A 144,179-nucleotide genomic window follows, 5' to 3' on the forward strand; every position below is an offset into this window, starting at 1 on the left:
GGAGAAATGGGACAATACATACAAAGTGTGTAACTCACAGAAAACCCTCAATAAATGGTAACTGTGATTATTGTTCCCCTAGGAGATACTGCCTTTGGAGGGCATGTCCTCCACTTGTAAAACAGGCAGCAGGGGGTCCTGGAGCAAATACCCTGTGTTCCCACTTCCTAGAGTCACCAACAAGTAATCTTCTCTGTCCCAGGAAGATCATTTACATTAGGGCATCAGAGAGAACTTTGTTGCGGGATGTTTTTTTCTAAGACAAAATTAAGAGCCTTGAAATGAGACAAAGGAAAAACGAGTACCAGAATTGCAAAGTTAACATTTTTATTGAACTGAAATTGGTGTAGAACAACAGGGGCCACCACAGCTGCTGAGCTCAGTTAACTGAAAAGTCTCTGTGACATTTTACCTTGCTAACATGGTTTGGGTAGAACAACTGAGAAGCAGCGTAGATATATATGTATATATTTTTAACACTTCAAAATATTTTGAAATGAGCCTCATAGCCTTGTTCAGTTTTCAGGTTACAAAGAACATTGATAACATCTTCTGTTGCCTTCATTTAGTCGTGTCAGTTAATATCTTTTCCCAAAAGGTTCCTCTCAAAGCTGGCTATAATTTTTCCCCATCTGGTACAGAATAAAAGGATTTAGTAACACTTAGGCAAGTAATAAACAGTAAGAACTTTAAAAGGAGTAAAGGCAAAAACCACTCATACGTGACTCAACACTCACACGGCTGGAAAGACGATGAACTGGCTGAAGAGTTTCAGCCAAGTTCCAGAAACAAAGGACGCACTAGTGGAAGGGGTAAGGCAACCAAGCAGAGTGTCGGAACTGATGGACCATTTGTGTCTAAACCTCATCTCAACACCTTGCTTCAAACATGAAAATATGCATTTGTTTTACAGAATAAGGTGAAATATTTTAAGGGAAAAGAAAACTATTAAGGTTAAAAGATCAATCAGAGATGAAGGAAAATTAATACTGGATTTTTATAATCAATGCATGGAGCTATGATATCAACTGACCACACCAATTACTTTTGTGAGAGCAAGTACTGAACATCTATCACTACTTACAGTTGAAAGTTAACCCCTCTAAAGTATTCCAGGGGAAATAAATAACCAACGAGATAGGAAGTGAAGTCCTCACATAAAACAAAACCACATCTAGTTAATGTTATTTTGGGTTTGTATTAAATCAGCTGCTCGCTCATTCTGGAGTTAATTTATGGTTGTTGGTAAAAATCATCAAGAGTGCTTCAAATTATTTTAGATGAAATGTGATGAGCAAATAATAACAAACTCATTATCTCATCTTGACAATGCTATTTTACACTTACTATTTCTCTCAAGAAAACCAAAAAAACAAAAAACCAAATAAATTCTACCAGAGTAACTGATACTAAGTGGCCACCCATTCCTGCAGCAATTATTTGAGAGAATCTAAAAATCTTGCAGTAGGAGATGAAGAATGATTATAAATATCTTAATAGGCTCACGCCCATCTTTAAAAGAGATGCAGCCTTAGGTAATAGATGCAGAGATTCACAACTCTCAAATCTGCAACTGATGATAGATATACATTTTGCAAGGATCTGCCCAATGTACACAACAAACATCTAAATTAAGGCTTTTATAGGTAGGTGGTCAAGTCTACGGGTGTGCAATGCTGGATTTTCATAAAGCATCTCCAGCTTCCATTATTACCCAATTTGTAAACCAGAAGATGTGCTGATGTAGATGGGTAGGAGCTCCAAGGGCTAACAATTAGCCAACTGGAAGGCTTGCCTTGTTTGTAAACAAGTTCTAAAATAAGTGTTAGCAGTGAAACAACTGAGAGGGTGCCACAAATGATGTAGAGAGGAAAAGTGATTTGCACCTGCTGACAGGGAGGGGCTTAAAAAAAAAAAGCCAACAGCCGAACTTCTTCAGTTCAAGACTTTGAGATTTAGAGACCTAAAGGTTTAGCGTTACTTCCAAGCCAATTGTTCTCACACTTTAGCTTGCAAAATCACTTGGAGGATACTTATGAAAATGGGGCTATGTGGGCCCTATCCCCAGAGATTCTAATTTGGGTGATGCAAGTGGTCCAAGCACCTTGCTTTTGAGAAACACCACTCATAGCAAGTAGCAGCACACTATCTTTGATTAAAAGGCCATGATGTTCTAAGAAATGACACCCATGAGGTCATTACTTACAGACAAATCCCTCAGGAGACTCTACCATATGATATGAGGACCAAATTTATCCCCAATTAAGTTTCCTTTACTGCATTTTTTTTTTTTTTTTTCCAACTGAAAGTTTGATATCAGTGAACGCTGAGTAATGATTGTACCAATTCTGAGGTAAAAGGAAGAGCACCAGGGATCTCAATGCTAAAAGAAAATCGAATTCCCTAGGAGGTCCATGCTACGTAGAAATCAAATTGCTGTGGTAATGTTACAGAGTTATAGTGCACAGGGTCTTGTTTCAGTCTTTGTATAGTATACTTTTGTATACTTTTACTATATTATCTACTCTTTCCTGTTAATGTTTTAGAAGAACTCCAAAGAGAAAATTTCATCTACATGCTCTCTCAGGTTTTCTAGACACCAACATTTTCTGGTTTACAGCGATACACAACAAAGTTATTTATTTTTTTATTGTTTTGGATGCTGGAGACAAACATCTTTATTAAAGATACCACCAAAATTTTGGCAAACATTTCAAAACATATTTGTAAACATAATGCTTCCCTTTTAAACTGGCAGCACTTTGAAAAACAATACGATAAGACAACACAACTTGAATCAACATTAGTTCAAAATCCTTATATTTTTGACCACATAACTTATGTTCCCACATGATAAAACAAATGATAGTTTAAATCAACGTCAACAGATAAACTCCATGAAATGAAAGTTTGTGCTGTTTGATGAATCACAGTATGTTATGGTTAAATATATCCACTCTTTTTTATATTCCTGGCAGCCAGGATGAAAAAAAAATCTTTAAATATACATTTCATGTAGGTAATAGCTTCTTTGCATATCTCTCTTCAAAAATACTTTATAGCAGTATATAAATAGGTTACCTACACGTTTAATTTTATAATTTTGCCCCAAACTATAGATCTGTTTCATTTTCATAACATATCAATTTTGCCCAACATTAATAAAGTTGACAAACTGTTGAAATGGAAATGCTTTTGTCTTCCACGATAGAAGTAGCAATTTGATAGGAAAAAAAAACCTACAGTAACACTCATCAGTTGTCTCACCTGAGCGTTTGGCCTACTGAGAGTAGCAGCTTTTTTCCTTCACGCACGCTCACATCCACACCACCTCTGCACACATACAGGTCGAGCACACGCTTTCAGACGCTGGTAGGCCACAGTGTGCTTCCCATTGCTCTAATCAAGTGGGAAGCAGTGTAGCTAATGATTAACCACACTAGGTACACAACTAGCAAACACCTTAAGGCAACCATTGCAATGGGGGTTAATTTGCAGGGCAGATTTACTGTTCTAGATCAAGTCAGACTATATATACACATGTGTATATAGATCTATACACATACTCACACACCTTTCTATTTCTTAACCCTCCAAAACAATGTTTTAAGTTTTTTTGTATTTTGTGCAAATTTCTAAATGTTCTACCATTTAAGGCAAAGAGTTCGTATTAAGAAAGGTCAGAAAATAGGCTTATGTTTATCCAAAAGCATTTCACCTTGTACATTACTGTTTTTTTTTTTTAAACACACATAACTTTGAAGTGTGGACACTAGATCCCCAATATCTAAAAAAAAAATCATTTCTAATGACAAACACAGTTTTTTAAGGAAAAAAAATTGATTTGAAGTACAGACACTGGATCCCCAATATCTACAAAAAAAATTATTTCTATTGACAAACACAAGTCTTAAGAAGGAAAAAAGGACCAGAAAAAAGCAGCTTCAAAAATGCAAGGAAACAAAGTAAATGGGGGTTGGGGGGGAAGGTAACTCAAGTTTACTAATACTGAAACTTCCAACAGGCAAAGTTTCATTTTTTAGAATTTGAGAGCAACTCATTTGGAATTTTAAATAAATAAGCTTAAGTTTATTCACATCTTCTGGTCCAAGCAGAGCTCTAGTGCCATGACTCTGCCTGCTGTTGGTCAAATTCACCTATTAGTCTTTTGATGTGAGCCAGCTTGTTATGAAGATACTCGCATCTGTATTTTTCTTCATGGTAATTGGGACTAGACTGTGGATGAAAACAACAGTGAGGAGTAAGACTGTGGAATTCATAACACTTCTCAACTAAAGGTCAGAAAACTAATAGTGATGATACCTACCTGTTTTATCTTCTGATATTCTTGTAAGACTTCTTCATGAACATTCTAGAAAATTAATAATTAGAAATCAGAAGAGAACTTTTTTCTTTGCAATGTAAACAGATAACACACAATTGGCAAGGGTGTGGGAAATATTAATGATGGAAATGTAAATTGGTACAGTCTTTAAGGAGGGCAATTGGCAACTGCCGTTAAAACTGCAAATGCAAAACTGACTCAGCACTTATACTTTTCTTTCAGATTTAATTGTGCCTGAGTGAAATGACACATGTACAAGGTTACTCACTGCAGCACGGTTTGTAAAGCAAAAGAAAGTAAACAAAATCTAAATGTCCATTAATCCATACAAAGGAGTACTAAGAGGCCATTAAAAAAGGGGGAAGTGCTTTATGTGCTTACATAAAAAAATTCTCTAAGATATATATTGTCTAGTGAAAAAAGCAAAGCACAGAACAATTTATACAGTTTGGTATCATTTGTTTATAAGGGAGAAATAGAATATTATATTCTAGGAATTGTTAATGAAATCTGATAAATCATGTATCATACCTTAACTTACTGGAACATAAGACAATGGTGCATCTTATAAATGATGACAGCTTAGATTCAATTACATATGGTATATTTGTGAATTTGCTTGTGTATATATATCTTATACTCAAACAGACCTCTGAAAGAATACGATGGAAACCAGTAATACTGATTGCCTCTAGGGAGGAAAATTGGGTGGTAGGGGAAGAGAGCTAACCCTTATGTACTACATAACCTGATGTACTATGGATCTAAGCAGTTTCCAAATGCTAACATTTATTCTGCACAACTCTATAATCACCTCACTTTATGGATGGGGATTTTTAGAATTTTCAGTCAAGTTAAGTAGCTTGCCCAAGGTCACACAAGTAGAGCTGGGAATCAAATCCAAGCAGTCTGGCTTCGGAGCCTGCTCCTAACCACTCAGCAATTCTTAGAATTACATTTTAGTTTAAATATAATCATGGTATACTGGTAAATAACTATATAGAAAAAAATAAACCCCAAACCATATCACTGACCTCTTGCACTGCCAACCACTCACTCCTCTGGTAAAGTTTTCTATAACTCTAGGCAGCTTGTTTAAAAGATTAAGGCCCACTAATAGAAGACACAATGAATCTCTAGGGCACGGATGCTCTCGGGCTGTTTTCCCCATTGTGGGAAAACCCACCCCATTTTCTCGTGTAGGTTCCTGTCAGAACAACAGTGGGCTAGGATGGAGGCACCATTTGCGGCTGTGAAGTGTGACAAAGTTATCTGTCATACACAAGGAAGGAAACATACATTTATATCAATCCTTTGGCTAAGAGCTCTACGAACAATCAGTAGGCAGGTCAGGCTTCTACTGCTCTTTGTCAGCTGTACTAATATTACCACTTAATGTAGGCAAGTGAAAACAGATTAATACCTGTTAACAAATGGCAGTCTTGGGAAGCTGGAAGCACCATGCTTTTCTTCACTTAAACCCCAAACCTGAGTGGTATTAAGCCCCCTTTATATTCTATGCCAGACTGAGGTTTAAAAAAATTTTTTTTTAAAATGTACTTGAAATAGTAATTTTGGGAATTAGCACCAGATGTAAGAGCTATAGTCTGAGTTGAGTTGGTAATGCGGTCAAATATTTTGATGCCAAATCTTGCTTTTTGTTTTTCCTATTTTGTTGTCTGTATTTTTCTCAGTACACTACACATTATATTACAGTAAGTATGTAAGTATATATTATACATTTTATACATATTGTATTATATGAAAATATAGTTTTTCCACTGGAGGAAATATAGGATCATCATGTTTACTTATTTTCAAGAACTATTTCAAATATTTATTTTCCTAGCTAATTTTAAAGGAAGGCCTTTAATTTTGAAGGCCAAAAGCTGCAGAGAGGCTGGTCTGCGAGAGGACTTGCTCTGAAGGCTAGGAGGATGGCTGGGGACGGGAAGGGCAGAGAAAGAAAGAAGGTAAAATATGAAAGTCAGTCCATCTAGGAACAAATGTGTTTACCTGATACTCTCTTGAGCCTGGAGAAAGGCGCTTTCGCTGTGCATCCAGTTTGATAAATCTTCTAGCCACAGTCTCCATCCTGGCATGCAAGGCCCTATACTCATCATACTCAGCATTGAAGTCATCCTTGTAATTCTGGCGTTGCTCATAGGAGACGATAGCAATATATTTTCTAGTAAAAAAGACAAAAGATAAACGGAGAGTAGCTACAGAATAAACACGATGCAGAAGTCTGAGATTTAACACAAATATTTGGAAACTATATCTATGCGTGTTTCCCTAGACTGAATGCCACTCTGCCACTGCTTGCTGCTGCCTTGTCACTCCTTCAAAGACCTTCCTGGTAAAATTATCCCACAGGAGAGTTTAAGAACTTCGGGAAGAAGAATAAATGTGAAAAAAACATGGTGGCAATGGAATTAAAGTGCAACTAGAAGACAACACTTACACACGTGTAGCTTCCTAAACCTTTCTCTACCCCAAATAATTTACTACCATGCTAGCGGCAGAGGCCAACCCATCTGTTACGAGTCACATGGAAACAGAAGGATTGGAGGGGTAATGTGAAACCAGGAGAACGTCCCACAGTCACTAAGTGCTGAAGTCAAAGCTCTTTGTAGACCTGCTGCTTTGTTTTATCATTTTTTAAAAATGAGAGTTAGACCAGAAAAAATAAAAAAGGGGGAAAAAAGGTATATTTCTCTAGTTCTTTTCAAACACTTAATGTCATACTCTGTGTAACAGAAAGCCAGTTTTATACTATTAGTTTATTTTCTTAATAAAAAGGCCACAAATGTTTTACTTCAGGGTGTGAATATCTCTCGGGACCTAGTGAATGAAGGCCACCTTCCCAGAGTGTCAGTTTATTCAGTGGTGGTAAGCCAAAACAGCATTTTAATATTAAAGTTAATATTATTTGTTTGTGGCTCTGGGCCTGGGTCTTTGTACTCTGTGCTCCTGTCATGGAATGCAAAATTCCCTTGACTTTTTGAGATAAAAATTGAGATTTCAAAGCAATTTCAGGCAGGTGGCAGGAGCTTCAGGGTGCCCCAGTGGGTATACATATACTCTTCATTGTGGAAAACTTTGGGAGTTCAGTCCTTTCCAAAATGGTTTTAGACATTCTTACCAGTTTTATTTAAAATGCAATAGCACAGATGCCTAGTTGGAAATGTGAGAAAAGTGATGCAGTGAGCAACCTTAATGTCCTCATTAATATTTTTATTCATGCTGAGTTAGACAGTGTGGAGGTTCAATTTTCTAAGTGTAATTGAGACAGTGGTAGTATGCTGATTTAAAGCTGCCCTGCTAGTGTCCTTGCTATAAAAGGAAAACTACCAGCCAAGCAGTGAAACAGGCCTCTCTAGACATGGGCTGTCCTGACTGCAGACCAGAGAGAGCCCGGGGGAGAGAAAGAGGTTCCTGGGGATAAGCATACATAAGCAAAATGGCTAAACTGATCGTGAAACTCAGGTTCAATTTGTTATATAAAATATTTATCCCACTTTCTCAAAATCACACCTGAGGCCACACCCTCCATATTTTATTTAATAATTCCCTCAGGGAAAAGTACCAAACTGGCCAACAGTTGTGCTGCTATTATAGAAGATTATTTGGTTATACTGGCATTTTAATGAAAAGAATGTCACTATTTTTAATAAAAATTGTTATGGTTCTACAGCTGGCTCTTAATGTAGTGATGGAATAAAACGTTAAATACTTTGGATAATTCACAACCACAAGTAACAGAAGTATTCTTATTATATAAAAATTAGGAATACTGTGGTTAAGTATGAATTATTCAGAGGCTGATCATTAAAGGTTTTATAGTATGTCCTTTTGGTTTTCTTAAGAAACAAGTTTAAGTTCTGTATTTTTAGTGATTTTTCTGAAAATTCATGCTTTCTCATCATTTTAAGAAAATTTGCAATGTTTATATAAGATAGCTTTTGTTAAAATAAATTGCTCTTAAGCAAACAATCACATAGGTTATGTACTTTCATGATTTTAAAAGAGCTAGAAAATAACAAACATACAGAAATGCACTGAGGCAGATGCAGCAACCATCCGTAGATCAGTACGTTAAAAACAAGTTATTAAATATAGAATTAACTGCTTAAGTCGACAAAACACAGCAACACTGAATCCATGGGGGAAAGGTTAGAATCATTTTTCAGTCTCCCCACATGATTTTGTCCTATGTAACACGTATACAGCACTATTAGAAAAAAGAGAAATTCAAAATCCGTCATAAGAGAACGAGAGCACAGTACTGCGGCTGTTATTTGAGGGGGCCGACTTTCACAAGACTTTTCAGGAAACGCATTTGGAGAGGTGAACGCCCACGTCAGTGGAGCCAGGCACTGTCCCCCATCCAGCCCTTCCGGGGCCAATGCAGTGGCAGCAGCTTTTCCAAGCTCCCCAAAAGAACTCTAAAACCATACACCACCTCAGATGAGAGAGTGCTCAGCATGGCTTCTTGGGTTCCTTTTAGTTAAGAGATGATAACTAGCATTACGGTTTCATGCTATATCATTCCCCAATGAGCATAGCTTTCACCATTACTGTTAAGCAAAAGTAACACATTTTTAGTATAAAATGTTCTCTACTCCGGAAATGAACATTTCATGGGACCTGGAGCGCTAAACTGCATAGTTTAACTTTGTCCACCATGGGATGCTACTGATTGATAGAGAAAAAAATGTTCATACAGCCCAGATTCCATTTCCAGTCTACATTTAAGCTATTTGTATATTTGTTCATTTTCAAAGCTATTGGTAGGCGAATCTGTTTGCTCTTTCACTCTCCATTTTTCCAGGCTTTTGCAACTTGATTATTTTCTTCTTACAGAAGCCTTTGAGTCTGTAAAAAAGCTAGAATTATGTGTCCAAGTTATAATTTCTGTGATAACCAGTTACAAAAAAGTCCCCAGCTCAGCACTGAGCAACTTGTTGTCATAACAAGAAAAATATAACCGGTATTAAAGTGAAATGATCAAATTTTAATGCTCTCTCCTCTTAAAGTTAATTTGACGGCAAAGCTTTATTTAAATAAAAATCCATCTGTCTCTACTTTGTGTTAACTGCAGAGGTTTAAGTACTTTATCACTAATAAACTGTCCCTTTGCGGGGCCCAAGTGAATGACTGTGCATTGATAAACTGCTTTGACTTTGAAGAGTCAGATCCCTGAAATCTTCCATAATCAAACGCTTGGCCTGGCCCCGGAACAAAGGACAGGCTTCTCTATACTTAAAGGCCACCGAACAGAGCTCACAGCAGGGATAGGCACAACCTGCTCAAGCCGACAAGGGTGGACTGGGGACGAGCAGGCTTAATGGCAGCCTTTCAGTTGCAGGGGTGGCTCCAGGACTCTATTTCTGGAACTTCTTACTTCTCTGATTTGCAAATCATGGGAAAAGAATTTGCAAACTTTCTAAAATTAAATAGTTCTCTCCCATCAGCAGACATCTGAACTTACATCAAATAATCCGGGAGTTCAATTGTTGAAGAAGCTTCCGTGGAGGCAGTGCAATCCTCTTTAACTCCTACAAAGAAAAAAAATTCAAGTGTTCACCAAAGGGTATGGTTACAAAATGCCCATAATTCTAAAATAGATCAGAAACATCTGGAACACTTTTCCTCAAATTCTACTCTTCCATCTCAATAAGCAATAGTGAGCAAGGAATACAATTGAACAAGAACAATAGAGGCCCTATGACCAGCGCCAGCAGAACCGACGCCAGGCATTGAAAGCACCCTGGCTACTGCAGTGTCTGCACAATAAAGGAATTCCATCTTAACCCAAGGTCAATCTTCTATTCTTTCAACAACAGTTGTGGCATCTGCCCAGCAATTCAAAGATTGTGGTGGCAGATGCAGCCAGACAATGGGAGATACAAACTTTACATCAACATCTACTTTTCATAGGATTCAAAGGCAGATAAGATAGTGAAGTCAGGTAGCAGACTATTTCGATGGCTGTATTTTTGCTGCTATTCTTTTTGTATGCAGACAGTGGAATTGGGCAGGAAGTTTTCCTATCAGTTTAAAGTAATTTAAAATAAGTTATTAGTGAACACCAATTTATACTCCTCTAATATCTAACCCTCATAATACTACACAGATTTGTTTTTAAGAGGACAAAATAAAGTGCCAGTTGCTCAGGACTACACTGTGATAGTGTAAAAAACCCTCAAGTAGAATTAAATTAATAACTCAAACCCAAACCCTGCCTGCTAGCAAAACATACATGTTCAATATAAAACGAGTGAGAATTTAATAATTTCTTGGTTTAATATTTTAAAGGACAAAGCACACTAAACAAATTATGCAGACTCTGTGGGCTTATTTTGTGTGCGTGCGTGTGTGCGTGCGTGTGTGTGTGTGTGTGTGTGTGTGTGTATTTGATTCAGGCTTAGGTAAAAGCTTGTTTTTACAACAGCCTGAGCCTTAAAGGAAAAGGCATCAAGTGCACATCACCTGGCTTCTCCTTTGTCACAGACACCAGATAAATTCCAGTAGAGCAGAGGATGTGGGTCTGAATCTATCCTCAGTTTGTGATAATCTCGATTGGCTTTGAAAGGTACTACATCCTCAGTGAAGGATTCAGAGACCAGGCCTGCTTCTCTCGGCTTCCAGCTCTGAGAAAACTCGAACCCTGCTATAGTTCTCAACATTCTGGGATCCAGTCTCTGACTCAGGATTACCACCTGATGGTGGGAAGTGTGGAGAGTGGGGCATACCCAGGAATCTGGCTTACTAACTCTGAACATGAAGTTTTATTACCTCTTTTTCTTTTCCTGATCTGGCAAATTCAAGTATGATAGTGTTTGAGGGAAAAAGCTTACACCTACCTCTTGGGCCACTATATACTACCATGCTGATCTACATATTTCAACAGATATGCTTTGACAAGCAATATACTCAATCCAGGTCAATAAAGGCACTGCATCATACTATTCCATAATCAAAGCTTCTCTCCTATGGTAAAAATGGTCAGTTAAATCTAAGGATTACAGACTTTCAGTACTGTGGGCAAATTACAGAAAGATAAAATTCCTTAAAGTCTAATCATTAAAGTACTTTTTTCTAAAGTTGTACTTTCCTGGGAAATTTTACCTTAGTTATGCTGGGTTTAAAATTGGCAGCAGTCCTAAATGATGGGTTTGGATCTTCTGTATGTTGGTATGCAAGATATTAAGTTCTATATATATATGAAATAAGAGAAATCTAATTGTGTCATTAGGTTTTAAAGATCACTACCCTCAGGTAAGCAGTCTTTCTACTGATTAGCTTTTCTTTAGAGGTAAAGCATTATTTTAGGCTTCTTTGGGTCTCTAGATATTTGGCTTTGAAAGCTTCCAAAAGCTTGAAATGGTTAAATTTATTAATAACAGTTGATGTTAGCTAACTAAAACAGTGTTCTCAAAATTGAAAAAAAAAAAAAAAATCCCAAGATCTATCAAGCTAATCACCAACAGCCTTGCAGAAGACAAATTGCTTTCACTCTGAATGAAGATGATGTTATGGATCTGCATATATAATTTTACCTTGCCTGCTTTATAAAGAATTTGACATTTCCCCTGTGCTATTATTAACTAAAGCAGGGTTGACCCTGCTTCTTGGTAAAGAAGGACCTGAGTACTTTTATTGCTAATTGTGTGTCTGGTTAAATCAGTTCAATAATGGCATATAATAGGTCATGTTGAGGTTGCACAATACTGTGACAGCTCTGGAAAAGCGCAACAAAGTTCACCTTCTAAAAGGGGGTCTCTGGAGGATGACAGGGTCATTTTCAAATGTCACCATCTTAAGAAACATAGAAACCATGTTTAATAGTTGGCTGAAAAGAGACAGAAAATGACTGCTGTAAAATGCAAGAAAAAAATTTGCTCAAAAGGACAATACTAAGATTAATAACTAAACGGAAGGTCATTTGATAAGAAAAGCATTACTAATTATAAACAGCATAATCTCACACTCAGGATAGTCCGCTCTTCCCATTCATTTAACCCATGTAGTTGGTTTTTACAAATGTAAAATACCTTCATTGGAATCCGGACTGGAGTTGTTCAGCTTGGCAATTTCCTCTTCTCTTTTAAGGTCCTCTTCCTTTTCCTCAATCATCTCAATGTCGTGCTTTTTTATTTGGTCCTTTTCCTTGTGTCTTTTAGACTTCTTCTTGGACTTTTTGTGAGACGAATGGTTTTCTTCTATAGGCTTTGGACATTTTAGTAGAACTGAACCAGGTGGTAAGGTTTCCAGAGAAGTCCTAGAGGTATATTTGTCTTGCTGGTCCTCATAGATACTACCGTTTTGACTAAAACTGTCAACAGGTAGGTCTTGAGTCCCCCGGCCTTCTGGAGTGCTAGGGGAATTGGAGTGAGAATTTACAGTCTGAGGAGGATTGGAGACAGGCAGGTGGGTTGAAGGCAGCGGTGGAGGCGTGGGGATGGCAGCGGCTGCAGGGGGCAGCGGGGGGCCTGCAGCAGATTTTTCACTGGTGGGATTCAAATGACCATTTAATGTTGGCGGCACTCTATTTGTCAGGTGAGATATTCGAGCTTTTTTATTCATTAAAGGATCAATGAAATCTGAATCTAAAAGCCGTTTCTGGGATGGGGGGGAACAGGGAAAACAGATGAGCCAGTTTGCACTAAAATTCAATACATGTGTCACTCGTTACTAGAAGAACAACTGAGTAATTTTATTCATACTTAAGTTTATAACCAATTTAAATTCATTACCGGCGTTGTGTTAACCATCCTCCAAGCTTAAGCACAATCTACAATAAGTTTTCATGTCTAATGTAAAAAAGCAGAATCTGGCAAATATGTTTCTTGAAGTACTTATACTTTCTGATCATACAGACCCACCCTAAGTTCCTTGAGAGACTAGGCCAATTTATGTGGATTATACCACGCAGGAGTGTATTAAATAGAGGTGGCCTCCTTCCTCTGCTGGCCACAGCTGACCTAGTTATATTCAGTGAGAGGAAGAAGCAGTTTTTAACATTATTGGTTGTCAGAACCAACAACGGTAAGTACAGGGCAATAAGCCTACACTTATTTGATCTCTTCGAATGTGCTAACATGCTCCAGTTATACATATTTTGGCTGTCTTAAGATGGAAACAACCAGCACATTCAGAATAATTTCTCTACATATCTCTATCATTGCTGAAATGCCATCCAAGTTTTTTCTCCCTTAAATATATCTTTTCACTGGATTGGAAGGTAAGTCTGAATAACTAGTCCATAAAAATTATATGGAGTTACTATTTCAAAAAATTTCAAAAATCATGCTAATATTAGCCCAATCCAGCAACAACAATAACAGTATTTAAAATAAAAAGGAAAGTCAGATAGTTGAAAAGTACAAAGCATACATCCAATGTAATACTGTGGCTAAAACTTGAGCTTGAAAGAAAATAATAATCATCACATTAATTTATTCTGTGTTGAATTTAGGGCCACTGATCTCACACCCAGTACATAATTAGATCAGAGTATAAGTAGCTTTATAGTAGTTGGCATTTGAGGCTTCTGTAGACAACATACATGCAAGGACAGAATTGCTTTTATTTTGTTCCTCCTCTGTTCCTCACAATAGGTTTCTAACATTTTCTGACATGTGAATAACCTTTTGCCCAGGGCATGCTTACTGTTCCCCACACATCTGTCCTGTCTCCCTAAGCCTTGGGAGGGGGGTCCAGAGAGAGGAGCACTCTGTCAGCAGCACTGGGGTAGAGCGGTCTGTCTCACTGCCAGTCTCAAAGACCTGAGAGTTCAAGGTTGTCTGAGAACCAGGTGGGCTTGACCTCTTATGTTGCCCAGGATCTCCCCATCTTTTTCCAACCGAATCTTTTGGGGGAAACTCTAAGCTGGAATGGAGTCTCACTGGAATATTCTGACTGGGATCTAATCAAAAAGTACTTTAAGAAAACATATGGAAATAGCAGAGTTTTTTATTTGCTTATTTTAAAAACATTTTTACCCAAGAATATTTTTCTAGAACGTGCTTCAGATAAATTTAAATATCTTCTATTTTCTATATAATCTTAAGACTGGATATGGGACTGGATAAATCAGTGATCAAATGGAAAAGCAGATAGTCTTATAACAAAACGTGAACTTCAAGGATTGAAAATCAGAGTAGACATTAAGTACCTTGACTTAATGAAGTGTTATATGGTTAAAAAGAGTTCTGGGCTGGGAGCTGGGACCTGAATTCTAGAGTAAGCTCTGCCATGAACTTTGGGTAGGGAAGCTGTGTGACTTTTCTGGGTCTCATTTCTCTCACGTATAAATCAGAAAACCTGAACAAGGTGGCCCTAAAGTCCATTTCAGGGCTATGATTATATAATTTTATGCAATACCTGAGGAGAAGATGCAGCATCTCTACTAGAACATACAGGAGATTCTGAACGGCTGGTGCTGGCAGCATTCTGAGATGGATTTAGTTTTCTGGAAAGGACACACATGTTCCAGTTAGGGGGACAATTTTCAAATGTTCATGATAGAAAGCCTACCCTTGCTTCTTTTTTCCCATCTCAACACTAAAATAACAATGACTATAATAATTACTTATTTGCATAATTTTTAAAGGAAAAGAAAATAAGAACGTACCTCGAGAGCACTGACTCTAATGACCGTCTGTCTATTTCATTATATCCAGGCCAATCTCTTTGGAGCTCTTTAAAAACATAATCCTTTAAGGTGTATGAGAGGTCCTTAGGATTCAGATTGGCTACCTGGTACATGGTTTGAAAAGAGAGCATTAGTTCTTTTTGCTATTTCTTAACCTAAAACAGGCAACCTTTTGGATTTATACTGAAAATAACTATATCAAATGGCTCCAAAGGGACTGCTAGCTTTGCATATGCCAGATCTCAATAAATGCTTTTTGACTTCATTTGGGGAATTAAATAAAACTTTATATACATAGTTAAATATTTTTTTCCTGGATGGCCACTGCATTTGTTAAATAGTAATCCTACATTATGCAAAAAGTGGAGGAAGATTTTCTTTTTTTAATCATTGTTTTTTCTAGTCAAAGGACTCCAAAGCAGTTTTCTTAACATCTTCATTATTTATTTCTGGCTATTAATTCCATTACTTTTGAGTTACAATACAAGTCCTTGATCACTTGTATTAAGTAGAAACCAAACAGTGCCCATATGTTGGTTTACAAACTTCCCCTTCCAGTAATCAACAGAAATTATCTCCTTAAACAGTATCAATTCTGATAATCTTGTCTGTCATCTTCTTGGCTTGCTAAGCTTGCTCGTTATAGCTGCCAGTTCTCCTGAAGAACCACTTTTTCAGTCCTTGAAATTCCCCCAAACCAATAAACGGAAACAGAAACCAAAATAACCCCCAAATTACTGTTATTATTTGCAAGTGTAATCTTTTCTTATCCCTTAACTACGGTTCCTTGCGCACCCAGGCCCAGGCTCCATTAACAACATGAATGTATGGATTCTGGGGCTGAACCAAGAGTCATTTTCAAGGCTGGCAGAATGGTATTCTTCTTTTCATTTCCTACTGGAATGCTCTTTTTAAAAACTTCACTTCTTTCTGTGTTTTTTAAAAGTACTATAAAATATAATATGATAGTTTATGCTTTTCTCACAGCTCAGCTGAATACTAACATTAATGTTGATATACAGTAGAAAATGATAGGCTTATCTTAAAATTCAAATTTGCAAATAAATTAACATGAGATACAACCAGATTTCTCAAAGTGGAATAAATACAACGATCTTACAATCCATATTCTGCTAGCTCCTAAGTTATAACTCCAGCTTCAACTGTCTCTAGACACCAGACTCTTATATATATGTAACTACCTACTGAATATCCATCTCCATTTGGATATGTCTAATAGACATCATCCAAATAGCATGTATGTAAGACAGGATTCCTGATTCCTCTGCATACTTTTGTTCCTTTTCCATCCCTCCCCATCTCAGTCAATGGCTCAATATCCATTCAGTTGCTCCATTTAGTTGGTCTGGGGCGAAATCCAGGAACTGGCATTTTAAAAAAGTTCTCTAAGGGGTTCTAATATGCAGCTAGGATGAGACTATGCTCTAGATTCTATCAAATAAACAACAGTAATGACACTCATATCCCACTTGCTCAGGAATTAAGTATACCTACATTTAAAAATTATATCTATACACATATTCATGATCACATGACTACTGACATACATCAATAGCAGCCTCTGGGTGAACTGCCTCTGCCATCATTTTGCCCTCTCATCCTCTAACCTAGGAGGTAATTTACAACCTTTCTGGAGATTCAGTCACCAAATATTTTGACTTATAACCTGAACCTCCCCCCTTCCCCAAATAAAAAACTGAACACACACACACACACCTATACCCTCATCCTCATTAATTCTTTCATCCTGTCTCTTGAGCTCTTAAAATTGCTATGTGACTTATGGGTTTAAATTAAGTGTTTCCAAAAAGTGCTCAAATGACTTAATAAGATCCCTGAAATTGCCAAAGATACCTTGGGGATTGGTTAACCCAGAACTGGAGATTATGGTTTTACTCTTTCATGACATTTGGTATCATGTCTTGAATATAAGAGAAAACAGATGAAAAGGACTTAAAAATGTTATTCTTTGAAAAATACATGAAAACCTGCAGATTTATTTTATTTTATTTTTTAATGATGAAATTTAAGAACAACTTTGGAAATGTTACTGCTTTAGAAAAAAATAAAGAGAGCAGACTTCCATTTCTGGTGGACTTGAATACTAATCAACATTTATGACACAAAGTCATTCTAAAAAATACAGGGAGCTACAGTCTGATGAACTGTTGATTTTAACAAAATTACTTACTTTTATACTTAAGCTTGTGATTATACAGTAACTGATTAGAGCTAATACTTTACATATTCATATCCTTTAATGAAGACAGGTGACTGATTTCAGCATACCCAATGGTTGAAAAAGGCAGAGTATTACAGGCGAAAACAGCATGCAGGGCAAGACACATTCAAAACTATTTAGTAGGTAAAAATATTCTAGCTTATACTGACCAAAGACTGATAAAAACACATTGTATAACTTCACCTACATAAACCAATAAAAATTATGGCAATAGTTTAGCAGATTCAAGACTAAAAGCAGATAACCAAAACTTCGTTTACTTTTTTTTAATGGAATTTCAGGGCAAAGTTTGTTTAACCCAAATGAAGATAATGACTCGAAACTTGATAATTCAGAAGGCTCTAACTTATAAAACCTAGTATAAATGTCTACATTTCAATTAGTTTTTAATTAAATGTTTAAATCAAGATGATTTAACTTAATATTCATATACCATTGATCAAAACGATCCTGAAATTTCTCCACCTCAATAATAATAACAACAACAGAAACAAGCCTTCTTAAATGAACTCCCCAACAAGAAGGTAAGCAGAAGGAACTCTCTCCAGCTGTCCTCACCTGTTGCAGAATTGCTCCGAGGGAGTTCTTGTCTTTCTGATTGACACCGTCTTTCTGCAGTCGAGCTAGCAGCTCAGGTTTCTTGTAGGCCTTCAGTGCCAGTAAGTGAATCACCCTGTCCCGATATGGCCGCTGAGAAACACTGCTGCTGCTATGTATCTTTCGAATGGTATTTGCAGGGTTCATGGGGGTTGATCTTTTCCTCTCAGGCACTGCATCTGAAACAGCTTGAGGTGCTTTCCGAATTTGCACTCTTTTCCCTAAAGTCCAGTAGAAATGACATTGTTACACATTTGCGGGTGACAATATAATGAGCCTCTCAATTTCCACAACTCTGATTTAGGTACCTCTTCATTCTGGAAGGAATAAAGACTTCATATTTCAGTTTTTACTTTATTTATTTATTTATTTATTTATTTATTTATTTATTTATTTATTTATATTTATTTTTGGCTGGCTTGGGTCTTTGTCTCTGTGCTAGGACTTTCGTAGCGGTGAGCGGGGGCCACTCTTCTTCGCGGTACGCGGGGGCCACTCCTCTTCGCGGTGCGCGGGCCTCTTCACTATCGCGGCCTCTCTTGTTGCGGAGCACAGGCTCCAGACGCACAGGCTCAGTAGTTGTGGCTCACGGGCCCAGTTGCTCCGTGGCATGTGGGATCTTCCCAGACCAGGGCTCGAACCCGTGTCCCCTGCATTAGCAGGCAGATTCTCAACCACTGCGCCACCAGGGAAGCCCCTCAGTTTTTACTTTAAAAAGATATGCAAACAGAAAGCATTCTGAATAAATGGCCTAAAATGTGGATTCAGAATTTTTTGACAGAAGCATTTATTGGAATAAATATGTATTATAAAAGTATTTTGGCCACTTAGCTATACACACGGATGATAATTAGTGACACACACCATAGCAACACACTGGAAATTTTAAGGTTGTAGGCATTTGATGTTAAGTGGAAATAAAGTAATCTCCATGCTCACCTGTGCTACTTACAGAACTTAAACCTACATATTGTATGTCATTTCGTTGGCAGATATGAATACAACGAATATGTGAAATGTGAAAAATACCTGTCTATCTCACTAAGGACACACTGTTGGCTGAGCTCAGTCATTAGCTTAATTTCACAGATTCAGAAGCCACAAAGAGGAGAGTCAGGCATAATTTGGGGTCAACATTCACCAGGGCATTCATGAGTGATATTCTTTTTCAACAGACATAACATACTCTAGGAGTCAAAAAGCAAAAACAAACAAAACCAACCAACCAACCAACCAACCAACCAACCAACCAACCAACCAACCAACACAGTCTAAGAGGGCCAGACAAGCAGATCTCTCCTCTGTGGTGCTGAGACTACAAGGTGAGTTAGAGGAATGGAAAGTGGTAAAAGCAGGCATTCACACCATTTCTGCACAGGCCAGTGCCATTCACATAATTAACCCACTTTCTGCTTAAACTTAACAATGACAAGTGTTTGGCAAGTGGCTATTTCTAGAAAATACTGTGGGCTGTAGTGACCTGAATACCATATGGATGTGTGAAGCCATCAGTACATGGCTGGTCACTGACAATACCTGGTAACCATTCCTTGCTGAAGAAAGAGAGATTAGAATGAAATTGTATTAGACCCTCACTTTATGATTTCTGAGGTGAAATCTCATACGTCACTACTAAAGCCTCCAACTCTATGCCCATTGGTTAAAGAGGAGGAAGAATTGGTAATGGCATACAAGGTGGAACAACTGCATTAGGGACAATACTATCAATTAGAAACAATGGATAAGTAAAAGCAGTCTCTAAAGTGCTGTTGGCTTGGGTGAAAACAGCTTAATGGGGCAGGAGCTTTACTGAATAGTACTTCTGTCCATGCTGGGTTCCCAAGGCCTGGCCAGAGGGGCTGTTTGTTAGATACAATCCTACCTAAAGGAGAAAGGTCTCACTGGCTCTTATATTTCTTTACTATCTGGATGTAACCAATTGTAAATATCAGATCAAAATACTGCACAACAAAGGAACTCAACATTAAAGGGTCATTGCCCAGTGGTAAGAAAAGCTATTAAATTAAGGTACAATTAGAGCTTTGGTAATAGATTTAGATCTGTTTTCTGTGTTTTTCTTAATTCAGAGATAGTTAGATCAATGTCAGATGTGCAGGGAACTAATATTTATCTTGCACCGATTATGGGACGGGGGAGGGGCACTGTGCTGAGAGCTTTACACATACAAAGTCTCATAAAGTAACCTGATGAGGTAGGCCTTGGTCCTATTTCACAGATGAGAAAACTGAGGATTTCAATGGGATAAGCTCAAATAGTAGAGTGCTGACTTAGCATTTGGAAGGTTCTGTGATTAATACCCAAGTTTTCCTACTTGTACTTCTTTGTTGGAAAGGTTTTATGAGCAAATGCCTAATGTCTGCCCTTGCTTCATGTTAGGCTGCAAGCTTCCTGTAGGCAGTGCTATGGCTGCTTTGTCTATCAGCAGACCTAGATTTTGATGACTTGCAAAGTGAAATGACCAGCAAAGTGTCAAAGTGAATGACAGCAAGTAAACAAGCAGACAGCAGAGGAGCAGAATCAAGGTGGCCTGTCCTGTAGTTTTGCACATTACCAGGCTGCCAGTCTGAAGACACATTGAAATTTCTAAAATGGCAATTGCAAACCTTCCAACCCACCACTTCTCAGTTGCAATAGTGTTAGCAAACAATACTATTTCCTTGAAATTTCAATAGGAATTTTTGGAAAGAAAGAATAGAGTTAGGTCAGACAAGTTTAGGAAACGCTATAAATTCCACACTTCCCTCCCCCTTGAAACCTGTTCAACTTCCACTTCCCCAAACCAAGCTGACTATGGATCCCTCTCCCACACTCCTCTCTGGGGAGGGGGATGAGCAGAGAATGGTTTTTAACTAAACTCACACACACCATGACTGGTCATTTAGAATGAATTCAGGCCAGCAAGGAAGGCAAATACAAATAAAAACAAAAACAGGACTATCACTGTGTTGCAGGCTGCCCTACCTCTTCTGTAGGTCTCACCAACCTCTGGTCCACAGTCTCAGGAGAGCCCCAAGGTCTCCTGAGTTTACCCCACCCTCCCAAAGTAGACATAGGGCTGCCAAATAAGGGAGGTTCACTTTGCCCTTAAAAGGGGTCAAAGTATGATGTCTGACAAGAAATTAGAATCTGGGCAGGGATGTGACAGCACTGGAGTCTCACCTGGGGCCTAATGCTAGGCTATCATTGGTCCATGAATCTCCTACCCACAAAACACTCACTTCACCTTTACCTCATTTTAAACAGCAAGTTGTAGAGTAACCCATTTCTTTCAAATGATGAAAGAAGAATCCAGCCACACTGGGCCACAGAGTTTTGCACAAAGATCACTTGCTCCCTGCCTCCCCATCAATTTGTGCCTATTCAACCAGGAAGGAGTCCTCTGATTTAAGGTAAGAATGGCTATAAATGAAGAAAACATTAGTACTCTAAGCAGTTACAGAATTGAGATGCTAAAGCAAAAAAAGAGCAGGAAAATGTGGTTCAAAGTGGGAAGAAGAAAGGCTTTATTTTTATTTTTTACATTTGCCTCAGAAAAGCCCTTTTAATAAAGCCTGTGGGAGAACCTAATTCTCCTCCCAGACCCAACTGCTAATCAATTCCCTGGGCTCCTTATATAAACAGCAGCAGCAGCGGGTCGGACAGAGTTGGGTAATCTGGGACTATATCTGAACCATTTTGTTTCATAACAAGGAGTCCACTGCTAGCTTCTCCATTTAATATGAGATGGTAAAAGTACTTAGCCCTCCATCTAATGACTCTGAGTAAACAATCTGAAAGAAAGGTGTTAAAACAGACCATCAGAAAGAGAGCAGGGACGGCAACCGTCTTCTGCAGTTGTTTTTCTGTTCTGTGGAACCTAACTAAAAACCCTGGCAACACTGACCCAAGGTTTTAAAAACCCTGGCAGGACCTCGACAGTGGTGTGACTCTGTCATGGTTAAATACATAATCCACTGCAATGGAATCCATCTCCACTACTTAGCATTTGAGATCACTTCTTCAAAAGGTCTACTATCAAAACATATATAAACAGTCATAGACTGTTAGAACTACAAAGGACCTTAGATGTTATCTAAGTTCAAAACCCCTTATTTTATTTATTTTTTTATAAGTTTATTTATTTATTTATTTATGGCTGCGTTGGGTCTTCGTTGCTGCGGGCTGGCTTTCTCTAGTTGTGGTGAGTGGGGGCTACTCTTCTTTGCGGTGCCGGCTTCTCACTGCGGTGGCTTCTCTTGTTGTGGAGCAAGGACTCTAGGTGCGCGGGCTTCAGTAGTTGTGGCACATGGGCTTAGTTGCTCCACGGCATGTGGGATCTTCCCGGACCAGGGCTCAAACCTGTATCCCCTGCATTGGCAGGCAGATTCTTAACCACTGTGCCACTGGGGAAGCCCCAAACCCCTTATTTTAATATTTGAGAAAATTAAGGTCTCCGGATGTTAATTGATTTGTCCAAGGTCACTCAAACATGTACTAACATCAAAAATAAGGAGGATGGGGGGGAAAGTTGGGAAAACTGGAAAAAGGATCCTAGAAATTAGGTTGGTTGGGTTATTTTATATACCTAAATAGATATTAGGTATATAAAATAACCAAAATTTACAATTCAATAAATTTCCAGAATTTAGATAGGAGTCAGTGAGCAGACTTAAGATACTGGTAAACTAGAAATGATAAGTTTTTTTTTTTTTTAAACAAAGGGGAAGGATTATAACAGCACAACAATGCTCATCATTGATATGAATGGCATAACTAGAACTGGAAATATTACTGAAGAAATAATAACAATGTTTTCTAGGTTAAAGCTTCTCCTGTGCTCCTCTCCAGGCAAAATAGGCCTTCCCCCACTCCCCGCCCCAAGCCCACTAAAGGGTCACAGAAGCTCACATTCCTGGTTGCCTAGACAAGCTGACCCCTAAGAGCACAGCCTTCCCTTCCTTAAACTGGGCTTGTGCCCTAATTCAACTATCAGAGGCCTGGATGATGCCACCATACCCCCCACAGTGAGACCAACATTATTCCTATTTGTCCTCTACTCGGGCTGACACTATTAAAAGAAACCTTCTCTGCAGAGGCTTCTAAGCTGGCAGAGGTCAGCTTTTGGTATCATTTTATATGATATATTCAGTTAAGAACTAAAGAGGTATCTCCTATTGTCTTATGAAAAAAACATAACTTGTTAATGAGGCCAAACTCTTATCATTTGCTACTTGCTGATACCAACAACTTGATATGTAAAATGGAGAGGTAATCATAACCCAGCTCATGGGGTGATTGTGAGATTTCGATGAATAACTACATGTAAAGTGCTAACCAGTGCCTTGTGCATCACAAGCACCCAGGAAGTGCTGAGTAATATTAGTATTGAAGGGTGACTGACTAGCATTTTGAAGAACTGAATGGGTCAGTTTTGAGATACTGAAAAAAGCAGGAGGATACAAACTGAGCTGCCTGGAAGGAAAGAAACATGGTAAGGGCCTGGCAATGGATAAAGTTAAAAGAAAAAGACCAAAACATGCCATAACAAAGAAGAGTAAAAAAATCAAAAAGAAACACCAGAAAAGCCAATCCGGATACTAGTCTTTTGCTCTACTGTATTCAGAATTGATTAGTCTTTTCTTAGGAGTAGTGTGTGCAGTTTGGAATTCTGAGGTGAAGAACTGGAGGCAGTCCAGAGGAGAGCAGTAAAAATAATTAAAGGCTTGGGATACAGGCCATATTAAGGAAAGTTAAAAGGAGCTGGGGTTACTTGACCTAGAGAATAAAGGGCTGAGGAAGTTAATGACAAGATTTAAGACCAGAGAGGAACACTGCTGTGATGGTGAGTAGCCCAGGGCACAGAGGACACAGCACAGAGGAGAAGGTTAAACAGAGCACTTGGCTGGCAGAGGTCACTGTGGGGCTCTGCAGGGGGGAACATATGTGTGCTCTTCGTAAAATGGCATAGATGTAATCTGGTTCAGATTTAAATTTAGATAACCTCAAATTCTATGTGGTCACTCTAAAAAATGTATATAAATTATTTGTAGTGCCTATAAGAAACCCTGCAAGTTCCAAAATTCCCATACCATTAGGGCATGTATGGTCTGCGTGATTCTGGGCGTTGAAAAGTCTCTTGTGTAAGCTGGGAATGAACTGTACCGACCCTATCAAAACAAACAAAAACACATGAACATAGGGGACGCCCAAGGATCTTTCAATGGAAAAGTACGGTGATCATCGCTAATTTTCAAGCTTTGGAATAAATCAAGGAGAAGGTTTTCAGATAGTTATATTGGAAAGAAAAAAAAATCATTTTGATTGCTTGAGTCTTCTATTCCTTTGTCAAACACACCAATTCGTCTTACTGTTTATAAATTGGTGGTATTGGACTTAAAAAACACTCTCAAAGAAATAGGGATAGCAAATTCATAGCTTGCACTTAAATTTAAGAGCAGCAGATCTTGTACATTTTAAAAACAATTTGAGATTTAGCCTACTAAAGTTAATTAAGTTACCTGTGAGAATAAAGAAGAAAGAAAGGAGGTTGGAAGTTGTTACCTCATTCAGCAGGAAAGAGAAGATGAAAAATCTCATTGCTAGTAACTTACTGGGCAGGGAATTGGGCCCCGTGGGTACAGATACCTGGGGAAGCCATGAATTGTTGTTAAACCAAACTAAATGTATCTAAGCTAAGCACCAAGTCCCAGGAGCACTGGCTCTGTTCCAAAGAAATACTTATTAAAGATACTAGTGGAGCTTCTCAAAGCTGAATGTATTGTAGCTGGGTCAGCATGGGAAAATACAGAAGTAGAATTATACCAAACCATGGAAAGATGTTGATTAAGGGATCTGGTTATTCAAGAGACTTTTTGTTAGCATTTACATTTTCAAATTAATATCCTTTCATCATTTACTATCCAGTGACTTGTGTTATTAAACTGACCGAGGCCTCATAGAGCTCATCCTCACTCTGGGTGATTCTCTCTATTACTGTTAATAGTCACTGTGAATTAACTCTTTAAAACTGTCAGGGTCACTGCTCGTAAAGGAGAGACTCATCTTGCTGGTCTGGTCTTAATTCCCCTTGATTTGATGGATATTTGAGTGAGCTGATGATAAAGGTGACGGGGGTAGGGCAGGTTCTTAATTAATGGAGAGATGAGGATGAGGATCCATAATTGAGATGACATCACAATTGAGGTACCAAAGAGGCATCACCCTAATGCTTTGCTATAAGCACATTTTATACTTTTGCAATAAAAATTCTTTGTTGTGCAAAGATCCTTTGAAATTCTGCTAATAGAAAACTCATAAGTTCTACTAATAGATTTTACTATAAAAATAACTCTCCAGAAGTACAAAATAAGAACTATACTGTCCACCACTGAAATTACATCATCCAGTGACAAAGAAAACACAACAGTACCACTATCACAATCTCACATAGTAAAGTAACTTGAGCAGATCCCAGTATTGTAAAGTAATAACAAATAGCCAATAGAGGATCTGGGATTTATGAAAGAAATAAAACTTTTCAATCTCTTCAATTTATCAGCAGTATGAAGAGAATAAATGACTTTTGACCATGTTTTTCAAAGTGTTCTGAAAACTAATTTCTGTGTTTTCATTAAGTAATATTATCGATATTTACCTAGAGTGATCTTGAATTATTCCAATCAATCAGCAAGAAGGAGAAAGGTATCTATACAAACCTACATATGGTCCACCAGGTTTGATAACTTTTGTGCTTCGGTTGCGGGATTCCTCCTCTGCCTGGGTCATTCTTTCTCGTGTCATCTGATACGAGTCATTTGTTGCACACACTGTAATTTTATCTTGTATAAATCCCAGGCAATTGAGCTGGGATGCTCCAGAGCTGTCAGGTAAGATGGTGCCTTGTTAGATATGTCCCACATTTTGCATAATATAGGCAAGCAGAAATTGTATAATCCTAAAACCAGCAGCTTTAATAATAACTTTGCAATTCAAAATAACTAATATTAGTCATTTTAAAATGTAAAGCTTACTTAAAAATTTTTAAGTTTCTCCTCTTCATTTGATATCACATTTTTTTTTTTTCTCCATATTCTGGATAGAATGGGTGAAATGAGATCTCAGAGACCAAATCCATGAAATGTTGAAAAAAAAAAAAAAAAAATCAGTACTTGGAATGAAGACCAGAGTCTTGATGGGCACTGTAGTTCTACTGTCATTTTTAAAAGAATTACCTACCACTGATGTGAGAAATGTTAAAAGTTTACTTTTAATGGAACCATAATATGTATGCTTTAGAACTGACTAGATGAAACAGACCCACCATAATAATGTTTTTTATTTTTAATAAGATATTAAGTTTAAGGCTAAAATACTGCCAAATATCATAGTTTAATTTATTACTATTCACCCAAATACCCTAAAAAATTGTAACTTTATATTTACCATTGTTAAATCTCTATAACATGATCTTTTGGTATAGCAAATACTGAAAAATACTGGACAGGAGATTCTTGCAGAAATATTAAAAAAAGAAACCTTTTATTTACACAATCACAAATATTAACACTGGCCAGGAAGACGGCTCTGTATTCAAAGTATTATGCTAATATTAGGGGATTATGGTAACAGTTACGCTAGTATTTTAAAAAGAAATTACTATGGCCTTAAAACAGACTAGAATGTAGAAGTAATGAAAATGTCACTACAGCTCTGATATTCTATTTCTAAACTTAATTGGAAGTAGCTTTGTTATGATGTTAAGAAATAAGGGTTGATAAAATTTTTGTAAATTGCTAATAACTGTCTGTACAAATGCTATTTTAAAAAAATCAGTTTGTTCATCTCATAAATATTTATTGGGCAGAGACTGTGCCAGGCAATGTGTGAGGTACCTGGGCTGTGACAAGGACTGACAGATGCGGTCCCTCCTTCAAGGAGCTCTCTGTCTAATGGGTGACAAGGATGAGCACACTGGAAATTATGATGCAGTGTGACAGGGGACAGGGAACCCCCAAGAAGGTACTTCACCTGGACTTGTGGGCAAGGCAAAGGCTTCCTAGAGGAAGTGGTGATTGAGCTGATCTAGAGGGATAACTAGACAAGGGGGAAGGACAAAAGTGTTCTAAAGGGATAACCAATATGTGCAGGCCCAGAGGGAACAAGGAGAAGGTTTTCAGCTTGACCAAAGAGAGCTGGCAAGAACAATTAGAGGTGAGGCTGAAAAGAGGGTATAAGAAGTGCATCACACAGGGCTTTGGAGGTCATAGTATGAATTTTGGACTTTTCCCCAAGAATAACAGAGACTGAAAACAGTGTCATTTATTCCGTAGAAAAATCAATCTGGATGAAGAACAGATTGGAAGGAAGGGGGCACTCTTGTGAAAGCAGGAGACCAGTTAGGAGGCTATTGAAGGATTACAGACAAGAAGCGATGGCTTGAACCAGGGTAGGGCAGTGTGAATGCAGAACAGTAAACAGATTCCAGAGATAGTGAGGAGGCAGCATTGACAGGATTTGGTCAGAGATTAGCTGGGGGGTGGGGTGGGGTGGGGTGGGGTGGGGGGGTGGGGGGGGTTTCGGGTGGGTGGTGGTTGAAGATTGTGCCCAGGTTACTAGGTGTGTGGAGCTGCCATGTGAGACACCGGAGTACAGGTGGGAGAGAGAAAATGAATTCAGTGTTGGACATGGTGACTTTGAAGAAGTAAGGAGCAGTCTCAGGAGGGAATGGACTGTGAATAACACTAATATTTAAAATAATCAATAGGAAGATAAAAAGACCACAGGAGACCAAAGAGGTAGAGGGAAATTAGAAGAGCAGTGTGTCATGGAAGCCATGGGAATAGAATACTTCAAGAATCAGAGAGTGGCCCACAGTGTGAAATGTTGGCAACAAGTCCAGAATAATAAGGAACCAATAAGCATCCCCTGGGTTCATGGGCAAGGAGGTAAAGGCTCTCTTCGGGGAGCATATTTCAGTGGAATGGTGGGGACTGAAGCCAGACTTCAGGTCCAGAAGTGAGTATAAGGGAGGCGGTTTTTGTTTTTATTGTCTTTTTTAATAAGGCCTACTTGAGCTGAAAAACCAGTGAAAGGAGGGAAAGGAAGGGGTAGAGAGGGAGGATGAGTAGGAAGAAAAGACTGCAGTAGAGAAAAGTCTGCAGTGTGAAGGTCTGGTGGCAGGAAGTTTGAATTTCAACATCTCCCCCTATTATTTACTAAGTAATTTACATAGTGAGAATAAGCTGAACCTATTGCCAATCACAATGAAGATACAGTTTTCACCATCCAAGGTCAAGAAACAGATCTTTACATGAAAACAAAATAGAGCTATAAACCCTGTGGGCAAGAAGGTACTCTCCAGAATTCTCCACTCATCCCTTTTGAACTTAGTTACCTTAAAAGTTTAAATACTTTGACATATGTGTATAAACGTTCCTACAGTCCTTCTCTAGCCTAGCTCACTGTTTCCTATACTTGAGTATGCATTACTTACAGAGCTGTATTATGTATTTTCACTAGGCCTGTGAATGGGCAGATTCAAGGAATTTTTGAGTGTGGGATTTCCACCATCTTACATATGAGAAAAGTGAGGCCCAAGGAGATTTAAAAAGGAAGATAAGAAAGGAGACTAGTTGATACATTTGTTTTGAACATCTATTTATGGAGCTCAGCCAGCACTGTAAGACTGGAAAATGGGTGTAAGAAAGCCCCTGCCCTTAAGGAGCTTGCACAACTGTAGGAGAGACAAGATATATGGAAAATAAAAAATCAAACTGAATAGAAAAGGTGGAGCCAGATTATAAAAAGGTTTTCTTGCCAGTATGAAAACTGGAACTCTGAGTGCTTTTGTTTTTATAATGGCAAATTTCAATTTATAGTCATACCACACTTGGATCATATGAATGTATTTATGACAATTTTCTCTCAATAATTGTTTCTTTTCTGTTGGCACATCATGTATAGTTTTGTAAAGTGACCTTAAATCTTTCTCCAAACAAGGTAGAAATAAACACACAGGGTATTTATGATGTAAGGGAGAAACCGTATTACCTATAATGATAGGCCTGGTTTTGAAGAGGGAATTAAGTTCCTTAATGAAATTCCTAATGGGACATAGTTCAATTTGATGTCAAAACGTTCTCACTATACTAAAATAATTCTCTTAAGACAAGTGTTACAGGTAATGGCACAATTAGAAATCGGTGTGCCCTGTGGTGTGTAAAGAACACTGAAGTAGGAGTTAGGAGAACTCAGTTCTCATTCAGCCGTCACTAACCAACCAGCTATGTAACCTGTGAAGTGAAGGGGTGGAACTACACAATCACCGAGGACCCTTGTACTTGGTGATTCTATAATCTATTACAATGCTGTCCCACAGAAATTTCTGCAATTTAAAATGTTCTGTGTTTGTGCTGTCCACTATGAGAACCACTAGCCATGTGGTTATTTAGCCTATAATACGTAGTTAGTGTGAGTGAAGAAATAAATTTTAAATTTTATTTCATTTTTATCAATTGAAATGTAAATAGCCCCATGTGGCCAGTGGCTATCACCGTGGACAGTGCAGAAAAGTCTACAGAGTCTAAAACACATGCAATTTATACCAAAAAATATAAGTTTGGGGGAAGGCAATTTTTAGAAAGCAAAATTAACATATACTCAGGGAAAATGGCAGATTAAGATAAAGCAAAAAGTTATTTAGTCGCCTTAAATGGGAGAAGAAATTTAGACCTCTCTCAGTGAAGTGTCTTTTGTATCTCTGCCTCCCGTGCTCACTTGGAACACAACTTTCCCTTCCTTTCTCCCCGACACAGCAAGCACTTAAAGTTTCAAGTATGACACAGAGGAGAGATAGGGATGGATGGCCCTGGGGGCCTTGGGGAACTTTCAGCCAATGTCAGTGTTTCTCGGGAGGCTGGGGGCTCTAAGGCCTTGTCTTTATCCACAGGCAGAACAAACTCCTACTCGAGGGGCCCGTTCTTTAATCAGAAACAACCACAGCAAAGAAGAGTGAAACAAGTAGCTTATTGTTTACAGAGGACCTAAGTAGATAAGGGTTCCAATGGGTACCCTGGGCTATGGGTGTGTATTTTTGTCTTCCTTCCTCCTTTTTTCCCCTGAAAATCAGAAATGACTGCTATACTGGGGTTAATTTCTAGTTTCCATTCTGCTGCAGAAAAAAGATTTTTAAAAACCTATCTTAAAACAAGCCTTGCACAGCGAAGGAGGAAGGGGATATATAAGACACATGTATATTTTCCTCCTTTATCTATGTGAGCTCTGAGGATACTATAAAGCACTCTTATTTATATTCAGTGAATAAAAACTTAAAAACCCCTCAAACTTGTCTTTAATTAACATAAACAAAATAAACCATGTTTTATAGGTATAAAATCTATACCTTAAAAATTCCTCAAGGGCAAGAATCTTAAAATTTTGTGATTGTATCCCACAGTGACAAATATAATTTCTAGCACATAGTATGTGCTCAATATTTCTCAAATAAATAAACGAGCCCTACAATTCAAGTCAGTAAATATTTACAAAATGACTACCATGTATTTTATTGTAGAATTAAAAAAGAAAACCCTCAAAGAAAAATCATTTTCCCTTCAGCATACCTTGGAACGCACTTACCTGGAGAAGGCTTGCTGGATGCAGTCAAAGCTGCCTTGAGGGTTGTCTTTACCCACATTTGACAAATAGAAGTTAAAGGTATGCACTTCGTTGAGGGGATCATTTTTAGGGATTTTGACAAGCTAAAAGGGGGACAAAGAGAGAAACACCTCAAGTTATAAATTTGCTGTAGAATGATCTGATGACTGACTTAACTTTTTCAAGCGACATTCATTTTTTACTGAAGCCCTCTTGAGCATCTAAATTTATAGCATTTATATTACCAAATCATTCAAGGAATCTGACGAGCATGCTTGTAACTCACCACGTTCTTATTTCCATTTTCTACACTAAAGTGTCAGTAATAATATCGGCTCAGTAATTAGTTTATAAGAGGAACCCCCTTCTTTTCAAACTAGAAAACGGTTACAGTTCACATGGAAGAGTTATTCGTGAACTTGCTAAAAATCTCTTCCTCTTTTGAGATACACAGGTTCTGCCTTTGGCTACATGACTCGCTGCTAAATAGCTTCTAGATATTTAGATGGTCTCGAGATAGAGTGCATATCCCAATCTTTTGCTGTCTTATTACATACACATTTCATTTTAATTCTTACTTCTTGAAGCAATATTTTTGAAGAATAACTAGCAGCATAAGGTGAATACCATAATTACATTCACACCAAAACGCAGCTGGGTGTTTCTCCCTGCCCTATGATTCTTGTACTCATCCTCATGTTTACAGAACAAAGTCAGCAGCCTACAGAGATTATTCTGCAGGGCACTCCAAGGCTGAGCCCTAGGCAACACTGTGGAACAGGCAGATGTTTCCTATGCTCTTGCTCAAGGTCTGGTTTCTCTGCTAGATGGGAAGCCCCATAAGTGAAGGGACAGGGTTACTCTCGATTACTGAACCCCTGTACCGGGTACATTTTCCTGGCACATAGGAGGAGCTTAATAAACATTTGTGAATAAATGAACTGGAAACGTCTGTCTTTCAACTGCTCCACTCTTCCCAGCTCCCAAGACCTTTCTTCCCTTGGGTCTGCAGGGGCCACCATGGTGTTAGAAGATAATTATGAATAGGATGCATTGGAAAGAAAGTAAAATATGACCTCCTACTCTCCAGCCTCCAAATACATGGTCTTGGCAATTTAGTAGACAAGCAAGGAGGGAGAAAGTGTTTTCTAATTCTCTTTCTTCTCCAAATCTGCCCTTTACATCAATGGAAGATTAAGACTCAGAGCTAACTGGCTGCCAGATATATATATATCTGGCATATATATATATATATATATATATCACTCATGAATATGCTAGTAAGCATAAGCGTGTATGAACTCTACTTGGCCCTGAGGACATCCTGCAACTCTGACTTGCTCACTCTAAAAAGACTCCTAATCTTTTATCTACAGAAAATAATTTAAAGCCACCAATTCCATCCCACACCCCTCCCCCTAAAAGAGTGAAGAAGGCTAAGAAGGGAGACAATTTGCAGTGTCTGGTACATAGCAGACATGCAATAAATGTCTGTTGAAGGAATGAACGAGCAAGGAGAAGAAAAAAGAAAGAAGTCAAAGGTAAACATCTTTTCAAAGGAGATTCATTCAGAAGACCCATGTAGAGCTTGAGAGCCTAAATTTCACCAAAGATGTTGAATATTAGATAATACTCCATAGATCCTCCATCACTCATGAATTTAAACTATCTTTGACTCCCTTTTTTTTTTTTTTTTTAAGAAATTCACGTTCTTTTTTTTTTATTTGTTTATTTATGACTGTGTTGAGTCTTCGTTTCTGTGTGAGGGCTTTCTCTAGTTGCGGCAAGTGGGGACCACTCTTCATCGCGGTGCGCGGGCCTCTCACCATCGCGGCCTCTCTTGTTGCGGAGCACAGGCTCCAGACGCGCAGGCTCAGTAATTGTGGCTCACGGGCCCAGTTGCTCCGTGGCATGTGGGATCTTCCCAGACCAGGGCTCGAACCCATGTCCCCTGCATTGGCAGGCAGATTCTCAACCACTGCGCCACCAGGGAAGCCCCTTTGACTCCCTTTTTAAATTAGTTCTAATTGCTAGGGTAACAAGCTTCTACATTAATTATCCACTCTATAAATTATATCTCTGGGGGGCCCTAAAGTTACTCTTTTATTTCCCCAAATTTCCCCTAGTTCTAAAATGCTGGAACTTTGTGAACAAGCCTTAATTTACTCTGTAAGTATTCATCAGGCTGTCTTATTGGGCATGCAAACTGAACACCCAGTCAGCAAACACACATTGGTGAAATGAAATGGAATGTTTTACTTCTTAATCCTATAGAGGTGGAGCAGAGCAGGAGCCAAAGGAATGCTTGTGTGAGATGCAAGGGAACAGCAAGTCTGTCCACAGGCTGGTGTAACAGCATTCACTGACGTCTGCTTTTGTTTTCCTAATAATAGCAGGGCTCTGCTGTCAGAGAAGGGATGTGCCCGGTAGCCCAAAGCTTCCTTAAGTTCTAGGACAGGAGGTAGACAGGTAATGTAGGTGTGAACACTTGAATGACATCCCTTCCTCAGCCATGACTCACTTAACTCCCATTCACCTTCCCCCTCAACTGTCCCTGTAGATCTGCAGAACCTGGTTGGGGAGATTTTCCACAGTGGTTGTAGGCTCATCTCCAGGCCAGGCTCTGGCTTCAGTTTAGGCCTAAGGTCTTCCTTCCTGTGCGGCTCAGGTCTGGGAATGCAGGAGCACTTTACGTATCAGAGTATGAAAGACTGTCCGTTTTGGGAGATTCTAAATTGTATTTTAAAAAAGTAGAAGCATATAGTTTTTTTGTATTTTGCAGGAGTGACTAGAGTCTGTACTCAAATTCTACAAATGTTCGGTATTCTTTCACTGAAAACTTTTAACTTAATTACTGGAGTCCTTAAGCTCAGACATCTACTAAACAGAGCATTTCATTCAGGAAAGTTCTTAACGAACCTTTATAATACTTAAATGTAGAGTTTTCCTTTCTTATCATCTAAATTGTGATTCCTCTTAAGTAACATTTACACTTCTTAAGGTGAAAGATTATCTCCCTATACGTTTTTTTTCATTTTTAAACACACACACAGAATGTCTTTGTGTAAATTTGGAGGATTTAATAACAAAAATACCTTGTATGAATTAATTACTGTGCACACCACTCAAAGCATTAGGGTCTGGCCTGATGGTGGGCAAAGAAGACTTTCATATTCTTATTCTTTAAAAGAATCTTGAATAGAAAAAAAGCTATAGTCATTTAAAAAATATCATAATGAACAGAATAGGAAAGAATCAGATCAAAAAGAACCAAAATTAAAAAAAATACACAACCCATGCTATGCACCCACTGAAGTGTTTGAAAGTTTGTATCCCACATAGATTAGAACAGCAGTTTTCAACAAGGGGCAGTTTTGCCCCCAGGGGACATGAGGTGTGGGAGGGTGCTACTGGCATCTACTGGAGGCCAGAGACAGTGCCCAACACTTTACAGTACACAGCACAGTCCCACAACAAAGGGTTACCCAGTCTAACATGTCAGTAAGGCCCAAGTTAAGAAACTATGGATTAGAGCTAGAGGTAGAAAAGAAGTCAGGGAATTCTGACTTTATTGACTTCTGAAAATTAATGAAGAAGTGGAGGGGGAAATGGTATCTTTAAAGAAATAAAAGTACCCGTTTAAGAAAAAAAGAGGTAGTATCATGGAGAATGACAGCAGGACTTCTCAGAAGTCTCTCCAACCCACTGTCCCACTCTGTGGTGTGTACGTGAGCAGTGAGCAGACAGGGGCAGGGGCAGGCATCAGGGCAAATTATGTTCATGATGGAACCCAAAGGTGAATCTTGATGCATATCATGGTATGTTTCTCCAACCGAGGAGCTGGGGTGGGGTAGGAGGTTAAGGAATGATGAGAACATGAAGCTCTGAGTTGCCACAACTAAGTTTCTACATCTCCTTTCCTCGGTGGTTTTCAGATCAACAGCAATGCAGATGGTACAGCCTGACCTAACCTCAGGCTTTTCCTGTAAAAGATCTGAGAGCAAGATGTTGCCTAGCAATATTCATATCTTTAAAATTTCAAAAGCTTAAATTATACGGTCTATAGATTTAGTATATCTAATTTCCTGAAGGAGATGGTACAAATTAGATACAAATTTTATTTGCATTAATGTCTGAATATATTCTTCAGAATGAAATGTATGTACAAAGAGTACTTATGTTTACAGCTGGCCTAACAGTTTGGCTCCTTGGGCAGAGCCTTAATGGAAAGAGCAGGTTGTGTATGACAGTTAGGGCAGGCAGGAGGGGTGAAGGATTGGGGGCTTCAGAACTAAACTATGGGGGCCTCTGAGTGGACCAGAGCCTGTGGGACTGTTGAGGGTCACAGCTAAAGTGGGATCGGAGTCCCCACTTCAGAGACTAGACTTTCAGAGGAACTTGTGGATACTTATCGCTCCTCTCTCTAATATATAGGAACCTATTCCACAGCCTGTCTAGATAGCGAAACAGGAGTCAGTCTTTTCTTCCAGAATGGTTACGAAACATTTTCTGATAAACTGGCCTTTGAATATGGAATATGAAGAGAGGGAGTTAAAAATGAAATGACTGTTATTGGGGGGCCTAGGATCAGCTTCTGGAGACAGGGCTAATCACCATGGGAAAAGAAATTCTGAGGTCTGATTTGGAAACAGTCTTGGAGGAGCATCCCTTTGTATGATAGGAACTTCTCAATTTTAATTATAATATTTTGAGCTTTTCCTATAAGTCAGTGGGAATACCTTTATATTTAGCAACCTATGGTCTACTGGAAATTTTTAGCTAAATGTCTTAAGAATGAAATATTATTTTAAAAGTATCAAAGACTATGATTCCAAACAGTTTCTTATTCACAATGAAGAATATAAAAATATACTACCATGTTCTGGGCAACTCAAAATATATATTTTAATTTTCATTCCAAATATGAGAGCCTGAAAATCAAAGGCTTAGGACCACAATCCACAACCCTCCTCCCAAACTCCAGTCTGTCTTTGATAAAAAGCTACGAAGACAAAGTTTCAGGAAACTTTCAGACATTTATAATTAACATAAACACTGTATACCAAGATGTGTAAATCAAAGCTTCTAATTATTCTGAGACACAAGTTCAGGCATGTGGCACTGGGATCCTGCCTGAAAGGTCATTTCAATATCAAGTCACAGACCTCCTATTTACATAAGGATATAGGATAGAAGTGCAGTGTGCACATTGCTGCAAGTTTCTTCTCATAGAGGCATGCTAACATCTGCTTAAAAGCCACTGGTACTTTTACTGCAGAGGTTTCTCCACTGGACTGAGGTACACACTAGATTAAAAATAGGACCATCAAGGTTTTTTTTCCCTCATTTATTTAATATAAACACTTTGTTCTGTTGTGGGTATTACAAATGATTTAAACTTACATAAGCTTTTATTTGACAGCAATTCTATAAGTTTTAATATCCAGCCTTTTCTACTAAGGTGACTGCAAATGCTCAGTGAGATGTTCATGACCCAGCAATACCACAGAGTTTGACATGACAACTCTCGGTCCTTAAAGCAGACCTGCTGGCAGGGCCTTTGAGATCATCTAGTCGAATGTCTTCATTTTACAGATTTGAAACAGAGAAGTTAAGTGACTTGCTCAAGGTTACCTCTCTATTTAAAATTGTAACCCCTGTACTTCTGACCTCCTGACCCTGGCTCCATGTTTGTCTAAAACACTTAGTACCTGCACTACTTACAGATTTTGTTTGTTGTCTTTCTCCTCTGGCTAGAATATAATCCTTAGAAGGACAGAGGCTTTTGTCTGGTTTGTTCCCTGTATTGCCAGCATCTTGAATAGTGTGTGGCATAAAGTAGTCACTCCATATGTACTTGCAGAATGAATAAAAATGGTGATTAAAGCCTCAGCCAGGACTAGAACTGAAGTGTCTGCTTTCTTTCCACCAATATTATAAAGCATGTTGAAAAGTTTCCTTATATTAAAAAGGGGTTCTATCCTCAAATAAGTTTGGGAAATGCCATCTTAAACAAAATCATTTACTTTGCTGTAGGTTCTTTCATACTGAATAGCGGTTTCCCAATTTTTATGACCTCAGAACCCACTTCTTCCATTCCTATAGTATCTTAGGACGCCAGCCTGTCTCTTAATATTATTTGACTAAAATATCTATTATTTTACTATAGATAAACTATATATCTTAGTTTGGATACAAAAAGTGCTACAAACACTTAAACATTAGAATTCTCCATTGTTCTCAAATCCTCTCCTGACTTTTAATAATTCTGTAATTTCTGAAAAAAAAATAATTCTGTAATTTCTTAATAATCTAGAAAATTTGGTTTAGCTAGAGAAATGTATTGATATTTGCATGTACTGTTCAGGTTCCAGAGTTTAGGGACAGAATAAACCTAGAATCAGAACAGAAAATAGAAATCTCAACCTGAAAGCCGCAAGTCCTATTTTTCAAACTAGAGCTGCGGTTATGACTTTAGGCCTAACATTATGGGTTTAGGGAAGGAAAAAAAACCCTCTCGGATCAGTCCAGATGTAGAAACCAATGCTGCGGTGGAGGTGGGGGACTAGGGAGGGGAGGGGAGGGTATCTTTCACTGGCAATTGATCAAGTTTAAGTATTAGAGAAATCAGTAAGAGATAAATATTCCTATTGACAAGGAATGACAGGGAGTGGAGAAGATCCCACACATATCATAAACATCTGAAATTTCCACATGATAGAGGCTTTACTGAGAGTAGTGCAAAATGCTAAATTTATCTGCACAAAGGGAAATATTGGCAGTTATCCAAAAAACGCAGGCCATGTACCAATTAATATGAATAATTCAGGACAAAGTTAAGTCCATTTATTTCCTTGCATTCTTCCTCTTTGGCAAGATGTATAGTATTAAGGAAAAAAGTAAAGTAGTATAGCTTTTTCTATTAAGCTTCATGTAGCTCCTTAAATCCAGTAATAGAACTTCTTAACAAATTCTCGATGAAAGGGTACAGTAGGCCAGCAACGAGACTTCTTGGTTCTGTTACTTCCATAGGATATAGTCTTATCAGAAAACTCATTCCTTTGAACTGCATTCTCATCCCTAATGTATTCTTTTATATTTATGGCTGTTTTGGGGATAACATCATTGATGGCAACATTTCAAAACTAATTTTAATTGGTTACAAGTAAGCAATACCACCTACAGGAGTAAAGTGCTAATTTTTAAAAGTCAAATATACCCAAGTTGCTATATAACTGAAACTGAAAAAAACTGCCTTGAGTAATTTCTGGCTTTCTTAATATGGTTCTCTTTAATATGAAACCAACCTTCTAAATGTTGGTATATCCAGTAAGGTGACACTGATTGATTAATTTGTTCATTTAATTCATTTATTCCACAAATATTAACTGACTGCCTGCTGTGTCAGGCACTATTCTAGGTTTCTGTGACACATTAATGAATAAAACCACAAAGATCCTTGCCATTGTGGCACATATGTACAGAAATTCAGGAGCGAGATGATGAGGGCTTCCAACAGGAGATGGGGAGAAGTGGAGGAATCAGGATATATTTTGCACGCAGAGGCAGCAGGATTCCTAGACATACTGACTGTGAGGAATGAAAGAAAGAGAGAAATCAAGGATGATACCAAGGCATTTTCCCCTGGAAGAATGGAGTTGTTTGAGTGTGTGTGTGCCCCTATATATACATGTATGTGTATATATACTCATGTGTGTATGTATGTGTGTGTATATTTATTCTTGGATATGATGATGAGTACCTTAATGTAACTGAATCCATATTAGCTAAGTGCACTAAAATACAATTGACCAATGCTGGTTTCACTAGCTAAAAAGGGGCTTCAAAATGAGTTTTGTTATGACTCATTTTGTAACTTCACGGCCAAAAATTACTTAGAAGGGCCCAGGTGGCTGGGTGTAGTTGGCTGGTAGCTCAGTATTTCCAGGAAAAAGGGGGGGGATGACAGTTAGTGGCAGGGGAAAGATGCAAATAGCAGATACTAGAGAACAGGGAAAAGGTATACAGACTATGGAGTGTGAGAGAACAGAAAATTTGTATTTAAAAATGACTGCAAAATTGAGCTAAGTGCCGAAGTAGCTTTTAGAAGAAAAGTGAGAGAGCCACCAAGAGAATCTGAGAAGTTTGTTCAGATTTCATAGGACACATGTGGTTCCTTCCCAATAGACTTGGGCCTCACTCTCCACCTTGTATTTGATGTCTCCACTTCTTGTCTTGGCTTGCATTAGCTTATCCTTTGTTTAACACTCAGTTCAGGAGCCTTTCCCTTCCCCAGTGAGATGGGTTCCCTTTTCTGTCCCCACAGCCCCTTGGGCTCACTTCTACTGCATGCTAAGTACTTGTTTGTGTCTTCCCCCCCACTAGACTATGAGTTCTTTGGTTCTTTGGAGGCAAGGACCACGGTCTTACTTTCATACATATCTGGAACATGACAGATACCTAATAAATATTTGTTGGATTCATCTGAAGAAACTTGGGACTAGATTAAATTCACTCTGAAGAAGACTTATGCCAGGACTACTAAAAAATTAGAGATATAACTGAAATAGATCAGAGGAAAACCAGGGCTCTGCAGAGCAGGCAAAATAAACAGCGAAATGAAAGGAGGAAAAAAAAAAAGAAATCCCAAGCAGCATGCACTGTGTGGTACAAACATCAGGATGAAAAAGTTTTTTACCTCCTTGTGCTATGTTTAGCCCACAAACCTAGGTCAAGTGGTTGCCTGGTTTGTGGAACTTAAATTTATTATATATTATACATTTTTCTTTTTTTAAAAGTATCTTCATCTTTATAAAAATACTCACAGAATACTCTGGCCTTACCAAATTCCATTGAAAATATGATCCAGCGTCTTTAAAACCACTTTGCATTTTAAAGGACTTAGGGAAACCACACTAAATAATTCTAAACTTAGCAATTCTCCTGGTCAAGTAGGAAGCAGAATTTTGTTTAAAAAAATGGTTTGTTTCTCAGAAACAAAGCCCAAACCTGAATTCTACAAGGAAAAAAAAAATCTTAAGTATGAATGTCAATTTCCAAATTCATTGCTAATCTTCTCTCCTTGTTCTACTGGAGTCTTGAGAAGAGCTTTCTGTAATATGCCAGGAGGAACTGCTGGGGAAACGTGGGTGGACTAGAAGTCAGGTATGGCAGTCAGCAATGATTGTTTAAACCTAGGGAGGAAGGCTGGTACTTGACAGATGTGAACGCTCAAGATTAACATAAATTGGTAAAAGTGGCCCAGGCCTTAGATTTTGCAAAACACGTGGTTTCATTCCAACTCAATCAATGTTGCCATGAAAACTTATAAGTTCAATAACATAAATTGTATTTAAGTCTGAAGAATATTTCCATATAGATTTGGAAATAAATTCAATTCTTAATTTTCTGTTTTCAACATCAACATCTTAAAAAACTTTTTTTAAGCTACAGAATGCTTTTTTCAAAGTAAATCTTATGGGGAAACCCACCATGTATTACAAATAGAGTCAGAGCCGCTCTGGTTGAGCGGACTGGGACTGGGACTGCTGAGGCAGCCACTGTGGTAACATCACAGAACCCAGGCTCTGGGGACCAAAGACACAAAACCATGGCTGCATGTTAAGGAAAGAGAAACAGCAACAACATGTACGATAGTCAGGGGATATCATTTTATTAATTACATTTTAGTCACATCTTAAATGACAATTACAAAAGAATGTGTATAAATATGAAGTCTTATCTGCCATTTCTTGATGGGAATTAGTGCCAAATATTTGAAGGATACCAAAGATAGGAAATGGTGTCCTTCTGCCTTATTCCCTTTCCTTTTTATTTTATTTTTTAAACAAAAAAAAATTATTTGTTTTATTTATTTATTTTTGGCTGCGTTAGATCTTCGTTGTGGTGCATGGGCTTCTCATTGCGGTGGCTTCTCTTGTTGTACGGCACAGGCTGCAGGCACGCAGGCTTCAGTAGTTGTGGCTCATGGGCTCTAGAGAGCAGGCTTGGTAGTTGTGGTGCACGGGCTTAGCTGTTCTGCGGCATGTGGGATCTTCCGGGACCAGGGAGTGAACCCGTGTCCCCTGCATTGGCAGGCGGATTCTCAACCACAGCGCCACAAGGGAAGCCCTCCCCTTCCTTTTTAAAATGCTTTCTTTACTATTGGATCCCTTTGTATTTCCAGTTCTAAGTTGGGTATACCTCAATGGTTTGAGAAGAAAAAAGTGAGAACTTCTCTCTTACACACAGATGACAAGGGAACAGGGCAATCAGACCACATCTAGTATTCTAGATTACAGGCTCTGGAGCAACCCTGCCCAGTTTCCAATGCTGGCTCTGGAATCTACCATCTGTTACCTTGGGCAAACAACTTAATCTCATTAATTCTCAGTTTCCTCATCAGTAAAATGTGGATAATGATATTATTCACCCTATATGATTGTTGGAGTTTAAAGAGATAACTCATCTAAAGTGCTTGCAAATAATGATGCAAATAATGATCTATTCTTCAGCAAATAATGATGTATTTGATTTTTAAAGTAATTTAAAAATGGTAATGGACTGATAAGCGCCCTGTGGATAATCAAAAGTTGATAATATACTTATTCTGAATTCTTGGTATTTACAAAAGTAAGGGGCTAGAAACCTTCAAGGTCAAAACTTACGTATTAGCTTAAATAAAAGTCAAAGAAGCTATCTGGGAAAACAAACAATCCAAAAGACTAGCAATATTTCTAATTGTTCCAAACTCAACATACACAGAGATAAGGTACAAGAATGAATCAGTGGGCTTCCCTGGTGGCGCAGTGGTTGAGAGTCTGCCTGCCAATGCAGGGGACATGGGTTCGAGCCCTGGTCTGGGAAGATCCCACATGCCGCGGAGCAACTGGGCCCGTGAGCCACAATTGCTGAGCCTGCGCGTCTGGAGCCTGTGCTCCGTAGCGAGAGAGGCCGCGATGGTGAGAGGCCCGCGCACCGTGATGAAGAGTGGCCCCCGCTTGCCACAATTAGAGACAGCCCTCGCACAGAAACGAGGACCCAACACAGCCAAAAATAAATAAATAAATAAATAATAATTAAAAAAAAAAAAAAGAATGAATCAGCCACAACAGGTGTCCATGGAAGGCTGAAAAATTACAGATGCCTGCTGCTACTCTAGAAGGGTAGCAAACACTCCTTGCTTCCCAAGTGCCCTATGCGTTAAAAAAAATGCTGCCTTCAGTAGCTACAGCACAACAAAGAAACAAAATAGAATTAAGAGTCCTTATGGAGCCACAACTTTGTGACTTTAAAGTACTCACTCTTCATAAATGCAAACAATATTTTAAAGTTTGTGGGGTTTTTTTGTGTGTCAAAGCTACAGATAGTTTTGAAAAATGAATAAAACCTATAGTATTCTAATTTTTATAGATCTCTTTCCAAACATCTACCCTGAAAATATGTTCCTAAGGTAGGGTCCATTTCAATAGAAAATTTATTTCTTTTCAGTTTTCATACGTCAAATTCACTTGTTGATTTCCTTCAAGCCTTCAAGAAGTTTATTTCTGATTTTACATTGATATGCACAGTAGGTCAAGAACTAAATTAGAAACTGCAATTCTCATTCCTAAGACACTTAGCAGTTCTGATGTAAATAAGAGGGCCTGTGAAGTCTCTTAGATCAATTGATTTATTATTGTAAGAAATACAGGACAAAAATGATTCATTTTTAAGGATGGTATGCCTGGGCCACTGGCAAAGCCAGAAAACCCATCCCCTTCAAATAGAGAAAGAGACATGTTGGTAAAGAAAGGGTGAAGATATTTTACATATGAACAACTAAGGTAATTACTGTATTTTAATAATTTATATCATAAAACTGTTGATTGATTATCTTCTACATAGTTATTTGATTCTGCTAGGAGGCAGACAACATGGGTCCCTCTAGAACAATGAAATTATACAAGATCGCAAAACATTTTATCCTCTTGGCAATAATTCATTGCATTGCCCCTTAAAAAAGATAACCATATCACTAGGTTTCATGAGACATTTGGCTCCTCATGACTCAATCGCCTTAAGTATTTTTGAAAAAAGTTATATACATAAATATATATTTTTTTTACAGATTCTGAAATTGTGAAGTTTAAGACTTTATCCAAAATTAATCCTGGATTCACAATTATCTTATTTTTCAAGTTCTCTAAGGAAGGAACAGAACACTATCTTCCTGAGAAAGTAAAACGAAACACCAAGCATCCCTAGTAGAAAGTTTTTCTTTACAGCCAAATACAAAACGTTTAAACAGCTGTGGAAATATGTCAGCATCATCTTACTGTTCAGTGGAAATGGAACACCTCAAGCTCCTGTCCCTCCTTCCTAATCTGTGAAAACTGACTTTAATGAATTACTAATACAACGAGATTAAGAGAAAACTAAAATGCATTCAGATTAGTATTAAGAAAGAATTTCTTAGTATTGATTAGTAGAGTATTACTATATTCATAAATACGGCTATGCCTTACATTCTCACTCTAAAATAAGATATCCCCAATACAACTTATTGAGTGATTATTAGACACTCTCAACTTTTTAAGTTCTATAAAAGACTGCCCTTTTCCTATGGCTGCTTAATTAAGTACCAACCCTCTAACACTGTGAGCCCAATTTAGCTATCTTTAATCAGTTCTCTACTGCATTCTGAGTTTTATTGCCTGAAGCTCCCTAGGAATCTTATCTTTTTAAATTCAACTGACTACTACTATTCATTCCCATAATCTATTCTTTCTAGACTGGACCCATTCCCAGGACACTTCACAAGACCACTGTTCCAAAATGTCAACTGTTAACTCAGAAAGGAAAGTGGCCTCTTCTCCCATGTTCTTGATAACACCAGCAACTCTGCCTTTACCTTCCTCCCGCTGGGGAGAAAGATCACAGATGGGAGAAAACTTTCTTTCCCCACTGATAGATGACAAAGCAACTCATTAAGTAGCTGACTAGAAAGATATTTAGCTGGTGTCTAGGTATAGATAACTTCGAGACCTGCTTTCTCTTTTTCTTGTCAACCTGTTTTTAAACCTTGAATATTCAGCCTTTCTCCTAGATTCCTGACATATTTAAACTTGGCATCTCAAAACATTTCTTTTATGTTTATAGAACAATTAGAAAATATAGATAAACAAATCTATCTCATTAGTAGGGTAATTAGTAAAGCAATGACATTCTGGTGTATAGCATTTCATTTTCTTTTGCAGATTTCTATTTGTGTTTGTGTATTTATTTTTTTAATTAGTATAATGGTATATATGATATCTTATTATTAATTAGGAAGAAGAAATGACAACTTCAAAAGTTTCCAACCTAAATCCATGGACAGTCTTGCCATTTACCACTTATATATTCTCTTATACCCATCAGGAAAGTATTACAGCTCTTTAGACAGAGTAACTTGACTACACTTAATATTTGGTATTTTATAATTTTTTGTTGCTACCATAGATGAGATCATTTTTACACTGAAACTCCTAATTGCTAGTGCTTAGGGAGGCCAGTGATTTTTTAAAATTATATTTATCACTTATTGGGCACTTTCTGTGTGCCACTTTGCTAAGCTCTAAGATAAGACTTTGGCCTAGGTGTTTTCACTTTAGGTTTGACATACAGCTAAAGAAATGGTTTAACAAACAATAAGAATTTCAAAATCTGCACCCATATACATACCTTCCCACTAGCTACCATACAAGAACTTTCTTTGCTCCTATCTAAAGCCTATCTCTCCTCTGAGCATCTAGACCCCATCTCTCCAACCTACTCGAGGACATTGCTCCAGCAAGTCTTGCTCTTTCTCATATCAACTTTTGCTTTCTACTGGATGACTCCCATCAGTTTATAAATGTTCTGCTATTTCTCCCATTTTAAAAGAAACACCTCTCCACTCCACCCTACCACTATTAAGCCAGTGGTTTTTAAACAGTTATTTCTGAACTGACCACCTTACTGAAGGAAATCCTGTAAGTTTTTATAGTTTTTCACTTGGTTTATCTGCAGATACTGGCAAATTTGCCCCCACTTATCTATTATCCATAGCTTTTAGTTAATTTTCTTTTTCATTACATTAATGAGCATTCTCCAAACAATATTAAACTACAGAGATGAGAGTGGCCATGTGTATTTTATTGCTAACATTAAAAAGGATATTTCTGGGCTTCCCTGGTGGCACAGTGGTTAAGAATCCACCTGCCAGTGCAGGGGACACAGGTTCGATCCCTGGCCCAGGAAGATCCCACATGCCGCGGAGCAGCTAAGCCCGTGTGCCACAAGTACTGAGCCTGTGCTCTAGAGCACGCGCTCTGCAACAAGAGAAGCCACGACAAAAAAAAAAAAAAAAAAAAAAGAAACAAAGACCCAACACAGCGAAAATAAAAATAAAAATATAAAACCAGAAAAAAAAAAGAGAAGCCACGACAATGAGAAGTCTGCGCATCGCAAAAAAGAGTAGCCCCCGCTTGCCTCAACTAGAGAAAGCCCATGCGCAGCAACGAAGACCCAACACAGCCAAAAATAAAAACAAATAAATAAATAAAAATTTAAAAAAAAAGGATATTTCTGTTGTCTAATCACTAAGTATGCTAACTGGCTATTAGATTGATAAAGATAATTTTCATCATGTTAAGAAAGAATTCTTCTTTCTATTCCCTACTTAAGTTTTAATCCAGATTTAATATTGAATTTTTATCAAATGCCACTTTGACATCTATTGAAATATGTTCTGGTTTTTCTCATTTAATCCATGAAGATGACAGATTATAAATATACAAGTATATATGTTTATATTATTATATTTAAAGTTAATGATAATGAGAATTTTATGTAACATTTTCTACAAAATCAATACAGCTTGTTATGAAGCTTGACAACACAGTGAACACCTGTGAATTCACTGTCCAACTTAAGAAAACATTAGCAATAATATATCTACCCATTGCTCCTCTCCTATCCCTTCTGCCTGCCTTTCTCTACCAGAAATAACAACTATTCTAATTTTTGTGATTATCATTCCTTTATTGTTTTTAATAATTTTATCACGTGTGTACCCACACAATATATTGTTTGACTTTGCCTGTTATTAAACTTTATAAAAATGGTGTCATACCATACATATGTAGTCTTCTACCCACTTAGAGTTTTCACTGCCATATTGCACAGAGCTCTAAGTCACTGCTTTTCACTGTTGCGTACTCTTCCACGAAATCAGTATGCCACTGTTTATCTCTATTAGCCTGCCATTGTTCTTAACTAGTGTGAACAAAATTTGGCAAAAAGGGCTTCAAATCCCCTAAGTGTTAAGAATTAAAAGTATCAACACTCATAAGTATTCACAACTAAACCAGTATTCTTAACAATTGAAAAAAAAAATAAGTCTTTAAATAGAGCTTTATAACAGAATTCCACTATAAATACACTTTTTGTCTTCTCACTACTGGACTGCCAAGTATAATTAAATACTATAAAATGTCCTTTGGAGCAGTTTCTTGAAAATCCTTTTGTTCCAAATCCCCCAATAACAATGTCTCCTGGACAGCTCCATCTTGATAGAACAAGGTATGGAGTTATTATCTGAACACCTCATGGACATCATGTCCCAAATTAAACACCCCATGAGTTCTGCCTCAGTCTGTTCTTTCATCTATTTTAGATCTTGAATAATGGCCTCACCATCCAACCAAACGCTCATCATAAATATGGCGCCATCCTCAACTCCTCTCTTTCCTTTCTCCCCATGCAGAAGGAATAACAAAGTTAAGGTAGCTACTGGATAAACACGTTAAAATGCAAATCTGATCACATGACTCCCTGGCTAAAATTTCTAAAATTAAAAAAAAAGAAGATGATCATCTTCTGTAGTGTTTTTTAAACCACAGACTGTGACCCATTGGAAGGTTATGACACTATTTTAGTGGATTGTGATCAGGATTCTTTTAAATTGAAATAGAAAATGTCAGAGTATACTGGTAAAGGATAAATAATGTGCTGTGAAACTTTTATTTTAGCTGTGTGAATGTGTACACTGATATCTGTAAAGGGTCACAATGTAAAATGTTTTTTCTTACTGAGACTTGTTACTAAATGTGTTTGAAAGCATCTACTGTAGTCAGTGGTCCCCTTCAGAAAATGATGAAAATTATGAACCTTCTCCTGAGAAGAGAATGTGTATATACCTACATATGTGCATATTCTTATCATATTCTTAATTATAGTGAACCTAGCTATTAGAATGAAATCTAGGGGGAAAAATCTTAAACGCCAGACTTCCAGACCTCATCATAGACCCCCAGGGAGACTTTATAGATAGGAAGCACTGATCTCCAAGGTGAAATTCAAGCTCCTTAAGAAGGTGGCAACTTTTGCCACATGTGCTTACTACATCTCTGAGACCTCCTTGACTGTCCTGCTTCCTCTTGCTAGCTGGGGAGATACTCAACAAATGTTCATATGAATGTCAGAATAAAATGCTCATTGAACATTTATTACAGGCAGGTAAATCAGTGTAGTGATGAAAACAGGCTCTGGAACTAGATGCCTAGGTTTGTGTGCCGGCTCCTTTAGTCACTAATTGTGTGAGCTTTTACAAGTGGTTTAACTTCAGAGCCATAGTTAGCACACTAGCAGAATGGGAATATCTGCTTCATGACATCCCTGTGAGGATTAAATGAGAATAATATATATAAAGTGCTTAGTATAGGATTCTAAGCATGTAATAAATATTCAATAAATTTTAGCTAAAATTATTGAAAAAAGTTGGAATCTGTAAGCAAAATAATAGAATAGATGACTGTGCATTTATGGTAAATACAGTACAAAGACTAGTTAGTGAGATTTGAAAATTCCTAGCCTGATAAGGGCAAATTCATTAGCCTCAAAGCATGTCTATGAGCTTTTTAAGTCTTTAAGTCAGTAAAACTCTTTTCTTCTAAACTTGTTTTCCAAACAAATTACTTTTATAAGTAAAGGTTTTTAGCCTAAAAAATCTGAGAACATTTTAATTTCATACTCTTGTTCCTTCCAGTTTAAATCACAAGAATAGTTATAAAAATTTACCTTCCCTATAAATTCTCCAGATTATCTAACACATGGAGCTAACAAGCAAACTAGTCAAGGGTGGGGTCAGGAAAGAAAACTTTTGAAAAGATTCTAGTTAGATAAAATCTTATTGCAGAATACAGGAACTCTCTAAATACTTCCACTGCATTGCTGTAGTTTAGGTGCCAGCAACTGTATGGCTATGTACCACTGCATAATATAAAATGCTGACAAACTATGACACAGTACTAATATGCTGTTGATACTGAGATACATTCTAATTCCAAAGACGTTAAATGTTAAAAAGAAAACAAGCCTTGGAATCAACAACATATAGTAATTTTGTTGTTGTTGTGTTAAATATTGTTTGAAATAAGATCTGGGGCTTGGACATATTCTGCTAAATTGTTTTTCCTGCTTTAAATTTTGACTTTTCTTTTTAATAGAGCTCTTATAAGCTCTTTAATAAAGCTCTTATAAGGATAAGGCCTTGCACAGAGTAAGAGGTCAAAAGATATTTACATACTGCTTGTGGCTCAAATTTAGGGGTGGGTTAGCTATAAGAACCATAGGTGTTATAAAATGGTTAAAGATTATTATTTTCCAAGCTTAAATAAGTGAGTGCTGTTAAGTGACAATGTCTGTAACATAGACAACTGAATTTCACAAGTTTCAGTTTTCGGTGGGAAACAAAAAGGCAAAGCCATCAGTGGCAGATTTTATTGACAAACAGATGGTGTCAGGAACAAGAGCTGGCATTTCAAGGTCTTATTTACCTTTGTCCAAACACTGTCTACCGTGGTGCTTGGTACAGTGCAAATATTCACAAATGCTTGTTGAATGAAGATAGTAAGCTTAACTGACTGCTAAGAATGCAGTTAATGGTATTTGTAGCAAATTCAGATTTAAATCATAGTTCCAATGGCTGCTTTCCAAAGTGACTGCAGTTTGGTGAAGGACAGAGCAGGATGATTTAGTCTTCAACTCTTTTATGAGTGTGTTTTGGGAGGCTTGTCCTGCTGTGGCCCACACTGGATGGAGCCTGTGTGGCGTACACTGAGATAGCTTCCTCAGGCAACACAACCATACAGTCAAAGTCACCCTCCCACCCTCACCATTCTGCACGTCTCCTTTATGTCACTGGTGTCTGTAGTGGTACCTGGCCATGATTTGTGAACTTAGCTCTCTACTCTTTTTTATTTAGAAACCCCACAGGTAATTCTTATCCAGAAAGAAAAGGAGAGCAGAGGTGGGTGGCAACATAAAATAGAGAAGTTGGTCAATAGCTTCAAACTATTATTCAGTTATTGTTTGAGATAATAGGAGTTTCCAGAATGTCAGCCCATACCACTGGCCAAATGACATTTTACATATATATACATATATATATACACATACACACACACACACACACACACACAGTATATTATACTATATACATAAAAAATTATATAATCTTTGATATATATCAAAGTTAAATATTTCTTTCAAATTGGGTAATTTACTATTGTATTAATACCTTAGTAAATTAACATGTGATTAATGGGTTATAATTCAATGCAAATATGTTATCTACACATGTTAACCACTGTAATATTAAAAAAATTAAAACAGAACTGCCATAAAAGGATTTAATTTTAACACCTTTGTAGTATTAATTACATTCAGAGCTGAGTGTATAAAGGTAGCTGTTAGTCAGCAACCTTTGAGCAGACTGACTAAACACAACCGTTGGCAAAACCAGTGGACTAGCCAAACCAAAAACATCAGGGGAAAGCAGAGCGCAGGCATATCATCTAAGAAGGAATGACAGTGCTGGGGATTTATTTTTATCTCTGCTGCTGTTTCAAGCAGATAGTTATCTTTGCTTCCCGAGTATCAAGTAGATTAGAGAAGGGTAGTCTGTGGGAAGTATTTTCAGGTGGGTTGAAATTGGCTACTAATTTCAAATACTGTATAATTTAGTTTTTCAAACCCAATCTTCTCTCCAGCCCCCCAAAAGGAAAATAAATAATTAACAAAATACTTCTGAATGCTTTGCTAAGTTTGGAAGTTAAGAAAAAAAAAAAAAAAGAAAATCCAACTCTGTTCTTTAGAGTTTATGGCTCTACTGCAAAAATTTTAACACTATTCAAGCCTTTAAAGTTAGCAGTTAAATGCTGATTTCATCTTCAGAAGGTCAGTGTGCCTTTTTGGAAGACGTACATCTAAAAGCTGTTTGACTGGCTGTTCCTTGCTCATTCTTAGAAAAGTGTGTGTTACTCAGTATTTCACAGGAGACATGACATGGTACTTATAGACAATATTTTCTGTCCTCATCTTAAGGTTAATTTCTAAATTACATATGCAAAGCGAACTTCTATGTTTTAAAGCCTCTGGGATTGCTGAGTCTGAAGTAAGCAATTAAATTAGAGAGAATTTTGGAACAACATTCTCATAACAAATACTGAGTTAATACTGAGGTCTGGAATCCTATTTACTGTGACAAAGTTAACATTATTTCTCACTGCCCTGGGACAATCATTTCCTGCAAATGAGTCCCTGATGCCACAGGCAAGTCCACTCTGCAAGGCTGCCACAGGCCAACAGATGTGGCCATTATTTGCTGTTGAAAACGTTGCCATTTCAGATTTTATCTGAATTATAAACATACCACAGATCTACCTTTTTGTGTATGAGTGTGTACATAGATTTTAATAGACCTTCTGGTATTTTACATACCTATTTCCACGATATAATATTTTGCATCTACCAAAACCTTTGTTTAAAACCCTGATTCACACCAATCAGAAATACATAAGCCTTGTTCCTGAGAGTCCCCTGTACCTATAGAAGTTCTGAAAGGAGGGTTCTGGATAAGTCCTACATTATTAATTCTTTCCTGAGTATTAGTCTATATATGTTTGTCAGATTCTGAGTTCCCTGAGGGCACACCCCATGTCTTACCCATCCCTGTATCTTTGCACACAAAGCACTTAGCAAAGTACTTGGCACCAGTAAGGGCTAAAAGAATGTTTGTGCAATAAATAAGAAACAAACAGAACAATAAAGCTATTAGCACACCCACTGATTAGGCACCTGTTTATAGTTTACTGAATAATTATTTTAGTAGATAACTGCATCAGTAACAACTGCCATTACTTGAAAATACTGAGTTAACTTACTTCCAGTACCTCTCCTTTTACAGCTGTTTGGTATAGTGGGGAGAATTTTCCCTGGCAGAGTGAAGACCTAGACAGTAGTTACAGCTGTGTCTCCATCAGCTGTGTGTCTTTAAATAAGAAACTTTCAACAAACATAAAAATAAAGAGTAATTCGTTTTTAAAACTTTACTGAAACACACATTTTTGGAAAATTTTCCCCTGCCACATTTTCAGTATCCAGTTAAAATATGAGACAGAACTAACCTGATTTGGATAAAGCTTGCTCAACAATAAAGATGCAGCTTTTGGAAACCATGTGCATTATACCATTACACCCCTCTGAATGTTATAACTCGAACACCTCAATACTGTAGCCATGTGAATCTTACCAGCTACCTTTTCTATTCAATTAGAATGGTCTATAAAAATGTACAATCCTAGTAAACCTTTAGTTATGAGTATCCTAGGTATGTATTAGAACTGCAAGGATAATTGGTTGAGCCATACTCTTAAAAATCAACAAGGTAATTTTGGCTGATTTATTCAGCTCCTGATATTTATGAGTTTTGAAAACATAATTAACTGTTCCTATAGATATTTCCTCATCTTTTCAGAATCCATAAAATGCCTTCAATGACCATTCAGTTTCCTGACTACCCTTTTCCACTAAGGGAAAAGGGTGAGATGAAGTGTGAAAGACAAATTTTCATTTTTTATGCTATAAAAGCTGCTGCCCAACTGTGATGATAAAAATCCAGGTAATCAATGATTCTCAGAATTTTCACTCTTTAAGAGCATATTGCTATACTTCGTTTAATGGTCCAGTCTGCATTTTTTTTTAGAAGAAAACTTCAATTTAAGAGAACATGTTCAGGGCTTCCCTGGTGGTGCAGTGGTTAAGAATCCGCCTGCCAATGCAGGGGACAAGGGTTCGAGCCCTGTTACAGGAAGATCCCACATGCCGTGGAGCAACTAAACCTATGCGCCACAACTATGGAGCCCGTGCTCCACAACAAGAGAAGCCACTGCAATGAGAAGCCCGCGCACCACAACAAAGAGTAGGCACCGCTCACCGCAACTAGAAAAAGCCCGCGCACAGCAACGAAGACCCAACGCAGCCAAAAATAATAAATAAATAAAATAAATGAATTTATTAAAAAAAAAAGAGAACGTGTTAAGGCACAATAGTAAATATGCTTAAAAGTTAACCTGCCAAGACCCAAATTCTGACCTTCTAAAAACATTACAGAGGGGGAAAAAAATCCTATAATTAGTAACAAGGAACAGCATAAACATGCAGTGCTTAGCATCAGGGAAAGAGGAAATAATCTTAACGCTAAATGTTCACTTTTTAAATGATATTTTAACAATATTTCAGTTGTATTTCAAATATGTCTATATAGGACACTATCATGACAGTTAATGTATATTTTCAATCACATTTGATGTAAAGCCTGTAAATTTGTTAGACTTGCCACATTCTTTCTAGAGAAAGTTTCAAAGTGTCTGAAACACTATATTAAAAGACAACTAAAATTTCTCATTGGGAAAAACTCTTTTGTGGGAAATCTAAATTAAAACCTTCCAATTTAAAGTCCTAAACATTTTCCATGTAGGAAAACTCTGTAAGTATACTTCTTCAGATAGTTTTTAAAGCAATCAGCACCGGCAATGTTAAATTATCGTGGCTCTCAAGAAAAACAGAGGAACACTGTACAGAAGACCCTCACATTTGTGGCTCTGTGTATTCCCTGTGGGCTGTGCCAACCCACTCTCTCCCCAGTAATGACTCTTTGTTTTTACTAAGTCCCAAAGGGCTGGTGAGAGCGCTGCAAAGAGAAGGGGGGGAGGGGTGGATGGAATGCAGCTGCAGGCTCTGAAACAATGCTGAGTCCATATATTTTGTTCCCAGTTAGAATAATAAAAAGGGGACTGCAGTGGGGGGTGAGGGGATGGAGAAGACAGAATCCAGAATAAGCAAGGTAGGGCCAAGTATTCCATAGCTCTCATTCTGCAGCACCCCCTCCTCTCCCTACACTCATACTATCCCAACTCTAATAACCATTCATTTGGTTAAAAAGCTTATCTGTTAAAATTCAAACACCCATTAAGATTTAAACCTATCAGTCATTTATATCTAAATTACTTTTATCAGTGAACTATACTCAGACAAAGAATAGAGTAGGTAGAGAGAATGGAGCTTGCAAAGATAAACTGGGGAAGCATGGACACAAAGATAGGAAAGTTTGGGGGAGGTATGTAGGAGATTTCTGAAAGGGAGGTCCAAGGTTTCAAACAGAAACTGCCTGCTTTGTAAAGGTACCTAGGGCCTGGGGGGTAACTGGTATGCTACAGAAAACCATATTCCTTCTAAGACTGCTAAAAGCTACATGTTTCTGAATCAAGAGCTTGGAAGCCTGCACATATTGGTTCCTCATTATTCAGTCTAACCTAGTGCCTCCTAAGAAAATGTCTCTCACTTGCATTTCCCTGGCCTCCAGGTCCCAACTGGGAGAATAAAAGAATTAAGGGAAGAGGGAAGAAGCAGACACCAAACAAGGTGTCAGCTGCTAGTGAGGGAAAAGCAGCTCAAACCCTACTCTTCTCCCCTGGGTACTGCCCTCTCTTCCCAGATAACCCTTTACTGAAATGCATAGCCCTGCTGAGCTCAAGAAGTGAGGCCTGCCTCTCGAACATCCCTTCAGATATTGTTGATGCTATTAAAATTTGTAAGAAAATTCAAGAAGCCTCAAGTAAATAACTGACACTAATACCTCAAAAATAGTATCAGCATGCACTAGAGACTATCTAAAAAGCTATGAAACAAAATTCAGAAGAATGCTTGTTCCAATTAGGATCCCATTCATGAACACTCAGTTACTGGGGGGAGAAAAAAAAGGACTTCATTGTAAAGCTATCATGTAGAAGCAAACCTCTGACATCCACACACAAACATCTCCTTCAGGTTAGCATTCCACAAGATTTAGAAGTACTCTTAGTTGGTGTTGAATGATACAATTAATCTCTTGACTCTTGAAATGTTTTCAAGTTATAAAGTTTAGAAAGACTGTATTTATTCACATTGAATTTTTGCATTTTGTGACATAGACAAAAATTCACAAGTGTATAGATTTATAATAAACAGGAATATGATCTTCCCCCCTCAGGTTGCCTTTTCTCTAGAGCTCTAAAATCCATTTACAGATATTCCAAATCTCCATACTGTAGACAGTATATAGAGACAAATTCAGAAATGCATATTAATTTAAATGAAGGAATGATTGAGTCTATTTATTTTATTAATATTAAATAGTAATAATTATGAAATAATATTGACACTATTCCTGTAAAATTTATCATCTATTACAAATACAAAATTCATAGGTGCATTTTATTAGGAGTTATCATTTATTATACTTTTAAATCCAGCAATAAAATAGACAATACTCTGTTTATTCTGTGTACTAGAAAAATTCAATTTTCTATATATACATTTCATTTCTTAGTATGTACAATCAAAGAAATTAAGTCCATAGACAGCAAAAGTTTGTTAATATTAACAACAATCACATAATTGTAACTTGCCTGAAATTAATAATTCTTTATGGTTACTTAATTGTGGTAAACAAAATATAATCTCATAATACTATGATGTATGATACGCTTCAATAAAAACGTTAAAAAATCAATTATCTATGACTTGGAAAAAAACTACTCTCAATATCTATACCTGAATTACTTAGCTAAATCAAGAAGATAATTCAAGTCTTAAAGGTGTCATAAATTTACATTTAGTCACAAAGTTCACAAAATATGAGCGACATTATATTAAGAGGCACAGGTGAAAACAAATTTTAAGACGTAAATATAATAACGTGTAAGATTAGATTTTCTTGCTAAAACAATAAGAGTACTCACCCCTTGGAGCCCTTGGAACTGAATTGAAGGTCGAAAAGGAATTAAATTCTATTAAAAGAAACATAAGAAACAAACACGTCAACCTTGGTTACTGGGACACGGAACTAAATGATTAAACTCTAAATCTATGCACTTGGTCAGTGCTATAGTCTGTGAAAACCTTTTCATTACATACTTAGGTTTATATGTCATTATATTAAGATGCCTTGATAAATGATACTGCACTACTGACATTTCTCTGAATACACAACCGAAGGTATCTTTTGGCAGTGTAGCTAATCAGGTTTTTGAAAATGACTGACATGATTTGGCAAAAAATGATTAGTGTACTAATTCAATTCTACATGAAAAAGTATTATTGCTTAGTTTCTTGATATGTTTTTTAAAAAGGTAGGGGAAAGCAAGAGATAGTCAAAGAAACTTTGCAAAACTCTTAAGAGGATGCTAGAAATATAAAATTAAAATATTTGAGAATGAACTGTGGTTTCCATTTTCTCACATTTTACCAGAGATTAGTTTTTAGTTGAGGGTCAAACAGGTTACCAATTTTCTCACAAGATTCTCCCAGGAGAATATAATTTCTAGAACAATGTTTTGTTTTATTATGAGCTTTGTCCTGTTCATAATTTTTATATTTTCTCATAGAGTTGTGTATTTAGAACAAAAGCTGAAACTGTAAACATCTACCATAGTCTCAGGCATGATTTCCTGTACCTAAAGTCACCAGTATGGGGCTGGTTCACCACTATTGGAACGCTTTTCCAAACTTCTAACAGAAATTCATGGGGAAATCAGATTTGGGTAGCATTTTAATAGTAACACATCAGCCTGTAAACTATTCTTCATACCCTTGTATCCAAACCCAATACACAAAAACAAAAGCAGTGGTTTCTGGTCTCAACTCTACTTTAAAGAAAAATACAGAGGCACCCATGTGCCCCTCCCTCAGCCACTGCACATTAACTACTACCTACCAGGTACTTCCCAAAACTTCTCTACAGATTTAAAAGTTTACTAATCACGATTACAATAAACTAAAGAGAAATAAGGAAAGGATAAGTACTTTAAAAGACAGATCATCTGAATATAAAATCAAGTGGTAGCATTAACCATTCTATTATTATTTATAAAAATGGGTAAACATCTTCTTGAAGAAAACATAATAGATACTATTACCATTGTTCTACCACCATAAAAAGATAATTTAACTTTAGACTTATCAGCAGAATCAAAGCACTACTGGGTGACAAAATTTATTTCTTGGTGTGGGAGAAGTAGGTAACAATTTTTCATAGTGATTCATTCTAATTCACAGTCTTTTATGAAAATATAAAATACAGATTAACGCTAACTTGAATTTCCTTAGAGGGAGAAAACCTCACCCAAACCTACCTTCCATAGCTAAACCTCTACCTGAAGTAATGGTAGCTTGCCTGCAGAAGCCCTGGGGAGGCCCCCTTTGTGTGTAAGTAGGTGGCACTACAATTTAGGTAAGACAGGTCCAGGTTCTAGCTTTCTGAATATTTCAATCAGCCCTGCCTCCTGCTCTCTCTTCAAATCACAAACACTGAACATCTCCTCTGAGGCTGGTTACACTTTCCTCTCTGACTCTTTGCAGGCAGGTTATCTTCAGCTCACCACTGGAATTTGAACTTCTCTATCAAGTTCATCAATTCTTCTTGGTCAAACAAATGCTAACTTTCCTCAATTTTCAAATTGCTCACTTCTCCACTGGATGTCACTTGGAGACACCACTCCTCCTAGCTCTTTGATCATGCCTTTCACTTTCCTCTTTCTAGATCCAGTCTCTCTTGGAGGCTCACCCTTGCCTATTTGGTGATGACTCTGAATCTCTTTCCTATTCCTCAACTTGGCATCTCTCTGCAACTTGCAACTTATCACAGCCTAGGACATTTTGCATTAGAAACTCTCAATGACAGCAAAATTGGCAAACACTAAACCACCTCCGCCCCTCGCCAAACTGGCACCTCTTTGCTACTTTCTGGCAAGGGTGCTTCTATCTTGTTGGTTCTCCAGGTTCACAACCTTAACGCACAGCCTCTTCTCCCTCTCCCCTCACCGTACTTTATTAGGCAATCGCACACTGCTAGAATCACAGAATTCCAGGTCCAGAGGTACTCCAGTTGGTGCCCAGCCCCACCCCCTACCCTTAACCACAATGGGCCATGAGTCCCATTAATAACTAAGCTGGGACCAGAATCTAGGACTCAATCTTCCTGTTTTGCCATACTGTTTTTCTTCTACTATCTTGGGCTCCACACATATCTGTTATGGTAGATTCATGGGCACTTGCTCCTTTATGCCAGAGAGTTCGCATTTTAGTTGGAGAACATTTGAAAATTATTAAATATTGTACTAGGCTAAGTACTGCTGGGAGGTGCAGTAAGGATTCTCACAAAGGAGAAAAGTATGGGTTAGAAGAGATACTAGAAAAGAGAAAAGGCTCATGGAAAAGATGGCTCTTGAGTAGCAATTTTGAAAAGACAAACTCCAGGGAGAGGGAGTACCCTAAGCAAAAAAGCAAGGAGACAGGAATGGGTACTGTGCAGGCAGATGGCACGTCTTTTCACACGTGAAACATAACATAAAGGATGAGAATTGGACCTGGTGATCCCTGGCTAATCTCTCCTTGACCTCAAAATTTGCCTTCAGTTTTAGCTTCTATCCACTACAGAATAAATAGGACAGTAATTTAAATTTCAGACCTCATAATTTCTAAAGATTCATCACCCTGTGAAATAACCCTATCCTAATCCATTACCCCCTTAGGGATGGCCTTTAAGTCTTGTCTTTGACATGATAAACAACTGGAGGCTCTTCTGATTTTTGGAATAAGAAAGTGAGTTGCTGAAAGAATGAAGTGTTTCAGGGAAAGCAGCTCTTTCAGTCATGTGTAAGAAAGACAGAGAGAGAGATCAATTGGGGCTAGGGAAAAGGATTAGACATCAGCTCCAGGGGATGTTTTATTTAGGAACACTCTGGTGATAAAGGCCTAAATTAGTATGGCTTCATCTGGAGCAAACACGAGATGGTGGAATGAGCAGACCTTCCCGAGAATGAATGATAAAATGTGATGAAAGCTTGAATATCAGGCGTACACGCGCACACACGCACAAAAGAAGCAAAGGTGGCTCAGGGCTCTCAATCATCATCTGGGGCCAGTCTGCCCCAGACTCCCTCATATTAAGCTTAGTCTCTACTTTGAAAGCTCCTAGCCTGTTTCAGGTCCCTATCACCACGCACCTAGACAAAGGCCTTCCTCCCTTCCTTCAATTCCTTCCAAAGGCTACTCATTCCAATAGCTAACAGAAGCTTTCTCAGATACCACCCTCAGCATGTCACATAGCCTGCAGTGGGTTCTATCAAAGCAAAACAAACTCCTCCACATAGAAAGCAGACGGTCCAACTATAGCACCAACCAATTTCATCTTCCACTTCCCAACTGTGGCTCAGCAGTGTTAACCTTTTTCAGTCTGTTTATTTTATAAACAATTTCCTCTCTATTTCTACCTCCTATCTGTTCTTTCAACCTGGCATACCTTCCCAAACACTATTTTGCCAATCCATACTAATCACTTAACATTCAAGCTTAAGATTAATTTCCTCAGCTAGGCCTTGTTTTAGATAAATCAGAAATCAAAGACTCAATGAGTTTAAGGACCCAATGCAGGTAAATGTGAAAGAGACTGGGTGTAAAGCAACAGGGCAGTGGCGAGTACCTGGGGAATGAATGCCCAACTGAGAAAGGACTCAAATTTTAAAATGTTAAACCTTTTTCTCACCAAACAAAACACTGCTGCCACCATTTTGCTAACTCTGAACTATGCCCACTTCAGCTACCATTAGCTATTGTTTTTTCCAGATGCCTGTGTCTATGGTACCACTACACTGGGGGTGTATTTTTTTCATAGGTTTTCTTACTCCTAGTTGTTATGATACAGAAGAGTCTAACACATATTTAACTTACAAGTATTTATCTACATTATGATAAAAAAAATATTATAAAATCACTTTGGCTATGTTCTCTTTATATATGCGGTATACAACTATACGCATTATATACTTTATAGATTACTATTCTGGGTAGTATAGACAAAACAATACCACTAATGCTTTACATCAACTTAGGGATTTTCAAGAGTAATTTGTTTTTTTTCAATAAATTTATTCATTTATTTTTGGCTGCGTGGGGTCTTCGTTGCTGCACGCGGGCTTTCTCTAGTTGCGGTGAGCAGGGGCTACTCTTCATTGCGGTGCGCGGGCTTCTCATTGCGGTGGCTTCACTTGTTGCGGAGCACAGGCTCTAGGTGCACGGGCTTCAGTAGTTGTGGCTCGCAGGCTCTTCCCAATCTTTTGCCTCATGACCTGAATTTAGAACCTAACCTCCTGATATGCTTAGAGTTCTATCTGTATTGCTTGATTCCTCAACAAAAATGATAACTTGTTTTTGTTTACATAGTCTTGTAATGTACAGAGTATTTTTATATCCATAGTCTCAAGTGAGGCCTCCTAAAACCAGCCGTGGGTGGTAGAAAGGCATCATCATCCCCCATTTCAGAGGGAGATAAACGAGTCTCCAACAGGCAAAGTTCATTGTTCAGAATCACCAAGCTAGTGGTTAGCAGAGTTGGACCTCAAATCCAGACTTCTGAATTTCAAATACAGTACCCTTTCCTTATCTTGCCTCTGTAACAGGTTACCTCCTAGGGCTGAACATGAAAAGCACTTAAATGCTCCTTCAATTCTTCTGGCATTTTGTTTCCAAAGAAAATGAATTTCATAAAATCATTATAATTTCCAAGGTTCAGTTTCTGATTAAATAAAAACCAAAAAAACAACAGTTTTTTTTTTTTTTTCTGTAAGGACCATGTATAGTAAAGGAACATATATAAATATTTGTGTTAACATTTTTCATTAAAAAAATAAAACCCTCAACTATGGAGTGGTTGTGGGTGCTTATCCAAACAGGATAAACTAGGATTACTGTTGCTGAAAAACTCCTTTAAGATATCTAACAACCTAGAAGAGAAAAATACATAAGAGAACCTCAAATCCTTTATTGATTTTAATCCCAATTTTAGACAAGAAGATGTTAGGTACTATGCTACAGTTCTTGAATGTTTTAAAAAATGCAACAAGAGAGACAGCTAGAATGCTATACCACTTTTTATGCTTCTGACTACTGTGTTAATGGGAAAGGTACCCGGAATAAGTTCTAAGAGTCAATACCAGGACTTCCCTGGTGGTCCAGTGGTAAAGAATCCACCTTACAATGCAGGGGACGTGGGTTCGATCCCTGGTCAGGCAACTAAGATCCCAGATGCTGCGGGGCAAGTAAGCCGGAGCGCCACAACTACTGAGCTCACGCACCTCAACGAGAGGCCGTGCCGCAAACTACAGAGCCCATGTGGCCTGGAGCCTGCATGCCACAAGCAGAGAAGAGAAAACCCGCACGCCACAACTAGAGAGAAGCCCAAGTGCCACAGCAAAGATCCCGCGCACCGCAACGAAAGATCCTGCATGCTGCAACTAAGACCCGACGCAGCCAAAAATAAATAAATAAAATAAATAAATAAATAATAAATAAATCTTAAAAAAAATTGAACATTTAAAAAATAAATAAATAAAAGTCAATACTATAAGCAAATGTCTCAAGCACCTTAGTTTTTCACCTAAATGTTTTTTAGCCTAAGTTTAACTGCACAAACATAACCTCAACTCATTGTATATTTTTTAATGCAATCCAGTTTTAAAAGATAATGTAATTACAGGTGGCCAAATATGATATGGCATGTTTTAGAATAATGTTTAACTTACCAAGTACAGTTCCATTACAAATGGAATTTCAATAGGACTTCAACTTTTTGATTTTTAGCTTTAATTAAATATTTGCACCAACTAGCTCTTTTGAAAATCAAGTAACTCTAGGGTTTAACTGACTAGTACTTGAGCTATAAATAAGATAGTGATCTAGTATCTTCATCCATCCAAGAAACAATGCAGACTGGAACTGGCTTTGATAAATGCTTCAACAAGGTGATGTTTTATAGTCAAAAGATTCTGTTAAACTCTTGGTTAGTTCACTGATTTTAGATTTCCTTGAATTAACCCTCTGTATTTCTGAGAGAATGTAGGGCTTTCTTAAGCTTAGAATAAAAGTGTAGACAATACTAAAATGCTCAAAAGTTTAGTTCTTGATATCTGCCACTATAATAAGCCAATTCTACTGCAATAAAAACTGCTCTATGACCAAAGAAATCTATGTCCACTTATTTCCAGGGACTATGCCTTGCAATATATAAGGACTATAAAAGTAATATGTAATTTACTAAGTAATTTTACTAAGTAATTTTAATTGTGCTGAGTAATATTAATTTCTGACACGATTCTTTTAGGGTAGGAGGGAAGAAGCAAAGCTCAGGTTTCTTTGGGGATAAATAAAAGAGAGTTACTTATCCTATAAAGGTTGTTATAACCATCTCTTGATTATTTACATAGTGCTTATCCATCCAAATTAAACCTATGGTTACTTTTATTCTATCAACCACTATTGGTTTTGTCAACATACAACCATAAGAAATAGCATTCTGTTCTAGAAAAGAGTGATTTCTCTAAGAAACACATTATAGAGATCTTTCTAATTTTATTCTCTAAGGTTAGAGATGTACTTGAAATATCTTCAGCTTCCCTTCTGAACCCATCATGGAGCTTTGACTCAACTTAAAGTTAACTCTTGAATTATTTAAAATTAACCAATAGGTATTTATTAAATACTTCATATTTTATTTGCGTACCTAAGCTGCATTATAAGTCAAGCTAAAGATAGTGCAAAAGGGGCTTCCCCGGTGTGGCACAGTGGTTAAGAATCCGCCTGCCAATGCAGGAGACATGGGTTCAAGCTCTGGTCCAGGAAGATTCCCACATGCCACAGAGCAACTAAGCCTGTGCACCAGAACTACTGAGCCCGCGTGCCACAACTACTGAAGGCCACACGCCTAGAGCCCATGCTCAACAAGAGAAGCCACCGCCATGAGAAGCCTGTGCGCCGCAACTAGAGAAAGCCCACATGCAGCAGCGAAGACCCAAGGCAGCCAAAAATAAAATAAATTAATTAAAAAAAAAGAATATTTAAAGATAGTGCAAAAAACAAAAATTCCAAAGTCAAATATAATTTTGGAACTTTGTGTCAAAACCAGAAAACTGTCTATAAATGGTGATGGGTCAGGTGACTGCTTTAAGTGAGATTGTTTTAGGAAATGATTATAGCCACCTAGTTACTATTTACTGAGCGCTTAAAATGTGTCAGGCCAGTGTAATCACTTTTACTATCACCTGTGGGAATTCTCAGAACACCCTTGTGGGGTAGATACTATTATTTCCACAGGATTCCACAGGTAAATCCTGTGAAATCACATAAGGTGACACAGCTAATAAGTGACCTGGAGCTCAAACCCTGGCCTGTCTCACTTTAAGAACTAAGCACTCTACACAGCTAGCCTCTCCTGCTCCTCCTTAACAAGTTATATAAAATGTGAAATATCTGAACGCTACAGAATTAAGAACTGATAAGAATCAATAGCTCTTTGGGGATCACTTTTTTGGTTTTGCACTGCAACTTAAGGAAAATATCAGACACTTGAATTTCTTTTCACTTATGCAAGTAAAAAGTATTTATGACTTATCCTGGGATACAATTTAAGATAGATCTTTCTTTCCTAAAAGAGGTACTATACCATTTAAAGAACTGTGGTTATAATTCTTTTATTTAAGAAGTCATTTAATTCTGCTCTTTAAAACATCACCTGATAGAGAAACCAAAGACTATCCAATAATTATATTTTAACCATGGTAATAAAAATAAAATCTAAGCAGGGAAAGAAGAGGAAGAAAAAAAAAAAGATGGAGTATAAGCAGGCAGTAGCACAGGAAATCAGTTAATCCTGAAATCAAATATACCCAGCTCTCGTCAAAAGCTGGTAATATGTTTAGAATGATAGTATGAATGTGAAATTTTGAGGTAATCCAAAGATACCTTAGTAAGCGGTATCTCCTTCTCTGCCCCAATCTTTTATTAGATGCTCCCCCACCCCCCGGGGGAGAGAGAGAGAGGGAGTCATTAAGTTTCACAAAATCTAGTATTTTGCTTTGTCAGTCAATTCAACCTTACACATCGGAGAAACTCCTTCTCTGCAGATTTGGAAGAACCAGATTAAAGAGCATTTGGAATAAAGAATAATTTCTTTCTAGCCTTTACAGCATAGAAAAGAATGAAATATAAAGGAGATTCTCGAAACAGTAGTGAGAAGTCAAAAATCTAATTTAACACGGTCCTTGTTTTTAAAGATAGTTTCTGGAAAACTGTAGCTATCTGATGCAGGCCAAATTAAAAAACAAATTATTATTGTCTTAAACGTTACTATTTCATACAACTCTTTAAAGGAATATGGAAGGCAAAAATCCAAACTGAACAACCACCTAAAAAGCTAGTTACTGTGAACAAGCCCTTATAACAATATATGAAGCACAATATCCCATCATTTTTTTCCAAGAGAGCACTTAATGTGGACTTTATAATTGTGTAATAAGCTTACATGTCAAATCTGATTATAAAAACAAATGAAGATTTGTTCTTTGGGATCATGATCTCTAGTAAAGTATAAGGAGAAACAGTAAAATAAACTTGGATTGGAAGATGGGTATTATTTTTAAAATAGTAGAAATTTGTAAAATGAAGCATCTACAACAAAGGGAGCCATTAGAAGGCTTGAAACTTGGAAACTACATGATCACACACACTTCGTGTTTTAAAAAGATCGCTTTGGCTGCTGTGCGGAGAATGGACTATTGGGGGAAGAGTGGAAGCCTGGAGGCTGGATGGAAGTCCATGGCAGTGGTCCTCAAGAGAGATAATGGTGGCTGGGACTGGAGTGGTGGTGATGGATGAGGTTAGATTTCAGATTTTTGAAGACTGACAGAACTTGCTGATGGATCAACTAAGTCAAGAAAAGGGGAGATAAATCAAGGAATACTAGTCAATTACTAGTCAACTGGTGATGAGTACTGCCACTTACTGAAATGGGGAACACTCAGGAAGATGTATGTTTGAAGGGTGAAATCAAGAATTGTGCTTGGCAAAAATAAACTCAAAATGGATTAAAGACTTAAATGTAAGGCCAGACACTATAAAACTCTCAGAGGAAAACATAGGCAGAACACTCTATGACATAAATCACAGCAAGATCCTTTTTGACCCACCTCCTAGAGAAATGAAAATAAAAACAAAACTAAACAAATGGGACCTAATGAAACATAAAAGCTTTTGCACAGCAAAGGAAAACATAAACAAGATGAAAAGATAACCCTCAGAATGAGAGAAAATATTTGCAAATGAAGCAACTGACAAAGGATTAATCTCCAAAATTTACAAGCAGCTCATGCAACTAATATCAAAGAAACAAACAACCCAATCCAAAAATGGGCAGAAGACCTAAATAGACATTTTTCCAAAGAAGATATACAGATGGCCAACAAACACATGAAAGGATGCTCAACATCACTAATCAGTAGAGAAATGCAAATCAAAAGTACAATGAGGTATCACCTCACACCAGTCAGAATGGCCATCATCAAAAAATCTACAAACAACAAATGCTGGAGAGGGTACGGAGAAAAGGGAACCCTCTTGCACTGTTGGTGGGAATGTAAATTGATACAGCCACTATGGAGAACAGTATGGAGTTTCCTTAAAAAACTAAAAATAGAACTACCATACGACCCAGCAATCCCACTACTGGGCATATACCCTGAGAAAACCATAATTCAAAAAGAGTCATGTACCACAATGTTCATTGCAGCACTATTTACAATAGCCAGGACATGGAAGCAACCTACGTGTCCATCAACAGATGAATGGATAAAGAAGATGTGGCACATATATACAATGGAATATTACTCAGCCATAAAAAGAAACAAAATTGCGTTATTTGTAGTGAGGTGGATGGACCTAGAGACTGTCATACAGAGTGAAGTAAGTCAGAAAAGAGAAAAACAAGTACTGTATGCTAACACATATATATGGAATCTAAAAAAAAAAAAAAGAAAAAAAAATGGTTCTGAAGAACCTAGGGGCAGGACAGGAATAAACACGCAGATGTAGAGAATGGACTTGAGGACACGGAGAGGGGGAAGGGTAAGCTGGGATGAAGTGAGAGAGTGGCATGGACATATATACACTACCAAATGTAAAATAGATAGCTAGTGGGAAGCAGCCGTATAGCACAGGGAGATCAGCTAGGTGCTTTGTGACCACCTAGAGGGGTGGGATAGGGAGGGTGAGAGGGAGACGAAAGAGGGAGGAAATATGGGGATATATGTATATGCATAGCTGATTCACTTTGTTATAAAGCAGAAACTAACACACCATTGTAAAGCAATTATACTCCAATAAAGATGTTTAAAAAAAAAAAAGGAATTGTGTTTGGGTCTGTTAAGTTTGAGATAACCTATTAAACTTTGATAAAGAGATCAGGTGTTGAAAATTAGTGCCTGGAAATGGAGGAAGGTCAGAGCTGGAGATAAATATTTGGAGGTCGTTAACATATAGATGACACTTAAATCCATAGGACTAGATGAGCTCACCTAGGGAAGTGAATAGATAAAGAGAAGGGAACTGGGATCTCCAACTTTCAGAGGCCAGTCAAGCAGAGGATAATCAGCAGAGGAGACTGAGAAAGAATGGCCAGGGAAGTGGGAGGAAAATCAGGAAAGTGTTTCTAACAGGAAGGAGTAGTCAACTGGATGGCATGATGCTGAGGTCAGGTAAGACACGAACAGAGAGATGACCACTAGATTTGACAACAAGGGACCTAGTCAGGTGCAATCTCAGGGATGTGATGGACACAGCCCAACTGGAGTGGGCTGAGCAGAGGATGGGAGATGAAAAAGCAGACACTATTTCTCAGACACATCCTCAAACATAATCCTCTCTTTAGGTGTCCCCTTGCACAGAGACTTTACTGTATGTATGTGTGTATGTATGTATGTATTTATTTATTTATTTTTAATGTCTGCTTGTTTCTACTAAGGACGAGCACTTTCTGGACCATCCCTGACTTATTCAACTTTATATATCCAGTGCCTAGTACTATGCCTGGCACATATCAGAAGATAAATAAACATTGGCTAAATGAATAAATGCATATTTGACAGTTATAGTTATAATTCCTGTTCCTACCTCTTAGTCTTTTATTAAAGAAAAAACATCTCAAGACACTCAACTGAGTTTTTACCACATGGATGTGTTTTCTGGCTATCTGAGGCATCATGGTTTCCAACAATGAAAACCAAAAGCCATGATACTAAGTAAATGTCTTTTAAAAATCTGCTGACACGTAAATTTACAAGTAAGCATATTTAGATCCTAAAGTATCTCAAAGAATCTTATTAGAAAGTTCATGCCTGGCTCCACCCTTGAACAAGCTCAGTCTTCATGGGAAAAGTCTTCTAGCCAAGGTTATCTCCATGGACCATGAACCAAGTGCCCATAACTAGTCCATGACAATGTATATGTATAACAGAAGCTTCATGTACTCATGATTATTTTTTGGTTTGTTTTTCACAAACTGTCAAACAAAAAAAAGGGAATCAAAACACCAAAACAGAAGTGAAAGTAATCTGCAAGTGAAAACACTGACCCTTGCAAGGCCTTTAGGAATCATTTAAAAATGATGCTTGAAATGTAAATCCAGGCACATTATAGAGAGTTACTTAATGTTTCAATAATCACTTGGGACAGAAACCATGGAAAGTCTGATCTTCATGTTAAAATCAAATTCAATTTTCATATTATCTGTACTCTACGACAGTCTTAAGTGCAATTTATAGAGCACGTTATTGGATAAAGGAAGCCTATAAAAATACAAGCAAAATTTGAAAATCCCTGTTCAAAACCAAAATTTCTTCCACCTAATAATTTCAACTTCCCCCAAAACATTACCAATCCCCAAAATTTCCATCCAAATGGAAAAGTTTGAGACATGTAAATATAGCATTGTTCTAGTCTAGCCTCAGACCCAAATATACTTCTCAAATATGAAACATCTAATCAAACCTAAGTCTCGTCACCAAACAAAAGACTGAGTGAACGTTCACTAAAATGGTACTTTATCTCCCCCACCCCAGCCCACCCTCCCAACTGCTTCTGATTTCCCTTTTTTCTACTAAGGGTACTCCTCCTAGTGCTGATGGCTAGAAATTTCAACTTAACCCTGTTCCTTTAAAATCTGTTATTAAATTCTATAGATTCTATTCATCTGTAATGTCTTGTCTCCCACTAGCATCCTAGTTTAGATCGCACTCATCTCTGACCTGGACCACATACTTCCTCCTAACTTGTCTACTGCCTTCCGGATTCATCTTATACTCATCATGCACACTGAGGCCAGTATAATCCTAAAGCATTAGCTCAAATCACCTTAAATTTCTACTCAGTGTCTCTCCAGTTTTGAGAGAATAAACTCCAACCTGCTCCAGTCTCCCTTTCCTCTCTTAAATCCAACTATATTTTCTCCTACACTCGAGGTTAAGTGGAACAGGGTCTTCCTTGCAATTCTCAAAGCCTGCCTTAGCTTTTCTACTGCTGTCCTTTCCTTTCCTGTGCCATTCCTTCTGCTGGAGATGTGATTCCCCCCATCTAGTCTCTGCCTGTTAAACTCCTGTAAGACCCAAAGATGTTTTTTATACCAATAACATATAGGATCCCCAACAAGAAAGAAACTTATGCTATTTGTCTAACAACCTAGTTATTATTAAACTAGTAGCAAATGCTCTGACTACTGAGTTCAATTCAAGGTGCTAATTTGATTCATGAATCTTTACGGAGCATATAGTCTAATTAATAAGATTCTCTCTTTTTATATCCTATATTAAACTGCTAGCCATGAGATTCCAGGTTTGGCCTTTGCTGGCAAAGTATCAGTGGACACCCTTAAACCAGTTCTTCCTAAAGATTTAATGTGGCTCTAAAGAGCCATAATGCCACAACCAAAATAGATAGATAGGTAGATAAACTGAAAGGAAGGGAGGGAGGGAAAGAAAAGAAAGCAATTCTCCTCGGTAAACCTGACCTGATTTATGCCATGTTTTTCAGCTTCAATTTGGCTGTAGAGACACAGTCATTAATTTATTGTATTCTACTCCAGACCTGCTTTTCTAGATTTCTGCATTAAGTCATGGGAAATGTCCTATGGAGCTGAGGTATGAGGGAGTCAAATGTGCTGTGGTTATATACATGCTCTTTTCTTTATTCTAAAACTCAGCTCACCTTACCTGAAGAAACGCCCATATCATCACATTTTAGAGACATCTTCTCAAATACTCCAAACACATTTGACCCAAACTGGCAAATAATTGGGCTGAACTCTGGTGCCACAGTCCTGAGCCTCTCTGTAGTCACTGCAAGTTGTTAAAAATGACCCAGCAGTGGTTCTCCTGAAATTCTCATTTTCCTCACTTTGCCGGCTTTATCACAAATTACCTAATAAGCGCTATGAGCACAGCTTCCATAGTTTTTTACAAGTGCAAATGGAGCAAATGGAAAGGTTGGATCTGGTGACTGTCCTTGATAAGCTTTCCTGTAAATCATTCCGAGAATTTTACACCCCTTTCCTTTTAAATTCTTTTCTTGAACATGTTCCAATCCTTCACATATGTTCTTTCTTTCTCCTCTCAGTTCTGGTGCCAAGGTTCCCTGTCTATCTCCTTAGGCAATCTGGCTACTGCTTTTCACTAGGAGGAGCACCCTTCTTTGCACTGAACACCTGATCATCTGTAAAAACTTTTCAAACACTTATTGCAAAATGGGGCACAAACTTGACTTTACTTGATAAAAAGCATTTTAATATCAAGTTCAGCCTGAAGATGGGTCTAAGTTAAAGTCAGTAAGATTAACTTACTTTAATTAAAACTGGCTGTATTTAAAAACTGCAACAAAAGGAATCTGCTAAGGCAAACCTCATTGTTTTACTTAGTAAACATGTCAGCAGCAGTGACAGCTCTGTGCTGGCAGGTCTGGATGCTTGAGTGGTGCCTTAAGGAGAACAGGGTCTACTGTATTTGTAAAAGCAGATTATTGAACACACATGTACACACTCAAAATTGTTTGAGGGCAGGCACAAAAAGGAAGAGATAGGAAAAAGTAAGGTATGAGTCTTTTTGTGCCTTAAACCACAATGAATCAAATGCTGATACGTTTACGAGGTAAAAAGAAAGGAAAGGAGAGGATATCTCCTACTCCATGACCTGTGGGATCAGTGATTTTATAAGATCACGGAACACATTAAAGGGAGCTATTGTGAAGGACAGTAACTTTAGAGGTTTAAATAAGACTTTATGCTTTGACTGGAAATAACAGTAACTAGTAATACTGAAAGAGACTGAATTCCTCATGCAAAATGAAACATAAGTATATTTGTACAAATTTTCAAAACACTATCATTTTCCTAGAAGACACTAATCAAAGCAGGGAAATTTAAAGCCAATAATTGGAGTTGGCAAGAGAATGTGTTAACAGAATCCTTCTTAAAGTCATCTGCTTTCTCATCTTCAGGCATAGAGAATGAATGGCCCCTGCTTCCAGATGCATCTATGCAAGACTTTTTATGTAATAGTTGGATAAACATGACAGTATTATTTGAGCCACCATCTTTGAAACTTCGAGTAAACATTAAAAAAAAACAACAGGCTCAGCAATGAGAGAATCTGAAAAGAAAATTTTGGTAAGATTTTTGTTACTACCAAATGAGTTACTCAAATGTCAAAATAACGCCAGCTACACATTACTGAAGGAATTGGCTATAATAAATTTTAGAATTTTGAGGTTTAATTTGAAATAGTTTTAGGATACATTTGGGAGAAATATGTAATTACAGTAACATATGCTCATTTAAAATATGTGGGGCTTATATAGACCACAAATTCAGACATCAGTTTAGAATGACTATAAAGTTGTAATACGTGATTTTTATTTAGTAACCTGTACCTTCATTCAAAATAACCTACCTATAGTAAAAAAAAAAAGTAGTTTTGCAATATATACTAAATATCTGTATAAGTATTCTGAGTTCATTCTGCAAACCATGAAAATAACTTTCCATTTAACACTTTTTAAAATATAATCAACTTGAAACTGTCTCTGTATTCAAACTGAGTGAAAAACAACTTTTAGGAGATATTTACTCCAACTATAACTCCCATTCCTGGAATCACAATGTCTCTATCCCGCACCCCAATCTCTGTTTAAAAGGTTCCCAAGTTCGCTTTCCTCATTTCTTCTCTAAAAATAGAAAACTTGAGTAATGAAGGTCAATTAGGTTTGTTTGTCTTTTGAAACAGTGAGGAATTGTTTCTAATTAAAGATTCTGTTTCCATGAACTCTAATAAGTTCGGATACTTGCTCAATTATATCTAAAGAACATCTGTATTTAGCCTAAGTCATAGTTTCCTAAAATTCTTAAATTTACCTCCCTGAAGTTTTAGGTCAAGTGGATTAATTTAGGAGAGTAAATCCAATGGACAAAATAATCTGGATAAAAATAACTCTCTGATGCTTAATTTAGGAAATTAACCTGTTGAAATTTCTGGCTCTTAGAAAGTCATCAGAAGAGGAGGCATAACAGTCATAACATTGCATGGGCCAAAGCCACTTGGAGGCCACTTGTCAAGCATCAAGCACCTTCCTATCTAAGCACAGGAATGGTAGGGGCAGTTTTATATGAGAAGTTAAAGCCATCCTGCCCCCCTCCCCAGGAGAGAATAGAAACTTCTCCCTGACTAGCCAATGCATTCCAACATTTTTCCAAACGCAGCTACAATTTAAAGTTAGGAGCCCTAATTTGATAAGGGTGGAAAGTGAAAGCGTGAAAGACCAAGTATGTATCCTTCTACTGGAGGATAAAAGCTCGGCCATATGCCCACTGCTGGCAACTTTACTGTGTTGATGGGGGAGCCCTGGTCTGGCCCTAGTCAGAAGGTGGGACACTGAGGACACACTGTGGGAGACTTGGCTGAACACACCAGAGGATACTGTAGTAAGTTCCAACAGTACCTCATTTGTTTCTTCTGTCTCTTCCCACTTTTCAGCTGTCTGAAGTTAACAGTCCCACCCCAAATCCTGCTTTTCCAAGCCCCTTAAGCAGTGTTTCTGTGGCCAAAGTGACAGTGAGACCTGGGGACAGGAACTGGTTAAGTCAGAAACAAGGCAGTGTCCAACTGCAATGGCGAAGTGAGCTTATTTCTTCCTCCTCTCCCTGCATAGTACTGCTTCTACTACCAACTTTTAGAAGAAAAGGAATCCACGGACTATCTCAATCTACCTGGGTCCAACTCAGAAGGGTAGAGGGAGCTGGCAAAGTCTTCTCCCTTTCCCTTCTCTGCCTCTGTACAGATTGACTAGACACATTAATTTGCATGCACAGAGATGGAAACAGATGGTAATGATATTAATAGGCAATAGAAGTAGTCAGGAGCAAGGAAAGCCATTGACTTTGGTACCTTTGACTGTAAAAATAAATAACTTAAAAAAAAATCAAGAACTAAGTGGTGGGTTGGAAGAGGAAGAATTTTTGATCTGCTGTTTCTTAAGACAGTGGAATATATGTGGGGCTTTTAGAATCCAAGCATTCCAACTTTAATCCCAAGCATGTAAACACTAAGGTGTAGGAGGCAGAAATGAAGGGAGAAAAACAAACAGCATTCTCAGTGAGCACCGGGGGCTTCTCTGTCACCTCACTCTCCCCGGGTACCATCCCTTCCCTGTGTGGGCCTCCTCACCCACCTCTTCCCTGTCAGTGTCTGTCAATCTTGTTGTAATCAGCTGTACAGTTCGCCAGTTGTCCCCCCAAGGTGGCTGGCTGACCTACTGTCCCCAGAGATGCCTCTCCCCACCCCTGTGTGTCAGTCTTTATCTGCTCCCTGGGTCTGTTTCTGACTGGAGGTTGGCCTCCTCCTGCTGGCTTCTTCCTCTCCGGTGTTTTTCTCTGTACATACCCTGACCTACCTTCTTCCCACTGTCATTCCTTCCCACACCCTCCCCTTGGAACAGGCAAGCTTATCTCTCCATCTTGCAGGGCTGAGTTTCTCTCCAGTGTCTGCCCCTGTGTGCCTCTGCCTGCCTATCTGGCTTCCCCCAGATGGGCCTCCCACTCCATGCTGGTGCTGGTGCTGGTGCTGGTCTCTTCCCTTCAGATGCACCTGTCTGGGAGTAGCTACTGACACATGCAGTTTTTATTTCTTGTATTTCCTCGCATTCCTATTGCTGCGTGACTTCCCAGTCATACATGAGACCCTTTTTCCCTGAGACTTCATGGTGTGTAGGAAAAGTATCTTTCTCCCTGTGCATGCACTCCTCCCTCCACCTCCGAGTCTGAGTGTTTTTCGCCTATGTTTCTCTGGTGGGTAACACATATGCCCTGGAATGTACATCCATGTGTCCACTCAATTCTGTGAGTGCCATCCTGAGGGCATGCTCATTTCTGAGTCTCTCCTGCTGTTTACATGTACACTATCACGTGAGCTCATGTACTCCTCAAGCTGTGCACAACTGTGTGCCTCCTCCTGTGTGCATGCTTATGTAGGGGCCCCCTGAAGGTAAGTCTCCCTTGGCCCAGGTTCACACCTCTCCTGCGGTTTTGCCTCCAACTCTGGGCCTTCCTTCCAAGCATTTAAAGGGCCTGGAACTAGTGGGAGCTCAACAGATGTTAATTCCTTTCTCCACTTTTATCTGAATAACTAGGAGCATGTCCAGGTGTCCCTCTGGCCCTCTGTGCCTGCTTTATGAGATCAGTTAATCGGAGCGTGTTTCCTTGGCATGGGCTCGGCTATTTGTCGGGATGCCCCGTGGGTTCTCTGCTCCACGGACGGTCTCTCTTCTCAGAGTGACTGTTACCGGTCGCTCATATGGTATATCCCTCCCCTTATGCGATGCGTCCACTCTGCCTCCCTCACCCATTCACAGTACTGCATCTCCATAAACGGCTTCCCCAGGCACTCCGGTGGCGGCGTTTCTTCGCTATGCCTCCCACTCTCTCCCTCACTTTTTTTTTTTTTTTTTTTTTTACGTGAAAACGCGTCCCTGGGTTTGTCCTCCAACTGCCGAGTACGTGAGAGCCTTCGCTGTGCTCGAGTTGTGTGTGTCCTCGGATCTCTCTCCGGGACGCGGTGCGGGGTGAGAAACCCGAGTCCGCCCGGGACGCAGTGTATCCCCTCCCCACTCCCCGCCCCGCCCCCGCCCCTAGATCCAAGTCTCCATGTCTGTGAATCCGCCTCAGACGCGAGCGACGCGTCTTTCGGGTATGAGGAGCCACGGAGACTCTCTCTCCTCAGTAACCCATGTCTTTGCTCCCGGGTGAGCGCTGGCTGTGTGTGGCTCTCGCTACGCGGTGTTGTGTCTCCGGGAACGCGAAGCGCCCGTGTGCCCGAGTCTCTGGAAGTGTAAGGTGTGTCCCTCTCCTCCCTCATACGCGGAGTGTCTGTGCCTCAGCCTTTCCGAGTACACGGTGTGTCCCCCGCCCCGGCCCCATACGCTCAGCGCCTGTATCCCCAAGTTCTTGCGAGTACAATGTGTGTCCCACCTTCATACGCGGAGCGCCTGTGTCCCGGTCTCTGCTGGTCCGCGGTGGTACCCCCAAAACGCGGCCGGTGAGTGCCCGCCGGTCCTCTCGGGTTCGTTACCCGGACGCTGCCCTCCGCCCCCTCCCCCACCCCCCACACGCCGTGGGCAGAAGAGCCATCTCACTCGTCTCCCTGTTGCCTTTCTCCCTCACCGGGACAGAAAAGGCTAGAAAACCCGGGCGCCGTCGGAAAGTCCCGCAGCGGCTGCGCAGCCGAGCCAGGGCTGCGGCTGCCTCGGCCCCGCCGCCAGGGGCCGCCCGCCCGCCCGCCTCCCAACGCCCAGGCGCCCAGCTGGCCCGGGACGGCGGCGTCAGCGACCCTGCCCGGCCCTGCCCAGCCCTGCCGCCGCGGGCGCTGACGGCAGCCTCGGCGAGCCCCTGCTCCACCGGCCCCGAGCCAGGTGCCGGGGGCAGGGAGAGGCGCAGCGGAGCGGCGAGGGACGCCCTCTTCCTTCCCAAGCCCGGCCAACTGCCCAGCTCACCTTGTGGCTCTGGTAGGTCTCGAGCGCGCGGATCGCCGTCTCGGTGAGCTTCACATGCAGTACGGTGGTGTTGTCCTGTCCCAGCCTCCCGCACGACAGCCCATAGCGCTGCTCCTCCCGCAGGCCCGCCGCCCCCCCTGCCGCCATCTTAAACTCCCCGGGGTGCCGCCGCCGACGCCAGTCGGGCTCTAGCCTCCACTGCGGCCGCGGCTGCTCGGGCTTCTGCAGCCGCCGCCACAGCTACGGCCATCCCGCTGCTGACGTACTGTCATATACTGCGCGCAGCCAGACCTCGGGCTGCCACCGCCGCCACCCGCCCCACCCTCCGGCCTCGTGCCCCGCCCCGGGCTCGTCTCATTGGCCCCGGTCCCCTCAGAGCCGTCCTCATTGGCCGCCCTCCACTCTCACGGGGGCGGAGCCCAAAGTCGCTGGAGTTTGCTCCCGGGACGGGACGTCCGAGAGGTAAGAGGCTGACGTCGAGGTGACGCGCCAAGTTAATCACACCTGACGTCACGTCTGGTCGTCTTGGCCCACTGGCCGCTATTGGCCAGGCTGGTTTGGGGGATCCCCTGCTAATTGGGTGTCCAGATTGCCTGGTCTGGTTACCTGGGGTAGAAGCCCCGCCCCTTGGGGGTATAGTAGTAGAGAGCCGGGAGTGTAGGGGAGAGTCTCTTCCTGCGCTGGTGGTCCTTGGAGAGGAGGATCCCTACCCCGAATGTGAGGCCAAGTAAGGACTTCGTCCCCCGACGGCTGCGTTAGTTTGTGGAGTAGGATGTGTGCGTGTGAGGGAGGTCGCTGTAGGCGGAGTCACTGGAGAGTCTCTCCTCAAAACTCATTGCTATTGCTGAGCGACCGAAATGGGGGAGGATGCCCTTCTCCGTCATTTCACCCTAAATTTGAAATTAGTGAGTTGGCCCTTGGTTTTAAGAGTTCTGCTAGATTGTGTGGAGCATCTTAAGTACAACACCATGCCTAAAGGTTAAATCCCTTTGGTGTGGTGGGCATAGTACTAAAGAAAACGGAATTTAAAGGTTTTTCCCACGCCATGCCCTGTTGTGATCCCGGAGAAGCGGTATTCCGTTCCGTTGGAGTTCGCCATAGGAGCAGGGTTGTGCCTTTTTATGGGACTTGGAGCGGCACTTAGGATTTTCCTTTCAAAGGGCAGTAGAAGAGTGTAAGTGTCCTTGACCTAAATTAAGAGAAACAGCGACATCATTCTTAGGTTCGTTTGAGTTCTGTCCATTTAATTTGACAGGGGTGTGGGCAAAACCTAGAGTTTAAGCTATTGACGTTAAGCGTAGGAGATGGGTGTGTGAGGGGCTGCGGAGGCTGGGCATACTTTCCGGTCCTCGCGATGCTCCATGTGTAGGCGTGGCTAAAGGAGGAAGCCTAATCAGGAGCCCTCTTCAGGCAGGGTGTGGAGGGAGTGACAGGCTTCTCGTCAGAGGGGATGAATTAACTGGGTGATCAGCACCACCAGATAAAAACAAACCTTTCAAAGGCTTGAAACTGTTGCAAGGCAGTTTTTAAAAATGATTATTTTTTTTTTAATTTGAGACGATTTTTGTTTTCCTCAGATTGTAAAACCTTGTTGCGTTTTACAGGGATTCCCCAGAAAAATTTATAGGCATTTAATCAGTATTTCCCATACTTTTAAATTGGATAGGGCTATGATTTTCCAGAAAGGTCCAAGTGAGATTTTTTTCATGATTCACCCCCTCCCCTTAATAAATTCTCTAGCCTACATGTACACTACCTCTTGATTCAGATCCTCAAGCATTGTATGTGTATAATACAAATTACAGAACGAATTCTCCTTCCACAGAATATGGGTTAAGTGGAAACGCCTGTATTAAATGTTGTTCCATCACAGGAGAGCATTTTTAAAATTGATTTAACTTCAATCCGCTAGATTCGTCTAGCTGTTAAGGCGTGATTAACACTTGCTAATTTAGTTTACTAGAGTGTTAATTATCTTAAATTCATTGAATAAATTAAGGCAATCACAAAAAAATTTTTTTAAAGTAATCTTATACTTGAATTATTCTTTTCTCCTGTTTACTTTGCTTTTTGATAGGGAAGGACTGACTGACCACATATCTAAAGTTTTAATTATTTGGGGGTGGGGAGGAGAGTTTGACCAGAACAAGTAAAACCTGTCTACCATTGCTTTTCTGGTGAAGGTGGGTAAATCCCCGCCCACATGGCATCTTAACTTGGCCTCCTCTTACTCAGAACTTCTGATGACATCCAAGGGGTGGGGGAGGAGCAAGGGTGGTTTTCACTGCAGTTTTTAAATGTCTGACCCGCAGCCCCTTAACAGAAATTGGTTTTCTTTTCTTAATTGTGGTAGGAAAATTTTTCTCATGCTGTATTTTAGTGAGTAACCTAGTCTTTCAGTGAGTAATACAGTATATTATTGTAGTGAGTTATTGTTTGTATTTTTCCTCTTTTGAGCATTTCGACTATTGAAGGAAGCAATGAACATGTACAAAACAATAGGATAATCTAGTTGTGTGTCTCTTCATTGCATAGTACACATTATGCCTGCCTGAATCAAATGGGCAAGTTGTGACGCTGATAAGGTTAATTCCTTCTCAGGAGGCTGGTGAAAGTTGCTCTTTGGGAAGTTTACCACTTTATAGATATTTTCTGTCTCATTATTCAGTTTAATTAACAATTATTGAATGCTAAATAAATGTAAAATACTGTGGAAGATTTAAAAAATAAACGGGGTGGTCTCTTATTTAAAGAGATCTTCTGTTTGAATATGGGGAATGAACCAACAAACAAAGTGATTAGAGAATTAGTAAGTGCTAATTTGGGTGGTAGTGTTTATGAGCTTAAAACTTCAAAGAAAGGAGAAGTCTGCAGAAGTTTTGTGGCGGTGTGGAACTTGAACATTTTTTGAGGGTTGAGTAGATAGATTCTAGATAAGTAGAGGTGGTATAGATGGGGAGAGGCCAACTAAAAGTGATCTTAATGACCATTCTAGCTAAACTCATTCATTTTACGAATGAGGAGACTGAGACACTTAATTTAAAAGCAACCTGCCTAACTTATTACAACCAGGAGAAGCAGGGTCTGAATCAGCTCTTTCAGTGTCATTCTAGTCACTATATACACTGCGTAGCTATTGTTTGGACTGAATAACTGAGAAGAAATCTGTCTTATATGATAATTCAGTGGAAGAAAAAAGTGGAAAGGAAGTAACCTTGTTCAGGACTTGCTCCATCCCTGATGTCTAGCATGCGGTGCAGAGGTTGTGTGAACATCAAGGCCATCGCTGGTCTTCAAGTGCTGGGCCACCCCTTATTCTGGGTTGCCACGTATTTAATGAGCATTTCTTACTTATCCTTTGGAACTGAGGTCACCAGTTCAGATGCCTTCAGGGACCATTAGGTACCCGAAATGAGTGAAGTGGCCAGTTTGCCGCAGGGACTGAAGGTGCTGGACTGTGGTGAGCTGGGGGTGTTTAAAGGGCTCAGTGATTTTCTGGTTTGGCTGATTGTTGCCAGGTGAACCTGCAGGGACCCAGTGTTGTCCAATCTTCTAATTTTTCAAGAAAAGCTGTAAATTGAAGATTTTTACATGGGCTTTCTGAGTTTATTTGTTGGCACCTTACTAAAAATGTCAATAAACGTTTTGTGGACGTTAAAAAAGTCTCTTGGCCTGAGTTAGCCCACAGCTTTCTAGTTTTCAGTCTCTGCTTTAGTGCTTTTCAGTGCTGAAGGCCATTCTGTCTTATACACGTCTTAGTAGTTTTGTGAGTTATTTCTTAAAGCCACTTAGATAGTTTCTACTAATGTCTTAATACAAGGCAGTGGCTTCTGTTATGAAAAGAGAACACAGATGTTATGGAGTTATAGCTGAGAAGCAAAAATCTCCTCCTTTCCTTGGACACAGCTGAAGTAGGAGCTTGATGGTTTAAAAGGAACTTCACTAAATGTTCATAGAGAATAAAAGTGAAATACCTACAAAAGGGACATAAATATTTGTTGCCTAAACACAAATTTTAAGCTGAGCAATTGTTGTGTCATGTGTGATTGTTTTTTACTCCATTCCATTCAAGTGTAAGAAATGTCATACTGCATTATTTATCATCATCATCATCATTATTGGTAAATCTGGCGCTGAGCCCCCCATCTCTCTGTGTGGTAGAACAATAAATCTACAGGTGTTACAGAGGTCCCAGAATACATGGGGAGGGCTCTCTGGTCTATGTCCATTGGTGCTGGTATAATCCTTTAGAAGCTCAAGAATTTCCCTTTAGGAAGGGTTTAAGATTGGGTGCATGGAAGGAACCAGGGGATGTGAATTAAAACTGGGTTTACATAGCAAACACACTGGTTTTACTTTAGATTGTGTGTTTATATGGCCATTGCATTGAGGGTGGCGTTGATAGGGATTATGAGAAGGGAGGCTGAACTTTCCCTAGTCACTACTTAGCACTGAAACATTTATGATGGTGGTCTATGTGATTTCCTGAGAGGTATAGCTCATCTGGGAACTGGGGTACTAGGTCCAACTCTCCTCTCCAGGTGTGTCCTTTCCTGGGGAGCTGAAAAGACAGTGGACTTGGGCTGAACCCTTCCTGGGACTGGCAGCCTCTTCCCCTTCCCAATCTTGGGGGAAGCTATCCCAGCTCTGGACTACTCTCTCTACAGTCTCTTAGTCTCCAAAGTTCTTTCCTCCTCCTAGGACCCTCTGGTTCTTTTCAAAAATTGTAATCTGGGAGTAAGTATCCCCCTGCCCCCAACCCCCTCTCACTTCCTCCCCTCCAGTTCAAATTCCTTCTTTCTCTGGGTGTTGCTGTGTAGAAGGTGAGGTGGGCGGGGTTCTCTCTCATTCTCTCAGCTATATGGAAAATACAGCTCTGGCTTCCTAAGACAGAGATACCCAGTCTTGACTGACACTTTTCTGGGCTTCTCTCCCTCTTTGTTCCTTGCCTTTCCCACTTGAAGAGCAGTCTCTAGGAAGTTGTATGTCTTTGAAAGCAATATGACTTTGGTGTAATTCTCCTGCACACCAATAAGACTCTTTCCCTCTGTACTGACTGAGAAAAATGTCCTGTCCACAGAATTGCACAATATAGTGACCAAAATGTCCTTTTCTCCCACATGATAATTGTTTTTGTGGCTTTTCAGCATAGTGCAAAGTGCCCTGAAAGGTGTCAAATAAGCTCTGAGAATGAGAAGCGTGGTAAAGAGTGACCTCACAACTCTTTAACTGTTTCCATGCTGTTTTGTACTGAAAAGGAGCACATGCATTTCTGAATAAACTGAGGAAGTAGGAAGATTAGATAGGGCAAAATGCCTGTTCAGCTTTTCACTTTAAAACATGCTAATAGTGGACCAAATGCCATCAACATCTAGAACAATATTGATAATTAATAATAGCTTGAATTCCTGATGGGACTTTGCATTTTAAAAACAATTAAGTTATATTATCTCTGTGAATTTTCTCTGTACTCCGTGAGATAGTCATTGTTTTATACTAATTTTACCTTTAAGGTAACTGAGGCTCAGAGAGGCTGTGGTCACCCGATTGGTAAGTGACCGAGCTTGGTCAGAACCTAAAATTTCCTTTTCCAAATCTAGCACTTCTGTCTTTGAACATGGCTCTAAGGTCTGAGGAATTACACTGAATGTGTCATGTTGTCACAGTAAAATTAATAAAAAGGAAATGGTTGGTTCTACTTTGGGGGGCAGCTTGGGGGTTGGTTTTGTTGTTGGTCTTTTTTTAAAAATTTTTTAAATTTAATTTTATTTATTTTTTTATACAGCAGGTTCTTATTAGTTATCTATTTTATATTGTTGTTGGTCTTGAAAGAAGGACTTAAGTTCATTTGAATCACCCCTTCCACACAAACACCAAATATTCTGTTAAATAGTTAGAAGGTAAATAAAATGTTTCATTTAACTTTGGTTTATTATAGCTAACATATTGACTTTAGTGAGATTTATGAAAGCTAATTCTATTTTTATGTGTGGCATAGATAATTTGTGATATATTGGAACCCTTGGTATAACAAATGTGTGCACAGGTGCCCATTTAAAATGCTCATCTTGGGAATTCCCTGGTGGTCCAGTGGTTAGGACTCCGGGCTTTCACTGCCTAGGGTGCAGGTTCAATCCCTGGTTGGGGAACTGAGATCTTGCAAGCTGCATGGCACAGCCAAAAAGAAAAAAAGAAAATGCTTGTCTTATAATTTTAAATTATAAGGATTTATACTTGTTGTATCTTTGCTTTTATTGCATATTGTTCATATCTATGATTTATTTGATAATGAGTCTTTGGTCAAAAGCACAATCCCCAATGATATCACTTGTTCCAAAAGCAAAATACCACTCACTTTATAGCATGGTTTCCAGAACGTATTATGGTAAAAAGTAGAAAATATATATATCACACATATGAACACAGAAGCTTTTCTGTTTCTACTTAGAGAATTAGAATTGCATTTGCCCTGATCCCATTTTGTTTTCAGTCAGCAGTTTATTCAGGTATCATATTTATCATCTTTGATCTTTTGATCTGTCATGGCTTTCGCTGTTGCTTTGGATTTTGGAAATTTAAGAACCAACATGACCCTTATAGGTTACAATATTTACAGAATTCGAAACAGGGCAGTGTAGTCTAACAGGGGATGTAAGATATGAGAATAAGGGATATTAGATGAGAAGCACCATTCAGGCACTAATTCCTAACCAAGGGGGGAAAGTGGCGGGGGGAGGGAGAGGTGATGAATTGGGAGATTGGGATTGACATGTATACACTAATATGTATAACATGGACAACTAATAAGAACCTGATGTATAAAAGAATAAATAAAATAAAATTTTTTTAAAAAGTGATTATTTGCAAAAAGTATTTAAGAGTAAGAGATAGTTGCTACCAGTAGTAGTCACATATTTACTGAATAAAGTTTCATGGCTGTACATTGACTGTTGTCCATCCTGAGTGGATTAAAATTTCAGTCCAATTGTAGGGAATATTATATGCCTGGAAAAGGAAAGGAATACATTTGTCTCCAAGGGTTGATATGGTTGCATAGTACTGCCCCCTTCAAATTGTTATAGCAAATTAATTTTAATGATGACTAATTAACAGAAATGTGCTTATAATCTGTAATCTGGGGACTTCCCTGGTGGTCCAGTGGTTAAGAATCTGTCTTGCAATGCGGGGGACGCCGGTTTGATCCCTGGTTGGGGAACTAAGATCCCACATGCCACGGGGCAACTAAGCCCGCGTGCCACAGCTACAGAGCCCATGCGCTCTGGAGCCCTCACACCACAACTAGAGAGCCAGTGCACCGCAACTACTGAGCCCGTGTGCATGCCAGAACTAGAGAGAAGCCCATGCACTACAATGAAAGATCCACGTGCCACAACTAAGACCCGATACAGCTAATCAATCAATCAGTCAGTCTGTAACCTGGTCTTGGAAGCAGGGCCGTTAACTGAGAATGAGAAGAACTGTTCTCTGATTCTGATTCTGTACCTCTTGATTCTCTATCTTTGCCTTGAATAAATCACTTCTCTTATGTGTAAGATTATTTTAGGTAATTTAAATACTCCGGTTATTTGAATTGTGATAGTTCTCTTCAATATTTCTCAACTGAGGGACTTCCCTGGTGGCGCAGAGGTTGGGAGGCTGCCTGCCAATGCAGGGGACGTGGGTTCGAGCCCTGGTCCAGGAAGATACCGCATGCCACCACAACTACTGAGCCTGCGTGCCACAACTACTGAAGCCCGCGTGCCTAGAGCCTTTGCTCTGCAACAAGAGAAGCCACCGCAATGAGAAGCTCGTGCTCCGCAAGGAAGAGTAGCCCCGCTCACTGCAACTAGAGAAAGCCTGCACGCAGCAACAAAGACCCAACGCAGCCAAAAATAAATAAATTAAGAAAAAAATAAAAAAATAAAAATCTTAAAAAAAATATTTCTCAACTGAGCCAACATAAAAAATATTAAAAGTATAAAGTATGATTTGATTTACCTGCAAAAGAGTATTAGCCTCATATTGCAATATAAATGTATCAAAATCAATATGTTGTACACCTTAAGCTCACACAATGTTGTATATCATTTATATATCTCAATTTAAAAAAAAAAGTATTAGTCTCTAACAGGGATAGTCACATTTCTTAAAAACAACAGTCCAGAATGTTAATGATCTATTGTAACTCTGACCCGTGGTAAAAAAAATGGTACTGGAGTCAGCAGATTGTATTAAACTCCAATAGTATAGAAAGCCAAGCAGCACGATTTAGCTTTGTCAAATGTTGACATTTCTTGTATTCTGCATGGAGGAAGAGGTCTGTCCTATGTAGATTTTGAATTGATCAGTATCTTTGCTTCATTTTTAGTTTCCTGAATCTTTAAAAAAAAATGTTTGTCTTGTGGTTTTAAAATTAACCTGTTTTTTACACACTCACTCTAAGCATATCGGTTTGAATAGATCAATTGAATGCTATTTTTGACTGTTTTCCAAAACAGAACATAATTTGTGATATATTGGAAATTTACTTTAAAAATAGAAAATTTGAAGCATGTCTTGGTTTGCAGTGGCAATTCCAGAAGGTTTGCTGTAAAATATTCAAGTGTTAGCTCAGAATAAACTCTTTAAAATTTATTTTTAACTTACGTACAGTAAAATTTACTTTTGTTTTAGACAAACAAAATAGTTCTATTACTCCCAACAAACTCCCTCATGCTGTTCCTTTGTAGTCAGGCACTTCTCCCCTCCCTCTTAACCCCTGACAACCACTGATCAGTTCTCTATTCCTACAGTTTTGCTTTTTCAGAATGTCACATAAATGGAATCATACAGTATGTAGCCTTTTTGGCCTGGCTTCTTCCACTTAGCATAATGCATTTGAGATTCATCCATGTGGATGAATGTACCTGTAGTTTGTTTCTTTTTATTGCTAAATAGTATTCCATTATGGATGCATCACAGTTTGGTTATCAGTTGAAGGATGTTTGCATTCTGTCTAATTTTTGGTGATTCTGAATAAAACTGCTATAAATATTCACAAGTGCTTTTTATGTGAACATGAGTTTTATCCCTTTGGGCAAATACCTAAGAGTGGGATTAACTGCATATAGTAAGTGTGTATTTAACTTTATAATAAACTGCAAAAACATTTTCCAAAGTGGCTATCCCATTTCCTTTTTATTTATTTATTTATTTTGGAGTTTGGGCTTCTCTGTGTACTTACCAACACTTTGTGTTGTCAACTTTTCATTTTTAATTTTAGTCATTCCAGAGGATGCATATTAGTGTCGCATTGTGGTTTTAATTTGAATTTCCCTAATGACTAATGATGTAGGGTACCTTTTCATGTGCTTATTTGCCATTCTTATATCTTCTTTTTTGAAGGGTCTTTTCAGATCTTTTGCCAATGTTTAAAATTGGGTTGTTTGTCTTCATATTGTTGAGGTTTGAAAATTCTTTGTGTAATCTGGATACAAGTTCTTTGTCAGGTATGTGATTTGCAAATATTTTCCCCCAGTCTCTGGCTTGTCTTCTTTTTTTTAAAAAATTTATTTATTTATGGCTGTGTTGGGTCTTTGTTTCTGTGCCAGGGCTTTCTCCAGTTGTGGCGAGTGGGGGCCACTCTTCATCGCGGTGCACGGGCCTCTCACTGTCGCGGCCTCTCTTGTTGCGGAGCACAGGCTCCAGATGCGCAGGCTCAGTAGTTGTGGCTCACGGGCCTAGTTACTCCGTGGCATGTGGGATCTTCCCAGACCAGGGCTCGAACCCGTGTCCCCTGCATTGGCAGGCGGACTCTCAACCACTGTGCCACCAGGGAAGCCCTCTGGCTTGTTTTTTAATTCTCTTAAAGTATCTTTTGCAGAGCAAAATGTATCATTTTGCAGAGCAAAATAAGTTTTTAATTTTGATGAAGTCCAATTTATCAATTTTTTTTAAAGACAGTACTCTTAGTGTTAAATCTAAGAACTCTCTGCCTATCTGAAAGCCACGAAAATTTTTCATATGTTTCCCCTAAATGTTTTACATTTACGTTTAAGTCTGTGGCCCATTTTGAGTTAATTTTTGTAAAAGATGTGAGATAAGTGTCTAGGTTCATTTTCTTTTCCCACATAATAAATTTACACCATTTGTTTAAAAGGTGGTCTTTTCTCCATTGAAATGCCTTTGTACCTATGTCAAAAATCAGTTGGCCATAGTATTTATGTGGGTCTATTTCTGGACTCTTTTCTTTATTGATCTATGTGTCTATCCTTTTCCCAATACCGTACGTTGTCATGATTATTGTAGCTTTACAGAATTAACTTTAAACACCTCTGCTATGAAGAAACAAATTCTCTATAGCATTCTAGTCAATTTCCTTTTAAATCTTATTATCTAAGCAAATGGATTATTTCTCAACAATTTCAATGTCTTTTGTCTTCATTCAGCTTATATATTGATTATAAATTCAGCATGGGCTGTAGCCATACTTCTTATATTCCTTCCCTGGATAGAAAAAGACCCCAGTGGACTATGACATTTAACTAGAGCTTTCTCTGCATCACAGTCTAAATGCAAAAATTTGCGAAAGAACCATTTACTAAGCTACTACCTGCAAAACTTCCCTAGATGGGCTTCCCCTCCTCTCACGGGCCCCACCACCACCCAGGCTGAGCTGCCCCGACAGTGACACCCTACCACCCAATTGACGACCAGCTTCCTGTCTGCTGGAGTGGCAGTTGGTGGAAGCCAGCTGTTATGATTCATACCATTTAAGACTTCTGCCTTTTGAGAAGTGACGCTAATAGAGCCATGCTGAATGGTGTCTGATTGGGAGAGTTTTCTTTATGAAAGAGGTTTGATTTCTAGTGCCTAAGCAATTGAACTTTTTTTTTTTTTTTTGACAGGTACGTTTCAATTTCTAGTTTCTGTGTGAGCTCAGTTAGATAGATAAATGTTGTTTTCATCAAGTGTTTGTACTTGCTGTATTTCTTCCTGAAAAACAAACGAGCATGGAAACTTCTGTAATAAAAGGTTCTTGCGTGTTACCAATTCTTTAATAGTTTTATAAGTTTTCAGGCTTCTGATATTCTCCAAAAGGCAAAAAACTCTCTGCCCATGATAGGATTACACTTTGAATTTGGTGAAATAATTCTCATGTGCCTGAGGGGATAGCTTCATATATCTTGTGGACATGGTCTTTCTCTTAGGCTGCTGAACCCAAAATCCTGGGTTTTTTGGTTTGTTTGAGTTTTTTGTCGTTTTGTTAGCTCAGATAGACTTATGAATATTATTTAAAAGCAGAATATTTGTTAGGAGGGCAAAGAATTTTGCCACCATAGGGACAAGCTTTTGTGCCATTCAGTCAGTAAATACACTGAAAAGAACAATATAAGAAAAAATTTTAAATATCGTTAAGGGAAAAGTGTACTGGTTTTTATGTGATACCCCAAATTAACATTGTCCTTTAGAGAAACAGAGAGAGCATGATGATGAAGGGAAAAGACAGTGATGAAGTTTGGGTCATACCGATCCTAGTACCAGTCAAGACGTGGGGAGGGAGCCTGTGTGCAGCAGCCTTGTACAGGATGGGCCAGATTTCTCTAGGGATGCTGATGGCATCTTTGCTACCTGCTGAGTCATGCCCCTAAATATGAGAAAGTCAAATTGTGACTGGAATTTTTCTAATACTAAGAAGTGCTGATTTCCTATAGCCAATTAAAGTTGTGCTAAAAGTTCAACATTTTATAGCATTTGGTAGTAACAAGTGATTTTTAGCTTTGGTTTAGTGATACCCTAGGGCAGAAGTTCTCAAACTTTGAAGTATATAAGGATCCCCTGGGGAGCTTGTTAAAGTTTAGGTCCCTAGACTCCAGCCCTGAAGGTTTGGATTTAGCAGGTCTGGGGAGTGGCCAAGAATCTGCATTTTAACAACCTCACTCTGTTTGGCACCCTGAGTCATCTCTCAAGAAGTTACAAAATTCTCCTAACAAAAACTATTGTCACTCAACTTAATTTTTAAAATACTATTTCACTTAGAACAAGTAAGTGTTATGAAACCTAATGATTGATCTTCAGAGTTCCAAAGCGGTTAGCCATAATAGTTTAGATTCCCTAGGTGTGAACTAAGATGTAACATGCAATGAGCAGTATACAGAAGCTTACTTTAGATTTCTTTCAATTATAAGTTATTAGTTACACAATTTCCATTTCCAGGTCATCTGTGCATCCACAGATGGTATTAGATAAGAGAGGTAGACCAGGCATAGATACCTAGGGAATGTCACAAGGTTCTTAATAATCATTTATTGCCTACTGTGCCCTTAATGATGTTGCTCAGGATCCCATTAAGTTAGCTGTGAATATAGTAATTGGTCCCTGGACAATAGCCAGAGGGTTTTGAATCCTGTGTCTCTACCCATTCTGGTCATGTTAGAGACAAGATAGAAATTGTTGCATATAATCCTTTCTGGGGACAAGGCCGCCTGTGCTCCAAAGGAGATTTCTTAAAACACAGCAAGAGTCCCTAGAGAGTCTTCCTCTAATTCAGGCAGGCACTTATGACCTACTTTTGAAGGTAATTTGAAAATCCCATCAAACACAAGCAATCGAAATCCAGCTTCTCCACAAGGTATTTTGTAGACCTAACATTGCATCCTTTCTATCTGCTCACACCAACAGCTTGAATATATTTTGGTTAGGATTTTCCCCTCCCTTTAATGATAGTTAGGTAAGATGGAGAATTTCTAGTTTCTGGACACAATGCAACTGCACAAATGAATATGATATGATGTAAATTGGTTCTTCCTGTATGTAACAAAAGGAATCAGATGTGTTGGCTTGGTGTTCAAATTCAGACAAAGTTCTGCAGATTGCAGAATGATAACACCCAAGCCAGAGGTTCTTTCTCCCTCCTTGGAAGCCCCATGCTTGTGGTTTATGCAGTACCTTCCGAAACTTTTCAAAGCACAACTTTGATAAGGCAAAAAAGAGATTCATAGAATCTTCCAGAGTTGGAAGGTACTTTTAAGAACATCCAATCCTATCTCTTACCTAATTTTTGAATCTCATCTTGCTCTACTTTAACTCTCCCACTTAATTGTCAGCCTCTTAAGGGAGAAGTTTCTATTTTACTCATGCACTTTTATTCAACATGAAATTATATTAATAATCAAGTTTAGCTTCTTGAGAAAGAAGGCTTCATTTTGCACAGTTGGCCTAAATAAATATTTGTGAGCTTCATCACTAAGTTGGCTTGTTTTTCTCATTCCCTGTTTTCCGGTTGCATGGGTTTGGCCGCCACATTTCCTCAGTTTAGATCCCTGCCCTGTCACTTACTAGTTGTGTGATCCTCGGCAAGTTACTTATCCTCTCTCTGCCTTAGTTTTCTTTTCTCTAAAATTGCACTCAATAAATGATAGCGTTATCCTGATCACCACCAGCCAGACTATGCTGTCCTAATTTTCATTGTTTCAAGGTGTCTTTTACAAAATTTATGTCATCGCCTCTATTTTACTGATGCTTTTAGCTCTCCCTAAAGTCAGTCTGCATTTTATACATTTATTCATTTCTGACTGTTTCTTCTGAGTATATATATCCTGGGTAAGAATTATATGGCAGCGTTCTAGTCTTTGGGAAGATAGCTTGAAGGGTTGCGAAATTCATAGCATAACGCAGGTTGTGATGCGGCCTGGAATGATCCTAGACCTGTCGCTTACTTCAGTTTACCTCCTTAAGCCTCAATTCCTCACAAGTAAAGTGGAGATGATGATAAATTGTACCTGTGTTATGAGGTGTAGTATTAAATGATTATGTAAAAGCATTCAGAATGGTGACTAGTATATAAAATAGATTGCCATGCCTAAGCCCTTCTCTAAGAGTCTGATTTAGTTGATCTGGGGTTGGGCTCAGGCATCTGTATATTTAAACAACTTTAGGGGACTCTAAGGTGCAGTGAGGATTGAGGACCACCAGACTGGATTATTCTCAAAGTCTAGCCTCATTAGCAGTGTTACCGTCTTAAATGCCTGTGCTTCCTTTCCTTCCGTCTTACAGTTTAAGTTCTGTCTAAAAAATACTGTGGGAAGACAGAAGTTATTTGAAAGCTGTTGAAAGTAGGACAAATTAAAAGTTACAATTATTTAGTTAGTACATACTGAATATACTTTATTATTGTAGGTTCCCCATAATTCTAAGACAAGCAGTTTTTCAATTGAAAATATCATAAGGAGTTTTTAGGCTGCTTTGACTCACTGCCCTACAACATAATATGGAAATCACTGGTTTAAAAAAAAAACAAACTTCGTGATTCAGTTAACAGAGTCAGGATATGTATGCTCATGTAGAGCAGCGGAGTTAATTAATTGGGTGTTTGGAGTCTGATATGTTGTAATAAATTGGGTTATCAGGTGGTGACTTAATTGGGCTGTTGAATGAATTAGCACCCCTTAAATGTGGGAAGTTCATACTTAGCTTTATCACTCCTGTTAGTGAACGGATGGCTGTATCCAAAAGATCAAAGTACATTTCTGAAAAAAATCCAAGTAGTTCGTATCAAAGAATAATGAGTATCAGAGGCATTAGGGCCCTATCATGTAATGTTGCTAATGCCCCCTGTAATATTGACTGCAGACAAACGAGGAAATAGTAAGAGGAAAACTAAAATCACCTGTAATTGCATACCCTAAAACAACCATTACTAAGAACTTTCTATAAAACAATAAATAATAAATGATGTGTTATTTCTGAATATCACTTTTTTATTCATAAATAAATTATGGGGAAGAGTTGAAAAAGGCAAGGATTTAAATTTATTTACGGAAAAAGTGCAGAATTCCAAAAATGCTTCAGAGGAAATTAAGTTCACTAGTGATCTTTTAGGGCGTGGCTCAATGAGTAATTATTTTATGAATGAATTAAGGAAGAACTAAACATATAGGAATATAAATATAGTCTCTAAAACCTTAAGTCCTTTCTTTGTCTCTCTCTTCCCAGACTTATTCCAAAATCCCACTTTTATTTTCTGTATTCTTCCACTTGGGAATTTTAATTTTTAAAAGTGGAAGAATATTTACTGCTGATTATGTCTTCTTTTCTTACAATTAGAAAATACGGAAGCATACCTGGGTACACGTAGGCATAAACAGAAAGACTAGGGAGAGCTGTGCTTACAATTCTTGGTGCTGGCTGATGTTTTCCGTTTTGGAAAGTCTTCTTTAAAGAGAGGGACAAGCACACCTTATGTTGCTGAAGGATTCCTGGAGCCATCTTACAATGAAGGCTGCTTTTGGTACCCATTAGAGTTCACCACTGGGCCCAGGTACTTACCATGCAGGTGCTGAAAGTTCATTTTTTGATTCCCAATCCCTCTGCGGCACTGATTACACAATTTGCCAGGCCTAGTACAAAATGAAAATGTGGAACCCCTGTTCAGAAAGCAAGAAAAGTAAAATATAAAGCTGTTTTCTTTCTTCCACAGTCTTTCCAATTTGTAACGGTGTTTTTATTTGCTATTTAATGTTTCACATCTGCAGGCATAGGGCCACTTAACCTGGCAAACGCAGATTCTGAAAGAGCCCCATCCTGTGACTAAGCACATATACCACCCACCAGCTGCGGGCATCCCCCCTCCACCAGCCATGGGACAGACCCATGTCCTGGAAGGAGGCAGAGAATTCTTGCCAGATATCTCCCTTACCCCTGGGCTTACTGCCCGCGGGAATCCATGGCGGACGGGGGACCGCTGAGGGTAGTGCCACCTCCATGCTGGAACTTGCTAAATACCTTGATCAGAGGTGGGTGAGAGGCTCTCTTTCACCCACAGTTACATTGTGAACACCCTGTGGCACTGCCAGTCTGGGACGGGGATGCCTGCCACATGCCTCACCCTGAGATGTCTCAGGGAGCTATGCAACCCTTCCGTCTATGCTCAGACCCCTGCTGGGTCTGGAGTTCAGTAGTAATAGCTGGGTGAGGACCAGGGGGGTTGGGGTGAGGGTTCTAAAGTGCCAGGGCAGCTGAGAACCCATCTCAGTGAGGCAGGGAAGTGGGCTGGTGGGTAAGTTGAGGCTCCAAGCTCCTAGTGCGTGGGCTGTGGTCTCATAGGACTTCACTTAAAAAACACAAAGGCAAAGATAAAATTATTAAGAATTTCAAGATAGAGTATTAAATCTCATGGCGGGGAGGAGGGTCTTCTGAGCTAGTACCCTGTGTGACCAAACTGGCTGAACACCAATGAAGCAGGCCTGGACCTCTGGAATAACCTTTCTGACACTGAAATGAAGAAACTTTTTTTGAAAGAGTGAGAAATACTTGAATATGACTTTTATTTCTTGTATAGCAGTGCTTCTAAACTTTAATGTACATATGAATCATCTGAGGTTCTTGTTAAAATGCAGATTCTAATTTAGTAGGTCTGGGGTACGGCCTGAGATTCTGTTTTTCTACCAAGTTCTCAGCTGATGGCCAGAGCTGGTCTTGGAACCACTTTTCCACCCTCTCCACCCCCACCATTAAAACATTTTATTTGAAAATAACTGTAGACTCACAAGAAGTTGGAAAAATAGTTCACAGACTCCTACGTACCCTTCACCCAACTCCCAGTGGTGACATCTTGTATGTAATACAATAGGTAATAAGATTGTAATATAATATCAAAACCAGGAAATTGACATCATATAATAATGTTAACTATACTACAGACTTGATTCCATTTTCATCATTTTTTACTTGCATACATTTGCGTGTGTGTGTGTGTGTGTGTGTGTGTGTGTACGGGATGCAATTTCATTCCATGTATACATCTGTGTGCCTACCACCATAATCAAGATATGGAACTGTTCTCTCACCACAGAGAAACTTCTTCATGCTATCCCTTTAATTCATGCCCCCCAAAGGTGTATACAGTACATTGGAAATTCTCAGTAATTCATATAATCATAATGCCTATTCTTTTCTTATAGTGAGAATTGTCTCTAGAATGCAGCAAACCATGAGGTGGCAGTTCCAAGTTCACTGAAGCAATGAGGTAAGATGAAGCTTAGGGAGCAAAAATAACACTGGTCATTTGAGGGAAATACAACATTCCTTGTCCTAGTACCATCCACTCATCCTGGAGTGTGCCTTGCATGACCAAAGTCAAATGCAAATTTGGGAGAATCATTTTACTTAAAGGGGCCATGATGAAAATAAGAACCAGATACACCCAGTTGAGCTCCAGGACTTAGTATAGAAATTGATAAATATTAATTGATAATGATGAAGATGTTTGTCATCATAATGTTCAGAGGACTTGCTAATTGCCTTATCTGTGTATCAGACAGCCTCCAACTTCACACATAAAACTTGTTACCTAAGAAATACCCTGTAAAAAGGCAATATGTATCAGAACTTTGGTAGATATGACTCATAATTATCAGCAGTCCCAAGAGACTATGCCTGCTTCTCTTTGCATGTTGGTGGTATAGGCTAGTGGTTAAGCATATTACTCTTATCAGCTGTGTGACCTTGGCCAAGTGACTTAACATCTCTATGCCCCAGTTTCCTTATCTGTAAACTGAAGATGTTTGATTAGAGGGCCTAAGTCAGGGCCGTTGCAAGAGTGAAGCACTTAGAACAGAGCCTTACAGAGTATAAATGCTCAGTGTCAATTAATAGTATCATTAATATTAGGACTGGGACAGCCTTGGATATCATCTCCCAACAATTGCCCCAAATTTTGCTTCCTTCTGTCAAAACTATTAACATCAGTGAATTTTATATTGAACATATATAGATTTTAAAGGGTAGATGTTCTTTTATATGTAATGCTTCACTGTACAGACTAAGGTTAAGCACATAGGCTCTGGGTTCAAGTCCCAACCTGTACTAATTACAGACTAATTGTACAGCTTGGTCAAGGAACTTCCCTAAGTCATAGTTTCCTTATCTGTAATCAGGGGTGTTAGTAAACAGTACCTTAAACTTGTTGTAATGATTAAATGAAGTAATTCATGTAAAGTTCTTGGTATATAATTAGCACTTTATTGATATTAACTTTTTTTTTTTTTTAAACCAATTCCTGGTTTTCTTAGTGTAGATAGCTCACAAAGTTCCAGGGGTACTTGGGAGAAGTGACTTTAAACCAAATATAAAAGAGCATTTCTCCAGCCCAGTGACCTGTCATACCTTGAGGACAGAGGACTCGGAGCATCTAACAAAGTAGATTTCCAGGTGCTGCAGAGACTAATTGCCACCCCCCCCCTCCAATATCCATCCTCTTCTTCCTCTTAGTAATTAAACCCTGCCACTTCCAGTGTTAGGAGGGCACATGGCCAGTAGAGCCAGAAGCCACCTATTCCCAGCTTGCCTTGTAACTAGCTGTGGCCATATTTTTCTGGGAATGGAATGTGCACAACTTCTGCACTTCCTGACAAATTGCTTGCCCTCTACTTCCTTGCTTTCCCCTTCCCTCTGCTGAGAATGTGATAGCCCATGGACATGGTCAGGCACCAGCTTCTACCGTACAAGCAAGGCCATGTCCCAAAGATTGGCAGAGTAACAAGACAGCATTAATTTGATTCCCTGGACAGCTTTGTGGAATAGAGCTGCCTTCTCCACATTGGCCAGCCTGTGCTGTACTGAACTGTTAAATGAGAAGGACGTAAACTTCTATCTTGTTGGTACCACTATATTTTGTAGTCTCTTCGTTATAGCAGTTTAGACTGTATCTCAACTAATTTATCAGGCCCATCTCCAAAGATATTGAATGCTGGGAAATGTGCATTTTAATAAGATCCTTCAGTAACTGTGGTGATAGCAATTTAGGATTATACTTTGAAAAACACAACACCAATGTGCTCTAAGCAAAATGTAAGTTTTGGAAAGCGGTCTAGAATTTAGAAGACAGGATCATCCCTTGTTAAAATTTTATTTTATTGGAACTGAAATTTGTTTAAGAATTCTGAAATAATTAACATGCCACCTCATTTCATTTTATATTAGCAGTAAGATTACTTTTTGAGTTAAAGTAGTTGATTTGTAAAAATGAATGCCCAACGTGTTATTTATAACATTATTCATAATGATCAAAAAGAGTGAAAATAATATGGTATTTATCAGGCCATTTGTTCAAGTCTATATCATGGAATTAAAAGGATGAGGTAATTCTCTATATATTGACTAAGATTCCCAAGATGTGTTAAGCTGAAAATAAATAAATATTGCAAATAAAAGAAACAAGACACAAAAGAATACATATGGTATGACTTCATTTATTTAAAAATCTAAAAATAGGAAAAGTTATAGTCCTTAATGATGTATGCTTAGGTGCTAAAATTAAAAAGAAAAACAAGGAATTGATTACCCTAAAAGTCAGGATAGTGGAAGTCTTTGAAATGGAGGGTGGGAGAGGGTAGTGACTAAGAGTCATAAAGAGGGCTTCTAAGAGGTTGGCAATGTTTTACATTTCAATCTGGGTGGTGATTGCAAGGGGGTTCACTTTGTTGTTTTGTATACTTATCTATGTATATACTGATTTCACAATAAGAACCTATTTCATGTCTACATTAAGCATATATATATTTTATATATATTCAAGTGTATATTGGGCATATATATGCATATGTGTGTGTATATGTATGTGTATTGTTGTGTATTCATAGAAAATTTCACAAAGGGAACACACACAGAAAGAACTATGGGCATTTTTTATTCCCATATTTGGGTAGTGGGACTGTGTGATAGAGAAATTTTTACTTCGTATTTTACAACTTGCTTTTTACCATAATTTGCATTTTCTCCATAATCATGTGTTACTTTGTTTTAAAATACTCCCTCAAATATTCTATGTGCATATGATCATTCCATTTTTATATGCTTCTGTATTATTTGCATTTTCTTCATAATCATGTGTTACTTTAAAAGTACTTTCTCAAAATTTGCATATGTATATGTCTGTGTATACATATGTGTATACATATTTATATATGCTTGGAGAGTTCTGGGATGATATTCATAAAATTCTCTATGTGGTCACCTGTGAGGGGTGCACCTGGGAATAATGCATTAAGAGAGGGGAGAATTTTCACTTTTTACTTTATATACTTCTGAGTTCTTTGAATATTTTCTTTTACAATGAATATGTAGTACTTTTAAATTTATAGCACACACCCAAGGTGGTATATAGTATATTACAGCATATTTTGTTTTATAGGCAGAATAGACTTGAAGAGATAGAAGGGGTTCTATTTAAAAATGTGTCTGACTTGGCTGGGGGCAGGGTGGGAGTGGGGGAAGGCTTGTCTGTAGGAAAAGATACCATAGAATACAAACCTACACTCTTACCCCAATACATAAATTCCAAAGCCTCTGATAATGGACTACTCTGATGGAATCTTTGAAATTAAACCACCAAGGTAGGAATCCTCAAAACCAAGCACAGGTCTTGGCCTATGGAAGGTAATCAAGTGTTATTTGTTGAATTTATTAATAAACAGTACAATGTTTAAGTGATATTTCACTTGCTAAACTTTCATTGCTTGGTAATGCTATATGCTTTATAATATGTTAGGTATTTTTTTAGTAAGAGGATTGAGAGGTGGAGAACATTATTGATAGGATACAAGTGAGTGATTTAATCTGCTTTTAAAAGCATAGGATACTTTTCAAATTGTTAATTAACAATGATACTGTATCCTAATTGTTCTGTGAAGCTCAGGGTAAGTGATCTAAAATTCAATAGGAATGACTTAGCCAGACAAGAAAAATTCCCTTGAAGATGAAATGTATTATAGGGAAACAGCACTAGAATTAGTCAAAGCTCTGATACTGAAACTCTATGTGTAGTCTAGGTAGGTTGAATACTTTTTCGTTGATAATTAGATATTGCCAACAAATGATAATCAATAATAATGTTTTGTTGGCAACAGAGGCAATCAAGTATAGAGATGCAGAAGTGAGCTACTCACTGAAATAGAGCTTTTTTCAAATAACGTCCAGCACTGATATAAAACTGCTGCTGCTCAAACAGTAGCAGTGATCCACATGTGGCTTCTGAGCACTTGAAATGTAGCTAATCTGAATGGAGATGTCTTTTGTCAAATACACACTAGATTTTGAAGACTAAGTTTGAAAAATAGAATGTAAACTGTTAATATTATTGTTAAAATTTTAATGTTTTAATATTGATTACATATTGGGATGATAATATTTTGACTGTATTGGGATGAAATTATTAAAATTACCTTCACCTGTTTCTTTTTATTTTTTAAATGTGGTTATTAAAAAAATTAAAATTACTAACATGGCTCACATTTGTAGCTCATTTGTGTTTCTGTTAGACAGTGCTGGTACAGAAGGTTTGAGTTCAAAGTGAACCAAGAACCAGCGTTTTCACCTTCCTTATTTTCCAGACAGGGAAAAGCATCCCAGGGAAGGAAGTGCTTTGCTCAAAGGCATAAAAATGGTTGGGAAGAAGTGAGGAGTAGAGCCTCCATCTTTTGATTCTGTATCTCCTGTTTTCTAGCTTTTACAACTGGCCCCTAATAGAAAATCTGAGGCTGGAGAAACAGACTCACTACACACCGGACACAGTGTTCCTTTAACCTTTTATGAGCTAGACAATGATTTTTTAAAAGTTCTAGGTATTTGGAATAGGATTGAGGGTAGATAGCGGTTATAAGATTTTAACACTTTATTTTTCATACTTTTGTGTTATTTTTAAGCCTTGGGCATATATTACTATTAAGAAAGTGGGGGGGGGGGCTTCCCTGGTGGCGCAGTGGTTGAGAGTCTGCCTGCCAATGCAGGGGATACGGGTTCGAGCCCTGGTCTGGGAAGATCCCACATGCCACGGAGCAAATGGGCCCGTGAGCCACAATTACTGAGCCTGTGCGTCTGGAGCCTGTGCTCCGCAACAAGAGAGGCCACGATAGTGAGAGGCCCACGCACCGTGATGAAGAGTGGCCCCCGCTTGCCGCGGCTGGAGAGGGCCCTCGCACAGAAACGAAGATCCAACACAGCCATAAATGAATAAATAAAGCACACCTAGTATAGTGTAATTTTAAGAAAAAAAAAAAAAAAAAAGAAAGTGGGGGAAAAGGCCTGGAGTGGGGACAGGGAGTGAGGTAGATGTAAGATTCAAAAGAAACCTTGGCTTATAATTCAAGTCTGGAGATGTTTGAAGTGGCTTTTTTCTACCATTATCTTCTTTCACATCTCTAACATCCTTAGCTAATTCTTTCTGCTCTCTTTGGGGTGTTTTACTTTTTATATTACTAAAGCAAAATCTACTGGGACTAATTTTTGAATCTGCAGCTGTAGCTCAAAAAACCTATGTTTTGTAACTTTTGTAAGCTGCAGGCCACAGGAATGATTGGTGTTTTTGTCTCAAGAGAATTCAAGTCCTGCCTTCTAAAAGGCACTTGCCAACAGACTAGATGTTTCTATTTGAAGCCATTTGCTACAATAATCCTTGAGACTTTTTTGCTCATTGCTTTCAGAGCTGTTAGTTCTAAAGGCAGATTCTTAGAACACAATTTCATTTAGCTTCAGAACATACACAGCCTCCTTATTGGCACAGCTGTGCTGAGTTCCTGAATGAAGAGATGATTCCCATAGTGCATTTTATAGCCATGCACCATTCCTAAGGATAATTTAAACCACAAATTATTTTTATTTGTTATTTCTTTATTGTAGGAGAGAGAAGCATACTTGGCTAGTCTGAAAGGTACTGTTTACAGCAGCATTTTCTATTTTTGTGGCAGTTTCCTTTGCATTGTTGACTTTCTTTTCAACCCCCAGAACGCAATTTAGTGGTCTCCTAGCCCAAGACAAGGATAAATGCAGGTTTCCAGTGCTTATTAGGACTCTTGGAGTACGTATGAGTATGGTATAAATTCCTCTGTTCAACTTTTGGTCAATATTCTCATTTTCTCTTCTTATTTTATCACTTTCAAGCCTTTACAACCCCTGAAACAAAAAATACAGGCATGCCTAAGAGATTTCACAAGTTTGGTTACAGATCACCACAATGAAGAGAATATCACAATAAAGCGAGTCACACGAATTTTTTGGTTTCCCAGTGCATGTAAACGTTGTGTTTACACTATACTGTAGGCTATTAAGTGTGCAATAGCATTAAGTCTATAAAAACAAGGTACATACCTTAATTTTAAAATACTGTATCTCTGGACTTCCTTGGTGGCTCAGTGGTTAAGAATCCGCCTGCCAATGCAGGGGACATGGGTTCGAGCCCTGGTCCGGGAAGATCCCACATGCTGCGGAGCAACTAAGCCCGTGTGCCACAGTTACTGAGCCTGAGCTCTAGAGCCCGTGAACCACAACTACTGAGCCCGTGAGCCACAACTACTGAAGCCCATGCACCTAGAGCCCGTACTCAGCAACAAGAGAAGCCACAGCAATGAGAAGCCCGTGCACCGCAACGAAGAGCAGCCCCCACTCGCTGCAACTAGAGAAAGTCTGTGCGCAACAATGAAGACTCAACACAGCCAAAAATAAATAAATAAATAAATAAATAAATTTATTTAAAAAAATAATAAAAATAAAAGTACTGTATTTCTAAAAAATACTAATCATCATCTGAGCCTTCAGCAAGTTGTAATCTTTTTGCTGGTGGAGGGTCTTACCTTGATATTGATGCCTGTCTTAAGGTAAGACAGCAATGAAGTTTGCTACATCAATTGACTCTTCCTTTCACAAATGAGTTCTCTATAGATTGCAGTGCTGTTCAATAGCATTTTACCCACAGTGGAACTTTTTCAAAATTGGAGTCAGTCCTCTCAAACCCTGCCTCTGCTTTATCAACTAAGTTTATGTAATATTTTAAATTCTTTGTTGTCATTTCAACAATTTTCTCAGCATCTTCTTCTACCAGGACCTGCTTCTACCACAGAACCTACTTCTACCAGGAGTAGAATCCATCTCAAGAAACCACTTTCTTGGAGAAGTTCCCTGGAGGCCTAGTGGTTAGGATTCAGTGCTTTCACTGCGGAGGCCCGGATTTGACCCCTGGTCAGAGAACCATTACACATGCTGCACAGAGTGGCCAAAATACCAAAAAAAAAAAAAAAAAAAAAAAAGAAACCACTTTCTTTGCTCATCCATAAGAAGCAACTCCTCATCTGTTCAAGTTTTTTTTCATGAGATTGCAACAATTCAGTCACATCTTCAGGCTCTAATTCTAATCCTAGTTCTCTTACTATTTTCACCACATCTGCAGTTACTTTCTGCACTGAAGTCTTGAACCCCTCAAAATCATTTATGGAGGTTGGAATCAACTTCTTCCAAACTCCTATTAAGTTGATATTTTGACTTTTCCCATTAATTACTAATGCTCTTAATGGCATCTAGAATGGTGAATCCTTTCCATAAGGTTTTCAGTTTACTTTGCCCAGATTCATCACAGGAATCACCATCTATGGTAACTGTAGCCTTATAAAATGTTCTTAAATAATAAGACTTGAAAGTCAAAACTACTTCTTGATCCGTGGGCTGAAGAATGGATGTATTAACAGGTATGAAAACAACATGAATTTCGTAGTACATCTCCATCAGAGTTCTTGGGTGACCAGATGTCAATGAGCAGTAATATTTTGAAAGGAATCTTTTATTTTCTGAGTAGTAGGCCTCAAAGTGGACATAAAATATTCAATAAACCATGTTGTCACCAAATATACTTTCATCCAGGCTTTGTTGTTCCCTTTATAGAGCACAGGTAGAATAGATTTAGCATAATTCTTAAGGGCCCTAGGATTTTTGGAATGATAAGTAAACATTGGCTTCAACTTCAAGCCACCAGCTTCTTTGGCCCCTAACAAGAGAGTCCTTTGAAAATTTAAAGCCAAGCACTGACTTTTCCTCTCTGGCTATGAAAGTCCTACGTGGCATCTTCTTCCATTAGAAGGGTGTTCAGTGTAGTCATCATTAATGTTCTTAGCTAGATTCTCTGGATAATTTGCTGCAGCTTCTATATCAGCACTTGCTGCTTCACCTTGCACTTTGGTGTTATGGAGATGGCTCTTTTTTTTAAAACTCATGAACCAACCTCTGCTAGCTTGAAACTTTTCTTCGGCAGCTTCCTCACCTCTAGCAGCCTTCATAGAATTGAAGAGAGTTAGGGCCTTGCTCTGGGTTAAGGTTTGGCTTAAGGCAGGGGTCCCCAAGTCCCGGGCCATGGACTGTTACTGGTCCACGGCCTGTTAGAAACGGGCCGCACAGCAGGAGGTGAGCAGCGGGCGAGCAAGCAAAGCTTCATCTGCCGCTCCCCATCACTCGCATTACCGCCTAAACCATCAAACCCCACCGCCACCTCCATGCGTGGAAAAATTGTCTTCCACGAAACTGGTCCCTGGTGCCAAAAAGGTTGGGGACCGCTGGCTTAAGGGAATGTTGTGGCTGGTTTAATCTATCCAGACTACTAAAGCTGTCTCCATATCAGCAAAAAGGTTGTTTTGCTCTCATCATTTGTGTGTTCCTTGGAGTAGCATTTTTTTTTTAAATTTATTTATTTATTTTCGGCTGTGTTGGGTCTTTGTTTCTGTGTGAGGGCTTTCTCTAGTTGCGGCAAGCGGGGGCCACTCTTCATCGCGGTGCGCGGGCCTCTCACTGTCGCGGCCTCTCCCGTTGCGGAGCACAGGCTCCAGACGCACAGGCTCGGTAATTGTGGCTGACGGGCTTAGTTGCTCCGCGGCATGTGGGATCTTCCCAGACCAGGGCTTGAACCCGTGTCGCCTGCATTGGCAGGCAGATTCTTAACCACTGCGCCACCAGGGAAGCCCTGGAGTAGCATTTTTAATTTCCTTAAAGAACTTTTCCTTCGCATTCACAACTTGGCTGTTTGGCACAAAATGCCTAGCTTTCAGCATATCTCAGCTTGCAACATGCCTTCCTCACTAAGCATAATCATTTTTAGCTTTTGATTTAAGGTGAGAGATGTTTAACTCTTCCTTTCACCTGAACCCTTAGAGGCCATTGTATGGTTATTAATTGGCCTAATTTCAATATCATTGTGTTTTAGGAATAGGAAGGCCTGAGGACAGGGAGAGAGATTGGGTCAGTGGAGCAGTCAGAACACACACAACATTTATCGGTTAGGTTTGCCGTCTTAAGTGGGCACGGTTTATGATGCCCCCAAATAATTACAGTAGTAACATCTAAGATCACTGATCACAGATCACCAAAACAATTGTAATAATAATGAAAAAGTTTGAAATATTGTGAGAATTACCAAAATGTGACAGAAGTGTGAAGTGAGCAAATGCTCTTGGAAAGATGGCGCCAATAGACTTGTGTGACACAGAGTTGCCACAAACCTCCAATTTCTGTAAAATACAATATCTGCAAAGTACAATAAAAGGAGATATGCCTGTAATCCTGCCCTGGAGACTGACGTCATCTTCTCTACCTACTTTTGTGAGTCACATGCAAAGGTTCTGAAGGGACTTTTTGATTTGATTTTTTGAAAAGTTATTTACCAAACACATATTCAGATATCTGAACCCATCCAGAAGCTGAGTAATCTGCCTCTGGAATTCCAAAATCTGTTTTCATTAATTTCACAGTCATAATTTTAAGCACCTACTATGTGCAAGGGTAAGGTTACCTCTGTTAAATATAATGTTGACAGTTCATCGTATCACAAGAAAAACATTTTTGTAACTATGTTTGGTGATGGATGTTAACTATGCTTATTGTGGTGGTCATCTTGCAATATACAAATATTGTATCATGTTGTACACCTGGAACTAATATAATGTTATATGTCAATTATATCTCAATACAAAAAAAAAAAAAAAAGAAGAAGCAACCTTGGCAGAGTGAAAAATGCTGCATAGAGGCCCTTGGACCACTCCTGAGGACTTTGGAGCAGTAGAAAGAGGGGATGGAGAAGGTGAAGCTGACAAGTCTGGAAGAGCCAAGCATTCCCACCACTAGAAATAGTCAAATGCTGTGCACTTCCAGCCTTTGTCTGTCATTGGGCTTCTGAGTTGCTGAATGGGGCTTTAAATCCCTTAGCTGAGCTTTCCTGACCTTTGCTTGTTTGCTCTCCCTGTGGCACCAAAAGCTGCAGCATTTACATATAAACCCATACCTGGGCCCTGGTCTCAGCTCCATCAAAGCACCAGCTATATGACCTCACCCTAGCTCAGAGTAACTGCTTTTAGTCATTAACTTTGATCTGCAAAAGGAAGGAATGGGACTCTTTTTAGCATTAAACTGTTAACCATGCCTAAGAGAAGAGGTAAAGGTAGAATTTCATCGCAGCTCCCTTTTGGAAATTGTTGTCCACTACCAGGAGGCCTTGGTCACACCAGTGGTGTTGCACAGTGGAAGTTTCAGAGGTATGCATGTGCCTGAGCCCTGCCCCTGACAAATTAAATAGAAATTACTGGGTTATGGGACTTAGGGATGAGTATTTTTGAAAAGCACACCAGCCTAATATCCAGCCAGTGTTGAGAACAATTGGTAGTGAAAGCATCAGGCCTTGAGAGGGACAGACATGGCTGGAAAATCCAGAATTTACCACTTAGTTGTAAAGCCATGAGCAAGTCACTTATTCTCTTTTAGCTTCAATTTCCTTATCTGTAAAATGGGGACAAAATTGTACCTTCCTCAAATGTAGCTTTGTAGCACATAGTAGATACTCAGTGAATGGTAGTTATTGAGATGAGTCTAGAGCTATTCTGTCCAAATGATTGTCATTAGCTATAGGTGATTGTTTAAAATGAGAAAGTTAAACAGTTTGTTTCCAAGTCCCACTAGCCACCTTTCCAGTGCTCAGCAGTCACATGTGGCTAATGGCTACTGTATCAGACTGAGATGTTAAACATTTCCTTCATCACAGAAAGTTCTTTAGACTGCAAAATGATAGCCTACAGGATCTGCTTCACTAAGAGCTAAGTTTATTTAGAGAAAATTCATTTTTAATTCTGTTCTGGAAAACCCACTACATTTGTTTCTGTCAGGTAAACAGCAGGCCTTCTGGCTTGAACAGAGTAGTGAAGGAAATCCAGGAACCAGCTCTTCTGTGGAGACTTTTTTTCTTGTTCTTATATACCTGTAAATGAGTTTACCTAGAAGTAAACAAACAAGTGGGAACAGCTAATCGATTGTTCAAATAAGAATCTCTCTTCCTCTCCCTACCCCACAAGCTCTGAGGCCCACTTAGCATTTAGTCCATTTTTTGAAGTAGAACATTAACTTTTTCCTGCCCTATTTTTAAGTACCACAGGTACTATTAGTGAAGGTGTGTGTGTGTGTGTGTGTGTGTGTGTGTAAATGTGTGAGTGTGTGCATGCATGCATGTGTGTTATGGAAGAAGAAGGGGCAGAGGGGGAAGAAAGAATTAGCACTGGTAAGGGAAGTCACTAAATATCCGTCAGCAGGAAAAGAAAGGCCATAGATAGGATGTGTTTTATGATATTATTATCAGTAATGTTTATTTCAGGTATTTTGATATATCTTCTATTCTAAAAATTCTTTAGTGTCATTTTGATTTGCCCACAGTGGGTAAGAGCACAGGCTCTGAAGTCAGACCTCATGAGTTCAAACCATGTTCCAGTATTTAATAGTTGAGTGACCTTAAGTCTCAGTTTCTCCATTTACAAAATTAAGATAAATGTTAGTATCTACACCTCATGGGATTGTTTCAAGAATTACATGAAAGAATACATGTAAAGTTCTTAGTACAATGTCTAACACCAGATAGATGCTAAATGAATTAAAAAAATTATTTAGAGAAAAGAAAGGATATTTTATTTTCAGTAAACAAATGATATGATGCTTTTAACTACAAGTTTAAGAGATATATTCCTCACAGGAGTTCTAAATCTGTTTGAAAATGTAATGCTCTTAGCCCTTTGTCATATCTTCTAGAATGAATAGGCCTCTTTGTTTCTCAAAGAACATTTATAGTTTCTGTGTTACATAAATGTTCTACTTGCACTACTGTACTTGTTTAGTTAAGCACAGGCCTAGCAGCTGGGGAAGTGTCAAAGTCTGAAGAGCAAATGAATTGTTGATTTGAGCTACTGTCTGTTAAAAATTGCTAATAAAACCAAGCAGTCTTACAAACAAGGAAAGTAGTGTTTCTTGAAGGCAAAGGGACCACAGCCTACCTCTTAAATTCACTTTGTATTTGTTTTGTCTTCCTGCAATGATGTTTTTGTTGGCAAAATTACTTTATTATTTTTTAAAATCTGAAAACATGGCATGTCTTTTGGGTTTTTTATTATGGAGATATTTCACACTCTTTGGTTTTGTTATGCAGTGTGACAGTGTGACATACTTAAAAACTTAACTCCTCAGTGAGTGGAAAGTGTTATCACTTATTTTTAGTAAGGAAACTCTATTGGTTCATATAGCTGTTTTCCCAGCTGATATAACATAGCAGATTGGTGCTGTTTGAATACTGTTAATTGCTGAAAGTTCTTAAACTAGTAAATAGGCCTGATTAGCTGGAATCCAAACAGTAACCCAAAGATACCAGACAACTTTTGATAAGATAAACACTCTACTAACCTTATACATTCCCTTTGGATTATCTTCCAATGGTATGAAATGTTAAACTAAAATTTTGTTTTTATATTTAGAAAGACTTCAGGAAAAATTGTTTAGGATATTTGAAACCAAGTTAAAAGTTGCTATGTCCAATGTATGATTTAGTAGATAATTATTAGTAATTCTGGCCCAGTATCATTTACTTCATGACAGCTGAACAGTAAAGGTGAACCAGTTCATAACAGAAAGTCCTGATTTATAAGATCACATTGTACCCTGTCATTTCTGTTTGGGCAATTGCAAACAAACAGTAGTAACTCTAACAAGGGAATGATGAGCTTTTAATAAATAAATATAATATAGGTTCTTTATTAGGCATCTTAAATCTCAAAACTAAAAAGCTTTCTAGGATAAAACTCCACTTTTACTTAGCATTTGAAATAGTCATTAGAAAAACAACTCTAAAATTCCTTCCATTTCCCAGGTTCTAGAGCATTTATATTAAAATTAACCTTGTTTGAGGTGTTTTATTTAATAAATTTTAAATTGTTTTAATTAAATATTGCTCATGTGAACCATGCCATCCCCTTAACCCTAGAAATGGAGGCTGGGACACAACAAAAATGACCAGAATGTGATATCATACCCAAAGAGTCAGGAGACAATCAGTTTTAGAGTACTACCAACTCTCTTTGCGTACTTAGACAAATATTTTAAGCTCTCTGTGCCTCCTATTGATAAGGAAATTTTCTTATCAATGAAGTACAGGGGGTCAACTAGTTTTCTAAAGTTTTTTCCAGCTCAGAAATTCAATAATAAGGTAAATTTTTTTAAATTGAAAAAATTTTTGTTGTTTTCTTGCCTCACTATTAAAAAATAGCAAATAGGAAGAAGAAGAAGAAGAAGAAGAAGAAGAAGAAGAAGAAAACTACTACAGTCTTACTATCCACCATTAAAATTATGGCATATTAACTTCTAGTCTTTTGTTCTATGCTTAAAAAAAATATATAGTTGAACTCACAGAGCATATACATATGCTTAATATTATAATACTGAAAGCTTTTCATAAAATCATTTTTATTTAATTAATTAATTAATTTTTGAAGTATAGTTGATTTACAGTACTGTATTAATTTCAGGTGTACAGCGTAGTGATTCAATATTTTTATAGATTATACTCCATTTAAAGTTATTACAGGTTAATGGTTATAAATCCTTGTACTGTACAATATATCCTTGTTTCTTATCTATCTTATACATAGTAGTTTGTATCTTTAATCCCATACCCCTAATTTTCCCCATCCTCTTTCCTCTCCCCACTGGTAACCACTCATTTGTTCTCCATACCTGTTGAGTCTGTTTCTGTTTTGCATATACATTCATTTATTATTTTTTAGATTCCACATATAAGTGATATAGTATCTGTCTTTCTCTTTCTGACTTATTGCACTAAATAAGCATGATATTCTCTAGGTCCATCCACATTGTGGCAAATGGCAGAATTTCATTCTTTTTTATGGCTAGTATTCCATTGTATATTTATATACCACATCTCCTTTATCCATTTGTCTGTTGACGGGCACTTGGGCTGCTTCTGTATCATGGCTGTTGCAAATAATGCTGCTGTGAACATTGGGGTGCATGTATCTTTTTGAATTAATGTTTTTATTTTTTTCTGGATCTATACCCAGGAGTGGAATTGCTGGGTCATATGGTAGTTCTATTTTTTAGTTTTTAGAACCTCCATACTGTTTTCCATAGTGACTGCACCAATTTACATTCCCATCAACAGTGTCCAAGAGTCCCCTTTTCTCCACATCCTTTCCAGCATTTGTTTTTTGTAGACTTTTCAATGATTGCCATTCTGACAGGTGTGAGGTGATATCTCATTGTTGTTTTGATTTGTATTTTCTAATAATTAGTAATGTTGAGCATCTTTTTGTGTGCCTGTTAGCCATCTGTACATCTTATTTGGAAAAATGTCTATTCAGGTCTTCTCATTTTTTGATTGGGTTGTTTGTTTTTTTCATATTGAGTTGTATGAGTTGTTTATGTATTTTGGATATTAACCCCTTGTCAGTTATATCATTTGCAAATATTTCCTCCCATTCTGTAGGTTGTCTTTTCATTTTGTCAGCGGTTTCTTTTGCTGTGCAAAAGCTTTTAAGTTTAATTAGGTCCCATTTGTTTATTTTTGCTTTTATTTCTTTTGCCTTAGAAGACAGATCCAAAAAAATGTTGCTATGATTTATGTCAAAGAGTGTTCTGCTCATGTTCTCTTCTAGGAGTTTCATGGTTTCAGGTCTTACATTTAGGTGTTTAATCCATTTTGAGTTTATTTTTGTACATGCTGTGAGGACATGTTCTAATCTCATTGTTTTACATGTAGCTGTCCAGTTTTCCTAGCACACTTGTTGAAGAGACTATCTTTTCTCCATTGTATATTTTTGCCTCCTTTGTTGTAGAATAATTTCATAAACATCATTATTAAATGGCTGTGTGAATATAATTATTTCTTTTCCTATTGGACATTTAAGTAGTATCATTTTTTTTACATTATAAAAAAATGTTTTAGCGAAAATATTTGTATAAGGGTCACTCTTCTGTCTGACTCTATTTAGCATTGTTTTCACTGGATAGAGTGTCAGAAGTGGAATTACTAGGTCAAAGATAATAATTTTAATGCTTTTTGTGTTCCAAAAGAGTTAACCAGACTGTATTCCCATTAAAAATATATTACTCTATAGAGTTATGCCCATTCTACCACAGTGTGGGCAGCATTGAATAATTTTACCAAGATTTTAATATTATTCTCCCATGTTTGATCTTTTAGGATTTGAAATTTCAACCAAGTATAAAGCCATCAATTTCATATAGTCAAATTCATTTGCCTCAGAGAAAAAGTCTTTTTCATGATCACAAACTATCTATTGATTGTTGGTGAACTTTAAGATTGCAGGTTGGGTCAGCACAGATTGTGATTATGACTCTATTATAAGGGTATTTTAAGGATAATAATATAAATTTGTCTGTCCACTTTTCCCTGTCTACCTTTAAAAAGTATTTGAGGCAATGTTGGGCTCTGTTTTCAGTAATGGCTGGGTTAGATCTTACTGAACTGACCTTATTCCGGTTAACAACTGTAGACTCTGGAACATGTGAGTAATAATAATAATAATAATGTAGCTACTTGAAGGCACAGGGCAATGAACAGAAGCGGGCAGATCCTGGTAAGAAATACATTCTTAGAGGAGATGAGAGAAATTAAAGAAGACCTAAATAAGTAAAGAGATAAACCACGTCCATGGGTTGGAAAACTCCACGTCATTAAGATGGTAACTCTCCACAAATTGGCATGTGGAGTCATTGCAATCCCAATCAAAATCAAAGCAGGCGGGCTTCCCTGGTGGCGCAGTGGTTAAGAATCTACCTGCCAATACAGGGGATACAGGTTCGAGCCCTGGTCCGGGAAGATCCCACATGCTGCGGAGCAACTAAGCCCGTGCGCCACAACTACTGAGCCTGCGCTCCAGAGCCCGCAAGCCACAACTCCTGAAGCCCGGGCACCTAGAGCCCGTGCTCTGCAACAAGAGAAGCTACCGCAATGAGAAGCCCATGCACTGCAACGAAGAGTAGCCCCCGCTCACCACAACTAGAGAAAGCCCGCGCACAGCAACAAAGACCCAACGCAGCCAAAAATAAATAAAATAAATAAATAAATAAATAAAAAATAATCAAAGCAGGCTTTTAAAAAGGAAATTGACTTCAAGGTTAACATCATTAGTGATGCCATGTGGATGGTAGGTCTCTCCTGATATTATGTGATGAGAAGTACACTTAACCTCTGTGGCATTCTTTTTGAAAACCTATAACCCCAGTCTAATCATGAGAAAATCATTAGATAAACCAAATTGGGGGGACATTTTACAGAATACCTGACCAGTACTCCTCAAGACCATTAAGATCACGTGTGAAAAACAAGGAAAGTCTGAGAAAAAGAGAGGGGAAATGTGATGACTGAAAGCAATGTGGTATTCTAGATTGGATCCTGGAACAGAAAGAGGATATTCATAGAAAAACCAGTGAAATCAAAATAAAGAGTTTAGTTTAGTTAATAGCAATGTACCAATGTTGGTTTCTTAGCTTTGACAGATGTACCACAGTAATGTAAGATGGTAACATCTGGAAACAGAAACTGGGTGAGGGATATATGGGAGCTCTCCATACTATCTTTGCAAGTTTTCTGCAAATCTAAAATTATTCAAAAATAAAAAGTTTATTGAAGAAAAAAAGAAATTGACAAGCTTGTTTTAAGATGCATGGAAAGGCAAAGGACCTAGATTAGCCAAAACTTTTTTGAAAAAGAAGAATGAGGTATTTAGACTACCTAATTTCATGATTTATTATAAAGCTACAATAATCAAGACTGTGTGGTATTGGCATAAGGATAGACATGCGGAAATGGAACAGAACAGAGAGCTCAGTAATAGAGCTCCATTATAAGATCAAATGAGTTTTGAATAATGTGCCAAGGTAGTCCAATGGGGAAAAGGATAATATTTTTAACAAATGGTGCTAGAACAATTGAATATCTGTCTGGAAAAAAGGAATTTTGATTCTTACATTAACCTAACACAGGAATTAACTTGACATGAATTGTAAGCCTAAATGTAATAGCTAAAGCTATAAAACTTCTAAAAAAATAGTAGAAAATCTTTGTGACATTGGGTTAGGCCAGTGGTTCTCAACCAGGGGCAACTTGTCCTTCAAGGGACATTTGGCAATGTCTGGAGACATTTTTGATTGTCACAATTAGGGTGGGGAGCATGCTATTGGTATTTAATGAGTAGAGGCCAGACATGCTGATAAATGTCCTATGACGCACAGGACAACCACACAACAAAGAATTATCTGGTCCAAAATGTCAATAGTACGGAGGTTGAAAAAGCTTGGGTTAATCAGAGTTCTCAAATAGATCACAAGAAATCAGAATCATAAAAGGAAGCAATTGACAAAATTGACTTTATGAAAATTTAACACTTTTGTTCCATGAATGATGCAGTTAAGAAAATGAAAAGGCATCACAGACTGGTAGGAGGTATTTGCAAAACATATATCTGACAAAATGCTTGAATTCAGAATATATAAAAAACTCTTATAACCAATAATAAGAAAAAAAACAACCTAATACAAATAGGCAAAGGATTTGAACAGATACTTCAAAAAAGAATATAAGAATATGACCAATAAGCACATGAAAAGATACTCAGCATCACTAGTCATCAGGGAAAAGCAAATTACTACACATTTGATAGAATGGCTAAAATTAAAAAGCCGTCAACATCAAGTGTTGATAAAGATGTGGAGTAATTGGAACTCTCATACATCGCTCTTGGGATTGCAAAGTGGCTCAGCTACTTTGGAAAACAACTTGACATTGCCTTATACAATAAGCATTTACTTACCATAGGACCCAGCAGTCCTACTTCCTAGGTATTTACTCATGAGAAATGAAAACATATGTCCATACAAAAACTGTGAGAGTATGTGAATGTTTATAACCACAGTACTCATAATAGTCTCAAATGAAACAATCCAATTGTCCATCAACTGGTTAATGGATAAACAAGTTGTAGTATAACCATACTATGAAATTCTATTTAGTAATTAAAAATGGAATGGAATATTGATACAAAATAACATGGATGTATTTCAAAAATCTTAAGCTAAGTGAAAGAAGTCACAAAATTATATTCTGTATGATCCACTCATATGAAATTCTAGAAGAGGTAAAACTGTAGTGACGGAAAGTAGATCAGTGGTTGCCTGAGGCTGGTTGTCAAGGGAAGGGATCAACTGCAGAGAGGAAATTTTTTTGGGTGCTGGAAACGAGACAGGCTGGGGCCTGGGACTTGGGACCCTTTGCTGCAGAGCTTGCACCTGGACAAACGTCTCTTCCAGCAACAATGTATAAAGAAACTACAAGGGACAAAAAATAACTGCATGCATGTGCAGTTGGGGCAAATTATGGACAACAAGATACAAAAAGCCCCCCAAAATCCAACTGCCACTTCTGAAGAGCTGGCAGCAAAAACAGGGTGTCGGAAGCAAAAGTAGGGTACTGTGCATGCCCCCTGCACTCAACACCAGCAAAGGGGTGGGCAAACCTAAGCCACCCCTTCTGGCCTGACCCCTGGACATACCCCTATCCTCACCCCATATAAGGAACCAGCTTGCACCCCCCTTGGGGAGCAAGCAAAGGAACGTGTTACTTGCTTTCACTACCCCCTGCTACAGCAGGGGCCCCAGTAAAGCCTTGCCTGAGTTTCTTGTCTCACCTCTTATCAATTTCTGTTGATTGGGGAAGGCCAACAACCCTGATCGTATCAGAAATGTTCTATAACTTGATTGTGGTAATAATCTACAGTTGATTATACGCAATTGTGAAAACTTATCAAACTGTACATTTAAAGGGAGTGAATTTTATGTTAAATTTAACCAATAGAAATATAAACTTAAAAAATAACTTGAGACTTTGAAATTAATAACATGCTAGTAAGAGAATATGAACCAAATAATAAAGGAAAAAAGTTAATTATACCAAAAAAAAAAAAAAAACCAGCTAAAGGTAATTATTGCAATTGAGCAGTAAATTTAGCTTCAAGGTTTCTAGTAGATAATAAAAAAATGAAAACTGCATGTTCTATATACTTTTCATTATGTCATAAATGGAAGAGTATTTGCCTGTCAGAAGACTACACATTTTTACAAGCGGGAGAGTAATTTTATGTGGGAATCTTCACATAAGAACGTTAAGTACCACACTGGGCAATATTTTCTAAAGGACTTTAAAAAGTTAGAAATATTCTTCATATGGTTGACTCTTATAATGACCATGAAGAAACCTTTTTTTTTTTCTGGAAACAAAAGTAAAGTACATAGCTTCCCATTGTTCAACCCCTTGGAGCAGCTTTTTGGATGTCAGTAACCTGATCAAGACAATTGATATGAGCTCAAGAACAAAGGAGGTGTGGTTTAAGCGCACGGAGAAGGAGTGAGGTATGATCTAAAAATGAAGCTTGTAGGTGTCGACAATTTTATAAGAATAGAACACCCACCCCAATGGAACTCATCCCACCCCACATAGGGTTTTATATGCTTAAATGTTTAGACAAGCATGGTGTTGAATTCCTGAATTTTATATCACAAGCAGAAAAGACAAGTTCCATTGATAAGTATCAATAGTTACCTGCTGCTTCTATAGAACTTTAATATGAATCATGTACAGTGTTTTAATTTGAGCTGGTCTGCAGCCTGATAAGGCTGCCAAGTTATCTTCAAGGTATAACCTCAGATAATTACATTAGTTGACCTGTTGAATTATTTAGTATTTTCCATCTGAGTGCTGCTAAAATTTGTAGGTGGAAAATGAGTATTTGGGTCTTGGCATACATGATACTGGATTATTAATTTCTGAAGCAATTGATCAACAGATTCAGTTACTTCTTGTGGTCTTAGGTCGTTAGCAAAGGGGAGGATTTTTGCATTCCCATTTACTGTGCCAGTTCAGATTGCTTAGGCATTATTAAAGGAGAGGGGACTTTGGAAATAGTTATATTAAGTATTTTGGGGGGTTAGACTCTCTGCTGTGAAGTGCTCATCCCTTCCTATTCCAAACACTTCTGCAATTGATTGAATGTTTATGCCTCTCCAAAATTCATACATTGAAATCCTAATCCACAAGGTGAAAGTATTGGGAGATGAGGCCTTTGGGAGATGATTAGTTCATGAGGGCAGAGCCCTCTTGAATGGGATTAGTGCCCTTATGAAGGAGACCACAGAGAGATCCCTTAGCCGTGTGAGGATGCAGGGAAAAAGACAGTCTATGAAACAAGAAGTGGGCCCTCACTAGACACCGAATCTGCTGGGGCCTTCGTATTGGGCTTAGCATCCAGAATTGTGAAAAGTAGTATATCTGTTGTTAGTAAATCACCCAGTTTATGGTATTTTTGTTATAGCAACTGGAACAGATTAAGACAACCTCCTACATTCTATGCAAAACTCAGATCTGGGCAATAAGAGTACTGCTTACCCCTGGCCACAGTACGAAGCAGTATAGCAGAGCGGCTAAAACCCTAGATTCTGGAGTTAGACTCTGTGATAGACATATGACATTCATAGCAGCTCCAAATCTCTTGACCATCCACTCCATGTTTTGATATTTCCCTGCATTGTGAATTTCACCTTCCCAAGGTAGCATAAAAACAAAACTAAAAAGCTACATTTCCCATTCTCCCCTGTAGCTAGTGTCTAGATATGTGGCTTGAATGATACCAGTTTGCTGCATCAAGGAAGACCTTGACTCAGAAGTGAGCTAAGGGAGGAAACAGCCTGGTCACAAGGCATCATTCTACTGGTTCCAGAGTGGATGGCAGAAGCCAAGTCTTTTTAGGATCAGCAGTGGCAACAACAACTTGATTCATCCAGTTCTTGAGTGTGATGCTTAGAGAATCCTGAGTAAGACAAAACTTCAAAACTGGTTGACCCAGCTTAAGGTTCTAGCTGTAAGACCCAACTCAAGTATTTCCTCTATGATACTTCTCCTGGCTCTGGTGGATCAATTTCATCCTCCTTTGTGTCCTCCTTTAACAGTGATCATTATTTTCATGATATCAATAATTTTATAGTGGTTTCTTTGGAGACTGTTTATTCTAGAAGCTTATATGTAAAAATTATCATCACTGAAAATATTATACAAGAGCACTCTGGCACATAATTACCAATGAACCTAATGGAGACATCTGTTATTCTACTGTGTTACATTTGTTTGTGATGTGGGTCTCTCTAGGAGCACAGCAATGATTCTTATTTTGTGATAAGTACATTGTTATTATGGCACATGTCTGATTGTTATTACTATTGAGTTCTACAGATCTGTATATAAAGTACTGCATTTCATTAAAAATTAGGCTTTCAAAAAAAAAAAAGATCACCTGTAGAGCTTGTTAAAATGTGTATTCCTGGGCTCTACTCACAAAGATTCTGATTCATTTCTCCTGAGAGGGGTCCAGGAATCTGCCTTTTAAAACTCTTCAGGTTATTCCGATGCAAGAGGTCCACTGACCATACTTTTATAAACACTGAACTATACTTGAAATCCTTACACATCTTTCATCCTTATTTATCTCATTCATCAATGTTAGCCCAGTGTCTGGTATATTGTACGTACTCTGTATTTGCTTAATAACTGAATTTGTTCATTGCATGATAAATAGTAAAGGACAGAACTATTGAAAACAGTGACACTTTACCTGTTTTATTCAAAATCTAAGAATTCTTTGGAACCAAAGAAGCAAATTAAGTAATATTTTTCCATACAGTGATTCAGCAGCTTCTCTAAGGGTCAAACTTCTGGTTCAGTGGGTTTCCCACTAAAGCCAGGATTCATTTTCCATGCATGGTCAAACATAAGATACTACATACTGATTTTTGATTCACATTTATCAGGGGAAAGCATACCCTCTGACATGTTTATCACTTAAGAAGGTGTCTTTTTCCAGAGCTTTAGTGCTTGTGTTCTGGCAGGACTTCCCCTTCTCTTGCTCTTCTAGCCCTCCCCTCTGTGGCACCATCTCTGGGTGACAGGAGCTTAAATTTGAGAAAAACAGCATTTGTGAAATAGTACCTTCTAAGACACAATTATTGAGGATGTAGAGATAACAATCACAGGGCTCAAATGAAAGCTCAGTTATTTGCTCTTTCTCTGCCTGAGTTTGAGTAGTTAGGCATGATAACAGAGCCAACAGCAGGTGAACATGGTTGGGCAAGAAAAGAGGAAGATCAGGAACAAAGATCTGTAGCTCACAGCACTCAGAAGAGAGGTACTCAGCCACTGGCCCTGGTCAAGGAGGTCTTGCACTGCTCATTTCCAGGTGTGGGAGTTCTGTCAGGCAGTGTCTCATTTGGATGACACCTGTTGCAGAAAGACTTTCTCAGTTTTCTCCCATCCACATCCAGTAGGATCTTGCCATCCTCAGAACCTCTATTTCATAGTTGTTTATGTGAATCCTATCTTTTCCGTCCAACTATCAGCATTCTGGGGGCCAGGGACCTGTACTGAATAGAGGCTCTATAAAAATGTGACTAAGCCATTGTCAAAGGACACATGTTTCCCTGTGAATGGAAGGACTGGGGCAAGTGTGCTAAAATATACTAAGGGATTTTGAGAGAGCTTTGGTGAGGGGGTGGGGAAGGGTAAGAATCTTAAAGATAAGGAGAGTAGAGAGCTTCTAGTAATTGGTGGTATATCCGTGTAACGGAATACTAAATGACAATGAAGAGAACAGTCTTTTCAAGGGATATAAGTGGAGCAGTGATCCATTCACTTGTCTTTTTCAAAAACAACATAGAGATATATATTTTACGTATCATAAAGTTCATCCATTTCAAGTGTATAATTCAATGATTATTAGTAACTTTACCAAATGGGGCAACCATCACTGTAAATCAGTTTTTGAACATTTTCATCCTCCCAACAAGATCCCTTACACCCATTTGCAATTATCTCCATTCCCATTCTCAGGCCCAGGCAACTACTAATCTATTTTATGTCTATAAATTTGCCTTTTCTGGATGCTTCATATAAATAGAATCATATAATATGTGGTCTCTTGTATCTGGCGTCTTTCTCTCTGCCTAATGTTTTTGAGTTCATCTGTGATGTAGCTTGTGTTGATAGTTCCTTCCTTTATCTTGTTGAATGGGATTCTGTTATATGGATATACCACATTTGTATACCTAGTCACCTGTTTATTGGGAACATTTCTATGTCAGGCTTGGTGGAGACATGTTTTTATTTCTCTTGTATAGATATCTAGGAGTAGAATTGCTGGTTCTTTTGGTAGTCTTATGTTTAGCTTTGAGAAACTGCTAAATTGTTTTTTATAGTGGATGCACCATTTTATATTCCCAGTAACAATGTATGAGGGGTCCCGCTTCTGTACACCTCACCAACATTTGTTATTGTCTGCCTTATTTATTATAACCATTTTAGTGGGTGTGAATGATATCTCATACTTGTTTTAATTTGCATTCCCCAATGACTAAAGATGTTGAACATCTTTTCATATCATTATTAGCCATTATCTATTTGCATATCTTCTTTAGTGAAATATCAGCTCTTATATTTTGCCCATTTTTAAGGGAGTCATTTGTCTTTTTATTATTGAGTTGTAGGAGTTCTTTATATAAGAAGATGAAGGATGTAAATCCTTCATCAGATATGTGTTTGCAAATATTTTCTCAGTCTGTAGCTTGTCTTTTTATTTTCTTCATGATGTCTTTTGTAGTGCAAAAGTTTTAAAGTTGGTTGAGGTCCAATTTATCAATTTTTTTGTGTTTTTGTTGTCTATCTAAAAAAAAAAATCTGCCTAATTTAATACCTTAGAGATTTTCTTCTATTTAGCACTTATATTTAAGTCTAAGATCCATTTGAATTAATTTTCATGTATGGTGTGAGGTGAGTGTCTAAGTTCATCATCTTGCATGTGAATATTCAGTTGTCCTCATTTGTTTTATAAACTGACATCTACTGAGTGCGTGGCTTTGGGGTAGGCACTGGTGATATAAAAATGAATGATATAATTTCCAACTTTAAGTACAGTCTAGAGAGGTATATGTACATAACCAAGGAGCATAAAACAGAGGGACACACCAACTCAAGATCTGGTGACTTAAAGAAGAATGACTGAGGTAAAATCAAGCGGGTGGCTTCAGGGAAAAAGACCTGTACATATTAGTTTAGTCTAGTTTAATGGTTTCAGCTTGTTTGGTGTCTGAACACACTAGTTTGTCACCATCTGTTTTAAGACATATCTCTAAAATTTTATGATTATTAAGAATTCACATAATGATGTTTGCTAATGATCATTAAAAAAAAAAAAAACTTGATATGCTTAGTGTGGGGACTATAGTGATATTTTAGAATTGACCACATACCAGGCTATGCCCTGAGAACATGTCTCCCAGGTACATATTATTTAAAAATGGCTGAAAACTCTTGTTTAGTGTATGAACATTAGGGATCAAAAAACTTAGTCCTGAGATTCCCATTAATGGCTTTGTGTTGTTGGAACATTACTTAACATCTCAGACTGTCAATTTTTCTTCCATTATAATGTGGCAGCTCATTTCTAATGTCTTTTCCTTGGGATGCTCTATTTGCTCGTTCAGTCAACATTTATTGAGTACTCACTCTGAGCCAGGCACTGTTAGGCACTATCAAGCAAAGGTAAGACAAAGATGCCAAATAGAGAGGGATGTGAAAACAAATCATTAAAAGATTATGTTGCACATGTTATGCTAGTTCTATGATTCCCTGGGTCTAGAAGTGCATTCTTTTGACTGAGGAGTTAACTGGGGAGAATGAAGCAAGAGGGAAGATGACCCAAGGATCAGGTTACAGAGCGTGCTGTGCAGGAAAGAATTCACACGTCAGACGTGGGACAGGAATTCCTGCCTATACAGTTGCAACCAAACTTTGGACAATGAGATTTTTTTTTTTTCACATTGTGGGAAAAAGATATGTTTATTTCCCTAAGAAAAGTAAAAGAGAAAGATATATAACACTTGGGACTATATAAAGAACTTAGCAGATATTGGGTATCCAGTTCTCTTTATTGCACTGAAAATTATAATGGCTATTTTTTTTTTTAATATTTATTTATTTATTTATGGCTGTGCTGGGTCCTCGTTTCTGTGCGAGGGCTTTCTCTAGTTGTGGCAAGTGGGGACCACTCTTCATCGCAGTGCGCGGGCCTCTCACTATCGCGGCCTCTCTTGTTGCGGAGCACAGGCTCCAGACGCGCAGGCTCAGTAATTGTGGCTCACGGGCCCAGCTGCTCCGCGGCATGTGGGATCTTCCCAGACCAGGGCTCGAACCCGTGTCCCCTGCATTGGCAGGCAGATTCTCAACCACTGTGCCACCAGGGAAGCCCCTATGGCTATTTTTTATGTATCAGGTTTTCCCAAAGAGCAAACCTACAGTATAAGACATTTTGTTAAGAAGTATGTTTTTAATATATTTCAGGAACATGAATCTGCTAGAAATCAACTTCATGCCCCCATTCCCAAGACTTGCCTTTCAGATTCTGAGTCACATTCTCTAATACATTTTCTGAACTTCCTTTTATAACTACAGCACCTTCAGACTTGAACCTAAATAACCTAATAATCTTTCATGTAATGTACAAGACACTGAGCCTATGACTTTTGAAGCTTTTCAGACCAGGAGAGTCTGTGCTCCTTTGTCTTAAGTTCCCCTCTGATTCTCCTCTCTTTACCTCCACACGCTTCATTTTCTCTTCTTTCAATAGACAGTCTGGGGCTGCTTATATGCGAGTAGTGGAACTGTTATAAGAAAATTAAGCTAACATTACATTACATTCATTTAACTCTATAATCTTTATTTGGTAGATGCACCATTTAGGAGCAAGTGTTGTTCAAGTGTACTTATATATACCTTAATTATACATTGTGTTTTGAAAAGGCCTTGCTTTGGTCTATTAAGAAGCTATGTTACAAGTGACAGAAATCCAACTCAAATGAACTCAGGCAAAAAAGAGAATTTATTGGCTCTTTTAACCAGAAAGTCCAGGTGTGGAACTGAATTTAGCACAGCTCTATCTAGAGACTCAACAGAACTCCTGGCTCTCTTGCCCTCTGTCACTCAGTTCAGCATTCCTCGGGGTATTGGCATCATTCTCAGACAGATTCTGTGTGTGTGGTAGTTAAAGATGGCCACTGGCACCTCTAGACTTATCTGGTCTTTATAAGTCGAGATCAGAGAGAGAGAGATCCTGTATAATGGATCTCATCAGGAGACCGTGTTGGTCCTGTGTGAGTCATATGCTCACCCTTTGCACTAACCTCTGTGAACAGCAGAAGTAGGTACAAAGATTTGCTGGCCTAGGAACTGTCCCAGCTCATGAAGCCAGAGCCGAGTGAGGCCCTCTGATTGACAGCCTCCAGATCCACATGGGGTGAAAGAGGAACAAGTGCCTAGTGGATGCTGGGCAGACACAAACAACAGATGTCCACTGCATTTGGTAAGGTGTTATTAAACACTTCTAAGTGAAAGGAGCACTGGCTTTCATTTGCCACAAAAATGCAAAGCTGCTATTAATAATACTGCTGCATTTATTTATCTTTGTAACCATCTCAAATATTCTAGGGATCTATTTAACTCATTCTCTCTTAATCTTTCTTATGGTAATATAATACCTTTTCACTGAATTAACATGCAGTGTCAATTCTTAATATCAATTTTTGAATTTTATCAAGTTTTTGTAAATGTTCTCATTGTGATTGCTTGCACAGACTGTGTTTATTTCACAATAAAAATCACAAGTGTCCTAGTTAAGAGAGATCATTTAAGAAGTGGTTCCTCTTTGATAACTTAAATGTGTTGATGGTGTTTGTTTACCTAGAATTAAAAAAATTTTTCTGAATGGAATTTGTCTCAAATTCTTGCTAAAGACTAGAAAACAGTTTTTAATTGACCACCGTTATAAGCTTCAAGTAAACCACATTTCCCTTGTATAGGACATTTTCAATTCTCAGATCTTGACCCTGATAAACTTTCTGATGGGGGAAAATTCCAAAACACATATGAAGGAGAGAAGTACATTCAGGCGTTTTAAATAGCAAGTCCAAATACAGTAATCTTTTTTTTTTTTTCTTACTCATAAATTAGGACAGCTCCAGCTTTTAAAATAGAGTGAGAAGAAGGGGTGGCATACATACAGAACAAACCAACATTTAAATATAGCACGTTAGAATTCTTTGCATATCAAAGACAAGCAATAAAATGTAAGTTGATTTTGGCTTTAGAAAACATGTTCGATGTTGGCTGGTTATACCACGTTGCTATCCTCTAGAGCTTGGCATGGGCCCTCTGTCACAGGAAGAAAGAAAAGGTGAAATCATTACAAAAAGGCCCTGCTGTATTGTTATCATTAAATCTCTTTGGACTATGTCCAGTGTAGATACATTATATACAGAATTCCTATGCATGTGGTTAATTTTAGCAAGAGCATATCTTGTTCCCTCAATCTACTGGCCATAAAATGAGAAGCATTATGTGATAGAGTGACTTGTTCTTAGGAAATACATACTGAAATATTTAGTGGTAAAGGGCACGATGTCTCCAACTTGTTCTCAAATGGTTTACAACAATAATAACATGATGTTCTACTATCTAAATGTTTAATAATTTATTTAATCAGTCCTATGTGGGTAATTACATGTGAAGGCAGATGAGAAAACTGGATAACTTCAACTCAGGTGCCTGGGTTTTCTTCCAGTAGCTTTATTATTTGGCTTGAAATGCTATACATTCCAAAATTTTAGACCCTATTCCAAAGACAATATACATGCTATTAGAGTTAATAATTGAGTTGACTATATACTTAAAATATTACCTCAAATGACTTCTGATAAAATGTGGGAATGGTGTCATTAATAGATGAGAGATTTCAACACCATTTTAGAAGATAGAAAGCAGAGAATAAGATGCTAGAACCTAAGCCTTCCATTTGAAAAGGCCCACTGAGTGCCTAGAATAGTGAATGAAAAGAGACCCTTATAAAGCAAGTCTTCATAAAATTTTAGCACCCTATGATTAAAGAGAAAATGCTGGAAGACCAGGTCATGTGTCATAGGTAACAGAATGGCATAGTACATCTTAGTAGAAAATTTGGAAGGTAGATGACAATGAAGCAATGCCACTAGAATTCTTAGAAAAATTGGTTTTCACCCTAGAATTTTGTATTCAGCTGAGCAATCAATTGTAAAGGTAAGGACAATTTTAGATAAGTGAAGTTTAAAAAAATTAACCTCCCTTGAGCCTTTTCTTAGGGAGCTACTGGAAGATCAAGCCCAACAAAATGAGGGCACAACCCAAGAAAGATAAAGTCCCAAGGCCCAAGAAATGTGGGATCCAACACAGGAGATTGGTGAAGGAAGTCTCAGCTTTGCATCAAACCTAGAGAGCCACCAGTTGCAGACTGGAGCAAGAGGGTAGGACTTCCCTAATGGAAGTAGGGAAGAAATGAAATGGATGGATTATCTGATAACACTAGACTGCTCAGAAAATAATGTTGATAGGTCTGTGATAAATCTGATGAAGCATTTGGAAAAAATTGTCAAAATTTCTAATATTGATGAACTAAGGAATTTCAGTATAAATAGGTTACTTAGAAGCACAAAGGTTAAATAACTAGAGAAATTAGCTATACAGATGAAAGTGATTATTCATGGGGAAGAATACAGCAGGGTCTGATGATTTGATTATCAGCTTTTTAGTACCATGTGATTATATTATCAAGTATATCAGTTATATTGATTAAAAATCAAGTGGAAATAAAAGCAGTTCAAACTGAAATAAACCATTGAAAGATGTTAGGGGAAACTGGGTGTGGGGTATATGGGAACTCTGTCTTCACAATTTTCCTGTAAATCTCAATCTGTTCTGAAAGATAAAGTCTCAAAAAATTTAATTGGAGAAACAAGAAAGATGAAACAAAGAAAAGAGTACAATATAATATGTACTCTATCACATATTAAATATAGTATAATTAATGAACATCCAGATATACAGAAAATAAAATTAATTTTATGATTGATTTTCAGAACAATTAAGATAAAATATTGCATTATTGTTTTGGTTTTTTTTAAGTTTTTTTAATTTATTGATTGATTGCTTGATTGCTATGTTGGGTCTTCGTTTCTGTGCTAGGGCTTTCTCTAGTTGCGGCAAGCGGGGGCCACTCTTCATCGCGGTGCGCAGGCCTCTCACTATCGTGGCCTCTCTTGTTGCGGAGCACAGGCTCCAGACACGCAGGCTCAGTAGTTGTGGCTCACGGGTCTAGTTGCTCCGCGGCATGTGGGATCTTCCCAGACCAGGGCGCGAACCCGTGTCCCCTGCATTGGCAGGCGGATTCTCAACCACTGCGCCACCAGGGAAGCCCCTGCATTATTGTTAATAAATATTTTTAATACATCTATGTCTTCTATTTTGAATCATTCAATATTGCCAGTCAGTTTATTCTTCTTCATGGAAACATATATTTTAAATAATGAATGAATCCATGTTTAGGATTAAGTGACTAACATTTTCTTTTCGTCAGTGGATTACTATAGTTTTGGATTATGATTATTTAAGTTCACTTCTTCTCTCCCATTTAATCATCCTAAATCACTAAGAGTAGACCACCTTGGAAGCTGTGTAGGACTAGTTGGGGGTGGGGTGGTCAGTGAGCGTATGTGGCTAGGCCACATCTTCAAAATATTGCGCTATCTGTTGTTGAGCGTTTAGCTCCCCCATTCCTTTCCATGTGTTTGGCTAAATGGTAGACTGAATTCATAGGAATAAAGTGATTTATCTGCTGATCTACTGGTAGAGTGGGGCTTAGAAATCAAGCTTCTGATGACAGGAGCAGGAGTGTAACTGTCCCAGGGCACCAAAGATATGTGCTGTTTACTGTTGCTGTCATTGGAACAGGCACTAAACTTGCAGGCATAAACCCCAGCACAGTGAGACTGACTTTGAAGCAAAACCATGGTGAGCTTACAGTGCTTGCATTGGGCTCTCTAGCAAGTTTTAAGGCAGGTTTACTTATTTCCTTACTACTTTCTATACTTTTAAAATCCCTTTTTATATTTTGAGAACTAGACATTGCAGGAAACTTGTCTCAAACCTTATTTTCTCTCTGTAGATCCAGCGGATGAAAATGACAGCCCTGCAATAGCTAAATATCTAAGCTTTAAAAATGTTTTAAAAGCCCTAATTGGCATAATAACCTGTAATTTTCTTCTCTATTTTGGCATTACCCATTTTATATCTTGCACTTCCAGTTTCCCTCAATCACATAATTATCAGATATTCTTGTGGATTGCAAAAGATGGTTTTGATGTCATATTCTTCAATTAATTGACCAGTTTGCTTTCATTTTCTGTAATCTCTTGTTGCTTGGGCTTCCTGCCTGTGGGACATAGTTTAATTTGTAGTACCCTTGAGGCCTTTTTCCTTGATTTATTGACTTCTATACTAGTTCCTGATCCAAGTGAGAAAGCTTAGAGGTGCTACAGAGAATGTTTTTCTCACTGTATGTGCAGATTAAGCTTCCTTAAGAGTAATACCATTTCTAGGTGCAAGACTGAATTGACCATCTGTTCTGTTGATTTTTAGTGTGTGAATAATTGCTAAATAAACTTCATTCTCTTGGTCATTCCCTTGACTTTTGAACTGGTTTACAGCTCTTTGGCTGGTTGTTATATACTGAATGTGTGTGTTCCCTTAAAATTTTTGTGTTGAAGCCATACCCCACAATGTGATAGTATTTGGAGGTGGGGCCTGTGGGAAATATTTAGGTTTAGATGAAGTCAAAAGGGTAGTGCCCCCATGATGGAATTAATGCCCTTATAAGAAAAGACACAAGAGCTCTCTCACTAGCACATATGGAGGAAAGACCATGTGGACACACAATGAGAAGGCAGCTGTCTACAACCCAGGACTGCCCTCACCAAGAACTGAATCTGCTGACACCTTGATCTTGGGCTTCCTAGCCTCCAAAACTGTAAAATAAATGTTTGTTGTTTAAGCCACAGATCAGTCTATGGTATTTTGTTATAGCAGCCCAGCTGTCTAAGACACAGGCCTTCTCCAACTTCTACAGTTTGGGGATTCAATATGAATAGACTAAGGAAATTAAGCCTTAGGCAGTATTGAACATGCGGAGGTGATATTCTCCTACTTCCTTTAGACCTAACACTCATTCATTCATTTTTCCTGGGACCATACTCTAAAACCAAATATAAAAATAAATCATTTTTAGAGGCAATATCTTTATGTTTGTAAGTATCTTATTTATCCTTTCATTTGGCCATGTTGAGCATTTTTTTTGTCAACAACCTAAATGACTGCTGTAGTGTAAGTATCTCATTTTTCCTTTCCCTGGTGTCCATTCCCCTACAACCTGGGTACAATGTTTTGTTTTCTTTGGGAAATTACCTTTCCCTATTCTCACTCCCCAGTCCATGTGGTTGGATGGAGGCTTACCTCATTCATGGCTCCAGACATGAGTATGTTATTCAGATTATTCAGACCAGGACATTCAGAGAAATACATTCTCCTAACTCCACTGATTCGTTCTGAAAAGGACATGTGACTTATTTCAGGCAGGCCAATGGGAGATAGGTCCAAGTCTTTTGCTGAAATCACTAGGACAGAGACTCTAGCCATAAAGAGGAAAGCAGTGCTGAGAGGTGGCGGGAGGGAGAGCACTCAGGTGATATTATTTGATTACTTGGATCCAGTTGTATCTGAATCCACACCAGATTTTTTGGTCATGTGAGCCAATAAATATCCTTTTTGGCTTAGGTCAGTTTTAATTGGATCTTTATTAATTATAACTGAAAGAGTGCTAAGTAGCATGATTACTAAATTCACAGACAGTAAGAGGCATGAAGAGATAGAGAATCTATTAGATAGACTCAAAATCCAGAAAGATCTTGGCTAAAAAGAAGAGTAACAACTAATAAAACAAAGTATAATAGTGACAAATGTAAAGTCCCATACTTGCTTCAAATCATCAACTGGGCGAAATGAGGCTGGCATGGATAAATAGTTGCCCATATGAAAAAACTGTATTGGCTTTAGTGAACTGTCGGGTCAATCACAGTTATTAATGTGATGAATCTGCTAGGAATATGTTACAGTCTGTTCCATCAACCTATTCGCCTGTCCTTGTGCCCATACCACACTGTACCATACTGTCTTGATTACTATAGCTATATTGTAAGTCTAAAAAATCAGGTGTAACTCTGTCAACTTTGTTCTTCTAAATTGTTGGCTATTCTATATCCTTTGCATTTTAATATAAATGAAATATTTTGAGCTTCCTCAAATTAAAATGAATTATATAAGAACTGCATAAGTTTTCAAGCTGGTGGGCCTAGTGAATTATAAATTGTTTTTAATGCCATTTGACACTTTAGCTGGTTAAAAAAAAAAATACCTGTTATCTTTTAAGAGTCCTATGGGAAAATAAGTATTGAAATATGCCAGGTCTTTATCTCTATAAACCTATAATGCATAGTGTATTTATGGAGTAACATAAGATACAGCTAACAGTATTTTGCTCTGGTGCAGGGAGAGGATGGAATCAGTATCTGGTAGAGAAGACTTACTTTTTTGTATATCCTTAAAATCTTTTAATTTAAAAAATGTAATAAAAAATTTCAAAATAAATATGTAATATACGTTATTATTCATATATGTTTGAGATCTATCTCTAAATCAGAATTCCTTTGTATGCATGAAATATGTTTATATTTGTGACTGTGGGTGCTGTTTCTAGTTAATGCCACGGTAGTTCGCCCTCTTTATTCCGCTTTATTCCGTCGGTCAGCCAATCACCTGGACTTTAAGGACTTTAATCAATTGATCTCTTATATTATTCATCTTTGATGTACCTCCTAAGCTTTTTATGACTGCTCTTTATTCCAAATAAATAATTATGCTTTAGGGCTTACAGCTCTTTTTAAGTGCTTCCTGTTGTTGCTCAGCTTATTTTACAGTTTCTTGTGTACCCTAACTTTATTTAATTTATCCTGGCCTCAGTTGCCTCATCTGTGAAAGTTGTTGGGTAAAGTGTGGTCCAAAGTCCCTTCTGGTCCTGTGAGTTCCTAAGTCTGTCTTCCATTTCATTTCATTCCATTCCAATGACCCAGATAGACGTGGATGACACAAATCTTCAAGACAAAATGTGACTGACTTTCACAGAGTGTTCAAGCTTCAGAAAAGTTATGTCACTCTTTGCTACTCCTTAGGCCTGTAATTCACAGTTCTAGTTTTAGGATGTCCATAGTTATCAACAGGTGTGGTATATTGAATCATTGGCCCCTCCTTGCATCCACAGTCTTGTCATGACTTTGTTGTGGGCAGACTGTACTTCCTCAACACTTGACTTACTTTGGCTCATGACATATGGACAGCAGTTGTGCCGTTTTTCAGCCTAGGACTTAAGAGGCTTTACATACTTCCAGCAGTTATCTTGTGCTTCTGTTTCTGCTGGTTCAAGGAGAATGAGACTTACGGGGAGCAGACCTACAGATCCAAGTGAGAATCAGGGCTATCCTGGGCACTGAAGCCTGAAGCAGAGCCTCTCAGTTGAGCTTAGTTTGGATCAGCTGAGTCCCAGCTGACCTGTAGATCTTCAAGAATAAATAATTATTATGTCTTGGCGTGGTCTGTGACAGCATTTTTGTGACAACAAACTGATACAACAGGCACCATTGACTTACTTCTCTCAAAATATATTTTTAAAATAGGAAACATATCCACATAATTCAAAAGTAAAAATATAAAAAAGTGTACAGTGAAATGTTTGCTCCAAGCCCTGTTCTCCACTCACCTAGGTCCCATCAATGTCCTGCCACCACAAATTGCCCGGTTTTTTTTGTTTCTTTTATATCCTTCTAGAGTTTCTTTATGTAAATACAAAGAGACATGAATTTTATAATCTTGGCCCGCATCCTCACCCATTTACACTGTTTCATGCTTTGCTTTTTTCATTTAATATATCTTGGGTATATTTACATACCAGTATATAGAAAGCTTTCTTATTCCTTTTTACAGCTGCATTGGACAGACATACCTTGGACGTATTGTAGGTTTGGTCCCAGACCACTACAATAAAGCGAATATTGCAATAAAGCGAATGACATGAATTTTTTGGTTCCCCAGTGCGTATAAAAGTTGTTTACACTATACTGTAGTCTATTAAGTGTGCAATGGCGTTATGTCTAAAGAAACAAGATACATACCTTAATTTAAAAATACGGTATTGCTAAAAAGTGCTAACCATCATCAGAGCCTTTAGTCCATTATAATCTTTTTGCTGGTGGAGGGTCTTGCCGGGACGTTGATGGCTGCTGACTGATCGGGGTGCTGGTTGCTGAAGGTTGGGGTGGCTGTGGCAGTTTCTTAAGACAACAGTGAAGTTTGCCCCATTGATTGTCGCTCTGTTTCATGAGCAATTTCTCTGTAGCACGCAATGCTGTTTGATAGCATTTTACCCACAGTAGAACTTTTTCAAAATTGGAGTCAATCCTCCAACAGATTGTGTGAGTTTCTTTGCCTTTAAGTGACTTGTATTTGCTTTTGAGATCTTTTGTAACTTTGGTTAAGGAATAAGTATTGTCTCATAGTGACCTATGATCTTATTTGACCAAGTGTTTTAAAACTTTTTGACAGACTTCCCAAATATCAAATTTTAATTCAGTTTCTTTCTATTTCCAGCAACTCTGGGGTACTTTAGAGGTCCCCTGAGGTATCTTAAAGAGAAATACTTAGCTAAGATTATTTGGTATGTTAAATTAAATGTAATCATTCGTAATTTTGGTTATTGTAACCAAGTTTCTTTATCGATTACACTGTAATCAGATGTTTAACCATGCCTTTTAAGTCTTTTGTCATTTATAGATATTTGTGTACTCTGATGCTGTTACAAAAAGTGCTTCATCATCAAAGAGATTCATAGAAAGGCTATGGAAACAATTACAACAGTTCCACACCAAGATGATGGCTATGCGAGGATTCCAACCCATACTGACTTAAAACAAGGAGCTGCCCTGCCCCTGGGGTCCCTAGATCAGGCATCCAGAGATTTTTACTCCCTGACAGTCAGGGTCTATGCCCCTACTCAGCCTTGAAACAGTTACAGAAGACAGACCATCACCCTTCTGCTCTCATAAGAATATGGGAGTAAAATCTCTGAGGGGGCCATGAAACAGGAGGGAAGGAGGCAGGGAACAACCTTTGAAAGAATGACATAGCCCGAGGACATGACATAAACTAATTAGAACCAAATGGGTCCAAGATGGTGGCCAAGTCGACCTCCACTAGACCTTGAGCCTCACTATATGCTCACATCAGTAAGCTAAATGACACTCCCACAGGCACCATGACAGTTCCAAGACTGACCATAAGGATCAAAAAGTGGGTGGTGGCCCAATTCTTGGAAATCCCCACCCCTTCCTAAAGTAACTGGAATAGTCCTCCCACTCATTAGCCTATGAAATTACCCACTCCTATAAAAACTGACAACCCCATACCCTGGTGCCTTTCTCACCTTCTGAGACGGCCCACACTCTGTCTGTGGAGCGTGTTTCTCTCTAAATAAATCCACTACTTAAAAAAAAAAAAAAAAAAAAATTGGAGTTAATCCTCTCAAACCCTGCCACTGCTTTATCAACTAAGTTTATGTAATATTCTAAATCTTTTGTTGTCATTTCAACAATTTTCACAGCATATTCTTCTACCAGGAGTAGACTCCATCTCAAGAAACCACTTTCTTTGCTCATCCATAAGAAGCAACTTCTCATTTGTTCAAGTTTTTTCATGACATTGCAGCAATTCAGTAACATCATCAGGCTCTACTTCTAATCCTAGTTCTCTATTTTCACCACATCTGTAGTTACTTCCTCTGCTGAAGACTTGAACCCCTCAAAATCATTCATGGAGGTTGGAATCAACCTCTTCCAAACTCCTGTTAATGTTGATGTTTTGACTTATCCCATGAATCACTATCTATGGTAACTGTAGCCTTATAAAATGTTCTTCAATAATAAAACTTGAAAGTCAAAACTACTTCTTGATCCATGGGCTGCAGAATGGATGTTGTATTAGCAGGCATGAAAACAACATGAATTTCGTTGTACATCTCCAACAGAATTCTTGGGTGACCAGATGTCAATGAGCAGTAATATTTTGAAAGGAATCTTTTTTTTCTGAGTAGTAGGTCTCAACAGTGGGCATAAAATATTCAGTAAAGCATGTTGTCAACACATGTGCTTTCATCCAGACTTTGTTATTCCAGTTATAGAGCACAGGTAGAGCAGATTTAGCATAATTCCTAAGGGCCCTCGGATCTTTGGAATGGTCAATGAACATTGGCTTCAACTTCAAGTCACCAGCTTCTCTGGCCCCTAACATGAGAGTCCTTTGAAACTCTAAAGTCAGGCATTGACTTTTCCTCTCTGACTATGAAAGTCCTACAGGACATCTTTTTCCAATAGAAGGGTGTTTCGTCTACACTGAAAATCTGTTGTTTAGTGTAGCTACCATCATTAATGTTCTTAGCTAGATCTTCTGGATAATCTCCTGCAGCTTCTGCATCAGCACTTGCTGCTTCACCTTGCACTTTGATGTTATGGAGATGACTTCTTTTTTTAAACCTCATGAACCAACCTCTGCTAGCTTGAAACTTTGCTTCTGCAGCTTCCTCACCTCTCACAGCCTTCATAGAATTGAAGACAGTTAGGGACTTGCTCTGGATTAGGGTTTGGCTTAAGGGAATGTTGTGGCTGTTTTGATCTTCTATCCAGACTACTAAAGCTGTCTCCACATCAGCAATAAGGCTGTTTTGCTCTCTTATCATTTGTGTGTTCACTGAAGTAGCACTTGTCATTTCCTTCAAGACCTTTTCCTTTGCATTCACAACTTGGCTCTTTGGCGCAAGAGGCCTAGCTTTTAGCATATCTCAGCTTTCAGCATGCTTTCCTCACTAAGCTTAATCATTTCTAGCTTTTGATTTAAAGTGAGACTCTGGTGTGACTTTCTTTCACTTGAACACTTAGAGGTCATTGTATGGTTATTAACGGGCCTAATTTCAACATCATTGTGTCTCGGGGAATAAGGAGGCCATAGGAGAGTGAGACCTGCTGGTCAGTGGAGCAATCAGAACACACACATTTATCCATTAAGTTTGCTGTCTTATATGGGTGTGGTTTGTGGCACCCCAAAACAATTATAGTAGTAACATCAAAGATTACTGATCACTGATCACCATAAATAATAAAATAATAATTTAAAAGTTTGGAATATTGAGGGAATTACCAAAATGTGACATTGAGATAGGAAGTGAGCAAATGCTGTTGGAAAAATGGTGCCAATAGACTTGCTCTATGCAGGGTTGCCACAAACCTACAATTTGTAAAAAAATGCAATACCCATGAAGCACAGTAAAAAAGAGGTGTGCCTTATACACAGGAGGGATAAACAAGGTCCTACTGTATAGCACAGGGAGCTATATTCAATATCCTGTGATAAACCGTAATGGAAAAGAATATATATATGTACAACTGAGTCAATTTGCTGTACAGCAGAAATTAAATGCAACGTTGTAAATCAACTATACTTCAATAAAATTTAAAAAAAAAAGGGGGGTGTGTGCCTGTATACTGTAATAAAGAGAATCCAGTCCCCTACTGATGGTCACTTGGTTTGTTTTCTATCTTTTACTGCAATGCAAGTATATCTGTATGATAAATTCTCAGGAAAAAGAAGATGTATGTAAATGGAATTTTGATAGTTACTGCCAATTGTCCTTCATAAGGGAACAAATAAATTTTAATTTGGAAGAGATATTGTAAATATCTAACAGCCTTTTTCTTTAATCTGGAGGAAGAGTGTAATATTTCACACAGGAAGCCATCCCATTGACCTTCCAGGAGGACATGAGATGATCTTTTCAGAGAACTGACATCAAATACCAGAAAGTTCTCAGCACTTTACAGGTATCAGCTTTTTAAGTCCTCACAACATCCTATGAAGGAGGTACTGTTACTACCCTCATCTTAAAGATGAGGAGATTTATGTGGAAGGAAGCTGAGTGACCTGCTTGAGTTCACTCAGCTAGAAAGCAATAAAGCTAGGATTCTAACTTATGTAGACTTACTCTAGGGTAAGACAGCTAAGCCATAACTTCTGTAAAATTACTTTTAAAATAAAGGCATAATTAAGCTAATATTACTATAATAGCCTAAAATATTTTTTCTCACATGTCCTGTTTTGATAATATCTTTCAAAATGTAATCCAGGGACTTCCCGGGTGGTCCAGTGGCTAAGACACCGCACTCCCAGTGCAGGGGGCCAGGGTTTGATCCCTGGTTGGGGAACTAGATCCTGCATACATGCTGCAACTAAGAGTTCGCATGCCACAGCTAAGAAGTCCGCATGCTGCAACTAAAAGATCCGCATGCCACAACGAAGATCCTGAGTGCTGCAACTAAGACCCGGCGCAGCCAAAATAAATAAATAAATAGTTAATTAATTAAAAAAAAAAGTAATCCGTAAATTTTGTGTGTGTGTGTGTGTGTGTGCATGTGTGTATTTGGATGTTATTTGACTGTACCTATAGGACTGTGGGAAAATTCCACTTATAAAACTGAAGGTACATTAGAAACCATTATAAACTGGCCTCATTTTTAAAAGTCCATGATTCTAATTATTGGTTGAATTTTTAGAAACTGTGTTTTCTGAAACGTGTTTTGGAAAATGAGTATAAGTTTCTACAATTTGCTAAGTGGTTAATTTGCCTTTGGCACAGTTAAAAAAAAATCACCTCCTATATATTCATTTAACATTCATATCACTTCTGTGAATTGTAGGTGTTAATATTCTGATTTCACAAATGAGAAAATTGAAACTCAGAGACAGGGGTTGATTTGCCCAGATAGTGAGGGTGATAATGATGATGGGTGAGTTTTCTGAGTGTTTACTGTATGCCACGCACATTGCTAGACCTACTTTACATGGACCTATTTAATCTTCACAACAATTCTGTGCGTAGTTACTCTTACTTTCCTCATTCTACAGGTGATAAGATAAGGATTTAAAGAAATTTAGAAGCTTTCTCAAGGCCGTCTAGCTAGGAAGTGGTAGTTAGGCACTTAATCCAGGTTTGTTTTGATGGTCAGTTTAATGTGTCAATTTAGCTAGGCTATGGTCCCCACAGTAATACTCATTCAAACACCAGTCTAGGTGTTGCTATGAAGGTATTCTGTAGAGGTGATTAAAGTCCATAATCACATGGCTTAAGGTAAGGGAGACCTAGAGAATCTGTGAGGATCTGACTCAACCAGGTGAAAGGTTGTAAGAGCAGAGCTGAAGCTTTCCTGAACAAGACATTCTGCCTGTGGACTGGAGCTTCAGCTGCCTGAGAGTCCAGACTGCCCTTCCTGATGGTTTGCCCTGTGGACTTCAGCCTTGCCTAGCCAGTCCTCAATTCTTTGCAATGAATCTCTTAATATAAATCTCCTACTGCATCTGTTTCTCTGGTTGAACCCTGACTGATCCATTTGTCTAAATCCAAAGCTCAAGCACTAACCAGAATGCTATACTCATTCTTTGTATATGGCAGGTTAGGAATTTGAACCTGAGTCCAGAGCTTGTGCTGCTGTGCATCTGAACCACACATTACACTTATACCCTACCTCATACTGTTAGCTTTTATATTTTGTACCCTCAAGCTTGATAAGCATTTTGAAGGCAGACACCAGATTTTACTTATCTCCTCTTTCCTATATGTGTATCATGCACGTAAGACCCACAGCTCTGTTGTCAAAATGATTTCTGTCACACCTGCACACAGCCATTTGTCATTTGCCTTCTTGCTTTTGTCCTCTCTCAAATTTGGAGGCCATTGTTATTTTTCCTTTTCTAACTTTTCTTTTACTTTTCTCTTTTAATTCTTAACTTACAAGCTTTTAGGAACTTAGAACTTTAGTTAATATTGCTGCACCCTGTCTTATCAATTATTAGGGAGTGTCCTTGGTAATGCAAAACTTTAATGGGAGCAAGAGGTGATATTCTCTGAGAGTTGGGTGGTGATTTGATTTAGCTGTTTTAACCTGTGCTACAGTTCTTCCATGGCTGGACCTCTGACAAATATTTTTTGTTTTAATACATTTATTTATTTATTTATTTATGGCTGCGTTGGGTCTTTGTCGCTGTGCGCTGGGTTTTTCTAGTTGCAACGAGCGGGGGCTACTCTTTGTTGCAGTGCGTGGGCTTCTCATTGAGGTGGCTTCTCTTGGTGCAGAGCACGGGCTCTAGGCACTCGGGCTCAGTAGTTGTGGCATGCAGGCTTAGTTGCTCTGCAGCATGTGTGATCTTCCCGGACTAGGACTTGAACCTGTGTCCCCTGCATTGGCAGGCGGATTCTTAACCACTGTGCCACCAGGGAAGTCCTTCTGACAAATATTGATAAGCAAAATTCAAAACTTTTAAATTTCCTAATGAGTATAGTTGGAATGGGAGGAATATGTTCCTTACTGTAGATAAGCACTAATTCCAAGGTCAAAGTGTTATCAAGGAGCAGATCCTAAGGGTTGATTAAGGGATAGGTCCCAAAAGACAACACTTGTTTTTCTTTTTCTCTATTTGTATTTTATTTCTTAAGTAAGATCCTTCTGTAACATTTTCTCATCTCCTGTCAATTAGGCTCAAAGTAAATCCTTTCCTAAGAGAGTAAGAGGTCCTCCTCAGACCTTTTTATAACTTAACTGACCCATTTTCAGTGGTAATAAATTCCTTAACTTTTATGTACTGTGGTCACATTTTTTTCATAGTTCTTAAAGATATTGCTGATATTAAAAATAATTTGTAGTTATATAACACTTGGTGTTATTATTATGAGTCAATAAATCTTTTCTTTGGGGCACCAGAAAAAAGATCTGTATGCTTGTTGCTATTGTAAATACTAAGAAAACATGATATAAAAATAGTAGGTCCCCTCTTAGCATTACTTCAGTCATAGTAGAATTAGACTAGAGCTTAAAATTTTGACTCTGGTTAGAGATTAAGGCACTAATTTTATTTGTTTACATGGATCACAGACTATGTAAGCTGAGCCACAAAATGAGGAATGTGTCTCACTTTCCTAAGTTTACAAATATTTATGTTAAATTTTATTTAGGCTACATTTATTTTATATAGAAAGTAAAACCACATACATGTTTCGAAAAGTCCTGAAGTCGGTATAAAAGCCGAATTAATTATTTAAGTTTACTCCAAGTAATTTAGTTGCTGGTACTGTGTAGCATTCCTTACTTTGCCCTGTGGAAAAAGTAGGTATCTATGCACTTAGTCCCCTTGCCAATCTTTCTTTTCTTCTGCAAGAAATTTGTAAAGAATATTTGCCTATGTTGGAGTCATGCAGAAGATATGTAAACATCCAACACACTTCTGCAAATCGGTAAAGTATAAACTTGGGCATGTTCATCTTCTCCCAATAGAGGCTACCAAGGGAAAAGTGCAGAAAAACTATTTTGAAATCTAAACCAGTAAGATCCAATGCAAACTATCAAAAGACAAAGAAGGAATCAAACCTCATTTGCTTACTTACAAACACAAATTACTTGATAAGGAAGCTTGTTTAGATTAAGTAAGCATAAACATGCTCCAGGGATGTCAGTGATTATTGTTGAGCATGCAAGGTTATAGAACGCTTCATTATACTAAAGCCAGTTTCTTTTCCTAAAGGAGTTCCATTTGTGTTATCCCTAGACAATGCAAAAGGAGCATTTCACCCCCAGAAAGTAAATAAAAATGATTATTCTGCATTGCTTCCATTGGTATTAAAAGGTAACTGCTAACCGCATGACTTGTACTAAGGGCAAGGCTGCCTTGAAACTTTATAATTTCTCCAATGTGATAGCATTTAAGCAAGACCTGGTAAAGAAAACTTTTGCAAAGAGAGAATGGAACTCTCTAAAGGATGTGACCCACTTCTGCCTTCTCCTACACACTCTCCTTGGTAGGTACACAAAACTTAAGAGACCTCTCATTTTTTTAGGATGCCTGAGTTTGAATCCTGCTCCCTAACTTTCTAATTATGTGTTTGTACCTAACAGTCATTAGGGCTATTCACTAATATTCTGGTGTCCTCCTTTGGGCACAAGGTAGGTTTGTATTCTTCTTCTTTGAAATAGGTCATGGGGCTTCCCTGGTGGTGCAGTGGTTAAGAATCTGCCTGCCAGTGCAGGGGACATGGGTTCGAGCCTTGGTCGGGGAAGATCCCACATGCCGCGGAGCAACTAAGCCCGTGTGCCACAACTACTGAGCCTGCGCTCTAGAGCCCGCGAGCCACAACTACTGAGCCCGTGTGCCACAACTACCGAAGCCCGCACGCCTAGAGCCTGTGCTCCGCAACAAGAGAAGCCACTACAATGAGAAGCCTGCACACCACAATGCCCCCACTCGTCGCAACTAGAGAAAGCCCGCGTGCAGCAACGAAGACCCAACCCAGCCAAAAATAAAATAAAATAAAATAAAATAAAATAAAACAAAAAGAAATAGGTCATGGCCACATGACTTGTAGGGAGGAGTCAGGGCATAAGTCACCATCTTTCTCTTCTCCCTGCATGGCAACTAGCTTTATTTCAGACAGCAGATGCTCCATCATTCTACAAAGAGCAGAGCCCTTGCCGCGTCACATGGATAGGTAGCATGAATGAAAAATAAAACTGTTGTCTTAAACCACTGAGATCTTAGAGCTGTTTGTTATTGTAATCTCATCTACCTATCCTTACTAACAAAGTGACTTTGAATAGCTACTTAACCTCTGTTAGTTTTCTTGCCTGTAAGATAGGAATGATAGTAGCGCCTACCCTGGGGTTTGGCGTGAGGACTAAATGAAATTATCTAAGTAAAGCAGTTAGCATGGTGTCTGGCACGTGATAAATCTCCAGTCAGTGTTGGCTGCTATTGTTACTATCATTAGCATTATCCAGAATCTTGGGGGCTAAGATATTATATATTTATTCCCAAAGTTTACCTCCTCTAAATGCAGTCTCTTTTTAAGAATTACTTTTCTTACATACCTTTCTAAAAAATATCAGCCTTCACTATCTTAAATAGAGTTCTTAAGGACTTAGGTTCATCATTATGAATGCCAATTATTGTACTGTAGTGTGATATGTATAGACTTCCCAAGGACTTAGGGTCATCATTATAAATGTCAATTATTATGCTGTAATGTGATATAGTTCAGGACACTTTGAGGTGTGTAGGGCATCTGCTGTGATGTTTTTGGGTTTTTGTGTCTTTTCATGGCAATTTTTCTTTTCTGTCCCCATTTGCTATTCTCAGTGTACTTTTGACAAAATTTTCTTTCTAATCCCATTGACCTCTTAATGTATGGCTTTCAATCTGCTGCAAATTTTATAAGGAATTAATCAGTGTTGTTAAGATTATATATAAAAGAAATTAGTGCCAAGTAAGTGACCACTTGGTAGGTATATGTTACTGTAATTCCTTGTAGTGTCTTACTGATACTTTTTTTAAAAGAAAAAAATCCCATCTAATCCTCTGTTACTATTGGGAAAGTTTCCACTTTACTGTAGTTGAGAAGCTAAACAGAGTCTAAATTGGATAGCATTCATATTACATCAATTTTACCATCCACCAGAAGTATGAGGTCAGCATCACTAGTACACCTCCGGTGTAAACAGATGAGCTTGAGTGTTTGTGGAGGTTCAGGGACCTGCCATTATTCCCTGCCTCTCAAGCTCATCCAAGCTGAAAATTGGAACTGGAAGATAGTGCTACCATTCCTGCTACTTTCAGAAGCCAAGGTGGAAAAGACCAGTAAAGGGGAGAAAAGAGGTTGGGGAAGGAGAGCAGATTTTCCCAATGCACTCTTATTGGATAAGTGGAAATGGAAATTTGTCATTACTCCTTCCCAGTGATACCAGCTTATTTGGGAGTATTGCACAGTTACCCAGAATCCTAGGATCTCTACTATCATTGTTAGTGTGTTGTGTATATTGGGCATTAGAGAAATAACATAGTTTCTGACCCTTATTATCTATCCAATATATGTGATTATTGTGAATTATCAGGGCATGTGATTTCTGAAAAACAATAAAAGGCAATACTTTTATACATATAGGGCATTTGTTTACTCATTGGCACCTCTTTCTCCTTTCTGTAGAACAGCCCTTGGACTTTGCTTGTGGGGGGCAAAGCAAATGTAACTGTGGAAGTTCTACTTTGCTTCAACCAGTCTAGACTGCTTAGATGTTAGGAATTTGAATCATAAGTGACAGAATGACTGAAACAATTGGAATAGAATTGTTGTAGCAGCAAAATCCTGAAGAGGAAAAGAAAAGTCTGTTTAGACTTCCAGAACTGCCTGATTCCTGATCTTTCCATGGTTTCTGGGGGTATATCACACCTTCCAGAAGTTCATTTTCTACTTTAGTCCGTTTCTGTTGCTTATAACCAAAAAATTTCTACACGATAAAGTTTTGTGTTTTATGTTTCACAGTGATGACTAAGGCTAAACAGACATTTTGTATGTTATTTAGTTTTAAAATATATTGAACAAGAAGATATATTTTCTCAGAATAGAACTTTAATGATTTTGGGTACAGACAATTTCTAAATTGGGAGGATATCTACCATTTATTGAGCATATACTACTTGCCAAGTACCATGTTAAATGCTTTATGTATGTAATGGGTATGTGTGAATAGCTACTTGTTTTTTAAATATATATGTATAAAGATTTATTTGTCATTACAATGATTCGGCGAGTAAGATATTACTATCCTGATTTTTACATATGAAGAAGCTGAAGCCTAGACTAGTTAATTTGGCAGTCTCACAACTGGAAAGTGGTGGAGCTAGGATTTATATCAGGTCTGGTTGCCTTAACGACATGATATGTTGCCTCCCATATCAGAAATAATATGGTTTTTTTTTTGGACTCAATTATAAGCCAATACCTGCTCAGAAATTAGGTATATATTCTCTCTCTTTTTAAAATGGCTCTGAAAGCAAAGCAGACTAAATGCCAATAAAAATAAGAGCAGATTTACAACACATCTCAAAAGTAAAATGGTTGTAAATAGATCAGTCCTCTAGTCTTGTATGTTACTACATTTGTTTCACATTTTTTTCAAAAGAGAGATATTTAATTCAGTTACCCTAGATGATTCTAAGATTAGTCAGAACTTTATACTTAAAAATGTATTTGAATTTTAATTGAATTAGAATTTCATATCCTATTTTGTAGGATCTGGTATTTTTTTTTCCTGTTTCTTTATAAATGATTGCAAATTTAGAATGTTCATAATGCAATATAGAGCAGGGAAGCAAGTGAGATTGTTCAACTAAGAATCATTAGTAACTTTAGTATCATGGAATGAATGCAGAGAATTTTATCAGTATAACTGTGTACTTTCTGAAGTTCCTAAACATTTTATGATGGAAGATTAGCTGACATGACAGATTTTTTTCATACAAAAGTATAATTAAAAAAAAATTATAGCTGCCTCCCCGTATTTAGGGTTCTAGAAGCATGCCACAGGAAACCAGCTTTGTGAATAAAAAATCCGTCTTTCAGTTGTTTAAAGCTAGTATTATTTACAAGATCCCTGTTGATCAGTATTTTCCACTTTCACAATTCAGTTAGTTTTTGAAGTTTGTGCAAAATTTTCTAGGAGATGGCTTTTCATGTTAAAAGAATGACTGATTTTCAATTAACTTGAATGATCTAATTAAATATAATTAGATCAAATACATCTATACCCAAACACTATTAAAATGAAATATTTAGATGCCAAAATGTGTGTCATACTGTCAAGAATTATGGGTTTATATAACAAAAATAACTAATTTGTATTGTAAATATTTGCCAAAAAATTGAGGCAGAATTGTGAGACCTTGCCTGTAGTGCAAATACAATAACATTTTTAAAACAAGGCAAACAAAGGTATAGGAAAGGCATCTAATGCAGTAGTGCCTCACATATACATAGACAAACATGGGGGAAAGCTTTGTTCTGGTTTCCTCCAGGAATCCTCCCGAGTGTTAAGCATAGTTCTTAGAACTGTAGTTCTACAACATGAATAGTCTTGTCTGTTCATGACTCCTTCTCTTAATTCACAATATACAACCCAATAAGGAAGGAGCAGGAATGGAATAAGTTTCTGTACCAGTCAGGGTTTAATTAATTAATTGAAATTTTGAGATTGTGGGGACTGACAAGCCTGAATCTGTAGGGCAGACAAGCAGGGCAGCTGGAAACACAGTCAGGAGTTGATGTTTCAGTCTTGAGGCAGAATTCTTTCTTCCACCGGAAACTTCAGTTTTTGCTCTTAAGGCTTTCCAACTGATTGATGAGACCCACTCACATTATTGAGGATAATCTCCTTTACTAAAAATCAACTGATTGTAGATATTAACCACATCTACAAAAATACTTTCACAGCTACACCTAGATTAGTGTTTGATTAGATAACTTTGTACTATAGCATAGCTGAGTTGACACACAGACCAACCATTACCAAGTCTCTATGTGGCAATAGTGATGGTGGAAGGAAGCGTCTGGAAAGTTTTCAGACATAGCCCAACCTGTCCAAGGGTAGCTGGAGGAAGGAGGTAGAACAGGTATCATCTCTTGTCCTTTCTTCCCTCCAGGCATCTCCTACACTACTTCCCATGTGATTGTGCAGCCATGGTGGTAAGCAGAGGGGAGGATGTGCTCTAGATAAAGTAGGAAATGATGGTTTAATCATTTGTGCGAAACATGGGTTAAAGGGTCAGTATCTAGATGATTTTATGATGGCTCTTGACAAATAGCTCTTGTGCGGTCAGGGTGAAGGGCATTATTTTTTGGTGAAAATGATGTTCTTGGTTTCACTTTGCTAATGAGAGTCTTATGTTTTTACTTTGAAATACCACTTGTGGAAGCTGTTTGGGCCTCCCCTCTCACCTTGGCCCAGTAATAAATTAATACTATCAGACTATAGCTAGGCTCAAGACTAGTGGGGGGATTTGAGGTTTCCAAATCTCTCTTGCTTTCAGAACCTCTGAAATATGTTTTCTTCTTATGGCTGCTTTACGCTAAAAACCTGGGAACTGGGACACAGAAAACAGGAACAGTAATGGAAAGTTTGGGTCCTGGATAAGCATAAAATTATTCACTATTTAAAAGTCTTGAAGGTATAATCCAAAATATGGGTCATGGAAATTTTTAAGGACATAGCAATGTTATGAGACAATCTTACAATCCTATTTTGTATAACAGGCCAGTTAAATAATAAAGGGTAGGAATAAAAAATAAGACTTAAGCAACATGATAAGGAGAAGAAATTTTGTTTCCAACTTTACCTTTAGAAACATGGATATTTGATAAAATCTCTTGGAAATTACTTTCCTGTCTCCCCCTAATAAAACTGACCAATGAGAAAATGCAATATATAACCCACTAATGAAATAGTTACAAAATAAACACAGACTTTCCTTTATTTCAGAGTAATTTTAGCCAAGAAATGAAATAGCTAACGAAAGCCACAGAATTATTATCACCCACTGGAGGCAAAGTATTTACTAAAACCATAATCCCTAAAGTTAACACTAACTGAAAATACTGCAGAAAGATTGTCCAGTATTTGCCCCAAGTGACTTTTTAGCAATCTATACCTCCAGAATATCATCCAAGTTTATTTTATTATTTTAAAGGAAAGGATTTCAATTTACTACTCATATTATATCAGGACCAGCACTTAACAAGTTCAGTCATTTCTTTATTTACCCATGGTTAAAAAGTAACTGAAAAACAACTAATCCAAAGGAGGGGAAAAAAGGAAAGAAAAGCATACGTACATGATGTAAAGGCAAAAAGTTAAAACATTCCTGCACTTGAAAATGATTGAAACATTTTAATAATCTTTCACTTCCCAGTTGAGGCCAGGTGGGAAGCAATATGGCAGTGCTATTTGGAATTCCTGGGGACTGGACAAGGCTTCAGTAGGACTCCTTCCTTGGCTCCTCTCAACCACTAAGAAAAGTGCTTTGTTTGCTCTAAAGAGAAGTTAGAATCTCAGGAGAAACATCTGCTGTTTTACAGCAGATAAAACTACTGAGGTATGTCTCTTATAGCTAGAAGCAATAATAGACAGTTATTAGGACCTCTGTTTCCATTGTATTACCTGATAAAACCAGATGAACTAAGCTCTCTACTTCTAACATATTACCTTGATTTCAAAAAAAAGATTAATGCTGTTTTGTGTGGAGTAAAGACCTCAAAGCAATTTTGGCCTTGTTTTCGTATGAGTAGAAAAAAATGTAGATCTTTTTCCCTCCCCTGTTTCTAAGGCCACAGAATTAGGGTGTGCAATACACGCTTTCTCAGAACTTGATGGTACACTTTTTTGGCCAGAATAATTCCAAATGGAGGTCAGGCCTTCTGGCATGAGATATTTTTGCTAATTTATTTTTTAACACATTAACAAATTTTGCTCCTGAGTCTCACTTAGTAAAGCTTCTGATTGAGCCAATGAACCAGAGCTTGATCATTTGAGTTTGAGTGTAGTCTGATGCTTTCCCATATTTCCCTCAACTGACTAATTTTAATAAAATCCTACTCTACCCTTCAGTCACTTTGGGTAGAAAGTTCAGCTGTTTGAGACAAGCTAGCCAGTCCCCCCAGGCCACATGGACACTCAATAACTCATGAGAATGAGGTACCCCACTTGACTATGTCCATCTTGACTTGCCATTTCCATTATGCCATTGCTTAAAATAGATGAAGACTCAAATGGGAAAAAAAAAAATCTAGTGAAAAACTTTCACTGCTGATTCAATTCAACAGCAGTTATTTTGTGGATTGTGATGTCAGTGTCCAATTATTACAGTCCAGTTTTGCTGTCTTTTTTTTTTTTTTTTAAGTACAAGGAAAATTGTGTAAAGAGTCAGGGACCAAATATCCTACAGACGTGTATAGGAAAGCAGAAGAGGCAGGGATCTACATTAAAGTTTGGTCTGTGTCCACTAAATATTGGGAGTAGTGAGAAAATGGAGAGAGACACTTTACCATCATTCATTGGTTTGTCTAGTTTTTCAAGTTCTCAGCAGAATCAGGATGAAAGTCATTCTATAATAAACAAATGATTTCATGGTAATGAAGTTAAAATTTGCAAAAAAGGAGTCAAGAAACTTTCCAGAAATATTTGTTTGTGTTTCCCTGGCTGTTTGGTGTCCAGGTAAAACTGAATGCTGAGGATAAATCCTGAACTACCTAAAGAAATGTGATCATATTAGAAAATGTATTTCCTAGTTCCCATGTCAGTCAGTGTTCAAAATATTTGATTTGGGGAAAATATACCTATTGCTAAAATTGGCCATGCTCTGTGGCCAAACTTCAGGTTTTGCTAAGCAAGTGAAAATATTCCTAAGAGTGTTGTAATGCACTTTGCCCACCACACAGCCAGTCTTTTTAATACAGTATTTTTCACAGCTTTGGGGAGAGTTCACTGGAGCACAGGTGCTCAGGGGTAAACACATGATGTGAAATCATGTCGGGAGGCCAATTGGAGTTTACACTTTTTTCCAACATAAAAAAACAAGGAGATTTGAATTAGTTAGGTGTGGGAAAGCTTACCCAAAAAGATATTATTAAGCTGAGATCTAAAAGACAAATAGATTTTTTTTTAGCCACATGATTGACTAACGTCTAAAGGCAAGAAAGAAAACAGAATGTAAGATGCAGCTAAATGGCTCCCAATTAATTAAGTCTTCAGTGTCTTCTACATGTACAACATGGGCTAAGCTCTAGGGATGTAATGGTGTGCCAAAACACACTCAGACACAGTCCTTGTGTCAGTTCCTCTCTATGGAGCGAGACAAACGTTAACCAAATTACAGAAATAAATATAAAATCCTCTCTCTGTTACATAGAACAAGATGCTAGGGAAACGTATCCAAAGGGGATTTGAACTAATTGGGGCTGCCAAGGAAGGCTTTTTTTGTGGAAGTTAACAATTGAGCTGCGATCTAAATGAGTCAACTATCTGAGGAGAGGAGAGCACAGTGTTTCAGGTGAGGGAACATCATGTACAAAAGTGTGATGGCCCATCCTCACTAGAGGGACTTCTGCTCTTCTCACAAAGAATGTTGTACAACTTGTGAGAGTCTGAAGAACTTTTTCAGTTCAAATTCTAAATAAATCATGGAGTGGCTGAAAGAGTAAATTAATTAGTCAGGGCCTTAAACTAGGCTGGGAGTAGGGGCTGTGATTTTGATGTGCACTGAGGCAGTGGACTAAGAAAGGAGGAGAGGAAATATAGAAAGATGAGCTCAGTACCATACTTAGATCTGGGAAAAAGAGGCTCTGGGCCCTGTGCTTCAGAGGACCCTCAAATCACAAATGTATACAACACATAAACAATAAATTATTAAGTGCCAGTAGGCACTTCTGGCACTAAACATTCATGCTTGTGCCTAACACTCATTAGGAGTTGTATCCAAATGCTATGAAGTATTATGGGTTATGCTACCATCACCATAACAAAAGGAGAAAGCTTCAACCATCCAGGGAGGATTTGAACAGCAGAACACTTAAATAAGAGAAAAGATAAATTAATTAACTTGTCAAATCCTTCTCATAGCATGAATACAATGGGTGCTTGCATTATGAAGTTTCATTTCCCACTAGTGCTGAGTATCCATTTTCTTGCTTTTCTCCACATAAAGCAATTCATGGTTCTGGACTTACTCCAGATATTCTTAGTATTTGCAATTATTGCATATGATGGCTGAGGAATATTTTGCAATATTAAACAATCATATTGCTCTTAAATTTGTAAGCATCTATGTCTAGATGTAATATACTTAAAGTGTGATACCAGTTCTTAACATTGACAACTAGATGGACGTTGAATGCTAGAAATGCAAATAGTTTTATTTTTATAAAAATGTTTAAGATTAATTAAATTTTCAAATATTAAAATAAAAATTCCAGCATTATTTAATTTCACTTTATAATTTGATATTCATTATAGATTATATTTTACCTTCTAATTTTAATAATTTTGTATATTTTAGAAGAAAAATAGCTGTTAACACATGAAAAGTTTTCATTTTATTGCATTTTAAATTTACTTTACATTTTTGATTAAAATATATCCAAATTTTATACCCTTTATACGATAACATTTTCCTTTTAAATCTTTTAGATCATTGAGAATGAGGACAGGTGAAGAATAGGGAATTGTGATAGAAATAAAGGATTCAAGAATAGAGATTAGAAAAGAAAAAAAGGTGGAAAGAAAAAAGAAATAGAAAATTTTCAAAGAAGAGTTCTACTTAATTAAAATAAAAATATAGAAACAATGGAAGTGAGCAGACTTCTGTTGAGCATGACCCTTATAGAATTTGCAAACAAGAGATTACAAGTTCTTATTTAATTAGGATTTAACTACTGATCAAAACAATGCAAATTAACAAGAACATTATTCTCATCAAATCTACAACGTAAGTGGGTCAGATAAAAAATTCTTGCAACTTTATATTCTGTATTAATTGAAGATTTAGTTACTAATTAAAACAATGAGAATGAAAAAGAATCAATTTTATATCACTTTCATAACCCAGAAACAACAAAAGTAACTCTAGCCTACCCTTTAGAAGATAGAGAAACAAATGATCTTGAAATCAGCAAGTACAGGAAGAAATCCTCCAGAGCATTTGACTGGATGATGTTCTTGGAAATGGTGACGCCATGTCGTTCTGACAGTTTGAGAATGTTGCTAGTAAAACACATTCAGTTTCAAATTAATGATTACGATTTTCTATTGCATGAACATGTCAGAATTTTTATATTTCATTTTATTCCAAACTTCTTTCAAAAAGAAAGAAGTTGTAGAAACTGGCTTTTATAGTCTGTATTTAGAAACTATTTTGTTATCACTGTTAACATATTTCGCAACCAATCTTTATGATAGACTTCAGCCAATGAATGTATTTGTGATAATAAACTTAAATTCTCAATTAAAATACCATGAAATGACCTTTGCACACAGAAAAGTACAGATGTAATTACTAGAACTGAAAAAGTAATCAAACAACCAGCAAACAACCAATAATATTCCACAAATAAAAGTAAATGTCAAACTAGTACATGAGCATAATCTTCTTTAAAGAATAGTGTGTCTAATATTCAGCCAAGCTTAATGATGCCTTTCATGGTAGAACAGCAAAATATTTATAGAACGTAATGGCAAGTGTCTAGGATTTGTAGAAATGATTTTGAAATTTGATGAAAGAATGACCAAAAACTTAAGATGGGTAAAAAGTAATGAAGCAAATGATAATTCTCTAGTAAGGGGAATTAAAAATGAAATTATTAATTTAAGAGATAATAAAGTGAGATAAAAAGTCATCTCCCAAATTTTAAAAAGGAAAAATTATTCAGTTCAACTTGGTTGTACCAGGATCCAAAGTATTACTACATAAATAACCTTTATTTACATATATGTTGAGTGACCAGGAGAAGAAAGCAAGGAAGTTTAAACTAATGAATATTTCATTGGTTTCAAACCTGTTGTAAAAAGTACGGCTTTTTACTTGTGGGAAGTATTGAAAAAACAACTTCAATTTTAGGCTCTAATTTAAAAGATTGTTGAGAGCAAAACTATGATACTGGTAGTAACATGGTTGATAAGAACAAAAGTGATTTTGGTGAAAACTCCAGAAGTATTCTTTATGCCATTTACAGTACATGGTTTGAATTTGTTACTAAGAAACATGGTCTCAATACTGTTGATATTGTTGACATTCTTTGGAACAGTTTAAACATTATATACAATATTTTCAGAGTCTGTCCAAAGGTGGAACATCTTGAGAAAAACAGAATTTGACCTAATAGGTACTCATGGATAAACACTGGGAGTGCTGATCAAATGCTGCTAAAGCAGTTAGATTTAAACAAGATTCAAAATGTACTAGGACAGTCAAGCGAAATAACTGAAAACTTCTCAAATAGTGAATTGTGATTTTTGGCAGAAAATGAAATTAATTTTGAGTAGGTCTAGCCACTATTTATTTGCTATTTTAATAATATTAGCAAAAGTTTAAGGAAAAAAAAATCTAAATTTGGCTACTTACTTTTAAAAGGATTGAAAAACTTAAAATTTAAAGAAGTGGTTTTTATAAATAGAAAGAAACTACATGTGCAATATGCAGCAAAAGTGACAAT

At 38.1% G+C, this 144,179-nt stretch overlaps 1 protein-coding gene across 6 annotated transcripts; it reads right to left on the minus strand.

The window, feature by feature from the left end:
* Nucleotides 1-310: 310 nt before the first annotated feature.
* ELL2 (elongation factor for RNA polymerase II 2) lies at nucleotides 311-74,081 on the minus strand. Of its 6 annotated transcripts, none has more exons than XM_082377028.1 (13): nucleotides 73,816-74,081; nucleotides 54,648-54,695; nucleotides 30,505-30,626; nucleotides 25,584-25,747; nucleotides 17,830-18,089; nucleotides 14,988-15,112; nucleotides 14,738-14,825; nucleotides 12,406-12,973; nucleotides 9,840-9,906; nucleotides 6,362-6,533; nucleotides 4,328-4,372; nucleotides 738-907; nucleotides 311-632 (listed from the first exon to the last, which is right to left on the minus strand). In XM_082377028.1, the coding sequence occupies exons 1-13, from the start codon at nucleotides 73,960-73,962 to the stop codon at nucleotides 575-577; spliced, it is 2,034 nt and encodes a 677-aa protein (XP_082233154.1). In that variant the 5' UTR covers nucleotides 73,963-74,081; the 3' UTR covers nucleotides 311-574. The 6 variants fall into 6 exon arrangements, with proteins under 6 accessions (XP_082233154.1, XP_082233157.1, XP_082233155.1 ...); XM_082377031.1 differs by lacking the exon at nucleotides 738-907 and adding an exon at nucleotides 4,158-4,236 and having other exon boundaries at nucleotides 73,816-74,080; XM_082377029.1 differs by lacking the exon at nucleotides 738-907 and adding an exon at nucleotides 4,098-4,236 and having other exon boundaries at nucleotides 73,816-74,080.
* Between the last annotated feature and the right edge of the window lie 70,098 nt (nucleotides 74,082-144,179).

The sequence above is a fragment of the Balaenoptera borealis genome (genome assembly GCF_965194805.1).
Source record: "Balaenoptera borealis genome assembly, chromosome: 2".
NCBI lineage: Eukaryota > Metazoa > Chordata > Mammalia > Artiodactyla > Balaenopteridae > Balaenoptera > Balaenoptera borealis.

Bases quoted from the DNA above. Each gene is read 5' to 3' on its own strand.
- ELL2 (XM_082377028.1), bottom strand. From the start codon at position 73,962: ATGGCGGCAGGGGGGGCGGCGGGCCTGCGGGAGGAGCAGCGCTATGGG. The intron at 25,748-30,504 runs GTAAGTGCGTTC...CTTACCTGACAG, and splicing joins ATCCAGCAAGCCTTCTCCAG to CTCTGGAGCATCCCAGCTCA. The intron at 908-4,327 runs GTAGGTATCATC...CTTATTCTGTAA, and splicing joins AATATCAGAAGATAAAACAG to AACAAATGCATATTTTCATG.